The sequence below is a fragment of the Nyctibius grandis genome, chromosome 1 (genome assembly GCF_013368605.1).
Source record: "Nyctibius grandis isolate bNycGra1 chromosome 1, bNycGra1.pri, whole genome shotgun sequence".
Classification (NCBI taxonomy): domain Eukaryota; kingdom Metazoa; phylum Chordata; class Aves; order Nyctibiiformes; family Nyctibiidae; genus Nyctibius; species Nyctibius grandis.
Genome location: NC_090658.1, coordinates 16595735 through 16739913, shown reverse-complemented (window position 1 = coordinate 16739913; position 144179 = coordinate 16595735). Strand labels below are relative to the sequence as shown.

Here is a 144179-nt window from a genome sequence, read left to right as displayed (position 1 = left end):
GAGCAGCAGTAATGTGAAGTAACAAAGAGATTTATGTTTTGGAATTGTAATGATTTGTGCTCCATTTTATTGAATCTATTTTTCTGTGCAATATTTAATCTCTGAGCAGAGCATTTAAAATGCAGCAATTAAATGCCTTTATATGTTGATGTATCTCTGGGGACCAAAGATGAAGTAAGTAGAGTTTGCTTGTGGATACTTCGAGGCAGTCTTCTGCGAAACGAAACTTCCATTTCAGCCTTATCAGTAAATACTAGCTGAACACCTTCATGATTGCCATGGCAGCCTAAGGCTGCAGCAGGGACACCCGTGTGTATGTCTACAAAGTCCTCTGTTCATACAGACTGTTCATCCCTGTGGATGAAGGCTAAATAAATGGATCCTCTTGTGTTTGCTAGACATCTTTGCAAGATATTGAGGTTATTGGTCAATGGACGTGATGGTAGAGCGAAAGGTCACTCCCACACTAACCCAGCAAACCATCTGCATGTCCCAACCTATTACCATATGAAAAACCTGACTCCTAGGAATTTACAATATCCCAGTAAGAATTTCCCTCCATCTGTAGGACCAAAAGATCCTTTAAAAATACCTAAATCTCACATTAAGGTATCTTTAACCCAGTATAGTACAAAGTTGTAGCAGATCTCTCAAGCATCTAAGCAAATGATTATTATTGTCTGGGCTGTCTCACAGCCCGATTTCTACTGAGCCATGGAGCTATAAAGCACAATATGCTGAAGCTGCTTGTTCTCTTGGAGCAAATGTGACTCAATGTTTATTTTGGTCAAGTTATCCCCCAGTTCATGGGAAGTAAGTGAGAAGATGATCAGGCACTACAGAATTTAATTTTTAGTCCGATTTTGCTGGCTAGAACTGTCTCCAGGGGAGATTGTGTCATCCATGCAGTAAAACCACATCTTCCCCAACACTGTAGCTAAGGAGTAAAGTATTTCATGAGCCTAAAAGGGGCCTGGGGTATGACCTGCTCTTTAGAGTCTTGGGGGACTTCAGATACTGGCTAGCTTCTGGTACCAAGCAGTTGATGAAAATCAAGGTATATCGGTGAATCTTCATACCATCCTTGTTAAAAATGATGTGAACTCCAAACAGGCATGGAACCAGCAGCGGAGTCTGAAGAAGGGCTGTGTCGTATCCTGCTCTACATTGGCAGATTTCCACTGCAATCAACACCTTCGCACAGCCATCACCTTCCTGAGCTCCAGTTGCGAGCGCTTTGAACTAAGTCTAACCTGACTACAAATCCTGCTTGGCTTGTCAAAGAAAATAAGGCTGAACTTTCCAACAATTACATTGAGAACCATCCTGAAGAAATAGCTGTCCACATTGTTTTCCAAACAGTTTGGTCTTCTCTACCCTTGAAACAAGGTTTTGAGCAGAATCTAGGCTTGCTTCCAATTAGAGTTGAAAATGAAGTATGAGCAGGGCCATAAGCAGAGCATAAGAATTGCTGAAAACAGAGGGAAACTCATTAGCTGAGGCACGCTGCTCCATGAAGCTCTTTGGAAAAATAAGTTAATTCACTAACCACCTCATTCACAAAACTGTCACTGATGCATGAGAAATTTGTGCCATCAGTTTCCATTAATGCCTGTGAATACCATGAAAATATCCTCTGCACAGATGGGAGAATAAATTGTGTAGCTCTGCTATGAAATAAATGTGGATGTTACCAAATAAAGAACAGGTTTGTGCATAGATCCAGTAAACACCAGTCTGTGATGTCTGGCTGTGAGGCAAGTCAAAGCACAGCAAGGCAAATCAAAGGGAGATACTTTAGATCTAAAAAGGGTTAGGTACCTGGAGAGGATTTGGAATAAAAATAAATACACGTAATTGAAATAAAGGGGGAAAGCACATCTTTTGACAGCAGAAGTATGTGTTAAAATAGGAGCAAGATAGGAACTACCAAAACCAGGAATTGCTTTTTCAAGATACATTAGAGTCCTTCAAAATCTCTGTAAAGGAAATAAGATTATCAAGATGGCTTTATCATTAGAAGAAAAGGAATATTAAAAGACCTCTGTTTGGTCTGAATAAAAAAGATAAATTTCAAGAAAACTGGCATGGAGTATATCCATGGTTGGGTTTGCAGTAATAAAGTCAGTGAGGGAATAAGCTGTGTGATTTACAGGCAGTAAGCTTCTGTAAAATTTACAAACTGCTGTTATAAAATGTCACCTTTTATGATGCATTCCACTCAGCCTGCATATATAAAGTGCATTGCAATGGAAAGAGTAGCAAAGGCAAAGCAGTCTTCTGCCCTACCTAGCTAGCTACCTTTTTTGTTTTTACAGCAGTAGCAGAGATCTATCATCCGATGACCCTGCTGCTAGGTTTTTTTCTCATTAATTTTTCTGTTTCTGTAGGTGCACTGTTGGCCTTGCTATTATTAATAGAAAATTCAGGGTGTTTTAAATGAGACAGATTTTTGTGAGATGCTCATGGATGAACAGAGTAAGACTCCTCCCAGTGCTCTCAGTGTTTATACAAAAATAGGGCTTATGATAGATTTGGGTAATTTTCTGTTTTCTCTGCTTTGATTTAATTGTTCGGTCTACAGCTATGCAAGGCTTAGGCATGGTAGGCCTTAGAAATCCATAGCCAAAATAAAGCTTTTTCATGAAGCTTCTGAGTTTCTGCAAAAGTTAAGTATCTCTTGCCCTTGGGAACTCAACATCCATTTCCAACCTGTCTAGTTAAATCTAGAAAACCTCCAAGAATCCCCCCTCAAGGTGTCAAGTCTGTTAGCAGGCTTTGCTGGAAGGGTGACTGGGTATTTCTCGTTGCACATTTTGGACAAGTCCAGGTGTCCTGGATGGGGATCATTCTGACTGGTGCTAACAGGTTTCTGGTCAGCCTGGCTGGGAGGTGTCCAGGCTGGGCTCTTCAGCCAGGTGATCTATGGTGACTGAGCTCCTTTGGATTCACAGCCCAGTCCCTGGTTACTGCCAAAGCCACCCAAGTGAACCAAGTCCTGCTCAGCCCACAGATGTTCCTTTCATTTTCTGCATCGACCGAGGGGGTAATTCCTGCCCAGTGCTTCACCTCCAGGTAAAAGCTCAAACACTATGTTGGTGGGCTCTTTGCAGTCCAGCGTGATTGACACAGTTACCTCTGATCTAAGGGGAAAGTCCTAATATTCTTCTTCTTTCAGCACTAGCAAAAAAGAAGTAGACTTTGAATTAAGATTTTAACAGGGCTGTTTTCTAGAAGTTCAGCAAAATAAATCAATAATGGTGGTGATAAAACTGCAGTTTAATGGTAGCTGTTATCGTAAAACAACAGTAAGTGTAGCCATTTTACCACCCTATGGCCATGGTTTCTACAGTTTATTCGGACAGATTTATTGTTGCCTTCATTTAATAATCTACTTCTCTTTAGCACAACCACCATCATTATAAGTTTAAAATAAAGTCTTTATAGTTTTACTGCACACAAAATAATAGATTTTACATCTACTGCCTAGCTAGCAAACTGTTTAAATTCAAACTGTTCATAAACAGAACAACAAATAAATACAGTTTAGGAACCATCTCTTTTGGCGGAAATTGGATGAGCCTCATCGACTTCAGCAGAGAAGTGGGTCTGAGAGCATGCAGGATGGCGAGTCCTGCAAACCTGCCAGTAAAATCCAAGAGTCGCGTGTTGTGCAGTGGGTAGCAACCAGCAAAGTGTTTTATATACCTAATAAAGTTGCATTTAAGTAATTCAGAGCTGGAGGTTAGGAGAGTACAGGAATATGGGATAATCTGGAATGTCTTGGAAGGAGTAATTTCATGTTATGTCTATAAAGTGTCATGCTAGTACAACTCCACAGCTTCTGATGCTAAGGACTAGAGGGTGGGATCGTTTTTCAGCACTGACTCTTGTGGAAATACTTTGACTTGTGGTGGGTTGAGTCACACGTGAGTTAGATTGTTACACGGCCAGGACCTTGCATGCAAGAGGAACAGTGAATAAACGCAGTAAAATTAAGTGGTATTAAAAACCAAACAAAACCAGGGAAAAAAAAAAATCAAAACGGGGAGGTGCTGTGGCTTTGCATGTTGAATGTGAACTTCAGTATTACATGTTCCTCTCACTGATATCAACACTAACTTTCTGGGCAGTAAAGCTGGTCTAAGGCTGGACCTTTCAGGCTGCCATGCACACACAGAGAGTGCTTTTCCTCATGTTGTGCTTCTGGGGTTCTGCTATTGCCTTGCTCTACAAAAATGTAGTGGGTAAGAAATCAGACTTGGTGAGTGCTGTGTCTGACCTGGGCCAACAGCAACTGCATGGGAAAGGATGTGCTGAGTGAGGGAGGTGGCAAAGTTTGGAGGCAGAGAGGTCCCAAAGAAGGAAAATGGAGTGCATCTCTTGACAGGCATTTACAGTTGGCATTTCTTCCTGCAACATGTTTTTTTCCTCATGCCAGTTGGAATTTGAGCTTTTTTGATGTGGGTTTTTTCCTGGCCTGTGGATATGAGTGTGATCACTGATAGCCAGAAACATGTTAAGTCTTGTAAAAGCATTTACAGCAATTTGTGCAGGAGCCAGGTGAGCTTATAAAGCACAAGATTAATATCACTGCTCCACAGATTAAGTGACTTAAATCAGGATCGCAGTGAGAGACGGTGTCAGGACTAAAAGTAGAGAACAGGCCTACGAGTTCCTTTTGCATAAAGCCATCCCTCCTCTATGAATATGCATGTCTGCTCTTGTTGAAACCAGTCCCAGCACTTCCACTGATTTTAATGAATCAGAACAGTCCACAAGCACCTGTCCCTTCAGGTCTGTCTCCTGCACTAATATCTAGTTTGGATTTCCTTCTGCAGCATATGTTAAGTGCTTCATAGTAAAATATTTGAGCAAATCCAACATTTTTTTTCAATAGAATTACTTAAATTAAGGATGCATAGATCAATAGAATTACATTATTTCAGCAGCAAATCAAAAAGTTGGCACTTCAGAATGCCAAACATTTTGTACAAATAGATGCTGTACCCAGTTCGAAAGGCAAAGAAAAATCTTAACCTATGTGGAACTGTTTCCTCTGTGTGTAGAATTACTTTACCAAAAATCTTTGGACCTTGGCTAACCTCCATTAGCAGTAAGGGACATGGCACATGCCTTTTTAGAATCAATTCTGTTTTCTTCCTCATTTCTGCTAGTTTGAGGATTAAATAATATTCAATTATACCAGAAAGTTGGACCTGAAACTTATTTCTGTGCTATTGGGGACCGTGGTACTGCAAAGCCATGTTTGTGGTGTGAATGGGCACAAACAGTTTTAGGTGTGATGGAATCATGTGTCTGACATGATTTATTCCTTTTCACCTGCTTATCTTACTATTTTTAAGTCCCTTTCCTGCAAAAGGAAAAGTTAGAGAATTAGGTTGCCTCTCCAAATCTATCAAATCACCTTTTGGTGCAATATGTACATGCCTGCATACTATTTTTCCACCAGTTTCTCGACGTTTTCAATGCACAGAAGAGGGGGGCTCAAGGAACAAGCAGATGTTCAGTAGTCCCGTTCTCCTCATTGTTCCCTGTGCAGCCCCATGAATTATTTCTACACACCATTCAAACCTTACTTGGAAAACAATTGTTAATTTCCTCATGGGTTCTCCTTTGCTGCAGTACCCAAATGCTTCACAAATATTAATGAGCTTATTTTTATACCATTCACCAGGACATGTATTAACTCCATTTTAGTTATCAGGAACTACGATACAGGGATAGAGGTTAAAAATATCCCCATCCGCATACCCAGAGGGAGGCATGGGGGTTTGATTTACAGCACATCCAAGGCCATTGAGCACATTGCTCTCAGCTGGAGCTGCACAAGCTCCAGCCTTCTGCCAGTATGACTCGGGTGCCGTGCTAGGCACATGGTGATGCCCACATTGCCAGCCCCACCTAAGTCCTCTTCAGAAGAGGTGGTGAAGGAGTACAGCTTTTCAGGGACAGGAATACTCTAGTGCTGCTGGATCTGGAAATTGGGCATTGAGCTGATTGAGCTTGTATCATCCAGCGCTGACTTCTGCCACAAGTCACAACTCCTGGCACAGTCCAAAGATAGCCCAACTCATTTTTAGCATGGGACAGCATTGCTTGCCATAGCACACAGTCAGCCGAGTGCCTTGCAGCTCTTCAGACTATCTCAATTAATCCATACAACTAGTTTTGATTTTCCCGATGACTTCACAGATGCACAGAAGCAGCAAGGTTGCACCCTCTGGGTATAAAAAGAGCTGTTAATTAATAATGGGATGTCTCAGCTGTTTAGGTGGTAGGATGTTATTTGTGGCTTTGAATACATTTCTCTGAGTAGGACATGAGTTCAAAATTGCCTTAAATACTTGTGAGGGACTGGGCTGTGTTGAGGGTCCGTGCCAGAAATCCTGTCGTGTCTGTATAACTGTGCTACGAGCACCGGGAGATTCCTCTGTCTGCGGCTCTCAGGGTTGGCTCAGCCAGAGGGATGCAGGTGTGAATGCTGTGCATCCGCATGCAGCCGCAGCTTTGTTTCTGCTTTGGAGCCAACCTTCAGGTAAGGCTGGGATAATCTAAGAATATTTGAGAGGAATTGACATTAATATACTGGACCTGTGGAGTGCCTGCATTTGACATGTCATGGATTAAGGTACCTGTATGTGACCTTGCTGCGCAAATAGTTTCTATAATTAGGCACGTCTTGCTGATAGATCAGCCCTCTTGAAGCAGCATATTGGAAGGGCAAGAGTGTCTCTTGCTAAGTGTCTTCTTGCCAAGTGTCTTCTTGCCATACTGTGTTCAGTGCTCACTGAGAATCTCCTGATGGCTAGCTCACTCAAAACCACTTCAAAAACCTTTCCCAAATAAACATCTTGACCACTGCTGAAATCATAAAGAAAGCTGCAGGATAACATGGTTATTACAGGGCCATGCGCCACAGGAAATCCAGCAACTGGATTCTCCTGGAGTTGATACCCCTCTGGAAGAAACTTCCCAATCAGACTTGCTGGTCAACACTTGGTGTAATAAATCTTGTTAAGCATAAGATCCATTTTTGCAAGTTTCGCACAATTTGCGAAGGAGCTTAGAGAAGGCTTTGAATGTTGTGTTACAGAACAAAAGTGAAGAAAATGAGGTTTATGTTAATTTTTTTCTAGATTCTGCTGCTTGCAGGAGTTTCCTTGACAGCTGTTGCTCATATACACCAACACATATTCCCACCAAGCACCGACCCAATGCAAGTTTCAGATTGCAAAATCAGGCAGAGTCACAGCACCAGGTGGGATGGCCTCAGGCCAGTGTCTGCAGCCCAGCTTGCCAGCTGCAGTCTCTGAAGTCATTTTTGGGAGGCTTAGCATGCCTTATGTGGAGGATATATTAAATGTGCCTTAGAGGAGAAAAGGTAGAAGGCTGAATTATTCTGAGACCTGCAGAAATACTATTCAAGTGTCTATGGAGGGCTGTGGCATCCTGAATCGGACCAGAAGAATACATCAGTTTTGACATGGCTGTTGGGTCTCAGACATCGGCTAAGAGTACTTCTTGGTCCTACGTAGGGAGGTTGTTTTCTCAGCTTCAGATAAAGGGGGAAAACTGTCTTGACAGCAATATTTTACAAAGGGTGGCAAGACTGCTTGCTAAGGGGATTTAAAGACCCCACAAATTTCTGTGACCATCCCTTCTCCAAAGGAATAAGATGGATGAGGGATTAAGGTGCCTTAGGAAATTGACTGGTGGCTCTGAAGATATTATGAGAACCTCTGTCTCAGATATCATCTATTCAAGAGGTAAGCACTATTGTTTTTTCCAAGAATGGGCTTTTGCTAAGCTTTCATCCTAGCCGGTGAAAGGAACGGATGTTTCTATTAGTGACAAAGAAATTAGTAAAGTGGTTGGCGAGTTGCCTTCCGGGAAAGCCCCTGTAAAGCATGGACTGAACTTGTGAACAGGGATAGCCTCTAAAAAGACACATCATTATCTGATAAGTTAAAAGAGTAGTGGAGATAGACATGGGGGTGATGACCAACCAGTATTTCTAACAAAAGGCAATTATTGCTAAAACAGCAATAATAAACATCAAAACTCAGTTTTTGAGACTGACCCCGTGACTGTCAACCTTGTGACTGTGACTATAAAAGCGTTCTGCACCTAATTCCTCTCTTTCATTTTTCAGGGTTAGAGGTGGTTACTACCACAAAAGTCATAACTGGACACTTATATGCTGTTACACAGCAATAATATGGATCCACTGTGGAGGATTTTCATCTTTAATGACTTATTTAGTGAGTTACAATCCAAAAAGACTGATTATATTAAGGAAACGGGAGGAATATTAATGAGGATCAGCTCTGCTAGGTGATTCAATTTGGGATGCACTTTGAGGGCTAGCCCATCACCAAGAAAATCCTGTTGAGTTTCACCCTTGGGGTAGCAAGATCTGTCTTTTGCAGGACGTGGTAAGGTGGGTTCCTTGTGTAGTACAGGTGTTAGTACAGATGTCGTACAGACTGTTAAAACAACCCAACACCCTGGTGTTATGAGTGCAGGCAGAGTCTGGAAATGTACTCAGCTGGCAGCTCACGGAGATGGGAGCAGGGACGTCGTGGTTCTCCTGTTGTTCTAGCCCACCTGTATGGTGGGTAAATAAGTGTCTTCTGTGCCAAATGGGCTTGTCAAATGGCTCCATGTGCATTTCAAGCCATAGTCAGTGCCAGGGGATACACACGTGAGAACACGAGACATGGTACCTTTGGTAGAGATAGGTGGAGAAATGTCTGGTTGACAATCCTGTTTTAGCATCAAGACTTGCTGAAAAGTGTGTTGTGCCCATATTGTTGGGGCAGATTATATGACATTTGCATCTCCAGATTTTTGCAGCCATTACACTGCTGAAATGAGAGGGGTTTTCTGTGAATGTGTTCTTCAATTATACGTATTTGCCAGTCTGAGTTAACTATCTGTAATTTTTTGTGTTGATTTCAGAGAGTTCACTGTTTCCTGTTACCTTTGTGTAACAGAACAGCTACCTTAAGCGGTGTTGTTTCTGGCTGCTGGTTGGGTAATTTAAAATTCTTAAATGGGAGATTAGGAGATAGCATTTGCTAAATAATTAATCACATATACTCTTGTTTGCAGGCTGATTTTTTTCTTGTGGGGATAAATGGATGCTTGCATGAAGAACAATCCTTTTACACAAATCTGTGCAGACAAAACTTTGTTGCAGCCAATATTAAACGTCATGGGAAATCAACATGGCTGCAATGAATAGCTGTTAAGAATATAAATGAGTGTGCTTAAAAATTCTTCGGTCATCTGAATTTCAAGCTGAATGCAGCAGTAACCCTCAAAGAATGATTATTTATAAATAATTCACTGTGTGCACAAAGCCTGCATTTTATTTTTGTTTAGCTTTGGATTCCTTGAGTTTATTTTTCTGCTATACGGCAGATGTGGAAGCATATTACTGACTGTATCTTTACAAGCAGGGATGTAATTCTGGGAGTGGTGGGAGAGCTTGACTCATGTCGTGATCTCTGCCACAAAGCTTGAACCGTGACACAGCCTCTGGTATCCTGTTCTCTCTACTCACCCTTGAAAAAGGCAGAAAGTAAGAAGGATATTGTATGAATGGGGCAGGGAAGTCAAAGACTTTCTCATACCCTGCGATCCTGGCAATGCTACCAGCAGCCCCACTGAAGGGAGTTAACGATGGCTCTGAACAGCTCTGGGGAAGAGCTCAGGTTGCACCCCACTCCGCTGAGATGTGCAGCGTACCTTGCAGCAAAACACACAAGCAAACCTCGAAAAGGGAAGCGATATGCTGCCCTTGCACAAAGAGCCTGTCTCGTAAAAGGCACTTTAAATGCCTTTGGGAGTTTTTACTACTACTCCAACTTGCAATTCTCTTCACATATTGCTTCAGTACCTAAATAGCGTCTTAGAGCTTTAAAAATCAGAACCCCCTAGACCTCCTGCTAGCATAATAAGATTTGTTTCCTGCTTATTCGAGTGTGTCTGTGCGTGTTTAGAGAATTGGGGCTGGGAGCAGGGGGCAAAGGGAGACAATGGCAGGCTGAAGTACCTGTTTTCTAGCTAAACTGCTGGGAACACATAATTATAATCGGCACCTTATAAAATCAAAACATCTTTCAGAAACGCTTCCACTACATAGCAATAATTATTGCTATACAATCATGAGGAAGCAGCATATTCAAGAACACTAGGTGTAGTTCACTTTACAAGAGCATGTATATTCAAAGATTAAAAGAACAATAAATGGAGTTGTTCCTCTCAAGGCATTGAAATTCATTTGAGCTGATGGACTTGAATGTGTGTTTGTCAAACAGATAATGTTCAGCTACGCTGTAAATCACGGGCTATCATAGCTTGTGCATACTGATGTTTCATGAAAAGGATGTGCTAATGCTAATTCTGCTTGATTTTATCAGCTATACTCAGCCTTATATTGAATGTCTGTCTCATAGTGGACTGAACCTATGTAATTCAACACATCTTTCATTATTAATTGTACATTTGGTTTGGCTTGAGGCAGAGGTGTGAAAACAGGTCAGGCAGGAAGCTGTCTCAGAACCTGTAGGTTTAGGTTAAACTAATTTAATTTTAGGTTTTATCAAATTTAGACAGTCTATCCTTCTTGCCTGTGTTTATAGACCGGAAAAGATAGTGACCTGAGCTGATATTACAAGTCAGGGCTTTAACCATCTCCTGCAATAACTGTGGTTTTGCTAATACCTAAAAAACATTTAATTAAAAGGTTGAGGGTTTATACACCCTTCAAATAGGGAGACTGTTTCTAGTTTTTAATCACATTGATGAACTAGTAACAAGAGAGTCCATGGGAGTTTATTTTCACTGTAAAAAATATTTCTCCTGTGTGGTTCTTGTAGGGGTTCAGAAATTGAGTGAGCTCCTGTAGGGTCTTGGCACTGAGTTTGGGCGAGCTTTTAAGAGCAATGGGTTTATGACCAGGTTTAATCCTCATTCCTCCACCGACATCTGTCAGCATTGACTGAAGCCTCCTACCCTCTCCAAAGGGGCTATTGCTCTGTGAAGTGACAGTGTCTGACTGCCTGAATCACTGCGTGCTATTTCTGCAGCTCCGTTTTGGCCTGTATTTAAATACCCTGTCTGCTGAAATGTATTCTCCTGTTACAGGCCAGTTGGTACTGGGACCAGGACAAGGAGCTCCTTCCTAAATGAGCCCTGGGAGGCGTTTGGGTCAGCCCTAGCCAGAGCTGAAACACTTGGAGAGAAGGTCTGGTGGGCATTGCAAGGTGTTCACAACAGCTATCATTTTCCAGGAGACAGGCTGAATAAGTTTATCCATCCTCTTGAAGACAGCCTGGGAAGCTGGTGAAGGGAACTGGTCCATCTGGAAAAGAACAACATAACCTGGACCTGGAGCTTTGGCTGTAAAGTGAAATATTCAATTTTGCTTTTTTTTAAAAAATTGTTAATTGGTATAATTTTGTCTGCAGTTTCCTCACATTGTTTCTGCTCTTGTAGGAGGGTAAGTGGGAAAACTAGATTCTGTCCAAGGGTATGAGCTTGTCAGAAAGCCACTTGATGCGAGGGCATGTAGCTAGGAAACTACTGAATTCCCTCTTTATGGACTACAGCCTTTTACTACAAAGGAGGAAAAGCACTAAACGCAAGTAGCATTTGGGATTTTCATATGTCAGAACTAGGAATAAAAGGGGGCTGCAGAGGGGGACCAGACCACACTGACTTTTCCTCCTTGAGTGTTGTTTTACCCTGTACAAGTCCTGCAGATTTCTATTTCCATAGGTGTGACCCTGTTGTTCCATTTCTTGGGCACATCATTGTGTGAACTGAACTTTGCAGAAGGTAACCCTAAAGGAGTTTGGTTTAGACAGTTACCTGCAATAGGTTGAGGAGAGTCAGAGGTGGTGTCCAAACTGTTAGAGATAGATAAACAGTTTGGGATTAAAATGTAGGTGTTTTTTTTTATAATTAACTCTGATTTCATACTGTTAAAGCATTTTAAACATCAACCCTGTCTCACAATTGGGTAGCATGATGAGCAGATGCGACTTACCTGTTCCTTGGCACCCCAAGCAGATACTACTTACTTTCTGCCAGGCATTATAAACAGATTCAACCTCTTCCTTGGCAATGTGAGAGAAAAACACCTTCTGCATTCCCTGGCAAAATATGGAGGTGCCACTTGCCCTCTGCTTATTATCATAAGAAAAGAGCTGGCACATACTTTCTGACTTGTATCGGCAGTAGAGATCAGAGACTGCCATTTCTTTCAGACATACTCTCACCTTTAGATGCATATGATGTCTCATTTTTTACAGACAATTAGTAGTAGAAGCAATCATCATAGCAATAACATCAGTGCTGTATTTGTGCCTGCAAGCCCAGTCTCAGATTTGTTCATGAGGCTACTGGATTTTTCTGTAAATAAAACTTCAGGAAAGGTGCCAGATGTAGTTAGGTAGTTCCTCATTATTTACCTTGGCTTGAGAATTAAATTTATGGTGGTGTTCACACAAAGCTTGAAGAATCTGTGAGTGTTTTGAGCATGGGTTCTTGGTGTTTGGGAGATTTGCTTTCTCCCTCAAATAACTAATGAACTGGTGGCCAGTTCAGGCTCAGAAGAAGTTCAGACTGGAGAGACACCTTAATGTTACAAATACTGGGTGGAATGAGCCATTAGTACCTCCTTTGTAGCAAATGCTTCTATGGGAAACCTATAAAATTTACTAATTCTAGAATTAAAATCTTCAACAGACAGTGCTTTACGGGTCTGGAGAACAAATCAGAGTGTCATGGAGGATTTTTAGCTGTCCTGTGAAACGCTGTGAGGAGGATGGAATTCATCAGGGATTTTTTTGAGTGAGAGATCCTCACTTTCATTCACATCCATGCAAAGTATGTGAGATGGGCAAGCAATACCCTTTATTTACGACTTGCATATATCAGTCCTCCATGCTGTTCCAGAGGGAATTTTCCTAGCCAATCCCTTCAACTACATGTCTCGTTTTGTGCTTCTCCACAGCTCTCCCTTTTCTGTCAAGCAGTAAATATACTTGTTATCTGTCCCCACTTTCATGAGTGACATATCTTACCCTCATATATTATCTCTCATTAAGATTGTGGGATTGAGTGCACCCTCAGCAAGTTTGCCGATGACACCAAGCTGTGTGGTGCGGTCAACATGCTGGAGGGAAGGGATGCCATCCAGAGGGACCGTGTCAGGCTTGAGAGCCGGGCCTGTGTGAACCGCATGAAGCTCAACAAGGCCAAGTGCAAGGTCCTGCATGTGGGTTGGGGCAATCCCAAGCACAAATACAGGCTGGGCAGAGAATGGATTGAGAGCAGCCCCGAGGAGAAGGACTTGGGGGTGATGGTTGATGAGGAGCTCAACATGAGCCGGCAATGTGTGCTTGCAGACCAGAGGCCAACAGTATCCTGGGCTGCATCAAAAGCAGCAGAGCCAGCAGGTTGAGGGAGGTGATTCTGCCCCTCTACTCTGCTCTTGTGAGACCCCACCTAGACTACTGCATCCAGCTCTGGGTTCCCCAACATAAGAAGGACATGGAGCTGTTGGAGCGAGTCCAGAGGAGGGCCACGAAGATGATGAGAGGGCTGGAGTACCTCTCCTATAAGGAAAGGCTGAGAGAGTTGGGGCTGTTCAGCCTGGAGAAGAGAAGGCTCCAGGGAGACCTTACAGCAACCTTCCAGTACCTGAAGGGGCATATAGGAAAGCGGGAGAGGGACTTTTTACAAGGGCATGTAGTGATAGGACAAGGGGGAATGGTTTTAAACTGTAAGAGGGTAGATTTAGAATAGATATTAGGAAGAAATTCTTTACTGTGAGGGTGGTGAGACACTGGAAGAGGATGCCCAGAGAAGTTGTGGATGCCTCCTCCCTGGGAGTGTCCAAGGCCAGATTGGATGGGGCTTTGAGCAACCTGGTCTAGCGGAAAGGTGTCCCTGCCCATGGCAGGGGTGGTTGGAACTAGATGATCTTCAAGGTCCCTTCCAACCTGAACGATTCTATGATTCTATGAAGAAGTTGCCCCTGCTTCTCTGCTGCTCAAGGCATCAGCCTCCAATACGTTTGCCTTATTAACATTGCAAACACTTCCTCATCTCTTCCTGTGCTGACTTTCATGCTTGAATAAACTTCCTGTAAAAATTCACAAAACCTCTCATGATCTTCCTTCAAATCCCTTTTAAAAACTCTCCTGGGCTACAATACCCACAAGAAACCCCTTGATAACAGACTATTCAATGTAGAGGCCGTGGCTCCTTGTGATGACCAAGAGCACCTCAGCGTTTTCTCCCATCAGGTGACATAGTTTTATATTGCCTTCATTTAGTTTCGTGGGTGAATGGTGGAATTTCGATATTGCCGAAGCTGGGCAGAGCTCCTGCAGACCTTGAGGAGACACTACGCTATCTCCTGCAGAAGTATTTGCCTCACAGAGAAGCCAGAGGAAGCTCTTCTGGGAAGCACGAGAGCCTAAAATAGAGTAGCAGCCCAGAAGGATGGCACATATATGCCTTGTTTGAGCCAGGACAAAAGGGTCTACATTTGCTTTTTCTGTTGCCAGGTTAAAATTCAATTTCAGTGGTTTCCAGCTTTCCATTTCTACACAGCTGTTACAATTAGGATCTGGGCCCTCTAGACTACTGATGAAGCTTTTGTTTTAAGCATTCATGATGCTGGTGGAGCAACGTTATGCCATGCAATGAGTGTCCAACAAGCTGTGTGGCAATGCAGACCAGCAGACAGACTTTCTAAGGATGCAGGCATCTATTTGAGCAAGCTCTTGGGCACATCAAACTGTCACATAAGATTTCCATGACGAGCTGGCATGAAATTCAAATTATGGGCAACTATTGCTTTCCACTCTGCTGACAATTTATTGGGAATTGCACAGAGTCTCTGCTGCAGGCCACTGCTTTATCTTAACATGACCTGACAGACAGTACCCAATGTTGTGTGTCATAATGCAAAACATCACACAGTGCCTCTGAAGGGAGAAAGGGGCAATCCTGGGGATAGAAATACTTTTTAAATGTTTTATAGGGAAAGAGGAATCTTTATTCACCAAAGCTCCAGATGGAGGTATTTGGCTCTGATTGCCCTCCACATCCTCAGGAAACTGGTGATGTGCATCTAATGTAAAAACTACCACCACTACCATCCCCCACCATGGATGACTCTTGGGACAGGGGGACATTCAATGACCAAATCTCTTGCTTGCCTTGTGGCAGTACATCAGCATCCTCTGCCTGGGTGGCAACTCCTGGTACATCACACACTGAACACATTGGAAGAGCAGTGATTCTCTACCTAGGTTCATATGTCTTTCAAATTGAAACATGCCTCCAGCCCTTTCTTCTGCCAATACAAATGTAAATTGCACTTAAACTCTTCTTAATTTAATTTGGAAATAATATAAATCTCAACCTTCTCCCCAGGTGATCAGGACTGTGTGTACTGCGTCAGGAAAAAAACTATTCCCAGGAAGTTAGTTTGGCACAGCTGGCTTCTTTGTGTATGGAATATCTAACTGCATTTCAGACCTCATTATAATTTATTTTGCCCTTCCCTTCTCTACTGCTTTTCCCCCCATATATTAGGTCCTACATAGACTACAAACTCACAAAGACTAATGTGTGAACAAAACTTTTCACTACGCTCTTCTACAGCAGGTTTCAAATTAGATCAAACAATAAGAAACTTCACTGACGCTGCCCAAAGTCTCCGTGAGCTTGGGTCCTCCCAGAAGGTCCGTTCCTGCAAATACCACATTTCTGTAAGCCCAGTAGCAAAGCATTAGGGCACATAGACATGCAAATGTGAGTTGGCCTCCCTGAACCTGGCAGGGGCAAGCACACCAGCTGCATTCGCAGCATCAGAGGCAGTTGCATTGCATAGTGAGGAGATACTTTGGAGCAGCCCCATTTGAAATGATCCAGGAAAGCCACAGCCCTCTGCCTCATCCCTGTGCCAATAAAGATGTCAGTGTGTCCCTGGAGAGAACCAGTGTGCCTTTTCTGATTGCACTGCTGCACCATATGAGTTGTGCCAATAGAAGGCCACAACGCTTTTCTGGCCAAAGGACTTCCAACAGTTCGGTGGGAGGTGATCACAGGCTGCCGATGTAATTACAGAGGGAGAAAGCGCAGCAGCAAGTGGCCTTGCAAGCAAAAGGCTGCAGGGCTGTAAGAAGGGCAGAGGGCTATACAGTTTAGCAGCTGTACTGCTCTGTCTGTGCAGAAAGTTAAGCGGTAGCCTGCAGGACCAGAACTGTTGGCTCCTGATTGGTTCAGTTCAAAAGCAGAGTCACAGTAGTTATAAGGGAATGCAGAGGCATCATTCAGACAGAGAGGAATTAAGGTTTTATGTGGATTTACATTCATTTACCAATTTCTCATTTTCGAGACTTGGCTTTTCCTGAGTTGGAAAGTTCCATCAGCCAACCTTAGCTCTTCACTTTGCAATTCAATCCCTCCTCCTCTCTGGCAGGAATGAAAGCATTATTTCTAAGAGTTAGGATTATACAGGGAGCTGTAATTGTCATCCATATTTTCAGTTCACGTGATGGTGTGGATGAGGGATCCATGTCATTTCCGAGTGCTTTCCACCCTCTTCTGTTTATACTCTACTGGTAGTGAAATAGGTGCCACGATCCCCCACAAACCAGTTTCTCCAGTGTAGTGTTGGAAAGTCCTGCCTATTTTACTCTAAGAAGGTAATGGTAACTCTTTGAGTATTTGATGCAGCTCCTTCTCTGCCCACCTCTTGCAGCCTCTTCCCACACCCCCTGCCCTTACCCCAAGAGGTGGCTCATCCCTGGCTAGAGAGGTTCAGCTGGCGCTGAGGACAGCGCTCCCTTTTCCTTCCTAACAGGGATGCGCAATAACTAGGGTAAACACTGAATGATTAAGGCTCTAATTAGAAACGTGGTTCAGTTATCATGTGTGTAGGAAGAAAATAAGTAGTATTCTTTCATGGAGGGGTGTGGGTAGGAGCTGTATGCTGGGCAGTTCTGCTTTAAACAGAAAGGTTTTTTCAGAGGTGTGTGATGTGCCACATTTCACTCCATGTGAGGCAGTGAGCTGAACGAGAAGAGCCCATCTTGCCTATGCAACTGCTGCAAGCAGCAGGACCCCCTCCATTCATCTCAGAGGGTCGTCTCAGCCTCCTTCTTCCCCTCTAACCACTGCCTGGGGCTGTGACAGCTGTGACATTTGGGTGTCTCTAACATTTGCATCATTTCAGGCTGCTGGGGTTGGTGGAGGCTTCAGTTGTGCGACTCGGCTCCTACACACATGGGAAAGGCCTTTCCAGATCGAAGTCTGTGGGGCTGCAAGGATGGGGCTCAGGAACCTTCCAAGAGTGGGGACACGCCACATCCAGAACACATGCAGGACATAGGAAAAGGCAATGTAACATGGCCATGCTTTTCCAAGTTCAGCTCACAAAAGGGAACAGAAACCTCCTGGGACTTAAGGACACTGAGATCCCCGATCATGCAAGAAAACCCCATCCCTTAGCTCATCTGGTAGAGGAAAATAGAGCATGAAAGTTGCTATGCTGTTATTCTTCCTACCTTGCCTGGCTACCTACCCCCACATTATTTGTAACCTCTTAATATCCTTATCTGCACCTCCATTCTTTATGTGAGCCCTCTGATATTTTCTACCTCGCACATGTCCTATTTCCTCCTTGTCCCTGTCCCATATCCCCTTCCTCTTCCCCTTCCCTAATGCTTTCCTGCAAGCATTTGCATGTGTCTGTCACTTTCTCTTTGAAAATACTTCTAAGCATCTTCTGTTCATCTCGTATCACATCTCCCAAAGACAAAACCACTATAATAAAACCCCTTCTGACAGAGTCAGGAGGCAGCAACAAACATTTTTATTTTCCAGGCCCGTGCCAGCTCTCCAATCTGAGCTGACACTGACTGGGTGTAGGTCAGATTTGGTAGCTACTGCATGTCCCCCCAAGCTATCCAGTGGATGTGAAATCTGGCAGGCTAGACAGCCTTTCAGCTACTTGGCCTACACATGCACTGTGCAATTTGTTTGGTCTATGAGCATGAGGCTCTATCTTTCTCTCTCTGTGGAGATTAACTCTTCGCTGGATGCTGCTGGAAACGGTGCTGTCTTCAGGTATACTGTAGATGCAATTAAGTGAAGTAATTGTTGTTTGGCCTCGTTCTGTGGGAAGTGCGAGAGTTCAGGGAAGCTTCCCCAGGATGACTGGGCTGTCATGGTAACAGATGGGAAGGATGGTGTCTGACCGCCTAATCACGCAGCGCACGGGGTAAGTAATGAGTGGTGCCATACCGCACAACACGGCACCATCCTGTGCTGCTGTGACGAGGAGCATCTGCAACGAGTGATGCTGGGGAAGCTAAATGAGAAGGAAAATAAATGTAAAGGGAAGGTGGATAGATACTTAAAATCCATAGGAAAGATTGTTCTGAAGAACACTAATATCCACCTGGTAGGGTGGAAATCTTAACAAACAGAGCAATTACGTCTTGAGAAGAATTTGGACATCTTCGCATAGAAACCTATGGATAAATAGTGGCCCAAGGGTGGGTGAATGCTGTTCCCTGGCCCTTTCTTAAGTTCCTTTCTTAAGTTTCTTGATTACTACTATAGAGGTATCTTAATCTTAAAGTTATGATCTTACCACTTTAAATAATTCTAAGTAAGGCAAAAAGGATTTCTGTTAGCTACTGTCCAAAAGGCAGTCTTTTTATCATTTGCTGGCCTAAACCCCCCAGCTCATCTCTGCTTGGATTTTTTAGGATTTGCTGGGCATCCAAACTCCAATTAGCCTGTCTAATGCTACACTGACACAGTCTGACTGCTATGTTACTGTATGCTAAACTGATATTTATTCTTATCCTATTCTCCTATGAAAGCTATATATCTGAACCATCTGCATCTATACCTGTATCTCTCTGTTCTTGCATGCTTAAATATTATTCTTAGGCCTACTAAGAGAGCTGTGTTTAAAGGATGGCTCTATACCACTGAGCAACCAGACCACTTTGGACATTATCACAACCTGTTTGAGGCTTGGGTCGGTATTAGCAGGTCAGTGTGATGGTCTGTCAACCTGTCACTCCTTTCAGCTGTGCTCTAACATCTCCAGATGGAGCTCAAACCCTTCCTTGTACAGCCCCCAGGTAAAGAAAATTAATACCTGACCACTTTGAATACTGACTTTTAAACAGAAGAGGTTGTCCCCCTTAACTTGGTTAATGCATCTTGCCTATCTCTGGTAACTGGTGTTTTGCTGTAGTGGTACCAGTTAGGCTTAGTTGGTGAGCTGTGTTAGGACTTGTGAGCTTCTGGAGACCCTTTCACTGTAGTGGCTGTGGTTCAAATAAATGGGCTGACTTTGGGATGGATCTACCATCCCCATGGAAAGACAACAGCTCGTGATAAAACTAAAATCAGTGGAATAAAATGGGCAGGTAACACTGACCCATCAAAGGGTATCTGGAGCCAATGGCAATGATGATAGACTTTGTTCTTTGAATGGAGTGCTTGGGTGGGGACATCTGTTGCCTAATGCAGAGCCTTAGGATAAACCATTAGCTTTATCGATCTGGAAAGAATATTTAGAGATTACGCCCAGGCCTTTACCAATGTGTTCAGTTAGTTCAAATTAAGTCAATTAACTCAAGCCATAAAATCTGAGGTAGATGCACTCAAACAGTATTCCTGACTGCTGATGAAAATGGAATGAAATAAAAAACTTAATTAATTCAGCTCTTAGAAGTTGAGCAAAATAAATCCTACTTTATAGCTTTTTCAAACTAGATAATAGCAGATAATAATAGCTATGGGGCAGCAGACCTGATAATGAATGTCATCAATAAAACCCAAAATAGTAGGCCGAAACCTCCTTCTCTGCATGTCAAAAGTAGCAATTTTCTTTATCAAACCTATTAGGGTGCAAGGGCTGTGCATAACTGAGGTGCAAGATAGGGGAGACAAAGAATCGTATTCCTGAGCAAACTTAAAATGCTCTAAAATGGATCCCCTATTTATACGTATCAGTTTATAACCTCAGTTTCATGATCTTGATCTGAGTAATTATCAATAAAAGGGTGGATGATTGAACATAACTTTGAGACCAATATCCGTGAGTGTGAGATGGCTGACAATGAGATACTCTTTCTTCTGCATCTGGCTGGAGCATTCATCTCTGGATTAAGCAATGTCACCATGTTGTCGCGTTGGCTAGTTTTGAGGAAGAGAAGCACCTTCGGCTCCCTCCGAACTCAGTGGGAGGAAATTGGTACCTGTGGGTTGTGTTTCAGGGCAGACCCCAACTTTCAGGGCCGGATGTGGGTGAGCATGGGAAAAGGCTGGGTGCTTTCTGCTCCCCATTATTTTGTGTGCTTGTTACACATATGAGAAAACACTGAAATTAAAGTCAGCAACCAATGAGTGTGCGCTGAGTGGAATTGCTTGGGAGTATCACTTTATCAGATGGTTTAAGGATAACAATTTTGTCAGTTAAAATAAAGTTGTTCCCAGTTCTTCCTCTTTCACTGCCTTCTCCCTCCACCTGTGGCTCAAGTTTTTGTTATTTTGTCCTGTTATTTTGCATACATACCATTTTTCTTCTCTTTACCCCCTTCTCCACTCATGCCTCATTTCTTGTTCTTCATTATTTTCTTTACTCTTTTCCTTTTTCTTGATTTACAGTTCCTCTTTGGTTGTCACGCATACCATTTCACTATGTTCGTCTCCTGTAGCTCACTTCCAGGTCACCTACTCCTTTCCACTGCGCATCTGTTCCCTTGTGACTCTCCACCTTCTCATTTTTGTCCACAGGACAGTAATGGACATGATCCATCATCTCCCTCTGCCTGAGAGTCTCCAGGAAACATGTTAGAAGAAATAGGGGCATACAAAGGAGCACAGGATCCTCCTTTGCTTGCTGGTCAGTCAACCAGCTACTCTGGTAGGATGGAGATAGCCAGCCAGAGTGACCAGGAGGAAGGCAGCTCAGAAAGCTCTCCTCAGAACATCTGTGGAGACTGGGAAGCAGTGCTGTCTGCTTCTCTCTGTGTTCTCCTGTAAGCATCTGCTCTTGGCCAGTGTCATAGGTAATGAGCTGGACAGCCCTTTGTTCGGCCCTAGCAAGGCCAGACTCGGGGCTGCCTGCAAGCAGGTGATAGATCTGTGCTGTCGGGAGCACTCAGGCAAGGGCACCCTCTGCTCTGGAAGGGACCTGAGCTCTCGGTGAATCGCATTACTTCTTCCTCAGCAGCAGAAAGGGGCTTTCAAGTCAAGTTCTGACATCCTGGGTATTTGCACAAGCATTTTCAGCCACAAACACACTGGCAAAGTTTCATGTGGATGGCTGAGTCTTGCAGCTCTTTTTGGATTAAAGGGACAATTCTGCCTGCCCACAAAGAAATAATAGAAAAGGAAAAAACAAAATGAATAGCACAATCCTCTAATCTGATTCCAAACATCTAAACTCAATCTCCCTCTGCTTGTGCTTGCTGATCACTTGCAAGACAGACTTTCCCCATCAGCAGCCCTAGTCCTGGGCTCAGATGTGCCATGTCCCTCTGCTCAGGGCTGATCAGCCCCAGCAGCAACGGGCAGGTGATGGCAACGCTGCGGTCAGCTCTGTGGTCAGACGGAGAGGAAGATGCATGTGGCGCTGTGCTTTTGGGTTACTTAACTCTTTCTCAGAGCACTGTGAAACACTTGGCTTCTTTATCCACGCCGCCTTCTCCTGGCCTTGGAAGTCACAGATGTGCCACTGGTTACAGTGCAGCGTATGTAACTGTTTCTTGGTACAGGAGTAGCCCATGGAGAGTAAACTGCAGGTCATGGATGCAAACATGGGAGGCTGTATGGCATCAATTGATGAACCAGTTCATGTAACAAGAAAGCAGCAGCAGAAAAATCAGGAAATAATATGCTGGTGATTATTTTAAAGGAAACTCGTGGTATATTAGAACGAAAATATTAAATTTACCAAAACTTGGTTCTAATCTACTAAGGTCTATCCTGGCTCCATTTTCAATGCTGCCCAAAGCAGCCTTCAGTGAGTGCTGACCTATCTGCAAAACAGACAGCCATCACCTCCACAGCCAGCAGCAGGCACCTTGATTCCTAACAGGGATATGGCTATAAACCCAGACCTTTTTGGCAAAAAAATAGGGCACCGGGAGTAATGTGATGAGTAGGCTGTGACACCAACCCTTCCTCTGACCACCATCACCCACTGGTAGGTCTGCTTTGGCTGGCCACTGCCTGCTGCAGCCTCCACAAGCCCTGCTCCGGTCTTTCTGGTTTGCAGGGAGAAACAGAGAGAAAAGCAACTTGTGATACCCCAGTTGGCTCATTGCTGGTCTTATTCTGATCAGCAGGTGCATGGCCTCCTTTCAAGAAATGGCACCATGTGCCCATGTGCCACCCCACTGCTCCTGCAGCTGCCCAGACTTCATTTTGAGGTGCCTCTGCTGGCAGGGGGTTTGCTTGCCTCTCCACTAATGGTGCAGAGCTACGGTCATCCTCACATTCCCTCCATCACCTTGCTGATTACCAGCACTTAGTTTGGGCTTGGAAACCATGTGCTGAATAGAAGATGTAGGAACGGGACTTCATTACAAAGGGGATTATTTTTTTTTTTCTAATGATTTGTTTTAATCAGTAGATTCTGGCCAAATATTTAGTCTAGAGACTAAAACTGCTTTCCTTCCAGAGGTAAGACAAACACTAGGTGCTTAAAAATAAGCTTATAGGCACTGCAGTGATAATCTGATTTTAGAACTCAGCAGTCATCATTTTCTCTACACTGAGAATGATAGACAGGTAAGAAAATAGCTTGACTATAGCTCTCTATTCCAGCTGGCAAAAAGGATTCACTTACCTTCAACAGGAATTTCCAATAAATCTATATTTAGTAGCCTTCATAGTCTATCACTTGATGAAGTTACTTTCCTTTGTGGATGTGCAATAAAGTCTGACAGTGATATATGTAACGACATTAAATTTTCAATGGTCGTGTTACGAACAAAGATGACAAAAAATAATATACTTTAAGGAGCAGACAGCAGGGCCCTGTCTCTGATCTCATTGACAAGGCTTAACAGTGGTAGACCTCTCTTTACATTAGTAAAATCATTCATTTATATGGATATATGGGAGAGGAGCTCTTTCTTCCACAGGTCTGCTTCTCCTCTCCCACACATCCCTTCAAATGGATGATTTTACTAATGTAAAGTATGTTATCTTATGTTAGCTCAGCTTTGTTTGTGAGGTCTAGTTCAGTGTAAAGCCAGAGATAGAAATTTGTTAATGAAAAAAGAGAACCAATTATGTGTGTGACATAGGCTGAAAAAACTATTATTATCCGGCCCAGAAAAAATATTCTCCTCAGCAGATTATGATTTCCCCTATGCCATTTCCCATTTATGTTTGGAAAGCTAAAATTGTGCTGTTTCTCATACAGAGGAAAATGTTCATGCTGGTAGTCAAGTCTCTGCGGGTTCCTGATGGTTATTATCTACTCCTCTGACATGGTTCAAGATCCAGTTCTATTTTTAGAGGTAAGAAAAAGATTTGTATTTGGTTGAGGGTTATGGTTTGAAGTGATCGATGTGCTCATATGTGTTTTCTTATGACTGGGTACTTTGCATACTCTCTTGTTGCCTCCACTTTACCTGGGAAAACTGACTGTCCTTGCATGGCCCTTTGCTTTTCTCTCTCTTTTAATTGTGTGTGTTTATTGGATTTCATTTCTGGAGGACCTCTTACAGAAAGGTTTTTCGTATCCTAGTTAAAAGGTGCTGCCTTTTTATCACTCCACTAAGGCTACAATCCAATTCGAGCCCTCCTGTGTGCCACTCTTTATTTATGGTATCATTGCAGTTTGTTTCAGAAGAACAAAATCTCTGCAAAGCTTTCAGGACACTTATCTAGCAAACACTGTCACTTAACTACGGCTGGAGTCCAATCTGATGCCTTAAATTCTAGCCTCACATAAAGATAATGCTTTTAATCAGAAAAGTGAGACAAGTTGTAAGAGCTTGTTCACAGTATCTGTCAGCAGGGAACTGGAGTGAAATCAGGACAAAGCCTAAGTCTTTGTTTCCAAAGATGCTTGTTTCTTGAGCTACTAAGGGTTATTAACAGCAAGACTAGATAAATGCAAGCAGAGGAAGGGTGAGTGTATGCTGCAATAGCTTGTACTTGGTAAATGCTGCACCCGTGCTCCCACCCCACAGAAAATGTGAGGCAGTGGGTCCTCAACTATAGAGAGGCAAGTGGCAAAAACATGGGCAGAGGTGAATGCTGCAGAAGTGCTGGTGTGGTATAGATCCTCTCTCTAGCTCTCTGGCAGTGGCTTGGACAGCCGTGTTGCAGGTTTGCTATGGAAGAAGTGGAAGCTGATTAGCCAACAAGGCTACTACAAAGTGTTGGAGCATCTGGGCTCATCAGATGTGGTGGGGACTATGGGCCAAATTGTTTTCCCTCTTCTTGGAGACCACCACTAAATTTTTGCAGAAAAGGTGTCAGTTGATGGAATTTGGAAATAGTTGATTAAGGTGGCCTGCTGATTGCCTTCCAATTGCATCTGACGTTTCTAATGTGATATTCCTGGCTCACTTCCAACATTTCCTCTTCTATAAAGGATCAAATAAGAACAGACAGAATTGCTCATTGCATTAATGCAGGAGCTGATTTACATACATGAGTGTAAATTCCTGACTGGTACAGATCAGCCGCTTTTGAGCTGTGGTAATTTCTACAAACTCAGAGTGGTATATTGGTGATGTATGAAAAAAATTATTTTCTTAAAAATAAACAGCCCAATATCCAACCCAAATCTCTGAAGTAAATATAAAAGTATAGTACCCTTCAATTCTACTGGTGTTAAACATTTCCTTACCATCTCTCCATAAATTAGTGCATGGGGAAGCTCCGACCTTACGATTTAAAAGAAGCAACATTCTGGTACAAGATAAGGATCATTTTACAGGTTATAGGTTTAAATAGAAAAGATTTAATTGATCTTAAAGTCTAATTTTAGCTTTCTATAAAAATATAAATATTAATTGGCTTTGAATAAAAGATAATAAAAGATAAATCAAAAGACTTGCTACTTTTAAACCCAGCTAGGTTTTAGGTATATATTCTGCAGCATGGATCTAACATAACAATTCTTACATAAACTACCCATAATGATTAAAATACATTTCTGAACCTTGCTGCCTTAATCTTCCTAGTAGTTTTTAGTGACATGGGGAAATAGCAGAAGTGCTTATGACCCATACCTCATTAAGGACACTCAATTTTTAAGACCTTATGCATTCAAAATTTATACACTTCTCAGACGCAAGGAGCTGGAGTTTTTATGTCAGCTGGAACTCTGATATATACTGACACCAAGTAAAAAAAATCTCTGCAGAACACAGTATCAAGTTCAAATGAGACCAGTAAGCACTTCACACCTAATCACAAAAACAGTGTTTAGTGCAAAATGCCCCTCTCACAGTAGGACTGGTAAAAGACATAATCAGCAAAGCAGGGCAGGAATTGCGTATACAACTTTCCAAAACCCTGTGTCTGGTCAAAACATTGAGACACTGTGCAGTCAGACCTCTTCTTGGGAGCTTGCACGAGGCTGAGCCTGAAAAGCAGTTATATGGCTCTTGGTCCGCATCTGCGTGAGAGGTAGAAATTGAACTGAAGATGTGAAGACACTGAGGAAAATTCACAGCGTGCCTGGATGCTCTCACTCAGGAGTTTTAAGTGGCTGTAGATCTCTGTAGTTTATGCCTTGAAGAATTAAATTATAGTGAATTAAAGACTCCGCTGCACAAACTCAGGTGATTCATGTTGGGAAGATTTAACCGATTAGCAGTCTGTTCCCTCCCCTAGCTGGAGACTTCTTCCAGCAGGGTCATAACTTGGCCTGCCTTCAGCCTCTCTGCAGTGCTGCAGTTATCACTCTGTCTTATTAATTGCTTACACAATCAATTGCAGTTTGGGTTAACTCTCGAGTCAATGAACTGTGGCACCAGGAATTAGACCTTTCCTGTCTTCTGCACTCTTGCTTTGGTGATAGGAATGTGCGGGGAGGACAGGCAGGTGGAAAAGACAGAGTCCTCTGTCATGCCAGCTAAATCTTGCAGGACCTATGTGTTAAGACCCTGAAGCCATTTCAGCATCTTCTTGCAGACTGAATGTGCTTTGAATTATGTGCATCGCCTCCTGCCTGCAGCAGGTTTGCCTTGACCTTCTTGAGTATGTCTGCGTGTAAACAGGCCCCTAAAAAGGGGCTTCTGCCCTCCCAAGGTGAACAAGAGAGGGAGGATGGCTCAGCGTTCCTGCTGCCTAGGGTTACCCCAGGAATAGTCGTGTGGGAATTAAAACGCACTTTTGCTGTTTGCCTCGTTACGTTGCCTGGTTTTCTTACTGAATCCATAAGCTTGAGGCTGTTGCTATAGGCAGGGATGCTGAGTGACAAAAGGTCTGTACTACCCACTTCAAGAAAAAATATAAAGTGAGAGGTAAGTGTAGAAAGAGCTGAAGCCCACAGGGATGTAAGTTTGGAAGTGGCTGAGCACTGTGTATCAAAGGAAACAAAATAAAAGGGAATAAGTGTAGTAAGGGGAAAACCGGGGGAGGCGCGCTCGCGGGTGCTGGGGAACGGACCGGAGTAAACTTCACGATCTCAATGTGAGTATGGAAGCTTCTCGTTTATTAACAAAGAAAGCAGTGGTTATATAGACTATGCATATGTTAATCACGCGCCCCGATCGCACTTGTGATTGGTCCATAGGTTTACATATTCAGAGCCGTGACCGCCCCCCCCCTCCCGGATGTAGTTTTGCTTCCCGCGAAGCAGGCACCACGGGGTTCTTTGTTCTGCACCGTGTAAGGGGAGTCCAAGGTCGCTAGCTCTGGGCTTAACCCTTGCTCAAAGCCTGGGTTGCTCAGACTGCTCGGTGGCACAAGATCATGCCCCTTCTCACTTAACCAAACCTCTACAAATAAGGGCATGAATAGACTTGTATGTGATGATCTCGAGTGGCTCCCCTGCCTGCAGTGGCATGAGAAGGGGATGCTGTGGCTGCAGTCCCTTTCTGTTCCTGCTGAGGATTCCTGTGGAGGTCCCTGCTCTGGCCACGGCAGGAGGGCTGAGTGGCAGAAGGCAGGACAGCTCTCCACCTCTTCTGCAGGTCAAGAACAGGAAAGTAACAGCCTGAAAAGCTAAAAGTAACCATCAAGGCCACAAGACTGCCCTGACTTAATTCTTATTTGAATTATTAGTGAAGCCAAACCAAACCCTCCCCTTTTAATGCATCAGTTTTCTGTGATGGAGAATCCAGTGGTCCAGTGATTAAGTACAAACATTGTTTAAAAACTGCACTGGGTTTCGAGTCTCATTTTTTCTAACTTCAGGTTCTAGCCTTTTGATCTTTGATGCATTTGACTGCTAGGTAACAGACTGAGATCTGCTCAAATTCTTTTTCCCCAGGTAGGAATTTTCAGGACCTATCGAAGTAACCCCTGAGACCTGATGGGATAAATAGCTTGAGCCCCTGGAACTGGTTGTTCTTAAATGTGCTTGCAAATCTCCCGATCATTCTCAGGATATATCTTGGAATCTTTTCTAAGTTTTCAGAGTTTTTCTGAGTGACAGATGCAGCATTTCCATCACAGATGGGTAAGTATCATATGCAGAGAAAATCTGAGCTCCCTACTTCTATCAATACTCTTTAATTATGCACCTAATGACTACATTTGTTCAGGGCCACGGTGCTGTACTAAAAACTCACACTGAACTGATTATCTTCAAATCTGTCCTGCTGAAGATAATGTTTGTTTACTATAGAGAGCCAAGGGAAGATTTATCCCGCTGCTGCCTTAAAATGCAAATATTTTTTCTAGGTGGCTGTGCTAAAACATGCAAGATGCCGTTGCCCTCAGAGAGCCAGGGTCTCTAGCCCAGCTAATATTCTGCAGTGATTTGCTCATGTTTTACCATGCGAAGATGAGGAGGCTGTTTTTTGCAAGTATGATGTGTCCCACACTTGGTCTATGGACACTAGAATGAATTTAAATAGACTCATAAGTGCCAAGGGAACAGAGGGAGACACCACAGCAACTAGCACCGCGCTCACCTGATTTCCCACAATGGCTTTGTTATCAGGACTAGATGCACTTGTCAAATTTCCTCTCCCTTGCAGGAAAAAAATGAGAAAAGCTGACAACAAGCTGCACGCCCAGAGCTAATCTCTACAGCTCATCCCAAGGCTGTGCAGAACCGCCTGAGGAACTCCAGTTTGTGAAAGCAAAATAGCCAGCACATAGTCTATTTATAACAGCAGCGAGACCCGGAGGAACAGTGTTTGGGGGAGGGTGGAGCTCTCCGTGTGGGTTCATATGTTAGAGAATGAATATTTAGTCTTTCAACCTCTGTTGATGCTGCAAGTTTGCACCGTGATAAGGTGGCTTGCCCATAACCTGCAGATATTAGAGGAGCAGCAGGTCATATCCTGGAGGTTGTAGTGCCTAACGTCCTAGGGAAATGATGTGATTAATGGGGCTGGAGGCACTTCTTATGTGCTAGAGCAGTGAATTGCACAAATAGTAGTCAGCAAAGCCAGCATGGTTAATAATTTCAGTGTGATAGGTGTATGTCACCATGCTACATGGACATACAGAAGAGCTTCCTGCCGTCAATATACTTGGGAGGAGGAGGGGACCTCTGGGCTTAGCATCATAGGATGTAGACTGGAGACACGAAGATACAGAGAGAAGTACGTTTAAGAAGGGTTTTGGGCATGATTCTCCATACCGTTACTTTCAAGTGTCTCTTAAGTGAGAGAGGGAGCATTTTATACCTGCATGTGTTGGCACTGCAGAGGTGTGGGTGACAGCACATGGGAGGGGGTGACAGGGGAGTGCATGCAGCGGGAGGGCTGGAAGGCATGCAAGTTGCTTTGGGTCTAAGGCAGCTGCTCATCTTCTGGGGAGTTACCTGACTAAAGTGACCCCAAAGATTTTAAACCAGCATACGAATGAGAGTGAATTAAGAGACACTAACACTGCACATTTTCTCTAGACATATTACTTGAACTCAAGGTTACAGCAATGTAAAGAACCAAAGCACCAAGGCATTTAAAGAAAAGCAATTGTTTAACAATCTTTCTCTTCTGCCCCTCTACTCTGCTCTTGTGAGACCTCACCTTCAGTATTGTGTTCAGCTCAGGGACACCCAACAGATGAAGGACATGGACCTGTTGGAGCACTCCAGCATGTGGTCCCTCCCATGAGATACAGTCCTTCATGAAACTCTCCAGCATGGGTCCTTCTGTGTGATATGGTCTAGGTAATCCTGCTCCGGCAGGGGGATTGGACTAGATGATCTTTCGAGGTCCCTTCCAATCCCTAACATTCTGTGATTCTGTGAATTACACATTCCCATTTGTGAAAAGAAATTGGATAAAATCAAGAGTAGTGAGAGCTGGTTGGAAGACCAAGATATCTGGAGTGCCCAAATACTGGCCATAGCCTCTGCAAGAACATTATATTGGGCAGCAGGCATGTGTGTGTATTTTGGGTGCTTGTGGTAGGCTGGGAGGAGCTCTATGCATCAAAGATACCAATTGTAGCCCAGAGTGATTTATTTCTAAAAGGCTAAGAGCTCTTATATGCTGATGGTCATAGGGCTACATACAGAAGGGCCGGGAGACGGTGGCTGAATGGAGGAGAAAGAGTGAAGATGAAAGACCTTTATAGGTCACCAAGAGCATCCCCTTACAAGTGAGACGAGCAGAGGGAATAAGCAGAGGAGGTCAAATTTTGGAGCACATGTACATTCTTCCACCCACACCATAACCTTGGTGTTTCTAAAAATGGTAGGTATTTTTCTAAGAACAAAAGAAAAACTTGTTTTACGTATCATTAAGAAATACCTGTATTAGGTATTATTCTGTTGGATAAGGCGACTTAGTTACTTCAGAAGAAAGTAAAAAGCTTTGTTGAAATATGAGTGATCAAACCTAATTGCATTTGCTGATCCTAACTGGAAGACAGATATATCCAGCAATCTCTCTCCCTCACTTTCTCTCTGCTCTAAAAAGGGATAATTCTCAAAAGACAAAATCATAATGAGAAAAATTGAAACACCAGAGTACAAACGATAATCGAAAACTCTTCAAGAAAATTTACTAAATTTCAAGCCCCTGCAATTCAGCAATCAGGGAAAACCAGGCTACAACCTGCTGCAGATGAGAAGAGAGAGCAGTGATTATATGTGAAACCAAGTACATGTATACACATTCATGCACATTCCCATATAGCAAATTGGAATGTGAGGCTCTTAAATTCAACAGAAAAATCAGAAAATTGATAAAAGAGGCTAAAGACAGTGGTGAACAGCCTAAACCTCTTTGTTTCAAAAGGATTCCTTAAATGTTTGAGGAACAGATGAAACCTTAGCATTGGTACATGGAGAGGAATAGACAAGGATGGTAAAATTATCAGTCTTGATACTAAAAACCAACGATTTTTCTCATAATGGTGCTGTTGGAGCCATGACAGTTTAAAGGTTTAGGTAAAGCAAATTTGCGGGAAGTGGTAAAATCATTTGTTAGACTTGCTATCAGTATGATCAAAGCAATTCAATAGTCTAATAAAGATACTACCTCTCTCTGAAAGCTTTGCCTCAGAATTGTTCAATAGTTGTTTGTTCTGTAGTCAGAAAGAAGCAGAATGATGGTTTCATGTCTCAGCGTGGTAATGCTCACATTCTCTTCTGTTCTTAATTAGGGAGGACGTTAAACAGCAACTATTGAAGTTAAACATTTTATAATCTCAGGACTGTAGTGCTTGTATCCAGAAGCATTGAAAGGATTGCCTGAGGAGATTTATGAATTGTTTGCACTGATTTCTAGAAAGTCTTGGAGCATGAGGGCTGAGCGATGCCAGACCTAATATTATGCCACAAATTAAAAGGGTAAATTGAATGACCCGGCAAATTATAGACCAATTAATCTAGCAACTCTCTGGAGCAGACATCATGTAAAAACAGAAAAGCATGCATAAGTAATGAATTAAAAATAATAACAAAAGACTTGCTGTAGGCTTATGAAACATTAGCTTGCTCAGCTTAATGATGTCAATGCAGTATATTTTGATTTCTGCAAAAATTTGAAATCTACCATCTTGAAGAAAATATTGGCAGTCTGCAAATATCGTGGTGGGCCCTTACTAGGTGGATCATATGCCAAATAATCCTCTAAATTGCAAAATGTAACTGTGAATGGAAAACTGTTATCCAAAGGAGGGTATGTCTGTTGGCTCTCCACAGGAACTCCTTCCAGTACTGGTTTAACACTTTAGCAACTACCAATCTAGTACTATTCAGCAATTATTATTTATTATTTAGCAATTTTATGAATGATTTAGAATAAACATCATCTACAGAACTTGCCGTAGTGGTGAAACTGGTGTAGCGGTCAATAACATTGGAGGGAAGACCAGCAGGCATGCAAGATGATGTGTCTAGGGAGGAAGCATGATGGGCGTCTCATTAACAACATTGCATCTTCCAACGCAATAATGCCAAGATCTGCTCAGGGCTTGTAGTGGAAGGTGCATTGAATATGTATGTCAGCTGGGCTGTTGAGGCAGAGCAGGTGGATGCAGTGCTTAGGTGTACTGGGGAGAGGCTGGCAAGAGCAGACGGGGATGCGGCAGTAACTGTCTGTGGGTCAGCAGTGATGTGGTTAACACTGCACTGCACCCTGTCCTGATATCCTGACTTCGAAGCACTGAGAAATTGGAGAGGGTTCAGAAAAGAGTGACTAGATTATGTGCAAGTCTGAAAACATGCCCTGAAGATAGTGAACCTGCAGTGCAAGTAAGCTTCTAATCAGAAGGGCTGAATAATTCACTGTGCAGACAGCTTCAACTGCCATTAAATTTTTTTTTTTAAAAGAGAGATTACAGTTGTTTCTTTTACTAGGGTGTGTCTAGTTTATCCAGGGTAAAGAGGCGGGCTGTTCATTGTATATGTCTAACTAGAGGAGAAGTAGATGCTGGTAAAAGCCAGCTCTGTAATGCAGCAGGAAAAAAGAGTAAGAACAGAGATGGGAGAGAGATTCAGGATGGACATAAATATATAAATGCATGCTTTTCTCTCCTTTTTTTTTTGTTTTTAACAGAGAAATAATCACTCGTAGGCATCTTATGTTGGGGTCACTACGCCACTTAGACTTCCAAACACACTCAGTTACCTTTCCAGGGGACTCAACACAAGTGCAGCAAAGCTGTAAGTTTGCTGCAGATGATGCTGGGTGAGGTTGAGCCATGCAGACACCACTGTCAGAATTGCCTTCCTGGCCTTAAAATCTTAGAAGTGAGGAATATCTCACTGGTTTAAATGAACAGGGGCTTCAGCCTGAAGAGGTGAGTAAGCTCAGTTGGCAAAATAGTGGGAATCTGCTGGAAGGCTTGGGTTTAAGGGCAGTTGAGGGTGTCTGTACAGTAAAGGGTTGGGCTCTTCTGCCAAAGCAGTTCATTTGTACTGCTGTTTACACTGACAGAATCACATTAGTTGTTTTTTTCCTCCTCCAGAATTTTAATGATACTGTACAGATTTAACTTTGCCATTATGGGAAAGTGGTTCTTTCTTATGAACACAAATGCTCAGCTTGGAAATCTCAAACCACCTTTACAATCTCCATCCCTGCAATAATAGTCTCTGGATGGCAAAAACTGCAGAACACCCGTCTAACTTTTATGAACTCAAACCCTTAGGCAAAACTCATAAAAAAAAAAAAGCAGTTGGAAAAGAATGATGTCATTTTGAAGTACTTCGTGTTTTGCTATGTATTAAAATATATTTTGCTCTAATCTATTCCTATATTTGCAAGCAGAATCTAAAAGGAGATAATATCATGCAAAGAGTGCAGTGACTCGATGCATTTTCTATTACCGTATATTTGTAGTAGCCAAATGAAACAAGAGTTTTTTCAATTCATGTAAATAAATATGTATTTTAATAACAGTTAATGCCAGTTCATAAAGGGAAGCACATGAGGAGAGTTCTTTAAGAGAAGATTACACTCTTGGTGCAAAATCCTTTCCTAGAAAGTGATTGAAAAGAAATATGAACTTACAAAATATCATCTCCAACACAGGAAAGTCTCAGTTCCATTTTGTTCTTCCTCCCTTAGGAAAGTGGAGAGGCATTATTAAGGCTTATCAATCAATTTTGGTAGCACCTTTATTGCCTAATATTATCACTGTGTACATACTGATAATTTCTCCACATACTGTTTACATAGTACATCTTATCAGTCCCTGCTTCCCCTATGTGAAAGTTTTCAGAAAAAAATGCATGTCTTGAATAATGCATGTGCAGAAAGCTCTTGGTGTTACTTTGACATTATCCACCACTGGCAGCATCCGCGAGAAATGTAAAGAAGAGGAGGTCCCTCTTGCTCGGGTAGCATAGTCAGTACTCCTCATTGGCTTTGCCTTCAAATTGTACAAGTATCTTTCGGGAGAAACATGTCATGCAGTGGTGCACAAAGAATAAACTATAGATGTAACTAGAAATTAAAAACCCTGCACTTTATCACAAATCTACTGTCAGCCTCTGGTTTTGGCCAGAGTTCAGTACTGTTTGGACCTTGGGTTTCATCTCCACTTACCCCAGACATAGAGTCAATGTCGAAACTACGAGTGGTTGTCCCAGCATCTCCTTTGGCTCTTACATCTCCTTCGACTCTTACATTTATTGCTTACTTAGCCTGAAATAGCGTGTAGTGAGTCAATGCAGCCGTACAGGAAGGTGGGACTGCAAGGACCAGCTGTGTCATCGTGATCAGTCCCTCCCCATCACAGACAACCATCTTTTAGGCTCTTTATTATAAAGAACTACTGAACACCTCTTGCATGTACCGTTCCTTTCCTCAGCAGCTACAAAACAAACCGAAGAAAAGTGGTAAAAGACCAAAACCTCTAAATACAGTGCACCACAGGACAGCTGAGGATGTTTCCAGTATCCCAAGTCTTGAAAAAGTGAGGTTTTAGTTGGGGAAAAACCTCCCAGATTGTCATTAAGTAGGCCATACCAAGCAACAGAAAAAGATGGAAAGTAAAGAAATGAAAAGCAGTCAGCTGGGAAAAAATGATCATTGCAAACTGATCTGGAGAAAAATGGTTTCGACTCCAAACCAGATGATGAGTTTAACTCTGCACAAATGAGGGAAACACACCAGATGGGCACCTGGCTGGGTTTAATATCGGGGAGCACGCACTATGCTGTCTCCTGTGGACAAAATCTTGTGCTTCAGAAGATGGTGGAAAAAACCTAGCCCTTCAGGAGGAAAAGACCCCCAGATCCCCTGTCCTAGTACTCTCAGAGATTTGAGGCATGTGTAAGTGCAGAATAAATGAGGTGTGAACAAGCACTATTAACAGACAAGATCCGATCAACTCCCTGCCCTGCAGATACTGAGAAATTAGAAGTCTCATGCCTGATATAGCAATCCTATGTTTTAATCCTTTCTTTATACAATCCCTTCCATAAATCTATCATCCTCATTTTAAAATAATGTCAGGTCCAAGTTCACACTGTCTTGTATGTAGGCTGCTTCACAGTTTCATTTTTTGGTTAATCAGAATGAGTTTTCCAGTTTCCATTCCAAATTTGTTCTTGATTCACTCATATCCTTTTGATTTTGTATCAGTATTATTCTTACCTTAAACAATTATTCTTTCCTTGGTATGCATTTTCAAATCCATTTATAAATAGTCATGATAATGGTGATGTCACCAAGAAAACTCTACTTTTGAAAAATGGAATTGGGACAGCCCACATCTTCTGGCAATGAGTAGTAACTGTTGACTGACTGTGACTGTGACTACTTCTGGAACTTACATTTTTTTGGCTAGTACTGCTCAAACACTCAAACCATCTCACAATAGACCTCTTGCAAGTTAGAAGTGAGAAGATGATAGAAATGGGGCCAGGATTAGTATTTCAGAGACCTGAGCTATCTTAGTACATGCAATGTAGTATGTGCATTAGCATTTTAGAGCAGAACGAGTGTGTGTTTTGAAATTAATTTCCTGACCTTCCCTCCTCACTCTGCTTTTGGTTCCCACTGTGGAGTAGTCTTGGACCACATGGACTTTTCAGACCAAACTAGAAACATGCACCTAATGCACTCTGCTAATGCGGGTGCAGATCCATGGGACCAGACTCAAAATAAATAAATAGCAAGGACTGTCCATGTGGGTGTTGTGAACCACACACAAATATCATGGATCTCTAGTCTTCAGATATTCCTCCCTACAGCTCCACTCCTTCTGGGTTGTGCTACCTTATAAGCCCTAGATGTCCTGCATGACCACAGCAAGTGATTTCAAGGATCTGTGCCCCATGCTTGCCATCTGTAAGACAGGGCTAACGTGTTTTTTTCTTGAGGTTGTTTTAGAATTATCAGTGACTTGTGCTGTGTGCTTACATAGTGATCATAGCAATTTTTGTATCTTCTTCCTTTTTGTGGCACCAGAAATTTCCCATTGCTGTTAATTATCAACCAACTGAGCAGAGGAAGGAAAAAAATTGCTGTCAATGAATTTACTGAAAAAACTGTGGTTTTGAGGAACTAAAATCAATTAAATATTTGTTTTGAATTTATTAACTATTTTTGAAATGTGAGGTTTGTTTCAATATTTTATAATACTTTTAAAAATTTCTACGAGACATCTTATTTTTCACTTAAAATTGTGTTTTTAAAATGTAAGACCTGATTGTATAACAGAAGGATATATCCAAAGCATTTGATTGTAGGTCAAATATGACATTTTTTTACTTCATCCAGAATATATATATAGAGAGTTTTTCTTTGTCATTTTTTAGGTAAAAGTGTAAATATTCTGATCTGTCCTGAAACAAATTTCTTATAAGTTTTCAGATCAATCATGAAATTGAGAAGAAGAAAAAAAAAAATCTATTTCCCAAGCTATCCAACAAAACACTGAAAACCAGCAAAATAAACTGAGAGTCAGATTACTTTAAAAAGAAAAATCCCCATATGACCTCAATATTCAGTGCAAGCCTTCTGTGGTTACACTACATCACTGCGGTGCAGCTTTGAATCCCAGAACAACAGTCCTTGGTGCACTAATATGTCATTATTGTGTCTGCCTTTTCTGCAGAGCATCTCTGCTTGAGACTATGAGATGTGTACGCTCTGGGAAAAAAGGGTTTGCAGCTTCAGGCAGCCCTGGCTCGGAAGAGTCTCTGTCCTTACAGGACAGTCACCACAACCAACCAGGTCTCATATGCAGATGTGCTGAATATATTCACACATTTAAAGCTTTCCTCTTTGCACTGATTTAAACTCAGTTAACAACATTTATGAAACCATTTAGCACAGTTTGAGAATAGTTCCAAATTAAGCCATTTTCTTTTTTTTTTTCCTTTCTCTCTCCCTGTGTTGTGAAGTAAAGAAATATATCTGAAACTTTTTCTTCTTATGATTGTGGCTTGAAATAATTAAATTCAGTAACTCCCTTCTACCCAGCAGTGAGAAAGACTTTCCATCAAACTCAAAAGTCATGTGAAACTCAACTGGTTTCTGGTTCCTGACTAGCTCCAGCAGGACTTTCTTTGAGATCTATTAGAGACTGTAAATCTTCAGCAGAAATTGCAAATGGAATAATTTAGCTGCCTCCAGAGCAGCACAAATTTCTCTTGTCAGAATCTCATTGATTTGTTTTAAGATCATTAATAAAAGTCATGTGACAAGTATTCTGGGCTTGCATTTGTCTGAGATCACATGCAGGAGTTGGTAGAAATAGTCTCGAAGCCAGTCCCTGCTAGATATTTTTTAAGTACCAGACTTTTTATTTCCTTGTGGTTTTTAGACCACTAATGAGCTGAATATAAAAGGCTGCTCAGGTCTGTAAACCACAATTCCCCAACCTGCCTACAGGAATGGACACACTGATTAATTGTAGGGAGACAATTAATTAATATAGGATTTGATGCCATAGAGCATCTGTTCCAATAAACACAAAATCACAGAATCACAGAATGTTAGGGATTGGAAGGGACCTCGAAAGATCATCTAGTCCAATCCCCCTGCCGGAGCAGGATTGCCTGGACCATATCACACAGGAACGCGTCCAGGCGGGTTTTGAATGTCTCCAGAGAAGGAGACTCCACAACCTCTCTGGGCAGCCTGTTCCAGTGTTCAGTTACCCTCACTGTAAAGAAGTTTTTCCTCAAATTTAAGTGGAACCTCCTGTGTTCCAGCTTGCACCCATTGTCCCTTGTCCTGTCAAGGGATGTCACTGAGAAGAGCCTGGCTCCATCCTCATGACACTTGCCCTTTACACATTTATAAACATTAATGAGGTCACCCCTCAGTATCCTCTTCTCCAAGCTAAAAAGACCCAGCTCCCTCAGCCTCTCCTCATAAGGGAGATGTTCCACTCCCTTAATCATCTTCGTGGCTCTGCGCTGGACTCTCTCTAGCAGTTCCCTGTCCTTCTTGAACTGAGGGGCCCAGAACTGGACACAATATTCCAGATGCGGCCTCACCAGGGCAGAGTAGAGGGGGAGGAGAATCTCTCTTGACCTGCTAACCACACCCCTTCTAATACGCCCCAGGATGCCATTGGCCTTCTTGGCCAGAAGGGCACATTGCTGGCTCATGGTCATCCTGCTGTCCACTAGGACCCCCAGGTCCCTTTCCCCTACGCTGGTCTCCACCAGGTCTGTCCCCAATTTGTACTGGTACATGGGGTTGTTCTTGCCCAGATGCAGGACTCTACACTTGCCCTTGTTATATAAAACGGGACAGTCACTTCAGGCTCTAGAAGAAAAGCAGTAGTGTAATGTGTAGCAATATTTTCAAAAAAGACTAATTTTTCCTGTGACCCTCCAATCAAGTAGATCATAAAGAAGAAAGCGTTTTTTTCAAAATTGTTTGGGCTCACTTTCGCCAGGGGGAACAATGCTGGGTGGAGCTGGACAGCTCTCACTGCAACACTGCTCTGTGCTAGCATTAGTTATTTTTGTCCTCATCCTTGAGGCAGCAAAACAGCTGAGGAGCCTTGAGCTAGCCCTGAGAAGAATATAGTCTTCTAGCAACTGGAAAGGACTATGTGTATACTTAATGGATTGTTTTGTCTTAATTTATATTGTGATTTAGGCAATGAATTGCATAGTTTTATTCCTCTGTGGGGTTAAGATTAACCCCCTACTGTGATCATGTTGCTAGTGTGATACTCTGTATGTTCATATGATAAATCATACATATAATGAAAACTTCAGTGACAGAGGATGCGAGGTAGGATGTCCTTTATTTGCAAATGTTCATTACTCTTACAAGATCAATGTCAGAGGAAGGAAATATTAAGGAATAAAACCACATATGCTAAGAGCATATGAACAAAGCACACTTTATGTTGCAGATATTCCTTTTCTCATTACTTAATGAAATCCAGGCACTTCCACTGGAATAAGTCTTCAATCTACTGTGGGAAAGGCAGCAAACTACAGTAATTCCATTTTGCATCCAGATTTTCCTATTACACAAAAAAATAAGTTAATTCCTCAACAAATATTTATGCTCAATAACACTGCTTCTAGGAGGAAATAAATATTTCCTAGGGCAGAGCCTTTGCCTGCAGTTCTGGAGATGGTAGCTACAGCTCTGATGGGAGCAACCAGCCCACAGAGAGACCCTTCTTCCTCAGAGACCGACTTCTCCCTTCTGCAGTCATATTTTGCTGCTGCTGGCAACCCGGCTGCACGTTTTTCTTGGAGCCTCGTGGTTCATTGTTGTGAATCTGGTACGTTTGGTGGAAAAAAACATTCCACTGGCACCTTTCCCTTCTGGGTGTCAAAACGCACTGAAGGGTTGTGCAACTTGCTTTGCAGTGTATCTCCCTTTTGGAACATATTATTACATTTAATCTAGCAGTGTGGTGGGTGTTTGGGGTTCATGCTGAGCAGAATGTGCATACATTCCCTCCCTGAGATTTCACACAAATATGACAACCTTTCCAAGAATAGCTCTGGGAACATGGTAGTGTTTAAAGTTTCATTTTGTGGGGGTTTTGCTGCTGCTGGTTTAATTTTCAGACTTTTCTCAAATTTTTCAAAGAAAGTATCTCTTTGTATCATTATCATTCATAAATAAAATGTGAACATGCTAGGTCAATATATGACACTTAAATCCTTGGTATTTTACTAGATAACTGTGGCACAGCTAGCAATTCAGACGTGTTATTCCTTTGATTATTACTTTTTCAAAATATAAACTTGTTTTCTTATTAAAGAAGATTTAATATCAATTTCTCAGCATAATCACCATACAGTATCTGACATCATTAGATCAATCAAGGGTAAATCTTCAGCGAGCATCACCACTGCAGCCCTTTTAAACTGTCTGTACACAAAACTCATAACCTGGGCATCCACTTTTATCCAAGGACATACGGAAAATACTTATTTCGTTGGTCCTTCTAAGGCAATTCTGAAGATCTTCTTCCTGCAGAGGAGGAAGTCAAGCTGTGGATCATTTTGTGGGAGATGCTGAGAACCGCAGAGAGACAGCCCCTGTACAGGAGTCGTTGACCCAGTATATCAGACTTGACCCCTCAACGCACATCATTGTCTTTTTATTGATATAATTAGTCTCTTGTCCCATAAATGGAAAAAATCTGGAAATGCATAAACCCCCCCTTGGAAACATACTGTAAATCTTTACCAATGCACAGAGAGAGAAATGAACGTGCATCTATTATAGGGCTGGAAATAATAAACTAGTCTATTTTTCTGAATTTCCTGCTAGGTGAAATGCTTATTTGAGAGGGAGGAGAAAGAGCAACAAAATGACATATTGGCAGCAGTAGGTGACAGAAGATATATCAAGATGAATGTCTGCCTTTTTGCTGTGAGCGAATCTCTTCTGTAAGACTCCTATAAGGGTTCACTCATGTGCGCAGCACTGTCTTCAGCTTCTCACCTGGTATTAAATGCATCCTAACTCCTGTCAGCTTCAACACCACGGACACTAGAAATGAAATCTGTGTATCTATCTTTTACATAGCACAGGAGAAATCACAACCCCAGTCACAGTCAGTGATCTGACTCAGACTGGTTATAGCTTTTTTTTCCTATGCACCTTTCAGGTGCTGTTGACATGCAGAGAGCAGCAAATGCTGAGCACTGTGCTCACAGATGGGGTAAATTCAGTATCGCCTGCCTGTGCCGAGGTCTGTCTGATGGGCTATCAGGGCTGGCCGTGGGTCAGGGCCAGCCATGTGAGCATCCCCTGTGGTCCCCTCTCATCCTCCCATGTCAAACTTGCATGTTCACTGTGGGGAGCCTCATGGTCCTTTGCTCTCCTCAGACCCCCAGGAGACACTGGGCACCTTGGCGCTTTTATGCAGGTGGGACCACAAAACTTCCCTTGCACATGTCATCCTGTCTCTAATGAGTTATGTCCCATGGAAGGAGCTGGCCTCTCCTGTCCCTACCTGCCAGCACCCTTGCATTTTTATCACACTTTTTGAGATAAGCTTTGTTCTGTTGTCCTTGAGGAAGGAGTATTTCTCAGTATAGGCATGATGTAATGTTCCTTTTTTCACTTCAGAAAGAAAACAGGCATTACAGTCTGTACTTCAATAATATCTATGCAGTTAAATAACTCACTCTGCAGCTGTGTGTGGGAGCACGCTGCAATGTCAGTCTCAGAGTAACTAATTTTTCAGGCACAGCAGTGCTGAGGAGGAGACTCCCTGGCACAGGACTGACCTTGGACGGGGGAAGTAGCCAAGAGACAGCACCATGCTGGAGACTGCTTTGCCTGCTGTTTGCCATCTGGGAGTGATGGCCGATCCAGGCAAAACCTCCTTGCAAAGTGTACTGTGAACTGAGGCAGAGCAGAGCATCCTGGCCCTGGCTCCCTGCGATGGCCCTGCCTCACACAGCTTGTTCCTCTTGCCTTTGGCTCCGTGGCTCCCTCCTGAGCCAGAAGCTGCAGCAGGAGGAAGCTGCTGTCCCTTGCAGTTTGTGCCCTCTGCGGGGAATTTCTGACATTTCCCAAGGATGAAGAGAGTTGCATCACAGTGGAGGGTGCCCCTTTCCACCACCTTGCAAGCCTGAGGTGCATGAGACATGATCTGGAAATGTCAGCATCTCTCTGGGCAATGGGCATCACTGATAAGGCAAAATTTCCCTTGATGTTTAGCATCTTGAAACACTCTCATTGGCATCAAGTGGCATGTTTTCTGTAGACCAGGGCATGGGTGAGCTGCCCATGCACCCTGATATTTCCAAGCAAGTTGGACATGTCCTTCGGGGTGCTGCTCACCCTCCTCTTTGGGACTGTGCACCTCTGCCGTTTGTGCATGGAGTGCCCCAAGAGTCTGATGTTGCCACGGGGCATGCCTGTCATTTGTACGCCAGCTTTTCTGGCCACAACCTCTGCTATATTCCCACAGGCAAAATGTCTGATTTCAAGATTTTTCACAAATTTTCTGTTGCTCGGAAACTTCTGTCAGCTCCCACTGCTCAGCCCTGGTTTTCATGTCCTTCTCCAAGCGCAAGCCTCCAGCATAAAAGCCTATTGTATTGCCCCAAAGCAAGACCAGAATTTATTAGTATTTTTATTATTTCGCTAGCTTGAAGTGACTGTTGTGAAAGCCCCATGATAAATTCCTCTGGGATGCGATGGCCTGAACCTGATCAAAGATATTATGGAAGCAGAGTGGTAAATGAGCGCTTCCAGCTGGCACACGTGTGCCAGGAGTACTGGTGTCCCTGAGGACAGATGTGGAGGAGAAGAAGAGGTGAGCAGCAGTGTCCTGACAGCAGCCAGCATGTGAGCGTTGCTATGGAAAAGGGATTGTGGTTTGTTTTTTTTTAAATGCTGTACCTAAAATCTTTACAAGGTCTGAAGTTCTCTGGCATAATGAGCACATTTTCCTGAGGTGTGAAAGCATGGGATTTGCTAATCCATAGTATTTTTTCCAATTGAGCTGGTTAGTAAACAAAAACCTCCCTGCAGGTCCATGGTACCTTACTTTCCAAGAAGTAAAAATAAATCAGAGGTCACAAAGGATCTCTGGCCTGATCAGCTGCATAACCCACTAGGTTTTACTTGACAACAATCTCTAACAAGTCAGGACCTTAAGCCTCTGCAGAAAAATTTATACTGTTTGTCCAAAATGGCTCACATTCTTCTACATTATAAACCAGAAAAAGCTATGTGTGGAATAATTTTGGTCTAGTTCCCCTAAGGGAAGAAGTTTGGAGGAAGAGGATAACAGTTTCTCCACCCTCAGTCGTGGCAAGAGAGAGGGTTAACCAAGCTGTCCAGAAAAACGTGGTGAGGTTGCAGGTGAGAGAAAGGAGAAAGCAATAACCCCTGCTCCGGGGGTCGAGTCTAGAAAAGCAGAGCAGTCAGGTTATAAATAATGCTGAAAGATATGACAGAAACAGTTATTGAGCAGCAGTGGTAGCTAATGCCATCCCATTCATATGCTAAGCACTGGATGCTGTAGAAATCCAGAACAGATGCTTTCTACTTTAAGAGGAAAGGGAAGCTTCTGAATTATTAATATGGATGGGTTGAGACTGGATGTTCTATGCAACTGCGAGTCAATGCCATTAAAGGGAATGTCTAGGAAACCGTGATGAAGGATCACAAGTACAAAAATAGCAGGTGGTCACAAAACCCTGCTGCTGGGAGAGCACTGGTGCGTTGCGCAGGCTCACACCATCCCCTTGCCCCACCAAGCCTAGCTGGCAAGAGCCGGTGAGCAGCGGGGACAGCCCACCACCGGGTCCGCGGATGCTGTGCCCTTCCTCTCTGCCTGCAGGACTTACCAGGCAGAGACAAGGTGTGCAAAGAGCTAGGGAACATGAAGAGGGGAAAAATGCATGTTCACAGCAATTGCCCAGCAATTGGCATTTCTGCTTTCTGGAGTGGCTGCTTGGTGCTAGGAGCTTGGCCAGGCTGCCTGCAGAGCGTGGGGTGCATGCATCCAGCCATCTTGATTTTGTGGCTGGAGGCTGCTTAGCCATGATTTTTTTTTTTTTCCTGACAGGTCTTTTAAAGCACAACAGCTTTCTTTACTCTGCTGCTGCTCTTATTAGCTGGTAAATGCCAGCTAATGTCCTGTAAATAATGTGACAATCAGTTTTCATAGTTGCTAGCATCTCTAACTCTCCATCTCAATCTATCTAAACCTAGCTCTTCTGCAGGGTTTAGTCTTTGTTTGCGAAAGTCCACCCCAAATCAGGACACAAATGCTTTCAGGGATCCTTCAGGCTTCGCCAAGCCTTCTCCCTCCATTTCTTCTTTTAATTCTCTCAAACAAATTGTCCCACCTAACAACTTCTTGCTCACCCCAGGGAACAGACCAAGCTCAGGCTTCCTGCCTTGAGCCCCTCAAATCTCCCCTGTAAGTTGGTCGTGTGCCTGAGGAGTGCAGGCTATTCCCATCAGAAATCAAACATCTGCTCAAGAGCCATGTCCTTGTCTACTCTTGTAGGCCCAAAATGGAAAATGGAAAGGAAAAGAAAACCAGAGTGTGTTTGTGGGTGCAGAGGAAGAGGGGAGGGAAACACATGTGTAGAGGAGACGAAGAGAACATTGAAATGCTTCCTCTGATGAAAAGTCATCTCTGAAGTAAATGAAAACTGTCAGTATCCCTTTCACAGTGCCTTTTGTGTTTACTAAGGATGTTGTGAAGGAAAAAAGAGACACAAAGAAATCAAAGGAAAAACATATTCTTGGTTTTAAAAGGGAGTTTTCTTGATTGCAATATTTTTCTGTTTCAGGTATTACTTTGTAACTCGGTAACTGGTGTCCCTTACAGGCAGGGCAAGCGCTGAGGCAAGAGGGAGGTGTGAAAACAATGGTTCAAACAGATGTAACGGGGAGGGAAAGGGCAGAAGCAGAAAAGCAGGTAAGGGAACATGTATGCCTTGAGAGGTGGTGGAGGGAAACAGTGAACTGGATTATAGAAGAGAAATGTGAAGCAGCTTGGTGAATAAGGAAGGAGGCGCCACAAGAAGGAGCTGTAGTGATGGCAGAGCTGTAGGCAGTGCAAGTACTGCTGGACAATAACCAGCTGGACTGGCTGCTTTCTCCTGCTCTGAACAAGTGGATGCTTTAGCTTTTAAAATGCTACACGTTAGAGAATATGTAGGCTTGGGGTGGAAGCGGAGGGGCTAGTCCCCTTCCCTACAAAAAATAGGGCGAGCCCTTGCGTAGCTGTCAGGCTCAACTTGCTCCCATAGACCCCACAGATCATGCCGTTGAGTGGTTAATGGTGTTCAAGAACCATCTTATTTTTGTGTCCTGGCTCTTAACAAGTAGCAAGAACAATGCAGTAACAAAGCACAACATGTTTATTTCCCCAGCTCCATTCTTGCTCCCTTGCTCATTGTACACATTTGCATCAAACCTGCTGGGAAATTTTGCTCAAGGACGACGGAGCTGTGTGAAACGGAGGGGAGGGCAGGGACTCGCCAGCCTGCTGTCTGCTCTCTTCCATGCAGCCCCCGCTAGCTGTTCTGCTTTTACACCCGCACAGTAGGTGGGACAGTATATGCTCAATTATTTCACATGCTTTTCTCTGCAAGTTACTCTCGTGTGGCGCGTGATCAAAAGCAATTCTGCAAAAGCACTGAGGGCTTGCTCTTGTTTTGCAGCACCTAACATGCTGCCTGGGGAAAGCACGCCTTGCATATACATGTGTAAGTTTGTCAGGCTGTGCAGCTCCTATGACCTCTGAGGAGTGAAGAGGCTTGAGTCAGTCCTCAGCCACCACTGTGATTGTTGATTTTGACATTATCACCCAGGGAGCAGTGAGGGATGGGGTCCTGGCATGCCTGTTGCCGCACAGACATGAGGTGGGAAGAGTTTGTTCTGTCGCTAGTGGAGACGTTAGCATCCCACACAGGCAGAGGAAGACCATGAGAGTGGCAAATGGGATGCTCATTGCAGGCAGGCCTTCTGGCAGTAGGAAGGGCTTGGTTAGAAATGGAATGGTTTCATGAAAACTGAAGGAAAAGATGGAGATAAAGCCTGGAGGTGATGAGGCAGTGAGAGACCTGCATTCAGCAGTGGTAAAAGTGGTGTTTGGTGATGAAACAAGTTTTTTTTTGTATATGTGTGTAAAATCGGCTGTAATTCAGCAGAGAAAGTCATGTAGTTTGTTTCTAGGTAAGAATACCTATAAACCCCTGCCAGAAGCAATGGCCAGCCCAGCTGTCTGGCTGTTGAGGGGACAGAAGATTTTGTGGGCTCTCTCCTGCCCTCTTGCTGCATTCTAGCCCTTCAACAGCCCTCTGCAGAGGGGAAGGTGTTTACTTGGAGATGCCGGGAGTTGGGACACCCGCCTCCAACGTACCTTCCCTTTGCCCAGGCTTTCTACCTTCTGTTTTTTTTCTTCCATGCAGCTAGAGCAGACAGGAGCTCAGGTGCTTCTGTAACCTGTTTGCCTCCTTCCTGGGACTTTCAACTCAAAAAAGACTGTTCTGATCCCAGGTAATAGGCAGGAGTCTCCTATCTTTTGGGGAAAAATTTTACCATGCATTTTTAAAAATAGCATGTTGCTCTGGTGCTATTTCATGATGCAGAGCCTTGGAGCCAAAAGGGCACATAAACAAATGTGTGCTAGGAGTGGCTGGGGGCGATGGGGCAGGTGTGGGCAATTTTTCATAGGCGAAAGGCAACCGTTCCCTTCTCAACATGCAATTTGCTGCAGTGCAGAGGGACAGCACAAAACTTACACATCGTGTCAGCCCCACGTTAGAGGTCATTTATTGTAGAAATAGTCCTTGTGCTGGTTCTCTGAACAGGGATGAATATTAGACTTGGTGCAGAGCATTGCTTGCAGGAGGCCCAGCTTAGAAAAATTAAACATTTTTTTTTTTTATGAGACACCTCAGTGCAATTCTTTTCACTCTCCTCATAAGAATTATTTGTATAGTCTTATTTTAAGTAAGAGAAGTTTCATTCTCCCTGTCTTCCCGCTCTTTCCTTCCTCAACACTGTTTCTTCAGAGTTTGCTAACATTAAAAAAGGGATAAAGCCTTTGAAAGCCTCACTAGGACTCTCTCCTCAGACAGCCATCTTCTCTTTGCTGTCTGAAGAGCACAGGACATGGAAGATTTTGCCCCAATACCATCTGGTTTCGAGGTGCAGCCCTAAGAAAATTGTTCTGCTTCTGACATATGGTAAAAAACTCCTGTTAAATGCTTTATGGCATCTTGTTTTCCTGGACGCTATCCATCCGTCCCTCCCTCCCTCTCTCATTTGTGATTCTCCTCACTCTGCTAGCAGCGAGTGCTTCTCCAGGCTTACACCTCAAAAGCCTTTTTATTCTTGTGGTCTTTTAGGAGGGGGAGAAAACCATGAGGGTCAGAAGGCCACTGCTGAAAACTAGACTTTGCTTAAGTATTAATTAAAATAGAGCAGATGATCATCTTATCTCGTGCAAAACCATGACCCCTTCCCCCATACAGTTTTCTGAGACTAAAGGGATGCTAAAATCTCAGGTCTTCAAAGGAGGTCTCCCTGTGAATGTCCATAAATCCTGACTGCCTAATTCCTTAGGTCCCTCTGAAGGTCTCTGCCTACATCCTTCACTATTGTCTACATGTAGCTGCTAACGGGAACTTTGCACTAGTGAGGAAAGTGTGGTGATTGCAATAACTCGAGCAAAGGAAGCGTACATTATGCAAACAGCCTCATCTGGCTCACAGCCTTAGGCATCACCATCTGTGTCTGCTAGGCAAGAGGACGCCAGGCAGAGCACTGGCGTTGTCTCTCACCCTTTGGAAAAGTGACATGGGATCTTTAATTATGAAAGAAGTAACCAAAAGCCACTTGGGCTATGACTCACATGGGACACTTCACAAAAAGAAAATAAAAGTATTTGTTAATGAGTTATTCCTAAAGAGGAAACAAACTAAAGGATTCCTGGATGGTTATTTTCCAGAAATTAGGTCAGACCTAATTAGTTGCATAATTAGTTGCCTGATTACCTAACTAGTTAACTGTTAGCGACCTTTTTTAACTTGTGGTGACAAATGCATGTATACTTGTTTCACAGGAGAGATCCCATGGTGCTTTACAGACTGTAGCTCTGACACTGTGAGTTCTGGGACAGAGCTTAGCAATGATGATGCTGCCCTGCTATGCTATGTGATACATGGAGGTTTACCTAAAGCAACAAGAAGACAGGCCAAATTGTAATTACATATGCTGTGATTTAGCTGCCCTTCAAGTTTCCTTTGAGGTCTTTGAGCAACAGCGAGGCTGTTCTGAACACAGGTTGCCTGTTTCCTCCTCAAATCCACATGACTTCACAGATGACTGTTCTCATGGACAAAAGCAGATCTTTTCTGCTGGCATTGATGAACATCAAAACAGGACTAGCACCTACAATCATGACAGTCAAAATGGGAGGTCTCTTTTGAGGATCTGAGAATGATGATGCTTGTCTGGTTAACACAGGTGCACGAGGGACAGTGAAACTGAGACCAAAAGCACAACTGAGCTGGTGCCTTCATTAATGGTATGCTGTAGGACAGGCGCTGAAACTGAGCACTAGCTGTGATGGTGCTAAATGTGTGGAAAATATTCTGTAGGCAGAGTGTTACCATGAGGTAAACAACACCTTTATGTGAAAAATAGAATACTTACGCCTTGAAAGTTTTTTTGGTGACTAATGAACGTTTCAGTTGTGACTCCGGTGGAATCACGCAAAAAGATGTCACCATCCACGGGAGGAAGGAAAACTGACACTAAAAGCAGTGGTGTGGGCAGCGGTGGTCATTGAAGGAAGACAGAACAAGTAGTCCAGGAGAAACGTAATGTTGGGTGGCAGGAGAACCTGAAGTTGATGGAAAAACCTCCAAATTTTGGTTAATTTAACATGGTCTAAAAAGCACTGCCATGGATATGCCAGCTCTAGAAAAAAGTCTAGTTCAATTCAATCTTTGCCTAGTCCAGGCAAGTTAGCTCTGCTGAGAAAAAGAGTATATTAACACAGGTACAGCGTGGAGCAAAACTACTGTTTCTGGTGCCCTTGCTAACTCAGTATTTTGGCATGGCCTCATGCCATACAGACATACACAGAGACCCCACAGTAGAGTGAATCCTGTCTTTGTGCAGACCTTGGTGCAGGAATGAAAAAAATAAAAAGGCTTTGGGCTTTTCCCTGGATATGGATATGGATTCAGGCAGTCCTTGGAGCATGTGGGGATCATTTAAAAGCTGCGCTAGTTTGCCTGTGCTTTTCTAACTTTTGATGGCCCCACTTTATCCAGACTGTGTTTCCTCCCCCCTCCTTCCCCAGCCTTCCTCCAGGGCACTTAGGGATGCCTTATGCCACTGTGACATCTGTGGGACAAGGCAAAGATGCAGCAGTCAATGTGGGGAAGGAAAACTCTGAATCACCTATGTAAAAATAAGATTTTTTTCCCCAACAAAGTCCAGGGAATGTGCAGAGGCAGGAAGAGGGATCTGTGCATTTCACCCTGATTTGTTGAAGTTGGCTGGCTCAAACAGTGATTGTTTCAAAGCAGAATGTTTTAAGCTTGGAAAAGGGCCAGTTATCCTCAGAACCATCACTCAAACAAATAACCAAAATGGGAGATAGAAACTGGAAGGCAGTGTAAGAAGACACATGCACCCCAGTACACAGAAAGCAACAAGCAGACTTCTGATCTTCCAACTGCTGATTTCTGAATAAATATTTCTAAGGGACATGGATTCTGTTCATACATGACTGCAGGTAAAAACAGAGCACTTCTAAGCAGAGGCAGCATGAACCATCATCATGGAAAGGACCAAGATGGGGTAAAGCTGAGGCAATGAAGAGGCAAGAGTACAGATGTCCAAGGGGCATGTGCCTGTCCACACAGCATAGACAAGAAAAGAAGAAGAAACTGGGAGCATTTGAAGCTAATTAGGTATTTGTAGCTCACAAGCAATACACAGAATTGCAATGCAAATGTGACTGGTGATGGTGCAATGTGGAGCCTGGATGGCTCATAAAGGAGCTGCTATCCCTTTTTCTGCAGACAGCATATACATGCTATTCATATCAGTCTTTTGCTTTTTTTCTTTAATAATGAAAGAAAAACCCATCACTTGAACTTCTTTTTAAATTTATCTCTCCATAGGACTTTCCCGTGCAAATTTCCATAGCTTGTTCCCTGGGAACTATACTTCAGCCAAAATGGCCCCTTTAAGCGCAGAATTTTAGCACTGGATATTCAGATGACTCAACAGAAAAGCCCATATTACTCCATCCTGCCCTGCAATCTTCCACCCACTCATAAATACAGCACATGCCCATCTGTGCACTGCTTTCATTGTGATCTTGCTAATTTTTCCTGTTCTATTTTGGTGCAAGTTCAACTTGCTGCACGTGACCAGGTTGGGGTAACAAAGATCCAGGTAACACACGGCAAAGTCTACATGAGACAGAAAAAAGAAAATACAATATTTTAGTTACAACAAGTTTAAGTGAAGAATCCATCTGATGTGTTGGACCTGGAAACATATTTTTGCCTCACCCAGCATCATTTCTCTTGGAAAACCAGTGCTTTACAAAAGTTTTTCAAGGGACTTGGGGGAGTGGGGTGAAAAGAGTACTCTGCAGTTTCTTAATGCTTGAAATCCATTCCTGAGTACTTACATCCCTAATTAAAGGTCACTTACTGAATTGAGAACAACTGTTAATGAAGAGTTTAATTATCCAGATGACAGCTATAAAATCCTGCTCCTGTGCTTGCATATTTAAAGCAATAAGGCCCAGATTTTCAAATATGTGCTTGCAACTGAGTACTTAGACCAAAAACTCACTCTGAAGAAGTGTGTACGTGCAGTTTACATTTGCATACACAAAGGGAGATTACACATGCCCATATTAAAGATGCAAACCTGTGAGGAGGTTTGTATGTGCTTACTTTATCGTTTGAACCAGACCACCCTTCTTTTCTTTCATTCAGGGAGGGGGAGAGATGGTTAAATTATTCCTCAAGGATAAATCATTTCACATTATTAACTCTTCTTAACAATAAAGCAGCATAAATTAAATGTAAGATTATCTGCTGTGTCCTCAGTGGAATGATTAGGAGGGAATCTACAGGAAAGAAATATGGTCAAATGATTTGGAGACTTGCTAAATGAGATGCAAAGACTCATCTTGCATTCTTAACAAGCTCAAATGCAGACCTGCCTTCTAATGAGCAAACCCTGCTTGGCATATCTGTGCAAACCCCAGAGCAATGTTGTGAAGAAAATGGCTCATGGTTCATTTTCTCCTCTGAGTCAGGTTTTTGCTTTTGTTGATGCATTTGACCAGCTGCTCCCATTACCTTCACCTGCAGTGGCAATTTTTGTGTTGTGGCTTCGGTCCACCAAGCAAAAGTGGTCCTATTTCTCACTTCCCATCACAACATCAGGTATGTGTTTCTTGGGGAGATCAGGTATGGGTTCCCCACAAGGTCCATGCCTGAAGGAATGGTGCTTCTATCAAGCAGATGAAGAAGTTGTTTATCGTGCCCTCACTGCCAGCACAGTCTCTTTATGTCACTCTGACAATGGCACCGTAAGGGCAAAGACCATCATAACTCTTTAAATGGGCATTTTCTGGGGCTTGGTGGAGACTGAAGTGAAAGGGCCATGTAAGGGTAGGGAGGAAAACCAGAAGGTATTACAATATTGTCGACTGTCAGATGGTCTTTGGAGTGAGCTAGCAATGGGCTCCAAGTTAGAACAACTCCAAGGTTTTTCCTGTGAGTCACAGCTAGGCTTTGACTCAGTTTCCTTGTTACCTGTGACCTGTCTCTCTTACACACATGCGCACACGTGTGTGCACAGAAACACATTTGTCTGAACAGAAGATTCAGCAAAACAGAGCTCCAAGCCCTGGGTATAAAAAAGAGGGAAAGAAATTAGAATGCATCACAGAAGAAGAGCCATTTATACATATTAAAAAGGAGAAAAACGCCTGTCAAAGTTCTGTCAATGGTTTATATCTTACTTCATAAGAAATGTGAATTAACAGAAGAGATTAGTTAAAACAAAGATGGGTGAGTGCTACTAAGGTATCTGTTTAAGAGGTTTCAAACATACCTTTCTGTGCTTTGTTAACTTTCCAGACAGGAGGGTTTTCTTTGCAGAGTCTCTCATCAGCTGAGTTTCATTCGTAGGTCACAGTGACCCAACTGTGGAGGCTGTGCCGCATAAATGGAACTCTCCAGATAAGCAGTAACATTTATTGCATACTTCGTCAGCATATCTCTGGCCGTACACTTGTTCTCAAGGCATTTTGTTTTGGTATTGGTTTTACTAAAATAGATTTCAGAAAGGGAAATGTAAAATAGTTTACAGATTGCACACATAAGCATGTTGTTCAGTGCTGAGAAAATCCACACCAGACACCAGCAGGCATTTTACATTACAAGCATGGATAAAATGTATCTTGCATATTCTTTTTCTTATACTGCTTCCTTCAAAGAAGAAGCACTGCTTTAAAAAATTGCTATAAACACACCAATGTGCCACATAGGGAAAGATACAGGTCCTACAATGCCCCTCACAATCTGGAAGATGCTTAAAATTAAAATGCAAAGGATAGTGAAAGTCAGGGAGATCTGAAGACTATAAGAAGGAGCTTTTTGTCTTGGCAGCAACACGATCAGCCTCCCAGCTTTGGAGCTGGTGCCACAGCCTGAGCTGCCACTTCAGGTCCTGTGCAGCACATGTGGGTGGGATGACATGTGCCTCAAGAATTTCTGTGCTGTCCTCCTGCTAGGGACAAGGCAAAGTGCAGGCTCTACTTGCTCTTCAAGTATCATCCCTTGTCTCCTCAGGAGGATGAGCCATGGGTTAGATGGCTTCATCCCTTGGGCCCTGGTCTGTCTCTGGCTACAAGACGCAACCCTGCAAGGTCTCTTTTCAGGGGTATTTATTTCTCAAGCATATTCAAGTGGGTCCTGATTCTGCAAATGTCTGGGCAATGGTTTTGCATGAAGTAGGTGAGATGTACTAAACTCATGGGCCTGACATGACTGTGAGAGAATTTACAAGACTGTCTTCGACTACGCCTGTACTTTTCTGGACTGCCAGGTCTCATCCTATTGCCTTTGCAAAGGGTCAGGGCCCAGGCAAAAAAGTGTGATGCGCTGAAAGGATTTTTCCCTATTTATCAACAAAAATGAGCTAGTATTTGCCTAAGAAAACCCCTCATTTTTGGCTCAAGAATAGATTCAGGAGCTTAAATGCAACTAGAATATTTGTCATTTTGGAACATCATCATTCAGACACTTCCATCGGGATGGGTTTTAATGGCTGCAGACCAGTACACTGTATATGACATAAAACATTTGTGAAGTAGTAGAACAGCTTCCCAGAGATGAACTGTCTTTCCTGTTTTGCTCTCTCATTCTTCCTTCTCCTGCATCTTGGAGGGAGCGTTACTTGTGTTGGGTAATGAAATTTGCCCCCCGAAACACACTATCTTTGATCTCCCCTCTTTTATGCACTAGGGAGCTGATACTTCCTTCGCTGGTTAGGACTGAATGAGTAATCACCTCCTGTAGTTATTCGCATCAGGTTCAGATGCTGAAATGTGAAGCTGATGACAGGAGGAATGATGAATAGAAGCATCAAGAATTGCTACTGAAATTTTAGGAGTTGTAGGCAGGAAATATTCAAAGCACATCACATTTAACCATGAAGACTCCAAAGATTTATAATCTCATGGGCCAAAACTGTGAATGGTTTGTGAGGTGGGAATGAAACCCAGACTCCTGTCCTGGTATTTTCTTTATGCCCACATGCCCGCATATAGACACACAATCAGTCTGAGAAAACCCTACCCAACCCTAAATCTTTAGTGTGACTTGAAATGATTAACCCTCAAATTTTGATATTCAAATCATGTAAAAACTCTGTATGTTCATTGAATTGTTATTCAAAAACCCTGTAAAATTAGTAAATCTTGATTAAGAGTTTTTTCTTTTTTTAAATTTTTATTTCAACATATGCAGTGTACCTTTTTTTCCGGGTCTTTCAGTCTGGACCTTCATCTGATAATGTGAACATGAAGGATTTTTTTTTTTTAGAAGGGAAGGGGAAAGAGAACTTTTAGGATTTCACAAAGACTTTTGTTCAGGTTTTCAAAAGCCATACCTGGATCCATCATCCCTTATATAGCCCAGACAGTGCAATGCGTTACTACTGCTGTAGAGCAGAACTGCCACAGGTATCATGTTAGAGCAGCCCATTGGCCCATCTTCCCATATCCAAGGGGCCCAGCCACACAAAAGTGATTTTAACCCATCTTCGTGAGACCAACTTGAGAAAACATCCCCCCTGTTATGAAGGGCTTCTGCTGCTCTCATTCTCACCTTGAAAACAAAACCCAAACCAAACACCTTGATCCAAACCCAGGTGAAATCTGGTTCTCTAAGCCTGCCAATCTAGATGAGCACAAATCCTACCCAAAGTGACACTTTTGTGCAGCAAGGTAGGTCCATGTAGTGTGGAACAGCAAATATCAGCATAGCTAGAGATGCCTCATGCCCCTCTGTTGTGGTCAACAGAAATGGAAACAACACAAGATAGTCTCAATTCCTAGTAAGTCTGGGCTGAAGGAGGGCTTTAAGTGGCCTTCTGTCTCCTGTAACCCCAGGAGATTTGGTTAATGAAAGAGCTAATTACATCTCATTGTTATAACCTGCTTCACAGACAAAAAATTAATTCTACATAGTTTTGTCTTTCAACTGTATATAACCACTACTTAATTATAAATAAACAGCTAACATCTTCCTAGAAAGAAGGAAATCTCTGCCTGTACGGTGGGAGATACCAGTTTATAATCTTATTTATTTCTTTAGACAACTCTACAAGGACACTTTGGCACATATTGAAGTTTTGTTCTTTGTCCTTCAAGAACTGATGAAGATGATGTGTCATCTCTGATGACTGTTCATTGAACAAAAATAGCAAAGTGAAAATATTTTTTTTTCTCATAAAAAATAAGTTCACATGCTTTCTGCTGAAGTCATTATTCAAATTCACAGTTGAAAGTGATTATCACGCTTCCTCAGACACAAATTCATATAAGCATTTCAGTTCAAGTGATTCAGAGGAACCAATGAATAAATAGTCCCATCACTGTTTTTTGATGCAGGAGGGCAATGGCCATTTCTCGTGTGGAAATTATGAGCAGATGAGGAGGTTTCTGTTCTGTAAATCTGGGCTTGCATTTCACAGCAACCAAACTTGCTCAACAGAATGAAGAAATCCCTGCGGAAAGTCTTTGTGAAAATGGCATAGAGGAAAGGATTAGCACAGGAATTGATGGGGTAAAACAAAACCAGAAGGATCTTGGATTTGGACACTGTGATGAGAGGAACCTTGAGTGAGGCTGATATTGCAAAAAAAAGATATTGGTGCCATGCAGAGGAAGTCCGTGAAGATCAGTATGGCCATGCGCTTGGCGATCTTGGTGTCACTGTTTGAAGAGATGACATTAGGGTTTCTCACAGTAAAGTAGATGCAGATGTAGCAGACACATATGATCACAAATGCAAGTACATTCAACACTAAAAGAAATATAACATAAGCCTGAGACAATGGTGTTTCTATATCCATGGGCAAACAGATGCTGACCTTCATGTAGCTGCTGACTCCAAATATGGGAAGAAGTGCCACCGTGAAAGCAAACATCCAGCCAAAAATCATTAAGATCACAGCATGACGAAATCGAACCTTGCGGTCCAGTTGCATAGCATAGGTGATGGTGTGCCACCTTTCCAGGGTTATCACAGTCAGTGTGTAGACTGAGAGTTCACTTGCAAACACTGTAAAAAATCCTGCAGCATTGCATCCTGCCCCAGTTTGCCAGTCTATGGCATAGTTGTAATACTGGCTTTTGGTCTGGATATCTACAGATGCAATAAACAACAGATAGATACCTATGGCAGAGGTCTGCAAATGCAAGATTGCACATTAGAAAACGAGGTACAGTGAGTTTTGTATTGACTGCTTATTAAAATAATGAGAACAACAATATTCCCAGTGATAGCTAAAACATTGATAAACCCCTATCAGGACTCTCAGAATGTTGTATCCCATGATATCTTCACATGGATTGAAAGCATCGGGTTTAGGTGAGGCAATCTACATTAAACTATTTCATTGCATAAACCATAGTCAAATTCATTCTCTGCTGGGTCAGATCCTATGCCGTAGTTGGAAATATAATCTTCAGCTGCAGATCGTCTACGTATCTTATCGCCAGACTGCTCATGAAGATCTTGTTTGGCCTGATATATGCTACATATCGGGTGTAATTCAGTGCTGAAATTGTAAAAAGAGTTGGAAACTAAGAGACACAGCATGAGGCATAAAACAAACATGAAATCATCCAGTTTCCATTAACCACTCAGTTTTTCTGGTTAGCTCATTATATAGACTACCTTGGTGCTTGAAACTGATAGTCTGGTTGGTCTCTATTTATAAAATACTACATAAAAGTGTAAATGATTTGGAAACATCATAAAATATAAAGGAAAGGAAAGCTTGATATCTGCTTTACTAGCAATCATGATGCAGTTGTCCACCTGGACAGGTGCATTCTCTAAGAAGCTGTCCTTATGCCAACTGAATTTCTCACATAACGTATCACTGATAAGCTGATTCTTGTATGGGTGAAACATGTGATGATGAATTCCTACATAAGACTGAACTGTGAAGAATGAGTCAATTCAGCTGTGCTCATAAGGAGGCTGTATAATGACAATAATGCTGCTATCCCTTAGTATTACTCTCAAATTCCCCTTTTCCTAGAGTTTTTGGCAGGTCAGTGTGCCATATTCAATCTTGTAACTCCTTCAGGGCACAGAACAACTCCAGTTTGTGCCATTCATTTTGAGTATCTCATGCCGTATTGGTAACTGGCTGTTAACACAAATAAATAACATAAGTTCATGCAGTCTTCCAGGTAGTCTCTAGAAGCCAGATGTCAACACAGATACAAACACAAGACATAGTAGAACATTTTGCTTAGAACCTGTTTTTCAAAGAAAATGGATTTGAAACCAAGTGAAGCAAAGCCAAGCCAAGCCAAGCCAAACCAAATGAAACCACACCACACTAAACCAACCCAACATTTCTGTAGAAACAGTATGCTTTGTTTCTGTCAGAAAGTATTTTTTGAAATATTTGCTTATTTTAGAAAAGGTAGATAAAGGAAATAAGGAAAAGAGTTTCAAGAAAAAATGCCTTTGAAGGTAAAACTAGTATTTTTTGACAGTTTTGTGTTTTACTTTATTTCCTAGAGGATTAACTCTATGCCCTTCTTCTCCATGCTAGGCCAATGGAAGAAACAAATGTTTTGGCTGAGATGATTGATAGAAAGATGACCATTTCCATCAAGCTAAGAAATTTCAAGGCATGTTAACAAGAAACAAAGGCGTCAGACTTTATCAACTGCTTCTCCTAGGGTGCCTGTGAAGTTTGGTTGGTCCCAGGAGCTTACATTCATAGCTTTACAAAAAAAATGACCCAGACCTGTTCTGAGTTAGGGAATAAAACAGCTGACAATGTGTTGCAAAACCAATACAGTTCAACTCTGCCTACTTTTATCTACAGCCTAGACAGCAATTTAGGTGTATAATTTCTAGGACAGGACCCCAGCTTATCTTCCACCCTGACTTGCAGTACAGTTGAGAGAACATTAGGTTGAAATTGTTAAACGATTGGTAGCAGCTTGAAAGGGAGAATTCTTTTTTGTAACCTAATTTTACCCTTTGACTTTGTGCACTCACTACATCTACCAAAATCAAGTTTAAAAGGTCTGCAGGAAAGGAAAACTAATGAAGCCCAGCACCAGAAGGTGAGGGATATTTCCTATGAGGTTCTGAGCATCCTCTACTATTATCAGTATTTTTTATCTTACCTGTCAACTGAGGTAGAAAACTGATTTTCTGTGAGGTCAAATATGCACTGTGGAGGTCACAATAGCAATAACAAGGCATTATGTTTTGCTCCCCTGTGTTCTGTTCACATAAGGATGAGTGAGGGGTCCAGTGTATTGATCAATATATCAACAGTTCTCTAGTTGAAAGGGAATACATGCTTCCAAGGAACAATAACAGGAGAGAAAGTCCCTCAGTTATGAGTGCAACAGGCACTCAAGGGCAATGAAAGCTACTGCAATTGGTGATTCTTCATAAACGAACTCGAGGAAATGTTTTTATCCAGTCATTTCTCAGCTATGAGTTAAAAATAAACCTTTTCCCAAACTACAGAGGCACTGCCTGGAGTTAAATCTGTCCCCTGATAAGACTGCTATGTAAAGCCAATTAAATATTTCTGACTATTACAATTTATTCATTCTTGAATTATTTTACAGCCAGTGATCCCAAATAAAATCAGGTTCTCATGGAGTTAGCTGCTCTGTTTGCTTCGAGGATGTGTGGCGGGGAGTCTCCCAGCTGGTTACCTGTACTGTGAGCAGATAAGATGGGCAGTTGCAAACTCCTGAGGGAAAGAAGAGCCATTCTCTGGTACTGACTGCTTACTGTTTCTTCACCCTGGGGTGTTTGCCCTTTGTGCTGTACAGTGTGTTCAGAGCAACAAGCTAGAACATTTTTTGGCAAGGGATGCTTGCTTCCTTTTGAGACAGTAGATATAGTAATACAATTCATTTATTCGGTCTATTTGTAACCCTCTGTTACTGTTTAACATTGCTTTGCTCAAGTAAAGCCTCTGAAAAACAAACTAGAGAAAGGACAACTTAAAGAATAACATTAAAATTGGCAGAGTGCTCTGACAAAAATAAACAAAAATTACTATCTTTATACAAATGGTTATGTGCTCCGTCCAGATCTGGTGACAGCAGGAGCTTGTGTGCTGAGAAACATGCTCAGTAGAATAAATAGTCCTGACCTAGGTTCTGTATTAAGCCCCATCTAAATCCAATCATCCTCTCTGAAAAGTGACATCGAGTGAGTTGTGAGCAACTGATACTATGTTCTCATGAGATGAGGCCCAAACACGACTCCTGATGCTGCCATGTTTTTTAAAAAAGTAGGATTTCAAGTGACAGCTCCTCCAAAGGATAATGATCAAGTGTAAGGACAGAGTCATATCAATGTCATTCTTTTAGGCAGAAAGTGATCTTTATGTCAAAGAAAGGCAAAAGCTTGCTGAAGTTCATAATGGTCTATGTCAAGTTGAGAGTTTTAACATCCAGCCTCTGCCCTATCTACACTTCAAGTATATTATTTTCCAGTCACAGAAAAATGTGAGGGGAGTTCAACATACTGCACTGGGCTTGTCCTAAAAAAGCAGTTTACCTTCTGTTAGGCCAGCATCACAATATTCCAGTATGATAAATCTACAGCTCAATACTTATCATACAATCCTTCTTGGAATGAGAAAAAAAAAATCAAAATTGCCTATGTTATAATTTGTGTCTCAGTCTGGCAGAGCTGTGCTTGACGCGACATCCTCCAAACTTTAGAAAGCACTGCCACTGTAACAGGTTTAAGGTTTCTGTTATTGTAACAGAGCTTGTTCGCTGGTGCAGATGGATTTGGGATGGGTGATCGAGCATGATTCACTATGTCAGCTTATTTTATCTAAAGTTCTCAAGTGCTGCAAAAGTCTCAAAGAGGGGAAATCTTACATAAACGGGGCAGCCAGAAAGGGGCCACATATTCCTGTCTTAATTCCTTCCTGGATTTCCCACATGAACACCAACTGCTACCCTGATCCTTAGAAACATACTTCTGGGGGTAATGAGGCATCCTTTTTATCCTCCCTGGACTACCTGGAAGAATTCTGAGGCCCAAATGGCCACGGGAGAACAGCTGCCTTCTGTGAAGGTGCACAGCAAGTCACATCACGGTAGTCACCACCACAAGTAATGCCTGCTGCACTGAACCAAGCACAGCTCTTGCTGAAGAGAGAAATCCAGTTGACGACTGGTCAGAAGTGATGTTCCCCAGGGCTCAGTATGGGGGCCACTTCTCTTTAATATCTTTATCAACAATCTGGATGAGGGGATCGATTGCACCCTCCGTAAATTTGCAGACAACACCAAGTTGGGCAGGAGTGTTGATCTGCTTGAGGGTAGGAAGGCTCTGCAGAGGGATCTCGACAGGTTGGATCGATGGGCCAAGGCCAACTGTATGAGGTTCAACATGGCCAAGTGTCAGGTCCTGCACTTGTGGCACAACAACGCCATGCACCTCTACAGGCTTGCGGAAGAGTGGCTGGAAAGATGCCTGGTGGAAAAGGACCCGGGAGTGTTGGTCAACGGCCGGCTGAGTATGAGTCAGCAGTGTGCCCAGGTGGCCAAAAAGGCCAACAGCATCCTGGCCTGTATCAGAAAGTGTGGCGAGCAGAACTAGGGAAGTGATCATCCCCCTGTACTCGGCACTGGTGAAGCTGCACCTTGAATACTGTGTTCAGTTTTGGGCCCCTCACTACAAGAAATATATTGAGGTGCTGGGGCAAGTCCAAAGAAGGGCAATGAAGCTGGTGAAGGGTCTGGAGAACAAGCCTTATGAGTAGCATATGAGGGAACTGGGGTTGTTTTGCCTGGAGAAAAGGAAGCTCAGGGGAGACCTTATCACTCTCTACAACTACCTGAAAGGAGGTTGTAGGAAGGTGGGTGTTAGTCTCTTCTCCCAGGTAACAAGTGATAGTACAAGAAGAAACAGCCTCAATTGTGCCAGAGGAGGTTTAGATTGGATATTAGGAAAAATTTCTTCAGCAAAAGGGTTGTCAAGCATTGCAACAGCCTGCCCAGGGAAGCGGTTGAGTCACCATCCCTGGAGGTGTTCAAAAGAAGTGTAGATGTGGTGCTTAGGACATGGTTTAGTGGTGGACTTGGCAGTGCTAGGTTAATGGTTGGACTTGATGATCTTAAAGGTGCTTTCCAACCAAAATGATTCTATGATTCTGTGATTGTAAGAGATAATACACATTGTGTGATCAAGCGCTGCAAAATATTAATAACTCAAACAACTCCAGCAGTTGTCAATGCACATATAGCTTGTGCCAGCTGTCAAGAAAACTGCTTTGAAATGAATGCAGATGTAGCTACTCTACATGTGACTAATCTCTGCTGAAGTGTATAGTAATATCTTTGGTATTCAGCTGAACTGAAATGCATCCATTTTCTCTTTTTAAGCTGGAGAGAGGATATCAGGCTCCCATCAATTTCAGTACAGGAGACATGACTGTGTGAAAGAAATTACCATTTTTAATTATGCTTTAAAGCAGTTAACAGGAGTGGTTGATCCAAATAATTGGTTCTAATAATTTTGCATTTATGCTTAACATTTTTTAAAAGATACATCTGGTCACTATTAAAAACATATATAAATACATTTAACTTTGTTCTGTTGACCAGGGTGATACTGCCACATGCACATTTATTCAAGTAACCATACATCATATAAAGAAAAGAATCTCCAGCTTGCATATTGTTTCTTACCATTGCATTACACCTGATACTATTGGGGACGATGAAATTGTGACCAGACTTGCTCCAGAAGCAGCCAACCGCTGCATGGTGTTCCAGCTCCACTCGCTGGCCTTCCGCACTTGGGTTGTGTGAGTTCTGCACGGTTCATTGGCATTTGTTTGCAAAATTGCGCTTGCCCAGGCTGTGGGAAGGGCTATCAGTGTCCTTGACTTCTTACCTGCCAGGGCAGAGGCTTCCGAAAGTGGGGCTGTACTAAGGGAGAAGTGAGTGCTGTGGGCTTCAATTCTCTGAGGCAAGCGTGACATAGAATCATAGAATCATAGAATGTTAGGGGTTGGAAGGGACCTCTGGAGATCATCGAGTCCAGAGCAGGACCTATCTAGGGCAGGTTACACAGGAACGCATCCAGATGGGTCTTGAAAGTCTCCAGAGAAGGAGACTCCACAATCTCTCTGGGGAGACTGTTCCAGTGCTCTGTACCCCTAACAGTAAAGAAATTCTTCCTCATGTTGAGGTTGAACTTCCTGTGCTCTAGCTTGCATCCATTGCCCCTTGTCCTATTGCAGGGCACAAGTGAAAAGAGGTTGCCCCTTTCCTCTTGACACCCAGCCCTCATATATTTATATACATTAATCAGATCCCCTCTCAGTCTTCTCCAGACTAGAACTACAGAATAATTTAGGTTGGAAAAGACCTTTAAGATCATTGAGTCTAACCATAAACCTAACACTGCCAAGTCTACCACTAAACCACGTGCCTAAGCACCACATCTACACATCTTTTAAATACCTCCAGGGACAGTGACTCAACCACTTCCCTGGGCAGCCTGTTCCAATGCTTGCTAACTCTTTCACACAGAAGTTATTTAAAGCCCAAATGATGGGAGTAGATACTGAGAGCTTACCAAAGGTCAGGAACATTTCCTCCTGTAGCTTTCCTTCAATAGTAACTCTTACTCTGTTTTTGAAAAATCCAGTAGCCTAATTTAAGAGGTAGATTCTGGGATTTGGGTCCTGATTTGGCCCAAGCAGCCCAGAAGCCGAGTACCTTCAAAAATATGAATCATAGTGATATCAAGGTCTCTTTGAAGATTCAGGACTAAACATGCTTCCATTGGACTCTTCAGCAAATACCACTTTGCCACCAGTGCTGGAAGGACTGGACCCGTTCCTGCTTAGCAAGCGACCAAGCACTGTGTCTGCATAAGCCTGCAGAAGTATGTGAAAATGTCTCCTGCTGATAAAATGCCCTAGCGAAAAGTTTAACATTTTGGGAAAAAATGGGCAATGGGGGATGTATTCTGTCAGATACTTCCCTTATCACTGCAGTCTTCACCATCAGACTTGCACTCTCCACCATCAGACTTGCACTCTTTACACAGGTAGTTTTGCAAACACACATAGGTGATATTTATTAGCTATCAGCACAAGCAAGATCAGTTATCTTTCATTGCCTGGTGACAATACAATGCTAAAAGTAAAATAAATGGCTATTATAAGTATTGAAATATAAGTTAGTAATAGTTTATGCTTTCTCTGCATGGTTTTACTTTTCTTTGAAGTTTTAGGCAACTTCTGAAGACAATGTCTTGAATTGTAACAATGATCCATATCTTTTTTTTTTTTCTGCCGTGGCAAATTCCAACTCTTTGAGGACATCTAGCAAAGGAAGAACTTCGAACAATAATGGGTTGCCGTAGGTACCAGTTCCTCATGTTTTCCAGTGGCACAAACTCAGGAGGTTCATTATCTAGTTAATGTGTACATTTAAAGTCTATCTGAGTAGCTGAAAATACTCAGTGAGGGTCACTGATACCTGAAGTCTCACTGCAACTTGCTAATGGAAAATTAAAACAAGCATTGAAAATTACTACGGGAGTCTAAAAAGTCTACTTGATAACCCTTTCACATGGAAGTTATTTAAAGCCCAAGTGAGGGGACTAGATACTGAGAGCTTACCAAAAGGTCAGGACCATTTCCTCCTGTAGCTTTCCTTCAATAGTAACCCTTACTCTATTTTTGAAAAGTCCAAACCCCACTCACGCCCCACCCTCCCACCCCCCTCTGTTGATTTGGGTATAAGAGGTCTGCTCTAGATTAACCATTTCAGAAATCATGTCCAAAAATATTGTGTATGTAGACTCGACAGATAACCTGTCTGTGGTGCTTGGTTGGACAGTGTTCCAACATCAGCGTGGCTTTCCGAGAGAAGAGTTTAAAATCACTCAGTGGTCCTGTTACCCTCCTGAATTGATGGCCAAGTATTGACGAGCTTCTCTGCAAACACAGCTTTCCCTCTAGCTACCTCCTGAAAAGTTATCAAACTTTTCCTGTTGAATGTCTTCAGCAAGGCTCCAGGCTGATCCAGGAGGGCAGATCCCAGTGAAAGATGGACCTATGACATGTGGGGGCTAGAGTTGCAGTTGGGGAAAAACCTGATGCTAACACAATTATCAAAATTTATTACTCCCCTGTAATGGAGAGGCAGTGCACTGTGTAGCATGCATAAACTGATGTGTACTGTACATTTATGTATTTCTACCCATTTACTTACCTGCACTGAAGACACCTTTTCTATCCAGATTTTGAGGAAGTTTATTTAATTCACTATCAAGTGTTGAGAAGCACCAAAAAGAAAAACAAATGAAATCACTTACTTTTGTCTTTTCCAGTTTGTAAATGCACAGCAATGACTAGGATAGGTGAAGTTTGCCTCAATCAAAGATCTAAATTTGCTTAAATCAGGAAGCTTTTTTAAATTGTGTGTAGACCTTGCTCTTAGCTTCTTAATGAGTTCTAATCCATGACTTGGCAGGAAACTGATTCTTGTCCTTGAAATATCCCTTTAAGAAAACATATGAAAGTCTTGGTAAAAAGCAAATTTACTTCTGCTCAACAGTGGATATGTGTTTTAGACTGTCCTACTTGTTCTCAGAGTAGTGAATGGAAAGAGGTCAGCTGGAAATCCACGCTGAAAACAGGATCCAGGAATAAATTAGGTGTTCCTCCAGGAAACTTGAACCAATATTGAAAACAACAATCAAGTGATGTTAGTCTGGTTTGAGAAAAAAGAAAAAAATTCCAAATCCCCCTGAGTAAGAATTAACAGGGTCATAAACCATTAGTGCCATATGAGTCTTTGTTTAGTAAATACCCAGTAAATGCACCAATCACCTCTGAATACTGTCACAGGATAAAAAAGGCTGATGAAATCACAACAGAAGTTTGTTACATGAACATCACATCATGGGAAGGCTGCTGTGGAAAAGGCAATAAACACAGAGAGAAAGGCTCACAAGGGGGTACAGATGTAAGGAGAGGTTGGGGATATCAGGTTTTTTACTCATTAGGAAGAAAAAGAGATTAAAGAGAGACAGGGGTGACACGGTTCAAACTGTGATGAGCAAAAATAACAGAACATTTCTAGAGGTTTAAAAATGAAGAGAGCACAGACAGAAGTGAAGAAAGGGGCAAGATTAGAGGAGGTTAGGAGAGATGTATTTATGTTTAAGGCAATTACTGTGTGGGACAGGCTATCAAAGGCACCGATGGAAGCAGCAGCTATGAACGTACTAAAGAGAGCATTAGCGAGGATTTAAAAGGAAGAACACTGTGCACATACTAAATCTTGACATATGCCACGCAGGTGGGGAAAGGGAAGAAGGACCAAGGCTGCTTCATCTTCAGGCTAAGAAATACTCAGGATCCTGTCCCCATGGATCCAGGGTATAAGAGCTGGGGAAAAATGTCCCCACATTTACCTCGCTCGGGCACGAACTCTGTCCCTCAGCTTGTGGCAGCAGAAGAGCACACTCCTTTCTCTTAGAGCAACAGCAAAACTGACTATGAAAAATCACGTTGCCCTCCCTCAGGCCTTGTGCTCTTATGGCCTGAGACTAGTCTAGGATGCAGCACTTGCTGAGGCTGCTCTGCTCTTTTTTTCTCTAAGAAAGGAATTTTCCCTAATCAAGGAATTGGACTGACATTATTTGTAATTTTCTCCATGCTCCCTCCAAGGTACAGTTTCCAATTCATCCGTAACAGTATGATGTCAGGACAACATGTTATTTGATCTCTATTACCCAACATGCACAAATTGTTTTTATTATCGTATTAATGCAGTAGAGTCATGCCACGTGAGGGGGAGACCAGCTTTCAGCAGCATGTAATAAACTTCAGACAATTGCTACATATTATATGCACATTTACACCTCTGTTGTCTGTTCTAAGAAACAAAATTAATACCAGAAAGTGGCTCTGCTTGAACTCACAGTCTTTAGCTTAGGCTGGTCAAGTTTAACAAACTCATAGGCAGCTGATAAAGCAGTTACTGGTGGTGGATAAAGATGATCTTTGTGTCCATGCTGTGCCCACAGCTAGAGTCTTTGCATCCAGGTTCTGAAGGAATGTACCACCTTCAACAACTGGGCCATGAAATGTGGCATCAGAGGAGCAAACACAGACCTTGCTCTTCTACGCTGACCTGGGGCCATAACTTCTACTGGAAGGGCATGGTGGACCCGTGGAGTCAGAAATACTTCGACCATCTGCAGGTCAGGCTGAGAGAAGCCATGCTGTGGTCCTGAGGTTGTTCTGGGCCTGACCTGTTTCTCACAGGAGCTAAAAGCAGCAGCTGAGGAGAAATTTTAGGCTATCGATTTCTAACTTAGACACCTGAAGAGGTAATTATGTTGCAAGGAGCAACCTCAATTGTTTCATGGACTGCTATTGCCCTTAGTATGCTGCCTAATGAAAACTGTCATCTAGAGTACAAGCTCATGACTGAACAACTAAACAGCAGTTTTCTGCCTAAATCCACAGACAGCATTACTCATGGCATCATTAAGAGCGTATGAAACTTCACAAGGGCTCATAATTCTCCACAAGAGCAAGGAAAATGTTTTCTTTGGCTTGTTAGCTAAAAACTTTACTGAGTTCAAACTGTTATTACACTGGGTGGAAAAAACAAGTAAATATGAATAGGAATATTACCTAGACTTAAAAATAGCTAAAATGTTACCGAGTCTCTGGCATATCTAAATAATTTAATAAATATTAAATATTTTTCCATGAAAATATTTTCTTCTTCTTTTAAAAATCCTTCTTTTTATGTTCATTATTGAACAGAAGTGAGTTAGGGAAAGTGCTTTGTATACTACTGCAGCGTTTGTTGGTATGTCTGTTAGGTGTAGTTGTCAGTACACCACTGACAGGCCCTCAAACAGCAAACACAGACACAGTGCAGGTGGTTCAGTAACTTGCTCCACCGAGTTATCAAGAGCAGACCTCAGTGCAGAGGGTCTTTTGGATGTTCCTCTCTAGTTAGAGGCTTAATAAATTAAATAAGCACAATGAACAAGATGATAAAGTAGCAGTAGGAAATTAAACCAGAAAGCATTGGCGACTGGAATACATGTTCTTGTACTATTATTGCTTGGCTGCTAGTCATCAACCTCGACAGCAGCTGGTGAAGGAATAGCAAAGTGAATCTGACTTCTCTTCCAATCTTTTCTCTTTCCCACTGGGAGTCTCTGTTGGATTAGCAAAATCACTGACCAACTGATGAAGTTTGAAAGGCACATACAGAAATAGCAAGAAATGGATGGAGGAGAAGAAATCAGAGAGGGGTAGACTGATCTGTGAGAACAATTTTCTCTGTGGTTGTATCTAAACTGATTTCTGGCTGTGCTTCAGGGACTCAGCTGTTGAGCTGGGGAATCTACTGGAGCTCTCCTGTGGCCCCCACACGTGGGTTTCCTGTCGAAGACAAATTGAAAGGATAGGATGGACCACAGCCGTACCTTGCCCTACATCCGATGCAGGATGCAGCCAGAGAACTACTAAAAGCTGGTGTAAGTTGGAAATACAGTGTATTTCTGTATAGAAGGAATGTGTATAGGTGTGGGTGTAATTAGCCATTTGATTTACTTGCCTACTGTCAGTGCTGAAATAATTTAACTCAAAACTTGATGTCTTTCCAAAAGAGATATTCTAATTCAGCCAAGAGCCGTAAGCCTGAGAGAGGAATTGATCCGTGAAACTGTGTAGCCTGTACAAGGGCTGATTGGTGCTTTCTGACATTACTATTTGTGTTTGTGTTTCTTTCACATTATTTTAATGTGCTGAATTGTAAAATGGAAGTTGGTATTAATTGACTGTAGAACACTGGTTCAGGAAGATCAAGAGTTAAAACATCCTGACATTCATTCTAATAAAACATTGCAGACTGCAACACAGATTTTATTGCAGCAACACTATTTGTCCCAGCAAAGATATGATTATGGGTCAATCATTTCGAGAAGTGAAAGTGCATTCCTGGTGTATACTACAGTGACGGATGAGAAAGCAGGCTCTTCTTTCATGATCCCAGTCAGGATAAAAAGGTAATTTCCCATCCATAGAATAGTGGATGTATTGGTAATGGAACAGAAAACTTCTTACACAAATAACTCAGTGTTAGAAATTGAACTATCAAATGAATCTGAACTACAGCCAAATCAATTTGATAAACCTCCAGAATATGATTGTATCAGCTACAGCTTGCAATGAAACAGTGCTTTTCCAAAGAAACATCAATGACATTACTGCTGGAAAGATGCTCCAATGTCAGTCTTTTCCAAAGAAGTAAGACACTTTGAGGAAGTGATGGAAGTGGAGCAGAATGCAGTAACCCATACCATAGCTCTTCATATCATAGATGCACTAACCATCACAACGTGGAAAAAAGGCCTTCAGAAGAGCTCTGATCTGAGCTCCAGGTTAACCAGTCATTTTTCTCCCTCTTTTTTAGATTTCTAACAACTCCAGCCTCTGTGTAAAATCTTCCAACAGCTCCAATGACCCCTTCTCACCCTTTCTGGGTGACTCCTAGCCCTCTCTGGACATCCAGGGTAGATGGGAAGAGAGAAAGGCTCTAATGAATTGGTGAGACAAAAAATGACTCCCATGTCTCTGTTGCAGCTCTTACATATTGTGGCTTGTGCTCAGAAACACAAGCAGTTGTGCACGCTCACAGGCATTTTCAGACCCTATGGCAAACTGTGGCTTGAGGTAATGGTGACTGAGATCCATAAGCATCCTAATGCTCAATTGTCTACTGCTGAGATCTCACTTTCCAGCTTATCATCCACCAAAGACATCCTGCTGTAACTGTGTGATATATCTCATACCTGTCCCTACAAGACATCCCAATCCCTATCCCTCCAGTATAGGGATTTTATCTTCAGAATTAAGCTCCAGAAATGCAGGAGCAGATCTTCAGTGGTAAGCAATTCAGATTTAAGTGTTGAGGACCCACTCGCCTATTCTTGATTTTGCTCAAACAAAAAACTAACAGCATTTTTCCTGGAAAATACGAAGCAGAACTACTCTCTTACAGAGCTTAATCAACTGTGGAGAGGAATCTGGATTTGAATCCCTGGCTCCAAATACTCCCAAAAACTTGAGGACAAAGTGAAATCATGGATCTAGAGTGAAACTTCAGATATGGCTTCCAGTTTTTTCATATTCAGAACTACACCTCCAGTTTTGATCTCCAAGATTTGTGAGATGTTAAAATCCAGACTGGCATTCACATGTTCTTCTCTGTTATTTTCTAGGGACTTAATAATGAGAAAAATAATATCTGAATATTACTTACAAAACAACAGGCCCATTGGCTCCTTGGAAGACTTCATTTGGTAATTTTTCTAGGTTGTGATTATCACTTAGATTTCTGAAAAACACAACAATATTGATGCTAAAACAATCTGAGATTAAAAAAAAGAGCTTGCAGCAGTTACTATCTTCTAATAACTGCTTTTCAGAATAGTAAACAACAGAAATAGTTACAGCTCATCCAGGTAGGTTCCATTAAAGGCATGATTTTCAATTTCCCGAATCCCATTTTTATTTAACCACCTGCAATAGAGAAAAAAAAAGAGTTGTGTTCTTATTTATGCTTCATAACTAAAATGTTTGTAATTCAAATCAGTTAAATGGATTTCAAACAAATAAAATTATTAAATGGATAGTCAAATGGTGATATTTCTGTGAATACCAGTTGGTATGACCCCAATAGCTGGAGGAAGGCTTTAGAGAGTACAGACGTGAGCAGGGCAGATGAGCGCTACCATCAGAGATGATAGCTAGAGTAAGTTTCTGAAGCAAGGGCAGAGCTGATGAAGATGCTGGCACAGCTCACAGCTCCCCTGAGAAGGCTGCAGCAGAGTCAGTGAGGCTGTTCCAGGATAATCCCAGCAAGGGTGAGACCAGAATCTTTTCTGCTGGTGCTGTTGGTGCCACTTAGTTTTACTTTTCTCAAGATGCTTTTGAAACACTGGGCCATGGCTTAACCTCTGTCAGTTATTAGAAAAAAAGACCACTGTCTGCGGTGGTCTCATGTCCTCAGTGGGGCAGGCGGAGAAGGCAGGCTGACTGTCACCGAGCCGTGCAGGAGGGCAGGAGGGGGGTGGCAGTGGTGCCAAACTGTCCGGGAAGTGGCTGATTCCTCCTACGTCTGCTGCCTTGACAAATCATGCTCCCTGTCTGCTCCGCTGCCCCAGCCCCACCTCCCCAGGCTCTGTTCCCTGAGAGGAGACAGGGGTAGCGAACCTGGGAATTGAAGCTCCCTGGGCTTTCTGCCAAGGTTTTACCGTAGTGCATTAACTAATTAATGTTTAACATCCTTCCTTCTCTTCCCTTCATGGTCCTAAAAATTTACATTTGGGTCAGTTATATTTATCATCTTTACGGTGCAGTCTTTCATTTCGCTTGAAGCATCACTTTGCAACTCACGCCCTCTCCAACAGGCAATGACAAGTCTGAGTGATGGTAAAAATGACATGATTTAATTAAACTGTCAGCAAACCTGGATGTTTTTGTTTCTAATTCACGCTGAAAGCTGAGCATGCAAGAGACCCACTTACCTAAAGTCTGAGGTGGTTAGCTAAGGTCAGCATGAAAACCAGTTATGGGTCTGGCTGAAAGGATTACCCTTTTGACCATGCCAGGCAGATGTACATAGCTCGGTGTCTACAATGTCTGTCAGGTCAGATCAGGAGAACTGTCATCGTCCCCTTCACTTGCAAACACTATTAGACATGAATGAGCAGGCACAGAAGGAGAGACATGTCCCTGCTTATAGCATTTAAAACATTTATTATATCACATTGATCTTATCCATTCGTAGCTGCCAGGCTGATATATATGCTTTTAATCACAGTATTATCACCTATTGCGTTCTCTCACTGAACATGATGCTAATGCAATGAGATACTAAGGTCATAAAATCAGAGTCACTGTTGACATACAGGATGGACTATACACTCCTGTCACCTGGCTAATTGCGTACAAGTAGTAAAAAGAGCAAACAAAATTTCACCTAAATCCCAAGACCTCATTATACTTTATATAGACAAGTTTCTACTAAGACAAATTCTCCCCTCACTTTAAATAGCATCCTTACTGACAATGGAGGCAGAGATCCAGAGCTTGGACACATGGGCTTCTACTCACTATTCCATGGCTATAGAGATATTTTTGAAACACACTTTAAAATTCATCTGGTGCAGGAGGCCAGTGCCCCTGAGGTGTAGAGGTTTGGTTAAGTGAGAAGGGGCACAATCTTGTGCCACCGAGCAGTCTGAGCAACCCAGGCTTTGAGGAAGGGTTAAGCCCAGAGCTATCGACCTTGGACTCCCCTTGCACGGTGCAGAACAAAGAACCCCCGTGGTGCCTGCTTCGGCGGGAGGCAAAACTACATCCGGGAGGGGGGGGGCGGTCACGGCTCTGAATATGTAAACCTATGGACCAATCGCAAGTGCGATCGGGGCGCATGATTAACATATGCATAGTCTATATAACCACTGCTTTCTTTGTTAATAAACGAGAAGCTTCCATACTCACCCACGAGCGCGCCTCCCCCGGTTTTCCCCTTACTACACTGAGGTACTATTTACACCCTATTTCAGGGCAGGAAAGCTCTATCTTAGGCTCTAAGTGGCATGCAGACCTGGAAGCAAGGTGAATTTCTAGCACTTCTTTACTAAATGTATCCACAGTTCCAGTCTGTGCAGATCCCATGCATAGTGTAAGATCAGATGCAATCCAAATTACTGGCTTAAACGTGCTTAAACGTGCTTGGAGCCTGCCACATCTAAACCTGCTAAAAGGGGTCCTGGATGTTTTTAATGCCACCTTGACACACCTGATTTCACAAAATGGTGTTGCTGTAGCAGTAACTTTCTATTGTTTTGTATAGTGACTTCCATTTTGTATAGAAAACCAGCAAATTTGGGTCTAAAATGAGGCAAGTTTACCACAGCACAAGGAAAGTCTAATCAGGGACTTTCAAAGAGCACACGCAGGGCCCCTGTCCCAAGGGAGAACAACAACAGAGTCAGGACATGGTCTGACCACGCAGGTCGTGGCCAGGTCTGCTTGCACAGCTCTTGCTGCTCGTGCACACCAGTGGGTACGGGGAGCCCATGGCAATAGGGCTGTTGCAGGAGGCAGGGCAAAGCAGCTGGAAGAGGACATGATCCCCCCTCAGGCCAATTTTGCTAGCAAACCAGCAGCCTTAAGTCCTCAGAGACAACTATCCTACAATACCCAGGCAATAATCATTTAAGCAATGGGACATCCTAGGGAGAGAAGGAAGCCAATTTCATGCTGCTCAAGTGGCACAGAGAGGTCAAATCACAGTAAAAATTTGGGATATTTATCTCACCCCTTGGCGTTATTATGGAAACAAATATAGCACTTGTGCAGCACTTCGAAAACACAAAGTCCCACCTGAGTAGCAAATATTATCATCACAGGAGAAAAGATAAACCAGTACATTTAGGGTATTGTCACGGCCAAACCAGGACAGGTATCATGACTTGAATATATATTTGAGAAAACTGTATGTGTGTTTAAAACTTCAGGGAACTTGACATAGACAGAGGTTGTGCATAACTGATGGGGAAAAAGGAGAGATAACAGCTAAGTGGCCTCTCTTCAAATATTGATGGTCTGACCTTGCTCCCACCAAAATCAACGTGAGCCCAATCAGTCAATCAGATCTTGCTTGTATGCTTCGGTATGCGAGGTAAACTGCACACACACAGTGGGAAATTTTTCCAGTCTGGCCACTGGCTAGGTGAAATGAAGGCAGCTTGTTAGCAAGCAAACAGTACATTTTGATATAACAACAGAAAGGATCAAAGAAAGCCAGACAGTTCATGAAAAAACATGATTGTTCAAGTCAAATGTAGGGTCATCTAACCACGCAGCTTGAAATTGCATTGTGAGCCGGCCTGTATCAATGCATTAACATTGTGTAAAAAATATACCACATTTCCACAACATCTACGTATATTTTGCCCAAGTAATAAATGTCATTGAATGATGTGTCTGACTGTAAATATTTATGAGTCATGCCATCCTTTTGAACACAATTTGTATCGCATGGAACTGTTGTTGTAGGTGGAATATGTTTAACCTTGGCACCAGTAATTACTAAATTTGCTCTATGCTGTGCTTCTAAAATAAAGAGCAGCATTAGAATACAACAAAAAACCCACAAAAGCATTCATTTTTCATGGCAGGAAAACATAATACAGAGATTTCGGGGGTAGAGGAGAAGTCTAAAACCTCAAACTGAATTTGGAAGTGTATAAAATAGTGCCCATCCTCTGGTTTCCTTAACCCTATTCTGGAGAAGAAATGACCTAATGAGGAGAATAGTGGATTTGCTATGCCTTACTCACAGAACCACACTTTCAGAACTCAGGCCCGTGAATGAATTTCTTTTGATTGTATGTATATTGATATTGTCTTGAATATCTCTGAAAAATAAAATACAACAGAAACAACATCTTTTTGTACATCTGTGAGCCTTTCAATACAATATGCTATTTCAAACACAGTGTTTTTCCTAATAGTCAATCTGAGGAACTATTATAGGCAGAGAGTGATGACTAAAGGTTTTAAGACATTTTGTCTGCAGTGCACAAACCTTCCTGGTAAAAAAGGCTGGAGGAAAACATTTCCAGTAGCCCCATACTTTACTCCCAAATATGCTGAAGCCATTAAAATGCATAAAAGCTCAGGTTTTATAACCCTGAGACAGATGAAACAGTTTCCCCAGCAAACACACTACCCAGAAAATGCAAGCTGAGGGGCTTTGAGGCCATCCCTTCTCGCAGCCTCCCAAACAGAAGAAGGAAAAGCCATTAGCCTTTTTGGCCTGATTCAGCAGGGTACCTACCAGCCCACGAATAATTCCCCTGCTGATGTCAATGGGGTTGCTTATAAGCTTTGTATGTACTTAAGAACTTAAGACATGGGACCCCTGTTAATGCAGTTTGTTGAACTGACAAGGAGGCATTTCAGTGTTTCAGCAGTTTTGACTGATACAAGAAAAGGAATGGCAGATATACATTCTGCTGCTTGCTCAAAATAGACCTCAAAGAAGTTAAACAGTATTACTCATAATTTAGACTGGGGATATGGTTGTTTTCATGCTGTTTCTGTTGGAAAGCACGGAACAAAATTAATTATCTGCAAAGCTTGAAATTAAGCGCAGTTCCAAAATTATCTCAGGCTGACAGTTGAATACGAACACAGCTCTGCATTAAGTGACACTTACACAGAGGTCTCGTTCTGCAAACTGAGGTCAGCAGAGGTAGAAATAGGCAGGGAGCACAGCACTCATACAAGTGAAGTGTATCCCTCTGCTAAGGATCTGTACAAGCCCTTTATAAACATCAATGACCCACATAGACTTATCTTTGGGACTCAAATATTGGCACAACCGAAGCCAACGGGAATTTTTTTATTGACCTCAGTGGGGCCAGGGTTTGAAACAAGGTCTAGTTCGGGACTTAAGCAGTATCAAGGCCTAGTTATTCTTACAGGAAAGTGAGGAATTTCACCGGACAAAAAGAATAATTCTTGCTCAGCAGGACACAGTAATTCAAATCTAGTTAAGAATAATGATAAATATAAAAGTATACAGGAGGAAAGCTCCATATCTATTGCATTTGCTTGATGGTTTCAGGGAGCCCTAAAGTGCAGTTCTCAAAATTACATATGTCAAGCTTATTACAGACATTTATTTCTTATGTTATATGTGTGTATACTATATTCAGGCATCCCCCTCCTCGTTTTCTATGCATTTTTTTTTTGTATTAATGGCCATTGCTAAGACAACTGCAGGATTAATGTTTCTACAGCTTGAAATCTTCTAATGAAAGATTTGAACATGCAGAACTTGGCCTGTTCACAATATATCTTGTCCAAAGGAAGAGAAGAAATGGTTGCTTATTTCCTGGGTTTTCTGCTTTCAGTTATACTAAGAATTGATTGAAAAAATTTTTGTCAAGATCTTTTTTAGTGGAAAAACCCCAAGCTTTTGCTGATATGCATTTTTTAAAGAAAAAAGGAACTTTTACAGAAAAAAAAGCCTGCTTTCACACAAAATTTTACACAAATATTTTTTTCCCTATTGGCATTGGAATTTTCCATAGAAAAATGTACTTCATTCTCTGGACAGTTTTATTGCCAGTGAAAAAAATCAGAATGGCAGATATATTTCCCTGTGTTTTTTTTTTTTCTTTTTTTTTTTTTTCTCTATGATGTGGCCAACGCTCCACAGAAGACAGCTGTGAGGTCAGAAACTCTTCCCATGCAGGCCAGAGAACTGTCACCAGGTGGCAACAAATTTCCACTGCCATGAGCCTGGTTTGGATTTCGACTGGTGAAAGAGGAGTAAAAGGCTGTTATCCATCCCTGGGCCATCCAGGCATACACTCATAGCGTAGTTAAAGGAAGACTGGTCTGTAAAGTGCAAGATATAACGCTTTGTAGAAAGGAAACCTGGAGAGAACTGAGACCTTTTGGGTCACATTATCATCAATGCCCACAAAATTACAACCCAAAATACTACCTTGAAGCTAATAAGCGAACAGAAGGGGAATCACAGCTTGAAAGGTTTTGTTGGAGCAGGACAACATTCAAAGGGAGCTTTTAAATAGTGAAAAGCAGACATCAAAACTTACAGTAAAACTTTCTGGAAAGAGTGCACCTTATGGACAGCAGGTAAAAACCAAAGGCCAGTGTTTGATATTAACCTAAAGGGGAGAGAACAGACGAAGATTATTTGCTCTGCCCCAGGAACAAAGCAATAATTAAAAAAGAAGAAAGAACATCGGACTTAAGATGGTAGCCACAAAAGGCAAGGTTTAGCCACATACAGGGGGTTTGCCCACAGGAATCTTGACATTGTAACATAAAAAGCGTTTTCTCCAAAGCACAAGCCCCACTGAAGTCAAGGGAGAAACCCTACCTTAGATAATTACATGGTCCTTCGTGATGATCTCAGGAAACTGTTCGTATTAATTTCCCAGTCACATTCTAAGAAATCAACTGCACTGACACAGGATAATTATTTTCATAGTAGCGCTTTTAAGACAAAAGTATCGACTCACCACAGTTTTAACTTTCTACTCTAATAGATTCCACTGGAAGTAACGTTATTTCATGAAAGTAAGAGAGAATTAGGACATTTTATTCGCCAGTACCTCAAATAGTGAGGAAACAAACACATGGGAAATTTTCAGCAGTTTGTGTGACTGGAAATGGGCCTGAGCCTCCACATTTAACTACCTCCAGCCTCCCACCATGTCAAGCATCACTGGCCTCTGCGCTGCAGTTCCTGTCCATGAAACACCATCCCAGAAATGATGACTCTGAAAGACAACCCTGTGCCCACAACCAGTGAGAAAAGAGGGCCACCAGTACCCACAAGCCACACCACGTCTAATTTAAGCAAATTTTGTTATCCAGAACAGTAGCAAAGGCAGGACAAGCATGATATTGCCATAGAGCAGAAGATGGCTGGTGGCTGTTGATGGCTAGAAGGAGGGCTGAGTGCAGGAGGCAGAAAGAGCTGGACCAGGCTGGGAGTTTTTTCCAGTCACCAAAATGTTTCATTACCATACTGATACTAACAAACAAAGAGAAAATTTGGGGTCTTGAAAGGATAGTTGTCTTTTTACATTTTTAATACGTGAGATGGTAAAGGTAACTTTTCACTGAGAATGTTGGTACCTTAAGAAAACCATTAGTAGTGTAGGGAAGGTATTTTTTTATCCTTGCACTTAAACAGACAATGTTCTTTCACTACTGGAAGTGATTTTTTTTTGCAGATTCATTCCTGAATAATTGAACGATAAAGAAAAGCATTGTTTGAGACTGGAAAAAAGTAACAGTATTCATTTGATGTTTATTATATGAAATCTTTCAGGTTTCATAAACTGAACTGAAACTGAACACCTACACATGACAACCAGATCCTGCGTTTGGGCACTCAGGGTGACACACAGGTCATTCACTTGCATAAGTATTGCTCTGAGCTCCCTGAGGTGGTGTCTGGATACCGTCAGATGTTCACATCGAAAAGCCAACTTGTTATATTTCTCATCTTGCAGTGAAAAGCCATGCATTATATGCAGGAAAAAAATTAAAGAAGTATAAGTGAACATTCAAGAAGCCAATTTAGGAAAGTTGCTGAAATGTCATAGTTGTTTCATCTCAGGAGTCAGAGTGGTCTGACATTGCATTAGCTTAAAAATAACAACTGTCTCATATGACCAAGAAAGCTCTACAAAAATGCCTTTGAAAAACGATTACATATAGTTAAATAGAATGTATGATTAATGAAGCAGGTGGATTTCACAAAGCCCTTATTATTTAAAGTACTTCTGCACTTATACTTTGTGAAAGGAGAATTAGAAGCAGTAGAAGAAGAACCTCCAACTCCCCCCTTACAGTATTTTAAAGTACACGCTCTAAATTACCTGAGATGTACAGGGTTTTAGTTGAAAGCTGCCTTTAATATTACATGAGTCATATGCTAAAAATTCATGCAATTCTTTTTACACATGTTAAATACAAATTATGGAATGCATTTGCCATAGTAGGTAAATGAAGAAGCAAACTGCTGCCAAGTAGTGTGTGGCTATTGCAGGACAGGGGAGAAGACATGAGAAGCTTTCCTTTCTACAGTACTTTCTCAAGAAAATCTCCATCCTCACGTTGCAGTAATGAAAGATGACGGTACTCTAACATATGCTACTCAAATGCTCCTTACTTGGTAACTTGGTAACTTACTCCCAGCATATCAAAATGCCGTGCTGGTTAGCAGGGCTTTCACCATACGTGTGTGAAGAAACACGTTCAAGACAGAATCACAGAATCAATCAGGTTGGAAGAGACCTCTGGGATCATCGAGTCCAACCATTGCCCTGACACCACCATGTCAACTAGACCACGGTACTAAGTGTCATGTCCAGTCTTTCTTAAACACATCCAGAGATGGTCACTCCACCACCTCCCTGGGCAGCCCATTCCAATGGCTAATGACCCTTTCTGAGAAGAAATTCTTCCTAATGTCCAACCTGAACCTTCCCTGGCAAAGCTTGAGGCTGTGTCCTCTTGTCCTATCACTAGTTGCCTGGGAGAAGAGGCCGCCTCCCACTCCACTACAACCTCCCTTCAGGTAGTTGTAGACTGCAATAAGGTCACCTCTGAGCCTCCTCTTCTCCAGGCTAAACAACCCCAGCTCACTCAGCCGTTCCTCATAGGTCAGACCCTCCAGACCCTTCACCAGCTTGGTCGCCCTCCTCTGGACTCGCTCCAACACCTCAACGTCTTTCTTGAAGTGCGGGGCCCAGAACTGGACACAGTACTCAAGGTGTGGCCTCACCAGTGCTGAGTACAGAGGGACAATCCGTTCCCTAGACCAGCTGGCTACACTGTTCTTAATAGAGGCCAGGATGCCATTGGCCTTCTTGGCCACCTGGGCACACTGCTGGCTCATGTTTAGCCGGCTGTCGATCAGCACCCCCAGGTCTCTTTCCGCTGGGCTGCTTTCTAACCACTCTTCCCCCAGCCTGTAGTGCTGCATGGGGTTGTTGTGGCCGAAGTGTAAGACTTTGGGTGATGCCACAGTCCTGATCTTTCCAGTAATCCCAAAGTGTTCAGGGCTCAATTTGTACTGGTGTCAACTGAGCAGCATGAGATGAAGAGGAAAGTGTCTTTGACAAATCGTTACATATTGAAGTAAATCTACAGGTGGCGCAAAACACTGATTGCACAGAGGCACAGAACAGTGATTCGGAGCAGGAAAGGATGTTCTTTTAATTAAAAGAAGAAAAAGAACTACAAAAATATTCAGCTAGACTGCAGCCTAGACCTTCCCTCTCTTTTTATTCAACCAGCAGATCTCCAGAGGCCTTTAAGTGGATAATCTTGTTAGAATGTAGATAATCCAGTTTACGGAATGTCTTTCCTGCAGGACAGTTTTGTCAATATATTTACTGTATAATGTATACATCCTTAGTAGCCTCACTTTAAACAAGTGTCCTCTTTAATCTGTCATAACCGAGTTCCCCCCTGCCATGCATAAACAGCTCGGAAAGAACCTGCTTTTCAGAGAGCTGATGGCTGCTTTCCAAAGCATTAATTGTCTTTCTGAAAAGGCTTACTGGAGTCAGCACTTAAGAAAACATAGCACCATGATCAGCAGAGAAAAAAAAATCTTTCAGAAACTAATTCCTGGAAGATTCTGGCTGCTTATCCCCAGATACAGCAACATGCCTGCTCTTCTTTATGCCAAATTGGTAGAAGCTACCCTGGCAAAACTGCAAACACAATTTACCTCATCAATTTATGTGGGTATTTGCTAAATTGTGAACCCAAGGTGGGCAGAGATAAATACAACATCACTCAGGAAGTGTCGTTTTTGTGTCCCTTAATCATGCTGGTTACTTTATACTGCACGTGAGCTTGACTGCAGCAAGAGATTCCTCCGACACACATGTCCCAGCCTTGCAGGCTAAACCGAGCCTATAATCTACAACACCCACTTCTGGGGCAAGGTCTTTAACTGTGAGGCTGACATGCAAAAGGAAGGAATGAAGCATCGCTTCTTTTTATTGAAGAGCCAACACCACGCAAAGGGTCAGCGATTCTGTGGACTTCGGTGCGTCTGCAGCAAATACAGGTCTGGGTTTAGGAAGCATGCCAGGTACACGTGTGTCAGGTCCTCCACAAAATAACACCAGGCAGGTACAAGCAGCTGCAAGCCTTTTGAGTTGAGCTCTGCTCTCCACAGTGCAAACTCTTTTGCAGATAAAACAGATGCTTTTGTGACCTAAATTTCCCCTCCCCTCTGACAATCCAGCTGTATGCCCTCAAAATTGATCTGAAAGGAGTGTTACATTTAAATCTTTCTATTTTAAGCTGAGATTGGTTAATACAGGATGTTGACACATCCACTGTAAAAAAGAATCGAAGGACACAGATTACACATGAGAACTAATTTTGGAAAGAAAATAGGTTTGAAACGCCATCACTACATTATTAAGCAGACAATGCCACAGCTCTCCGTAATGAGAGCCAGATAAATAATCTTGTACTCGTGAAAAGGTCAGTAAGTTACCATTTCGAAGCAGTCTGTCTCTTTGGCATATATCCAAGCAGACCAATTAACAATTCTCTTCACTGCTTCTAAAAGACTGGTGAGAAAATTAAGGTTCCATTTTTCTAGAAGGTTTAGAGTATTTCAGCATAGCATTTTTTGAGCATTCTCTCTCCTTAGTGTTCTTGCCATACTCGTAATAATGATGGAGGAGACAAAGGCAGGGTACAAATGTATTTGTACCCAAGTGGACAGAGATAAAAGCATATTAATGCTCAACAGCTAGTGGCTGTTGGAGCCCATGAAGCTGATGAGAGGACTGACAAGCCTAGCCAGAACTTCTTGCCTGCCCATAAATGAGACCTGCTGGCTATATAACTATTGTTGGAGCAGCACACCGAAAGCCTTGCAAACAACGTGTTGCAAAGGTCATTAAACTGATGGGCTATGGTGCCTAGTCTCAATCTCAGGCATTAACACTGATTAATTTTTCTCAATTTTTTTTAAACTGCTAGTAAATATATATTTTTCTGTGAGATTTTCTGAACTGTGTTTTAACAGTTCTGTCATGGTCACGGCACTGTTGTGAGGAATCAGACCATGTGTCTCGTACCCTGCCAGACTGCCACCATGGCTGGAAACTTCAGAAGAACCACAACGAGCCCAGCAATGGGCAGGTACCCGAGTCCTCCTGCTTTGGCTGATTTTAGCTGGGTCTCACTATACCTCTTTACACCGAGATACAGGGGTGTCTGTGACAGATGTTCTGACTGGTGTGTCAGACCAGGAAGGGCTACAGAGGTCTATGTCAGGGTCTGCAGCAGAAGGTTGGGCCAAGGACCTCTCTGAGTACAGGCCTCCATCTCCAGCTCTGCTGCCTCTATGTGGACTATTTGGGAAGCTGGCATGGACCCCAGCTGGGGAGAAGATACAGCACATGGTCAACAGAAGTACATCCCAGCGGGACCAGTATCAAGTTTGCTTTTCCACTCACACACAATACCGTGTACGGAGTCATAGAATAGAATCGTTTTAGTTGGAAAGGACTTTTAAGATCATCAAGTCCAACCATGAACCTAGCACTGCCAAGTCCACCACTAAGCCATATCCCTAAGCAATGGTCAGATAGAATCTCCTGATCTGTTTTGTGACAAGATATTTATGAAATCACTTGCTATTCCTTCTTAACTTCCAGCAGTTAATGGGAGAAATAGGCTGTGATGTACAAAGGTTTGTTAGTTTCCCTTCATGGCCTTAAAATTTTTATCATTTTTCAGAGAGCTGTTGCTTAGCTCTCTTCTGAATCATTTTAAACTCTAGTCCCACATGTTTACAACCTTTTACTGCTGTATTGTGTAAAAAAAAGAAAAAACCACAACAAAAAAACCCAAAACCTGAACACAAAATCCATCAATCCATTAACGCCTCTCAGCATCTTGCCTCATATTTTCACTAATTGACCCTTCCTTCTATGTTACTGAAAGGTGAATACCAGGACTGGGTTACCTTTCCCAGATGCCATTTTGCAGCCTTCCATCAAGGTTTCTGCTTTCTCATTCAATTAACAGTCCTATTCTTTCAAACAGTAAAACTCTTTGCCTTTTCAAGGTGGGATATCTAATAGGGCAAACACCAGTGAGTGAAACAAGGGGATGGAGTAAATGACAGTCTTTCGTACAGAAATGTGCCAAGAGGGAGCATGAAGGTATGACTGTATGTAGAGAGAGCAACCTGAGCATGATGTAACTCGGCATCATACCCAGCTCACTGCTACGTGGAAGGCTCCTACAGGGACTTTGGGTCCTGCTTCTGGTCCCTGTGTTGTGAATTGATGTAGCTCCACTGAAGCCAAAGGTGTTGCACTGATTTATACCTCCAGCGCAGATACCTCAAACCTTGTTGTTAGCACAAAGACACATTCATCTGTTCAGATGCTTGGAGCCATGAAGCCTGCATCTTTTTTACTACTCATAGTCACACAAGTGGTGTATTTTTTTTTTTGCCTCTTAAAATGAAGGCACAGAGGGGGTGCAGCATAAATCCATTAGTGGAGTAAACACCAAGGATGGATTTTATCAATTTAAATTAGAGAAAATCTTTGGCATAAGAATGAATGTGAATTAAGTGGCCATGAATAAAATTAGAGGAAATTTTCTAGTCACCAAATCATTGAGTTTCTGGAAAAGCCTCCCCTGGAAAAATGAGAGAAAGCAGGGAACAGTGGAGAGCATCAAGAATGACAATAAAGCACTTAATTAATGAGATACATAGAGTGGAGCCAGTAAGAAATGGGATACAGTAGTCTGGAGAGTCTCTTGCAGTCCTGTATGCCCACAAGAGAGAAAACCTTAAAAAATATCCAAAATATATTTTCCTCTGATTTCAGCTAGCAAGTAAAACTAGGTAAAGAGGAGTGGGGAATGGTTAGACAGGCAATCTGCTGTATTTTTAATCTGTTGCTTCTATAGGTCATAATATTGCTGCTGCAGATGAATTATTACACAGATAGGATCTCTGAATGTTTGAGTCAACATGTATGGGAGTGTGGAATGATGAATGTTCAAAAGAGGGAGCATCCACAGATGTCAAAAGAAAAACTTCCACTACTTCATATATTTAAAGTGGGGATTTACCTTTTCCTCACAACCTATAATTTCTGTGCCCCACATTTAAAAAAATCACTGAAATTATTATGTTCATTAGTGAGTTCGCATTTCTTCAACTTTGTATGAGATAAATGTGCTCTCATTCTTTCCACTCAGTTGTACACCTGACAACTGTACTACCCATGGCAGCTTGTTCTGGGGATTTACATGGGATAAACAAATGATGTGTTTTTGTTCACAGGCAGCCAGAATTACTCAAAGACAGCAGTCACTGCTGAATGACTCAGGCTTGAAATGAGAGGAAAAAGGCATGAGATTTCTCCTCATGACAATGCAAACGTAAAGCTTTATTTCCCTACTGTCAAGAGAAAATCTGTGTTTCAGTTATGCACATACAAAAGCTAAAGTTTATCAAGGTGCCTGGTGAATTTGATAAAGCAGATACTGGTCAAAATACTGGGGAGAGTGACAATCCTACTGCAACTCTAACCATGTATTCCAGTTCAACGAGGCTTTAAACTAGAATGGTTTGTGTAGTGCTAAATACACCTTATCTCTTAAAGTCCAAATCTTAAGTCTCAAATCTTAAAGTTCAAATTCAAAGCAATGTCTCTTGGCATTTTTGAGCCCAGAACCTGTCAGATACTAGGGACTTTCAGAGACTTTAAAAACTCATTATCTTACTGGGAGCTATGCTTAGACCACTGACCGGATTTCATCCCATCTTTAAGAAATATCTAATCAGACAATTAAGGACTTACTCTTATGTACTCAAATGTAGAAATCATGATCAGGCTTCTTGGATGAGTAAGGAAATCAAGACTGGGTATATGTGCTCAGGTGGATGGACATACAAAAGTTAATATCCTGCTGGGTGTATACGCTATTGTTCAGCAGAGCACCATGGGGGCTTATATAAGCTATGACCACTAAAAACAATTGCTGTTAAATGGAGTTCATTGGACTTCATTGAGGTTTTTGTGCACAGGAGAGATTATTAGTTATATCAACATCATGCACTAAAAGCTGTGAAAATATTTTTGGGTAACAGTTTATTTTAAGGATGGATTCAATTATCACTGAATTTTGATGGCAACCCCATTGGAGGAGATGTGGCAACCACAGTTGTGCCAACAACATTCTTGATGAGGCTGGCTAATAAAATGAAGTTATACCATACATCAATATGTTTGTATTTTAGGGTTTTAGTCATCTCACATCAAGCATTAATGAAAACCATTGCTATAGCACTGCCATTGCTAAAGAAAAGAGAATTTGAATGCTTAAGACCATCTGTATGAAATATAATAGAAGGCAGAGCCATAGCAAAGACAGACGAGATTTTGTTCCAAAGCTCTTGAGATGAATTTCAACCTAAACCTGTTTTTATAGACGTAAAAAAGGCCCAGCTCATTTTCTCATCACTCAGTCTCTGCCTTTTACTTAGAAAGGCTCAAGAATCTTGTGTGTGGGACTATTCCATGGATGGTATTTTCTTCAGCTTTTCTGAGGACCATGTGCAGGCCTGGGGGGGTGAAAATGTGGATAGACAATGTGCAACTAGTAGCAAGGAGAGGACATTATCCTGTCTTATCACCAAAAGTGTCCAGCATGGGTTGGAGAGAAACACATCTGTATCATTCAAAATTACTATAACACTTATAAAAAGCAAAACATCTTACAAATATCTGAGGCTCGGAAGGTGCTGGAAGGCATCATGATCAATGTACACAAGGTTGTTGGCCTTCTCAATCCTTCTGCAAACAGAAAAGGAAATATCAGAGGAAATACATCAATATATTGATCTTAAAATGTTTGTGGTAGGCCCATGATGTAGTGGTTCTATATGCTGAGATTTTCTTTTTGACAGCAGAAGATCTGCCTGATTTCAAAGAGCAGCCTACCACAGACTGGCAGACCCCACCACCTTTTGATATCGGCAGTGGTTTGAGGATAAGTTTCAGGCTGACCAGAGAAAGAAAGGGACAGTTAGACAAGAAGATGGAAAAGACAAAGGGAGATTTCAAGTACTCCTGTATCGTTACGAATTCTTCAGAGCTTACCTGAACCAGGCTGCAAAACTTTGATACTTGCCTATAATGAATCTTTATAATTGTCTCCTTTGAATTTAGATTGCTCATTACTTACATTTCATGTAGTTTGGGAAGGTTGGAAAACACATTTGCTTCTATGACCTCCAAGGCATCATTCTGTGAGATCTCTCTGAAAAATTAATTTAAAAGTCAAGATATTTCAAGCCATGGTTAAGCAGAGAATGGACAAGTGAAAAATTCACAGGGAACTTCTTCCTAGATTATTGATGAGTTTTAAAAACAAGGTGGATATCAGATAGGAAAACAGACCCCAGAAACACTGATGAACTGCCACCAAGGCAAACATCAACAGTCAGAAACAGATATCTGAGGCTGAAGTTTGTATCTGTAATGGCGGCCCTGCACCTCCTGCTGTCACCATTCCCTGTGTGTTAGAAGTCAGGGCCTATCTATCATGGGCAACTGGATCTCTAACATCACTAATTACTGATAGAGATTTAATGAAATCTTTAACTTGGTGAAGAAAAGAGGGGGTGAAATGTGACTGAAAAAAAGACAGCTAAAAAATTCCCAAGAAATATGACACAACTTCAGCAGCAGGACATGCTGCTGTCTTGACCCAATGTAAACAACAGAGATTAAAATTAAGCCACCAGCAGACACATCCTTATTAACAGGAGCTGGAGACCACAGGGGTGAAGAAGTCTTCCACACCTTGGAGAAAACCCTATTTGATCTTGTCTGTATGAGGTTAATGCCTGCTTACATCCACAGAACAACAGAATAGAAATGGCCTTTTTTCTGTTATCAACAGACCAGAATGCATCTCCCGCTGGTTCAGAGTATGTATTTCTTTGCTTCCTTAATCTGTGGGATGGCAAAGAGATGACTCAGGCTCTGGTGTAATTTAGAGCTCAGTTCTCCTGGTGAATCAAGCGGGAATTACCGCAGTGCAACCTATCCCAAATACATCTCCTACGCTGGCAGTGACAAGGAAAGTCAAGGTAAAGACAGCTATGCCCAAAGATTCCCCACTGCCATTTTTGGAAATGGTGTAAAAATGCTATTTCCCAGGCTAAGGTCAGCAGTAGGAAGTAAAATTTGTAATAGAGATATAATTCACTGCCAGTATGATGAGGTATTGGATTTTAATAGTAAGGTAACTGTGCACATCTTTGGAATGAAACCTTGGATATATAGTCAGATGTAAACTGGCCGGCGCTGGTTCCTGGATATCTTGTTCTTTTGAAATTATGGTGGCTGCAAATACATTTGAACAGACCTGAGGTAAAACAATAGATAGTAATGATAGGTGTGCAGTCAAAAAATAATCACAAAAATTATTACAAATAATATGAAAAGTATTCCCCTTCCTTCTAACAACTGAACCTTACCTGACAAACTATCTGCCCATATAAGACAAACAAAAGCCTTGCAAAAGAAGATAAGGTGTTCATCTGACCTTTTCTGCTTTAAAAAACACCTCAGTGGTTTGATTTTTTTTAGTTTAATATGAAGCTCTCTCTCCTGTTTCCTCAAGTTCTTTTACAGAAGAAATCCAGCTCGCTTTTGCTCTGGGAGCTCTAAACTGACCGGAGAACAAGAACATAAAAGTACATGAGAACTGACAATAGGTGCTCAGTAGGGTGCAATGAGAACTGGGTGTGTTTGGCAGTGCTGAACCACTAGCTCACATGTGAACATGTTTCTATTATTTAGGTTTCAGCAGCAACAAATTGCTTTGACTGAGACTGGGATTCCTTCAAGCCATGCAAGGTGCACAGCCATTGCAAGGAATGTTGTGTTGGAAAGCTGTGTTTCAAAGATTTTTTACTGTCTTCCTGTTTTCTTTAAAAATAATGCATTATAAGATAGATGGTAGAAGCAATCACCCCCTATGCTGTATTTATATGACGGTACAATGTACTTGCTTAACTACGGTCAAGAAGATTTAGCAACATGGGAGGTGTCTCAGACTTTTGAGATTTGATTTGGTTTTGCTTGTGCTCTTTTTGGGCAGTCAGCAGTCTATTCGCCATTCCTCAAAATCTAAAAATCAGTTGTCTAGAAAAAAAGTCACAGAAAAAGCAGAACATTTAATACCAACAAATCCATTTAGCCAGAAGAGATTTCATGCCACTAAACAGTTCAGGGAAAATTGTTGCAGATTTGTTGGCCTTACACAAGCAAAAAAAGTTTATTAAGAATCCAGAATACAGTAGTGACCTCACCGACAGATAGAGCTGTCGAGGGTAATAGTTTTTTATGATCCAATCTGCTATCTAACTTTGGAACAACTTGGACGATACACCTCTTTTAATGGAATGCTTAAAACCGAATGTTTCTGCATTGGGAAAGTGTTTTGGCTTCCTAAGAGTGGGATGGGTTATGGGTTTTGTTTCAGTTCAAGAAATGGAAGGTACAGATCTGATTAAAGTAGGGCACGAATAGGCCATGACGCTCTGGAAGGCTTGGACAAGGGATGGTTAAGGAAGGAATGAAAGAGAGGTAAGAAGATACAAACCTCTAAACTGTTTTTAAAAGATTAAATTTTTAATAGAATTAAATAATACTTATATGAGGGGGGTGTTTCAGATATTTGGGGAATGACTTGGCTTTCATTATATTCCCATTCACAGGTACAAAGGTGACAGTAATTTTTTTTAACAGGTAATGAAAATATGTCCATTTAAAATGATTTTTGCTGTCTTCCAGCTCAGGCAAACAACTACTGCAGCCATTGTCATTATGAGCCTCTCAAGACAAGAAAAGGGAACAAAAGGGAAACTCATCAATGGCAAAAGGAAGTAACCCTTCTGGTGTTGGGCTTCATCCTCTGTGTTCATGGGATTGCTGGGGATGACGGAAAAGGACAAGACCCTCTGTCCCTTGCAATGAATTGTGCATCCTCTGCTACAGTGTCTCCAGGAAATCCTGATGGTGATGACCCTACTCATTACCGTTCTTTGCATATGAATCCCAATTTACAGCACTAAAATCCTGTTTTCTGACAGAAGGCCATTGCTATTCTTGTCCTTTGGGGTGTCCATATACGTGTTACAGGCTGTCGTTCAGGTACGATGGATAAATTAAAAAAAAATTTGGTTTAGGAGATCAGTCACACACAGTGAACAACAAGCAGCAAAAGTCTGAGTTTTAGTTGCATAATTTGCGTGAACAATTTATTTGTTTCTGGCAAAAAAAACACATCCTGCCCATGGAAAACCCAAAGAACACTGTCTTGAATACAGGTATCTCTGGCACTAGAAGTACAAACCACTGCTGCTCACATTAAACAACCAGCTCAGGAGACTCAGATCGTCTATAGAGAAGAGTAAATAATACCTGCATCAGCAGCTACAAACAGAAAAAGGGGATTGCTGGCTAGTATTTGTGCAAGTGATTTATCTTGCAGTATAAACACACACAAACAGATGATAGCTCATAATGTATATCTTATTATATGTCATCACGAGAGGAGATGGGACTGTTATTACGCTGTTTGTTTGTAATGAATGATACTACTAGCTCTAGCGCTAGCTATCACAGCAAATCCAGATGGCAATTTGAGCACCATTTCTGATGCATGCGAGCCTTTGAATAGGTGGCATGCAAAACAATCAGGGGCAATTTCTTGAAAAAGCCCAAACCTCCAAAATCCCAAACTACCCAGTGGCTGCAAAGTGCTTAGGCATCTGCCTAGGCTCAGCTTCCACTGCATGCACAGCTCTGTTTAAATCAACAGTGATCCTCAAAAGCATAAATAATTTACTCAAACACAGCTTAAACAAAGAAAAACTGTTCAGTAAAAATGTTTTACAAAGTCACAAAGGATAATTGTTTTTATTTTTCTTCAAAGAGAATGCAAGACTTTAAGGTGTGACAACATCACACGACTAAAGAATTTCCTCTAATTTGCCACTAACGTAGCAAATTGCAATCGTTATTACCAATTCACAAGTAACTGGCTGCAGTGTAGCATTTACATGTGTGATAGCCAAAGCCAGTGGTAGGAGGGAGAGAGACGGAAAATGAAGAGGAAGAGGAAGGTGCTGCCTAGTGACAGTAGAGTCTTAGCACGGTTTAACCTGCCTGCAAAGCTGCCCTTAGGTAGGGCTAGGGATACACCTTCATGACATTTGTGACAGAGCTCAGCATGAAGCACAGGAAGTATTCCTCTTCAAACCAGCTGCACTCAAAGTGCAACCCATAAAAATCAAGATACGTTGAAATGGCCTTTTAAACAATTCTATTAGCAAGGAATTTATAGTTCATGGCAGTTTCTTTGTAGTCCTCCAAAGAAAAAGTCTCTTAAACTAATCAAAGTCTTACAGCAAAAGCAAGACTGTATTAAACTCACAAACTAATGGTCTTGCAGCCAAGTGGCCTCACATTTCAAAATAATGAAAGAATAAAAGACTGGACATTTATATGTCTTTTATGATAAGAATTCCTTTCAGGATCAGAGCGTGGCACACAGACAGGGATAGGGTAATTTTTCCTCTGCTAGGAAACCACAGAATCACAGAATGGTTGGGGTTGGAAGGGACCTCTGGAGCTCATCTAGTCCAACCCCCTGCCAAAGCAGGTTCACCTAGAACACATTGCACAGGGTCACGTCCAGGTGGGTTTTGAGTATCTCCAGAGAAGGAGACTCCACAACCTCCCTGGGCAGCCTGTTCCAGTGCTCTGTCATCCTCAAAGTAAAGAAGTTTTTTTTCTCATATTTAGATGGAACTCACAGTGATCTTCTTGTCCACCAGAACTCCCAGGTCCTTCTCCGCAGAACTGTTTTCCAGCAGGTCAACCCCCAGCCTGTACTGGTGCATGGGGTTATTTAAAACTATTTTGTTATGTGCCTATTTAAAACAAATGTGTGTGTATGTATGTGCGCATACACATAGATATAGAAGTTTAACATAGATGCATAAGTGGAAACTTTTGTCAAAAGAAGAGCAAAGCATATGCATGGCAGAAGACCAGCTCAGAAGCAGATCACAGCATCAGTCCCTTACACGGTGCCCAGAGATGTATGCTCTCGAGCACAAAGATCTTGTAATACCAGGAGCAGAATGACATAGAGTAACTGGTGCCCAACTGGTGACCACAGTAAATGTGGTATTTATGGATTTCTGCATTTCACAGTCTGCCCAGGGAAGTGGTGGAAACACCATCCCTGGAGGTATTTAAAAGACGAGTAGATGTGGTGCTTAGGGACATGGTTTAGTGGTGGACTTGTCAGTGTTAGGTTAACGGTTGGACTTGATGATCTTAAAGGTCCTTTCCAACCAAAAACATTCTATGATGCTATGAGTCTATGATCTCCCTGTGGCAGACTAGCAGACAGGGCTGCCCTGTGCTTTGAGGTTTCTTGGGCACTTGTTTGGTGCATGCACCTTGCCCACAGACCTGGCACATGCTGTGAAGAGGGTTTTCCCCCCTCTCCAGCCATGCTGCCCTCTGTAGTCCTGGGTGCGACCCACTCCCTGCAAACTCCTGCAGCTTTCCTTAAATTCCCTTTCAGAGCAGTTATGTACGTGGGCTTCACACTTGATCTGTTCACCTCGTATTTCCTGCTATACATCATAATTGTGCCTTTTGGCCTTTTCTCCTCAGCCTTTGAGGCAGTTTTTTTGTGGCATAAATATCCTGTGGATTCCTGTGAACAATTTTGTTCACTCTATAGGTACCTGCAATTAACAGCGATACTGGAGGTATCAGGTACTGACTCCCAGAGCAGAAGGCCTCACTGGGCTCTCTGCACTGCAGCAAATCAATAGCTTCAGACTGATTTAAGGGAAAAGGGAAGAAAAAAAAAAGGCAATAATTATTATCTTTTTCCCCGCTTTCTTTAAACATAAATAATACTCTTTAGAGCAATTTGTCAGGTCAGTTTTACTTGGTGGTTTGATTGATGGGACAATTTATGTCAAGCTTAAGAAGGAATTAGCAGTAGTGTGGTGTTGGGTAAGCAATCCTGCCCAGCATTCATGGGGTGAGCACCCCCAGGAACAGCCTGTGGTGTGTCTGAACTGAAAATTTAAACACCTGGCTACCTCTGTCTCCATGTCATAGATGGAGGAGCTTTTATTTCTTTCAGTCTGATCAGAAACAAGCCAGTCTGAAATCTCCTTTTGAAAACTTCCCTCTAAAGTGACAGCAAAATGCTACTACATTGATTTAAACAGGTTACAAAAGAAAAGCTATTTTTCTTAAAAGTATTAGAGACTTTTGACCTTTTAAAAATAGATAGTTGACACTTTCTCCTGCCACTTTCCCATGAACATGAAAAACTTGTCTCCCTACCATGATTTATTGAACATCAGGGAGTTACAGGCTAATATATCTTAGCAGTTATTGACATTTAAAAAATGAATTTAAGCACTGACTCTTCTCATCGTCTCTTTACTTTGCTGAAGATACACACACACGTTGTACTGACCTGACTGAGTAAGTGGGATACCCATTTAACCAACTGAGTATTAATAGTGATTTCGCACTTAGAGAAAAAGAGTGCATGCCTAAATCTTTGAAGGAGATTATCAGAAGGCACCACTACTGTGTCTTCCTGCCTTCTCCAAAGGGCATGACACCATATTCTCAAATAAATCAATGCAGGCATGGGAAAAATAAAATGCAAATTTCTGTACAGCAGACGGAAGGAAAGGGGATTTTATTTCTATCGGTGCTTTAGCATCATGCCAGCAATCCAGATGAAAATCTGTTGAGAGTTGGGTTACATCAAATTAATTGTCCATGTAACAGTTTTAAACTGGTCTCTCTAATCAGAAAAAGCATGCGATTCGTCTGCAGAATCGAACTGGTAATGACCGGATCCAACAGCAGAAGCCACATCATTATAAGAATTGATTTTATAATCAGTACAGTTTGGGGGGATAGATGTCTCCTCATACTCTAGCACTAAGGGGATGGATTATACTGGTTTAAGTTTATTGCCAGCAAAGCTGAGAATGTGTAAAGCTTTGTGAAGTCAAATAAGCAAGGACCAGGTCTTTGGAGGAAATGGCAGCTTTCTGCAGAAACGCTGGCTCCACACAGGCAGCTCAGAGAGATGGGATTTGTAACTCAGTACCCTCCAGCCGCTGGGGCAGACGTACCTGCTGCCTCCTGCATTTGGGCATCACTACATTTTACTTTTGACTATGACAGCTTGTAGGGAAGGCAGAAAAATGTGTCTAAAATAAAGAGACCCACCCAAGCAATGGCACTTCTTTCTCAGACACCCTGGGCTCCAGAAGATCTTGAGACCATGCTGGCAAAGATGGTTGTTCAGCTGAGGAAGGGACCTCCTTGTTCAGAGATGCTGATGCAATCTTCGTGCCCACATCGTAACTCCTTCCTCGGAAATGGGCTAGCAGCATTTATTGTCACTTATCTTTCATTATTTCTCTCTTGGCTTTGATAGCCAGCTAATGATGAATAGTTTCATTAAGATGACCTGGGATGATGTGGAGATTACATTTGGGCTAATCACTTAGGAGAGTGGCTGAATGAAGAAAAGGGGAAAATCACTTCTGGGGAAGATCAATAGGCAGACTGTCTTGGACTGGGAGAACATGTGGCTTCCAGGACCCAAAGTCTAGTGACAGCCTTTCCAAACAGACCATCTTGAAGCAGATGTTCCCAGACACTTCAACAGATAGTTTTGAAATGCTTTAAGGAAGCACACGTGCACAAGAGATGCCTCTGGAGGACGTGCATTACTAACTCCAATGCATTACAGAAATGGGAAGATCCAGAATAACAAGTGCCTCAGACATGTACAATTAAACTTTTTAGCTAAGAGGGAAAATTGTAAAAAAATCCCTCTTACTCCTCAGTTCTGGCATTAAAAATTTTCCCAGGCTTATGAGAGGACTCCGAGTATTCACCAGAGCAAATTATACAGTATGTTAAACCCAGTATGTTAAACAATTATGAATACAGACATTATCTTCCAGCTGCTAACACCATCCACTACATCTTTCAAATGTCCTCCTGAAGGGATTTAGGTTTCTCCTTTTCAATGTTACAGTCTCCCTGTGAAATAGGTGTTTCCAGCACAGAGATTTCCTTCTGTCTTCTTTTCTATTGCATTCATTCTTCCCTGCCATAAAAACTACTTACTATTCTTGTGGGTTGTGTCTAACTGAGACCTTGACCCTACAAACTCTTATCCCTGAGCTTTGGCTCAGCCAAGACCTTACTGCATAAATATTTGCATGATTGGGGCCCTCAGGTAGAACCTACCTGGGAAAGGGATCTTCTTTTATGCTTCCAAAGTTAAAGCCAAGCCTCTGCCTTGTAGCAGACTGCCAGAGAAAACACAAGCACCAGAATGAAGCTACTGAGTGAAAAGCTTTACAAAACAAGTGTGCAATGAGTGTTATTTATCTGATTGTGATACTGTACTATCATAAGCAGAAAAAATTACCTTTAAGCCCAAATCTGCAGGTTCAGTATTGGAGCATGCAGAGATGACAGATTATACGAACATGGGAATTACATACAAACCCCTAACCATTTTGCCAAGTGGCTAAAGGCAGCAAAGAGGAGCCTGATTCAATACATCTAGAGTCTTATTTGAGAAATAACTGAACAGATCTCCAGTATGAAACCCTGGAAAATCACATGCTTCCACCTGAGTTTCACTGACACAAATAACTGTCTTCATCTGCAAACGCTGCCAGACTGCACACAGATAAGAAAGTCTTAATAGAGGGAAGGGAACATGTCATAAAACTTGGGCCAAAATCTAATCTACTAATATGTTTCTATGTTTGTGTGCATATATACACAATATTCTAATAAAAGCAATGAAAATAATAGACCTGTGGCCACATGATGGTGTTTACTCACTAATATTTGTGAGTAGCAGCCTTCCTGCACATCTAATCCCATTTACAAGGAAGTTGTTCATGTACTCCGAGAAGGGCTTCTGATAGAACTACGCTGTGCAACTCAGGCTTGTAAAAACGACGGACAGACAAAGGCTTCCTGCTATCATCTGCTGTTGTAGTGCTTTAATAAGAAAGTCCTCAGACTGGACTCAGCCTTTTGATGAGGAGCCCTCAGCACCGATTCCCCCAGATCCGTCTCCATAGGAATGAGGCAAAACCCTTGAGAACCCAAAGGCAATTCCTGGCCGCTTGGGAAGGACCTGTTCCTCCTATGTAAGAGCACTTTGATCTCCCTGGGAGCCCTTCTTCTCCCCACTACCCTGCAGTATATCTAACCGGGGACATAGCAAGAAGTTGGAGCTGGAGATGATGCAAAAAACCTTATCTGAAGTAGTTCTTCCTTCTTCATCAAGGGCAAAGTAAGAGGAATCTTCCTCCCCAGCCACAGTGCTTAAAGGGACTGAACAAGAAACGTGGTTTGAATAAAAAAATGTTTTCCTTAGAAGTTGCTGTGTCTGTGTTTGCTGTACTGTATTGCATATACTTAAGATATTTTTCTGTCTGGTTTCCTGTATTGATATAAACAAACTGGAACTTACAGTGTTTTCACAGCACATAAGCCTGGCAAATATTTTTTTGTTTCCAGTAAAACACTTTGAAAAAATACTACTGATGAGGGTGGGGGGAGGGAAATCCTGAAGAGATCCCAAGCCACAAAAATTATCATTTGGAAAAGTAATGTTGATGAAATACACTTTAAAAAAACAACAAAAAAATGAAATCCATCATTTCTGATTACTATCATTGCTTTAGTTGAGACTGAAGGAGATTTCAGACTCTGCAGCAGAAAGCATGGAAATCCTTTGGTTTTAATATATGTATCTGTATTTACATTAACAATTCTACATTTTAGAGGAGTGCATACTTTCCCGTAATTTTAATAAGTATTCTCTCTAGAAAGCACACAGCTCAATTCACAAAAGGACACAGAAGCACACAAACTTGAAGGCAATCCTGTGAGAGCAATTTAGTTTTCAGATTTAAGGGAATGTTTTGTGTATGGTAAATACTAAATTAAAAACTAAAAGGCAACTGCTGTATTGTCTCTTCCATCAGACTGAAAATAAAACATGTATTTTTGGATTATTTTAACAGGAAAATGAAGAAACAAATATAGCACATATTATGGAACATGATCAGAGCTCCCTCTGAAACATCTTCTATCTTGAAGTTACCCAAATCCCCAAGGATTTGGACTGGATCCCTGGACAGAAGTACATTTTTCTTACACGCAGAAAGGTACAGCAAGCAGAAAGCAACCAGCAGTACCAGCACACACCTCATTATTCTACACAAAGGTAATAGTGTTTCATTATATTCTGTAAGTTTGAAGATGGCTCTGCAGGATGGTTCTGGTTAAGAGACTCCCCATGTGAATCCCTTGTGCCCCATGCCCAGCTGGGAGCCTTCGGTGAGGACAGGTTAGGCAGCAGCTAAGTACAAGGGTTTTAATTTGTGTTTTCCCTGGGGGATAAACTACTGGTAACATGAAGTGGGTACTTCAGAATGTCAGGCTCAGGACTTGTCTCTACAGCGGCACTGGTTTGGGGTCATGCAAAGCCCCAAATCAGATGCTTCATTTTCATTGTTAGGGTATTTTTACTCTGATTTAGTTGATCCTAATCAATTTAAACACACTTCTGTCTCTTGATTTGGTGGGGTTTTTTTGATTTTAAGTGGCACACACTTCTTAGTAATCAATTTTATATCTTATTTTCAGTTAAATGAATGCAATTCTGCGAATGTACAAGTCCCAAGAAGCCATAGAGAGAATATTCCATTTATTTATGAGACCTGTTAAAAGAGATTCATGCTACACAGTGGCTGCATTTCTGCTCATTTTTGTCTTTATGTGCTGATAAAGTCAATTTAAGGACATTCACCCACTGGAGACTGAGAGGGGCAGAAAGACTCATGTTCACTTGGATATGATCTGAACTTAGTATGCTCCTATCTCCCCATTCAGGTCCTGTGACTCTCCTAGATATATTTTGCCTCATCATTCAAACTGTCCAGAAGGGTAGCAACAGGATGCATACTCTTATATCCTCCTCCTCCTTAAAGACACGCAGATGGAGACTCATTAGGAGAGCTAAGATTTGTGCGTGACATGACTAGTTAGTAAGGTGCCAAAGGAGGAGAAGGAAGATCCCCATTAAACAGGGAAGAATGCCCTTGATTTTCCTTTGGGTCACATTTAGTAAAAAAAAAAGGTGAAAAGACTCTATTAGCTGTGACTGGCAGAATGTTCCATTTATCCACAGCTGAGGCACAGCACAGCCAAAGCAATACAACCTTCCCACAGTGCCCCACAATGGAGCGTGGTCACCCAGTGAGGACACCAGCCTCTGCTGCAGAGCCATTTCAATGTCTGGCCAAAAGAGGCTGTTGCTGAAAGTCAGCTGCAGCAGCCCTAGCTTGCAATGAATCACCATCTCCTGAGGGCACAGGCTGAGATCACCATCTCACGGTATGCAAGCCTTCAACCTACCTATGTGAAAACAAACCATTCATCACACACACGCAGACTGGATGTGAATAAGTGACCTAGAATTTGGGGGGTTCCAAGTCCCTATTACCCTCTGCCTGAGTCATTCTCCTGTCACATGAAGCTTGTTGTGACACATTTTGTGCGGGCTGTGGAGTGGGGTGGGTGGTGGGGTGGAGAACAACCCAAAGTCTACTTCGTCATTTAGTCCTAAAATCATGCATAACTACTCAACAGACAAATAAAAGAACAAAATGACTACGAAAGAGGAACATGTGGTAGCAAGGGAAAAACTTCCTTGTTGCATATTGTATATTCCTTTGACTTCCAGAATAAATCTAAATGAATTATATTTTTTAATTTGTTTAAGTATGCTAATAGTCACCATGCACTAGTGGTTTTAGTAGTATTTTCTCTTTATACGTATGACTCAAGAATTACCATAGCAACTTGCTTCCTAATTAGCCTTCAGTTACTAACAATCAATATGCTTAGACAAGGTCAGTGCTGGAGTAAGCTCTATAGATTTCTAAAAAGGCTACTGAGAGCCAATAACGGCAAGAAGAGGAGGAGCGGGCTCCTGGAAGATCTTCCCCAAAGGATGGTCACTGTTCTGCTATTACTCACTCTCCTATGAACAAAAGGAGACGTGGCAAATGAGAGCTTTGCCACTAACTCGACTGCAGAAAGCTTTTAATCTGCCAACAAATTCACAAAATATGGAGAACAGAAGCATCCTTAGATCTGCAGATAAAAGGACACCTTACTGTCATGTTGCTGGGACTGATGTTGACTGCACACCACAAAATCAAGAATAAATATGTCATAGATTTTTATCAATGTAGCTACATCTGAAATCAATCACCCTGTGTGGGAAGGATCCTTGAAACCTGGAATAAGGTGAGACTGGCCAGTTCACAGGAAGATGCTCCCTGGGATTTAAGCCTGTGCAGTGCTTAGCTGAGATCCCATTAGGAAGTCCTCCCTCTAGTGACCTGAGCGATTGCCCATTGCTGAAACAATTTCCCCCTCAGTTTTACAGCCCGTTTCAGTCATTAACATGTTATCTCTTACTCTGAAGGCACAGTGCCTGACAGCACAGTAGGATGAAAACATAATATGATATTCAGAGGTAGCCTGGGTCCTGGAAATACAAAACAGGCTTCTTGGTACTGACAGATGAAGGCTCATGAAAAGCCACTTTACTTGTTAGCATGTTTAAGTCTGCTACCAAGAAACACAGGCAAAACCAAGCTTATTTTTAAGTAAAGTGTGTGTTGTCAAGTCTGACTAAGCACATGGCTGTCACAGATGAACTATAATTCATTTACTTACCTCTGCAAAAATGTGCTGCCGCTTGGCTCTCTCCTCTATTCCCCTCCAGAGGTTACCTCTCCTCTGTGGCTGTGCCTTCAGCCTCAGCTCATCCCAGCTCACAGTCCCCGGTCCCCAAACAGATGGTGGTGTTCAGGGGACAGAGGAGCCAAGATGCTGTACATGGTGAAAATGGAATGACAAGACAGTCTGGACAGTGCTGTATGATGGCACTTGAAGCCATGAGCTTTAAGGCAATATTTCTTGACCTTCCTCTGCACAAAATGACTCAAAGAAGAACTAAAGGGTTTTAAGCTCAAAAAAAGGCAGTTTTTATTAGAATATAAACTAGGATAATTAACTTTAAAGCAGAAAAACCTTAAAGGACATTGGAAGAGAACTGAGAAGAGTTTATATCCCCCTCTACCCTGACATCCAGTGCCTTTCAAGAAGACTTGGAGTTCCTCAAAGGCTTATTCAGAGTGGCAGTAAGCTCTGCCCAGACCTCCTGTAAAACTCCATTCATCACCCCTGGGGCTGCTCCGTGCTCCCCAGTGCAGTCACTGGGTGGCACATATCCATCTCTGACCTGTAAACCTCCTGCCACTTGTAGTGCCTCTGAACATGTCCATTAGCCCGCAGAGGGAATACCCAAACCCTCTTCCTCCAGGGAGCTCTGCTGCTGCCAGTTTTCCTAAAGAGTATTATCTAATTGGGAACAGAAATAATAAATAAACAAATCCTTTTCACTGTATCGTGCTTGCCCCTTCTCACAGCACAGATGGGGAAAGCCAAAATCTTAAAAATTCAGCACAAGAAGTCTCAAAAATGTGGAAAATAAAGCTGAAGAATATATCTTCGTAAAATCTCATTCAAAATAAAAGGTAAGATTATCAAAAGAATTAGACATGTCTAATGAGCACCCTCACTTCATAATTACACTAGAAAGGATAAACATTTCCAGATAAAGATGTAAATCTGTGCTTTTGAGCAGGCAAGCAAGACAGAAGTAAATGATGCTTCCACATAACAAAGACTAGTATAATTCAGTTCCCATGTGAAATTCCACATTATTCCTTGTTTTAGTGAAGAAAATTCACAGCACAAAAACAACATAGAGAGACCATTCCAGGATTTTGCGCTGAGCAACCCATTATTTATTAGGTGCATTTCTCCTTCTCAGAGGAGAAAACACTCTATGAGATGGACAAAATATATTCTCCATCTGGACAAGCTATTCCATAATTGTTCCAGAAACATTTTCTTGAATGTCCTCCTTCAGAAACTGGCATCAGCAGCTCCCAGGGATGATGTTCTGAACTGGGAAAGCCACCAGCCTGTCCCTGTCCCCTGCTCCTAATCCTCTGCTGACTGCATTGTTTCCAATGCACAGAGACCAATAGTTTTTCAGCATTCTGCATTTCTCTCACAATTGTTGGTAGTTTCCATCTGTGGTGTTGGCTCCCCAAGCATTCAAAAAAATTTTCTAGCTTAGTATCTGTCTACCGTTCTAAACTCTAGCAATTTAAATCTTTTCCAGACTACTCTATGTATATACATACACATACGAATGTATGCAAGTATATATGTACATATATATTCTACCATGCAGTAAGTAGTTTACTCACAAAAGGTACACAACTCTTACTTATTTTTAAAGAATCAAGCATATATATGGAAGTCTTCATCAAAAACAGGTTCCTGCTCAAGAAATCAAAACAAATATTCACAATATTTTCCAAGGAAATTGTTCTTGGCTTGGTCACAAAACAAACAATGGGCACAACGGATCTCTGGTTTTACACCTGGGATAAATTGGGGCCAGCAGTGTCTTTGATAGAAAAATCAAAATGCATCTCACTAATAATGATAAAATGCTCAGCTGCCTCTCCACTGAGCAAAACAGCCATCAAACTAATGATTAAATCCGCATCAATCATTTGCCATAATAGAAATAAAGGCCGTGCAATATAATGTTGTCAGAGAATCAACATCTTCTGCTTAGAAAATAAATGTCTTGACTTCATCTCAACATTCATTTTCCATAAACTCTGAGGTTTGTATCAGCAATTGTATAGCAACGGGAAACAATCCTTCATTGCAACATGCCAATTCCACTAACATTATTTCTAAAATAAACAGAAAAGCTACATAAAATTAATATGGGAAGGTGTTTCTGAAATCCACCTGAAATTGAATTACCATTTCCAATCTGGTGCCAGCCTTCCTCTTTCTAACAATATTTAGCAGCAGCAGCAATAAATATTGAAGAAAATCCCATTTAGAGCAAATCGGGCACAATTTCAAGTAGGTCGCACCTTTTGCACTCACTCACTGCTACAGTTACATACACACACAAGATTAATAGAAAAAAATCCTATAAAAACCTGTTTTCTCATGAAAAAAGAACTTTCTTTTCTAATTCATGCATTTTTTTTTATAGCAACGCTTTTTAAAGCAGACCCAGAAGCTGGATATATCTGGAAGGAGATGGCACTACGGTGCCTCTCGGGATATGCCGTCACCCAAATTCCCACAGACTCCCACCAGCACAGCCCCGTGGTGCATCAGGAGCCATGGACCCTCACCAGTCTGGCTGTAAGGTGGAGGAGATGGAGGTGCTACTTGTTTAACCTGAACTAAGTGAGGTGCAACCACTGTAATTCTGAATGCATGTGTTTTCAGAATTACTTTGTTATTTGATTTCATACAAGAACGTAGATTTTTTTTTTGGTAGAAAGAAGCCCTTTTATAAGAATCTTCTTACAACTCTTTAAAAAAAGTTTGTAGATTTTCATGCTGCTTACTTTTTTTAATCTTGATTTTGTATGTACAGTTCTCTCTGTTTTCTAGTCAATACATTTTATTCTGAATTCTATCCAGAAATTTTGGAGTTAATACGTAATTAATCCACAAAAGAAAAATTTTTTTTACAAATTATTTAGGGATATTAGAACTGAATATACTTATTTTATCAAGAAAAAAATAATTATTTAAATCAGAGCAATATTCTGAAACATCACATAAGAACCACATTTCACCATGTATGAGCTATGAATTACACTTGAAAATGCAAAATGTAATTATAACCAGCAATTCCGAGTTCCCATTTCATTTTCTGACATACATATATAAGTTCAATAAATGTATCAGTCAGCCAGCTTAACAACTATTTTATTTTTCTTAGCAAGTATCTATTTTTATATTTACAAATTCACTTAGACAGTCACTGATGCTACTTCAAAAGTACAAGAATTTCATTAAAAATGCAACTTGAAACTTCCTTTATTTCAAAATAGAGTGAAGCTCCTAGAAGGAAGAGATGGAAACTGAAGCAGTGACATGTTTTGGGGAAAAATTTTGACTCTGCCAGCAGGCACCTTACATTTTACAACACCGGTTCTGGCCCCTCTTGAAACAAAAAACCCACCCAGAAGCACCTGAGATGAAGCTCTTAAAGTCGGCCAGTGAGTGGACGTATCAGCCTCTTCAGGATGCATAAAGCATATCTCGGGGGAGAAAAGAAGAAATATTATAGTATTAATTCTGCACCACGGGATGACTATCACTTCTGAGGCATTAAAGTATTTAGCATACATTCAGGCAAGTGGATTTCCCTTTTTTTTGCTTTACCTATCTCCGTGTCTAGACAGCTGTAAAGCAGGGACCAGAAATGATGTCCAAGATGATTCTTCTGTTAAATACTTCAGTCTCTAATGCTAGTTTCATACCAATGCAGTTAACAAATAAAGATTCTGCTAACAGTTCATTACTTCAAAACTCATTCTTGCTCAACAAAAGGAAGTAATGACAAAATGTGTTTTCTTTTTTTACTTTCTAAATCTGTTTTATCATGTAAAGCAAGCATCAAGATACCAAACCACGCAGAAAGAATTATGGAATACTTCCTTCCTTGTACTGTAACATGATTCAATTAAATTATGCAAATATTTGCATGATTTTCTGGGACTTTTTAAATAGAAAAGTTAGCAAATGTTGTTATGGACACTATGAATTGATTTTACACTTCCTAGCTTCTTCTTTTAAGGAATTTTACTTTATTTGTAATTTTGTTCTGCTCAAGCATTAGTGAAAGATTGAGATCAGGTTATGCATTTACTGAAATAATAGATAATAAAGAACACACCGGGCTTCCTACGTCTTCATACCAAACACTCAAGTTTGCTCTCCAAGGGCTGATATTTGCAATGGCTGCAGGAGGGCCATCTGAAGTAATGGCACTCCTTCGAGAAGAAAATGTACCCAAGCCGCTCGTGGCCATATACTGAGAGACAGCGGCACAAGGCACTGCTTTGCCCGGCTCCTCCACCGACAGTGAGTTACAGGGCCCCTGGGAGAAGCTCGCATAGCTGTTCGCCTTTCAAATCCCATTTGCGGGAAACCGTTTCAAAGGGCAGAGTGTAGTGATGGGCAAATGAAGACTGACACCCTGGGTGCTGTTGGGCTAAGGAACACGTACGGCGCATAGAGCAGAGGATGAGCTTTCTTACTTGATTTTGCTGCTGAACCAGAGGCCTGAAGTGCAAGCAACCCTTCCAGTATCGAAAAGAGCCAGTTCAAAACCACATCACCATCAAACGCAGACTGTCAGCTGGAATGGGGGCATCTGGGACTTGCAAGTCCACCCGCAGGAGCCAGGAAGCCTCCTGTGATTGCTCACTGCCCGACCACCGGCCTGTGGTGGCTGGGCAGCCTTTAGTGCCTGCCGGCTCGCTCAGGATTAGACCAGGCAGACAGAGGGGACAGCCCCGTATCATAACGGTGGCCCCATTAAAACATTTATTCTTTAGGATGCCACCCTGAACTCTGAATTTCTTTGCTTATGCTGGTTACTCGTCTTAATGTTTTTGAACTGTAGTCCTCTGTTCCCTGAGAGAAAAATGCATATTTAGACTAATTTAAATGCATTAGGTAGCATACTTATTTTCATGCCCTGCCCTTAAGATGCAGAATGTTACAGATAAGTTCCTATAACGTAAATTAGAATTTAATATCCATGGAGTTGCATGTTGAGAATAAACCCTGGAGTATGATTGTTACCTGATTCAGTATGTATTTTGGTACACAGAATGCCCTGTGTCCCCCTTTCACCTTAGCGATGTAAATAAACATTTTTGTAAACAAGCACTATTTAACTTATGTATCACAGCAGTTCTTGCAAATCTATATTTTGCTTCTTGCAAAAAAAATAGCAGATTTATCCAAACGACGCAACAAAAGATAGAAAGGAACTGCCTAGAACCAATTTCCAAATGACTTGGTTACATTGAATCTTAACCATTTTCTCAAAATAGCTTTAATGATCTTATTTAATCACAGCCTTTCGCATACCAAATGAGGCAGCACACAATACACTGTGCAAGAAAAATTGAAGAAGCTGCAAAATACTGACCAGCTTTCTTGGTAGCAGAAGACACAGACTACTTATCCTTAGGTGATCATGAGATTTCTGCCTCCCCCACTTCCTTCCCATCTTTTTTGGGCTGTATGCTGCCAAGTGTTACAGAATCACATGCTAGGGCTGAATTAAACTGATTTCAGGACCACGTGAGATGATGGACATCCCTGAGCCATTTGCTAGCCCAGGCAGCTTTGAGGATTACTGCTGAAGAAGGTCTGGATGGTGAATGCACCAATTTGCCAGGTTGTTAAAACTTTCTAAATAAAGTGAAGACTTCCCACTATGCCAAATTCTCCTGACGAGATTTTTACAATCAAGCCAAGAACTTTGCTCCTTCCTCACTCACAGGAAGAGAGATACACTTTGATTCAGCAATGTACTTTAGCATGTGCCTTAAAATACTCTATTGAGTGGTGTCCGCTGTCCTCAAGTACCTCACCTCAGTTTAGATAAAACATAAAAGATTACTCAGTCTGATCTAATTAAGCCAAAGGAAAGTGTGACCTGCCTTTTAGCCTACAGGGGCAAACAGGAGAGATTTTAGCATCATACGTCAGGTTGGTTGTTGTATATGAAATAAGCTGGTGCTCATGTATCTAGGTCACAGACCAGCAGCATTTGTTCATATGAACCATCACTGGATCAATAGTCTCGGCAAAAAAACATAAAAGCTTGAATGCAGTGAGTTATTAAGTAAGTATATTATTCAGAGCTGTTTTCTCTGCAAATTCATGAGGAAGCTGTAGATAGCTGGTGCATATATTCCTGCTGTCTTCCATAGACAGACGTCTTCAGTTTCCAGGGATATCAACTCTGGCAGATTCCCTCATCCCTAAAAGATTTAGCTTTCCAGGATTTTCAGAGCTCATCAAGGATTTAGCTCATCAAGCTCTGTTAAACATAGCATGGTTCGTGTTCCTAAAATGTGTCTTTGTCAAAATCTGTTAAAGAAATGCCCTCCTATTACTCCAAAATACAGAACAGGGCAAATAATGGTGTTTTTTTTTCTCTGTGACATCTTCTAGTTCAAGAAGTACTTCATCCACATGGTTGAATTTCCTTGGGCCGCACACAGGTTGGAATTGAGAGCGAATGATGAAACAAAGCATTATGTTTTAGCTTAAATCCTTCAAAAGAATAAAGAACTGATGATGAGCTTTCAAGGGGATTCTGCCTCAGGATACAAATGTGAAGCCTCTTTGGCATAGGGTAAGGCAAACAGACCAAACTTCCTATAAATATAATACCCAAATCAGGCCTTGTTAGACCAACACTCACAAATCTACTTTGCTACCTTGTAGTAACATGAGGAAACTTAGCAAGAGAAAAAGGGAGACTTAATATTGCTTCAGATTATCTCTCCTCCAAATTAAGCACTTTCAGTGCAGGCTGAAGATGACATAGCAGCTTCAGAGCATGTTGAATTGATTTTCACAGGTATGTGCCTGCATGGGGTTGCTTTTTAATTTAGTAACTGGAAGGTTAATTAGTTCTGGGAGCGTAAACAGGTTGGTTAAGCAGGAGTTCAGATGAGCTGCCACTTTCCAGTTGGCTAAGACTTAGGAGTAGACTAAACATGTAGCAAGAATAACTAATCTGGTTCCCTGAACATCTATTTGCTAAATTAACACAAAGACAGAACTGTGCAGAAGTTGGAGAGTTGCTAGCAACAAGCTGGTTAGGCTGTTCCTCAGATCTGTAGGTTTCTGAAGTAGTTTTCTATAAGAAAATCCAAGTTGCACCTTTAGTAAGAGAAATCTTAGATAATTAGAGCTTGTCAGTTTATTTCATAACTTCAAACACTTTATCTAAGAAGAAAAGATCTTTCTCCTAGAACATGTTTGGGGAAAGTTGTTTCTGTATATGATAGTCTGCAGAATGGACATTTCATGGCTTTTCAGTAACTGAAGGAATTTAGATGGGTGAGAAGATAATGACAAACTAGATATGGTTCAAATGGGCTCTCATTCTTTCAAAAAACTTAAAAGCGGCAAAAGTATTCCAGTGACAATTTTGCCAAATAAAATTCCAGTCTGTATTCTGAAAAAAAAAAAAAGAATCAGATGGAAACCAAAAAATTTTGTCTTGGTAACTGAAACTGAAGCTTCACAAGGGAGGGCAGATCAGGTGCTCCATGCCAATGTTTCTAGGTCACACCACTTTTTTCCATTGTGAGTCATGGTCACTAGTGTCCATTCTGGAAAGGTCCAAATGGAAAACAACCAAGGGTTTTCCTGGGTACTGTGATTGGAGCCTGACTGGAAGTATCTGGAAGCAGCTGACAATTTGTGGCAAAATATATCTGTTCAAAGCTCTCAGCTCTCCAGGTGGCTAGGAAGAAACTAAAATGCACAAAGAAAGCAGGAACACTGGAAAATATTATTGAATGAGTTTTCTTTGAAAACCAGAATTTTTCAGTCACTGTATTCAAAAGCCTTCATTCACTTTGAACGTAAATTCAACAGGGTTAGGATTCTCATGGAAGACTTGTCTCTGATTTAACTTGTACTCAACCAGCTCATCCCCAATGGATGATTCCAAAGACCTCTGTTTCCCTGCAACTTCTGGGCTTTCAAATGTACACTGTTCTCAGAAACGTGGTTGGAAATGATCTAGTAATGATAAAAAAAATGTGTACAGATTTGCTGGACTGTATAATACAGGTTTTTTTTTCAGTAACACATTCAGGAAATACTGTCACTCTTCATTTTTAGTCTATTTAGTTCCAGGTGAGCACATACATATACTACATTGAAGTATCTCATTTGTATAATCAGGCTATCCACATTTTACCATATGGAGGTATCACTTTATTAATAGCTGTTTTCCTTAAATAGACTACAGTTTGCTTTAATCTTTCTTTCTGTGCATGATCTTGCAAGAGTAAAAAGGCTTTCATACAAAGGCTGTGTTTTTATATGCAAATCTATCATTTGATTACACACTTTTTTGTCCCTACATTATCATGAATATTTCTGATGAATGTTTTATGGGTTAGGTTTAGGATTTGTGAGCTATTTCAGATTTTATCTGTTTGCCATACCATCTGCAAATACCGAATCTTTGTTGATGTTGATTGGTCTCATTTACATATTTATCACACTTTTATTTTCAAGGATGTTTTGCTATAAACTGTCTGTCCCCATTTCTCCTCCACATACTAATAGTACATAGATATATTTTCAAATTGAGCTCATTTCCATATTTAAATTTTTGTTAACAGTAAATCACCACTTAGAGACATCCTATTCAATGTGATCGCTGCCTTCATACATATCTGACATATGGTTTGTAAGTAATTAAAGATAACGGGAGCAGTTTACAATGCACTTTGCAACCCACTTCATAGTCCAGAGAGCTCAATGATTTTCAACAAGGACTAGGCTAAAAAGAACCCTGCAGGACTGTGAAACAAGTGCCAACAAAACTGGCAATGCAGAGCTGATCTTACTCCTAACTGGTAATTCTTGGCCACAAAAAATAAGATTTTCTTTTTATTTTCTCATAAAAAATGACCATTTACAGTGGTGCTTGATGGGGTTATGAGGGGCCAGATCCATGAGTGGGCTGCAGCAGCTGGAGGCTTTTTAGTGTGTACCACGTGCCAGTAGAAGACTCCTGAACCTATGGTGGTGCCCTGAAACAGATCTCATGCTTCAGAAAAGGCCAGGTGCCATGTGGGCTTTACCACTCGCTGCTGACCAGCAGCTCTTCAGTCCTTGTATATTCACTGTTTGTTCTTCATCCATCCATTCATCCATCCATCCATCCACCCATCCTTCTCTAGGTTCAAAATCCTTTGCCTTTCCTCGTCGTGCCTTCTGGTGTGTTCACTTTCTTCTTAAATACCTTACTTACGCAAGAGTACAAGGGAAAAATGTAGAAATGATGCAGAAAAACGTTGGCGATCGATTCGTTTTTAGTTTTGTCATTACACACACAACACTGAAAAAGGCACTGACTTTAAAGTGCATTTCCCAACTCCCACTCAGACTCTTCTTGGGTGAACAGACTGTTTGTGACCCTCTCCCATGAGAGTGCAAGCATTGTGTGTGTTTCTAAACAAAATGTTGTGATTTGCTCATATATGAAATAATTCAGAAAAATCATATGTGTCGCAGAATAGTTCAGGTTGGACAGCGACAGTTATGATTTCTGGTGCTAGCACCAGTTAATTCATAGATTTTCTGTTGCTAAAGAATAATAGGAAACATATAACAAAGGATTTTTCCTTCTAGTGGTGGAGGGCTGCAATACATCCACAATAGTATACTAATGAATGTATGATACACTGGCTCATTGAAGGTGCTCATATTCATCTCCAGGCTTATCACTAAAATTCACAGAAATTAGACGCTTACACCCTTTATGTGCTAAGATTTTCAGATCTATCAACCATAATAAACTTCTCTCATGCATCCTCCCAGCTGACTCTGAACATGCACAAAGCAATCCTATTTATTCATTAATGAAAAGAGAATCAGCTGCCCTGTTATGAACAGCAGTTCTTTCCTCCCTAATCTTCCACTGATTCATTTCAAACTATTATAAATTCTCAAAATAATCAAATTCCTATGATTTTGTGCTATGGCACTGTATTTATTAATTGCAATGACATTCCATGCTGAACGAACCCTTTGACCGAGGACTGTCCACTTGCTGGTATAAAATGTTATTTATGACAACAATGTTTTGTAACATAGTCTTAAAAAAAAGGTTCACTTTTTTTTAAACAGAAAGATGAAACTAGATGAAGCTCAGAGACAGAGGCTTACTCACAGGCAGTAAAAGGACCTGCAACCAGAAACTACAGTTTCGAGTAAAATAGTTGTTTCCTAGTAAATATTGACGCAATACATACATTTTCTCCAGGTCACCAAGTCCTGCAAAAGCTCCCTTTGGAATGACTCTCATCTTGGTAAGGACAAATCTCCTGAAAACAGAGAAAATGGGGTGATTATTCACTATTCACAACACAGAACTGCATGGTAGCCTTGTCAGCACAGGAGAGGCCTTTATCACAGGTACAAGGATAGCTGCCAGGCTGAAGGCTTCAGCATCTAAATACAGCAGTAATGTTCAAAGGCTTTGTGGGACTCTAACTGCCTGCCCAGACCAAAATTACAGCGCAGCGCTGTGCTGCTCATCATCTGGAGCTGCTCAGGGGAAACAGCATCTGTCACTAGTTGCAATTTCCTTCTTTGCTTCAGTAAGAAATCTAGACCTGGTCACTGCAGCTTTGCTGTTAGCTAGGAGGGGACAGCAACTTTCTCATCTCAGCCTCTCTTTTGAGAGGTGCTCAAGCACAGGATGAAGCAGCCCTGTGGAGCCAGACTGGGGTGAGTTGCTTACACAAGGTTGTAAGGTGGTACATGCATGCTCAGGCAAGCTAAGCCTTAACCTGCTGCACAGATGATTTAAGGAGTCAGATACTACCTCCCGTCAGTGCAACTTTAATACCCTTTATTGCTTCTCAGTCCTCTTCAAATTAGTTCATAATGTGCCACAAAATTAGGACTTTGTAATACACAACTCGTTCACACATGCACCGAGACAAGATTTTAATCACTTTTTAAAGGTCACAGAATATGCTTTATGAAGAAAAAACATTTAAAATATCATATAAACCTTTCTCCTTTAATCACAATAAACAAAGAGGAACAACAGAATTTCTGATGGCACTCAGCAAATGAAAGGTTGAGTATCTACTACTCTTGGAGAAATAAGGTGTTATCTGGGTAATTGTTTTCTTTCACACATTTAATCATTCACAGGTAGTAAGCACAAACAATTGCATATATTAACATGACCTGCTCATCAAGATACGTGCTTCACATGATATGCTTATGACTAGATGCCAGGTCAAGAAAGCATAGCTGAGACATGAGAAAGCCCACAGAGATTTTGTAGGGAGAAATATCGTGTTTTTGTATTTGCTGCTGAGAATAAAAGTCATATTCAAACTCTCAGGTATTAAACATGAAGCAGATAAAATAAGCAAGACATTAGATAATACTGGTTGTATTGAACAATAGCTGTTAAAAAATGGTATTTTCTTTTTTTTTAAAAAAAATCACCTGTGTTACATACATGAATATCACACTGTGATTCAGTTTCTTAGTCTATTTTCGCATGGAAATGGAAATGAATTGTTTTCTGAATTACTATGGAAGCCTTTTTTTCAGTGAGTGTGCCTGCTAGAGCATCCCTCGTTTTTATCATCTCAGAACTGGTGTTGCATGGCTGCTTGGGATTGCCTTTCAGCTCGTCTCTGTGTTGCCTTATTGTAATGTCTGCAGGAGGACAGAAATGGGAAGTCAGCCTGGTATTACCTGCTGTGTAGTCCTGCAAATTTTAACACAAATCCTGAAAAGTATAGGCTTACTTTCTTACCATTCACATAAAGTATTCATACAATCCTCATCTATTTTTTATTACAGCTGATTAGTTTAGAATTTTCATGGGAGATTATCATGTATTAATCAAAGTCATAGGGACAAAAGTATTATTCTGATAGAATACCACTGTGAAAGGTTCCTATTTTTCAGTTGTAGGTCTTTAGTAGAATCTAGCCTCTCATTTAGATTCCCAAATATGGCTTAGTATTTACTTAAGTAGGACAAAGTCAATGCACGCCTGATCTAGCTCTAGAGATGTCACTGTGATTACACCAGGAGTGAACCTGGCCTCACACTATTTTAAAACATTGAAATTTATGGTATTCTGAGTCCTGAAAGATGATAAAGCCTATTTGGCATTCCATTATTCTTGTACTATCATTAATGTAAGCCAGAAAAAGCTTCAACACGCTGTCACACAAGAATTACAGTATTGAGATCATTATGCAAATGTTAGAAGGATTAAAGAGCTTCCAGAAAAGGCCTAACCTGGATTAGGCAATTTGTAAAGCCCTGCTGAAAGGATGGCCAATGTCACGCATGCAAAGCTACGGCTGTGCTTTCAGAGTGCAGCCAGGTGCAATGGATCCTTGCAGAGCACCCAGCAGGCTTAGTGCTACAAAGCTGAACCATCAGGAAACTCTTCAACTTTGATCTGCTTTGAAATCTTTCCTAAACTCTCCTTTGTAGAAACGCACACCTAATTTTGGAGGCCTAGAAAGTGGGCTCTGTCTGAAAAGCCAACTATGATTTTTTTTATGGCAATATTCTAAAATGAATCCTCTCTCTGTAGGCGCAGATCATCAGGACATTTGCAATTTTCAAATTAAACACTGGCCTACACCATGCTTCATCACAACAAGAATTTACAGCCTGATCCAGAAACTAATTAAAAGTAGGGAACCTCCTTCATAGACGAGGTTACCTATATGAGGAAAGCCACAAGTGCATAGAAGTAAAAATCAAACCTTGAGTTTCTTTGTTGAATACCCTGCTATCCTGTGTTAATAAGGTGCCAGAATTCAGGAGCCACATGTCTAATGCCCTGGAGCAGTTAAAGTAGAAGTGAAGTTTAATAGCTGAAGTCTCACGTTCCACTTTAAAAAATTAAGGTTAATTGTTTTTAAACATCCCTGAGTAGGCTAATAAAGTCAGCCTTAATGGTATAACGAACACTGAAAACTAGAATGAGCTACTTGTTGAATTATCAACTGTATAATGAATAGGAGTCTACTATAACTAGCCAAATTCTGTATTGTCAATAAATGTCACCAATTAGGCTCCAAGAATCAATCTGTACTTAACTTGAGATACTGGCTCTTCAGTAGCAATTCTTTCTGAGGTACATGGAGAAAATAATTGAAAAGCATTTCCTTGGTTTTGTTGCTGGCATTATTTTAGGGTCAAAGAAATGAATACAGCCCACCTTTGTTCAAGCGTGTTTCATTTCAAGACAAGCAAGTAAACAAAAGCATCCTTTAAAAACATGTGCTTAATGGAGATGCAGTATTTGGTCCTAAAAATTATGCTAGCACTTAGGAACCAGCAAGAAAAGCAATGAAAAGCCTAAACACTCAGTGCATGGCGTGGAATTGAAAACCCAGAGTCAAGTACCTGACAAGAGGCGTGAGAAGGTTAGACTGAAGGTTAGGTGATCCAAAAGTCTGTACGTAGAGCTAGCTCCCGGGAAACACTAAATCTCATCTCCCAGAGCTTTCAGCTCTGTGTCAGAGCTGCAAGTGTAGCACCAGCCTCAACACCCACAGGGAGCCTCTACTTGCAGCAGGCTTTGCTGGGAGGGAGGAAGGTATCGTGGCCTCTCAACACAGTCCTGAGAGCCAAAGGATAGACGCAGGGAATGGGAGTTCTGGCTTCAGTCCCCCCTCACCCTGAGTGGTGCAAACTCCCATATTTCATGCCCCAGGAGGATACTCAGCCACCAAGGGACCTCTCCCTGTCTAGGCTCAAGCATTGCGCAGCCAGGGCTAGATTCCTTGTGTCACCAAAGACGACAAGGGGGAACTTAACACTACCATCCTCTCTAGAGATATTACAGTTACAGCTGATTTCCCTGGGACAAATTAAAAAAAAATACACTTTTTTAAGTCCAAAGTTCAGTGATGATAATGTTATTTGCACTACAGTAGGTCCCAGAAGCCCTAGCAAGGACTCTGGTGTTGGAGCCAACAAAAACTTAACAAATGAGAGAGCAGAAACAAGTACGGGAAAGGCAACAAGACACAAATGGTGACTTGGTTATCCTGCATCATGAGAAGGCAATATACACCGCTGGAAATAGAACAATGGCAATATTAACTATTGTTATTCCCTACGTACAGAAGTATAAGCTAGATTTAAGTCTGGCCCATTGCTCCTGTACATGCCCTGATATCCAGGAGAGGTTTCTAAATCCTGATTTAAATACATCTATTGAAAGTGATTCTTGGGGAGTTTATTGATAAGAACTAAAGCTGTCTGCTGTGGTTGTATAATCACACTTATACTTTATATATTTTTATATGTGTTATGAACTATAATATAAATATTTACTTAAATACATAATATTGCTTAATATTTAACTGATTTTTACCTACTTCTCTTTTTTCTGACCAGTGAGAGTAATTGGTTTCTGTTGTGCAGTAATGTACTTTTACATCTGGAAGGACAGGTAAGCTTACGATCAGACTATATTTCTCTAAAGTGAACATGCACAATTCTCACAGGCTCCATTTTTAATTTTTAAGTGTTTTGTATGCCTCTTTTTTATATCATTTTAGTTTGTCTCCTGAATGGGTGTGAGTAAATTCTTCTGTTATGAAACCACTAAAAACCTGTTGCTAATTAAGGCTAGACCTGTCAGGACCAGGGCAGAACTATCTACCACTAATTTGTTTATTTATACATCAAATGAGTTCTCAAGACCCTGGTCCCACAAGCTTTTTCTTGAACAATTATGAAGAAGCCCTTTGGTGTAAACTCTCCGCCAGATCTTACCCCCATACTGCACTTGTGCCCCCTCCTTCCAGCCCCCTTCGTTGGCAAACGCCCCCTGCCACTGGCAATAACCTTGCACAACAAAGGACTGCACAGAATATCAGAAATTAGACTAGTTAAAAAAAATTCTGCTTCATAAAGCATGGCTGAATTTAGGTCTTTCAAAATACTCTTTAAAACTCATTTCTCAGATCTGCTTAAGTCACACACAGTTAATCAGAAAGTGTGTGCATTGTAGAATTATCTTCCCTGGCTCATGTAAATTGCAAATTCAGGATGTTAAAATGAACTATATCAAGTAGATACTATAAACTTTATAACTTAAGGACCAAAGGAAAAGAAAATAAAAAGACAAAAAGATTAGGTGACCATAATGCTAAATCACCAAATTTGGTTCCAAAGAAATAAATGTGATAGGATTTTGAAGAACATTTTACTTTAATCTCTGAGCTAATAGACTGATGCTATCACCTTCTAATCCTCTGCAGCAATGCGTATTTTGTCAAACAAAGTTTTACAGTGAAATTTAATTTACTCTTTGTATTTTTTCTTATTGTTTGTTCGTTTTTGCTTCTTGCTTTGGAGATGTGCTGGAGGTTTTAGCACAAGCAACAGATGAGCCTTTGCTTTACATCAGGAGAGGACAAAATGATTCCATGACCAATTCAGTGTGCTCCTGATTAAATGCAAAAATCAACAAAATCATGCCTCCTGATTTTTTTCTGGTTTTGCTTGATTAGTCAATGCAACATTGAAGGTCTGTTTTGCTTTTTGTGCTGTAATAGGAGACAAATAGATACTGCAGACTGTGTCCCAGATAGTGTAAGTCAATTGACCTGTGTCATTTTGGCCCTAAACTTTTGTCCTAATTCTCATTGGAATGAATAATGAGATTCCTTTGAGCTAAATGCAATTTAATTTAAATTTATGAAGAACATTTGTAAGCCCCTAGCTCGCTGAAATGGGGTCATATTGTCATATGACTTCACTATGACTAGGGTCTGGTTCTCATAAACATCTCACTAGGAAGGGGCATATGCAGATATACATGAACATGAAAGTATTTTTCCTACTCAGCTGCCTAGGTGGAAGACCTCTGTAATCTATTAAGCAGTTTGTAGCTGCTTTCAGACATAGCTATGGTTTCCCCTTCCTAACAGCAGACAGAGAAGAGTCCAAAACTCATAAATCAGATGCTAAAACATCATGCTTCAAAAACTATCAAGCTAAACCCAAAAATGTTGGTTTTATTTGCTTTCTGGTTTTAAAGTCTTTAGAGTGCATTCATATCAAGCTGCAAAGCTATTTTCAACACTCATGAGACTTGAGTATAAAAACAGGGAAAGATTTATATTAGTTGCCTCAATTCCAGGAGGTTCTGAGGTTGGGACTTCGTAAGGCTGACAAGATCAGGAGGAATAGCACTGGCAGTGACAAAACACTGCTCCCACCATCCTACTGTCTCGTCTTTTCAGAGAGCTGCACCATTATCTTAAGGGAAAACCAAAGCCAAGCAGAATATTTTTCCAATAATGACTATTCATGTAACTACAGATTCATTTTAAAAAGGGGACCCTGATGGCACAGGCACGCTTGAATAAAGGAGGAAGAGCTTTGCAATTAATTTTTTCAACTGAGACATGATTCATGCATTTGAGAGTCTGAGAGCCCCAACTTTACACACATGTAAATTGACTTAAGAGAGAGATACCGTAATCCCTTGCTAATATGCACGATCTGGTTTGAAGCATCTAATCACTGCATTCAACTAATCAGCTAAATCAGCTGCTCATCCCCTTCAAATGCTTGTGAAAGGACAAGTTATCTAGACTGTGTAGCTGATTTATTCTTTTGTGAGATAACAAAAGCAGGCAAAAGTGAGTGTTCCAAGGGAAAATTAAGCAATATACATTTTATGGAGAGGGCAAAACCCAAAGATCCCCTCCTGAGTTTCAGGCTGTACTACACCTGGCTAGGAGAGGGTTAATTTTCTCCGTGGCAGCTCATACAGTGTTCTGGTTTAGATTTTTGACCAAAACCATACTGATAACACACTAATCTATCTTTCGATTAACAGTTTTTGCACAGCATCAACGCCGCCTCTGTTTCTCACTTTGCCCCCTGTAGTGAATAGCCTGGGAGGTGGGCTATAGGCTGGGGGAAATACAACCGGGCAGGTGATCCAAACTAACCAGGGACATATTCCATACCATATAATGTCATACTTAGCAATACAAGGGAAAGCCATTCTTCTATCGGACTGAAAACAGCAGGATAAATCCAGGAGGGTGCATGTCCTCCTTTCAGGTATGCTACTTGGGAATCTCTTCAGGTCTGGGAGCGATGTAAGGGGAATCTCTGAGAAAGAAAACATTTTGGTTTATGCACTATTAAACAAAGCAATGTACAGACAAAGTAAATACAATTAGAACTGTGATGATAAAGTTATTAGCAATGTCCATCTGCTTTGCAGGTCTGAATCTAAAAGGCAACATGTGCAGTAGCTTGTGAAAAATCACTCCTTAAACTTTACCAGTGGCCTCCCTTAAAAATCAATTTCCTTTTCTTTTTTGAATTAGCTTAAAAAGATAATGAATAGTACTGATGGCATTCCTATTCTAAATTTAGTGAATACTTGCTCAGCTTAATAATGCCACCCAGCTTCAAAAAGCTGGAGGGAAGCATTTTAAGATCACACAGCTGATGTCCTGTTGGTATTTCACTTGTAGAGTGCCCACAATACCATAACATGGGTAACAAAATGCCCATTTCCCCAGCAGAGCTGTGATGCTTCTCACACAGGCACACAGCAAAGTTGCTGTGGGATTTGTTTTTCCCCCAGGACCTTGCTTAGGTCAGCTAATAAGTACCCCTCAGCAGCCAACAGCTGATAAGGAGAGATAAGGAAGGACAGAAAATTGGAAGGGGAAAAAAAAGGCATCCAAAAGAATGCAAAAGTTGTCAAGCAATACGCTTGTAAAGCTTACTCTCTCTCCCTCCTGCCTTAGTTTTCCAAAACCATGGTATGTTTAGTCTCAGCACTGATACCCTTTTCATTTCTGGACAAAGCATACACTGTTTTCAGTAACACTGTACATCCCCCGATGACGCTGCAGATAGCTTCTTTCCAAGGTCACACATGCAGGCAGTTAAAAATAAAGCTCCAAGATGCTTTTAAGTACCTCTGCTTGAATAGGGTGGGATGAATCTGGAGAAGAGGGGTTAAAAAAAAAAACAAACAAACCAAAGATGGAGGAGAAGATTGCAAAATTCCCAATGAGAAAAAGAGATGCAACACCATGACTTTTACTTGATCTGAGATGTTTGATGGTCTACGCTTAGTGCAATTATTTCACTGAAGCTGGGTTGCTTCACGCTGAGATAAAGCTGGAGAGGAACAAGAGTTGTGACTATTCAGATCAGTTGCCTGTGTGTGTTAACTCATTTTGCAAAGTGTCTGACAAACAATTTTGTTGAAGGTTTAGGTGCAAGTAGTAGTAACGCACAAGGTATGTAACAAACTCAAATGACACCTGCCCTGAGCAGACTTACTGCAACCCATCCTCTGACACAAGGACGTTTGTCCCTTCAGTGGATCCAGGTGGCTTCAAATCAAAGGGCAAAGTTTGTGTCCTGCACCCTTGGCAGCAGATAAAGCAGACAGCAAACCAATGTCATCTTGTCAGGAAGGATCTTCTTTCTTTAAGCTTGCCTAGAGCTCAAGCAAAGCAAATCAAAGCTGGAGCTCTGGATTACTCTACAGCACCTACACACAAAGAAGGTTTGCCATGGACCACAAACCGCAACAACAAAGAAGTCCTCTTTAGGCCTGTGAGCAGAATCACAGTCATGGTGTTCGCATCTGGGAAACGTTTAACTGCTAGGAATGAGTTACCCACAGAAAAGGCTAGGACTAAGCTTGAAAGCACAGTTAAAATTGCTTCTATTACTGTCAAAGGCATGCTGTGAAAAGTGTTTTGTGTAAGATAACACAAGTGAATGAAGTTATCCCGGCTTGGTTACAGAGAGCCAGAAAATAGTGATTGCTTTATTTTTACAAATAGCTATAGTTTTATTAGTATCGATTATCCTGTAAGACACTAAACTACTTTTAGAGGAGCACATTCTTGTTCCTCACAGCTTACTTATATGGGCCTTTGAGAAATGTACAGCATGTGACAAATGTGCAACTTCCTTAAAATCTGACCTTGATATCTGCAACCATCTTTATGGTGAAGAGCCATTAAAAATTTGTTCACTCTGAGAAAAATCCTGTTGTTGCATCTATTTATATTAATAACTCTGCATACTTTCCTAACAAAGGGAGCATTGTACAAGTACTGAGTATTTTGTTCTTGCACAAAGAGCGTTTTACTTTGTTCTCTTTCCCGTGGGCAACTTGTCAAGGCAAACAGGGTTATGGAAAATGTCCACAGTCCAGCCAAATGGGGGGCATTTTAGGTATTGCCTTCAAAACTTCCTTCCCCTCTTTTGATTCAGAGCAAGAACAGGCATCCTGCTCACACACAGCTGGTCACTTCAACTCTTCTCCTGTCCCAAGAATGTGTCTAAAAAGATCTTATTCCACAGCAGGGAGAGAAGAATGGTTTGTTCATCGGCTGAGGTCATAGCAGGAATGTGACAAGTGTTCTTTGTGTGCAGTGTTTCTACCTCTAAGACCTCAAGACGTTCTAGGTTGGCAGGCCAACATGATGCTGTTTTTATTGACTGAGACAAATTATTCAGGGACAAAATTCTTTAAGTTCTGGTTTGGATGCCTTAGTGAAGGTAAAAAAGAAAGACAGCGCTTTTCTGCAAAATGTCTTGCTGAATCATCACTGTTTAGCAAAACACCAAATAACTTACCTCTGTCACTTTATCTTGCTTGACAAATTCATTAGAAAGAGCTAGCATGCTTTTTACCTCCTTTCTCATCCACATCCTCATAGGCACTACACCTGTGTTGCTTAATGGGACACAGCTGAAATATCACAGAATATTAATAAAATACTAAGAAAGATACTCACTGTTACATTCCCTAATTAGCACACACAGCCTAATAAGTAACAGGGTCTCCACCAAATATTTGGATTAATTTGGATATATCTACAGGCTTGCTTAAGTTGTAACAAGGTATCTGATACTCCTTGATGCCAGAGCAGTCAGAAACCATTAGAGGAATAGCACTTGGAGACTTGATCATACTCTTTTTTTCCTCTGGATCTGAGTATGAGCTTTGTAAATGTAAATGTTCTCTCTGCTATCTAATACATGCTGTATTTTCCAAAGAGCAGCGTGAGTGCCAAACACAGCTAATTCAACCAGCAGTCTTGGGAAAACAGCATCTCCCGAAGGAGGGGTCCTGGATGCAAACGGCACGTACTCAGCTGTTCTCAGGGCACCAGCTAGACTTGTGCTGACATAACTATACTGAAATACAGAAATATGCTGGGCCTATGCCATATGCTTCCACTTCTCTCCCACTGTGGCGAGTGGAACATTTCCTTCTTTTTACATACTGAAGTGCACATTTAAATTTTAAATGCTTATGTTTTGAAATAACATGCCTTCATCTAATATGAATGTCTCTGCTGACTATTTCCAGGGGGACAGAAGCTGACTCCTGGAATTGCTGCTGCCTGTGCAAGAGGATGAACCACACAGCACATTGATAATGGGAGCACCCACAAGATTAACGTGAGCAACAGGTTCCTGCGTGTGTAAGAGAGCTCACAGTCCTTGCATTGTAATCCACTTTGCACGTTTTATTCAAGTCCTGTAAACACTCCCATTTACTGCCATTGCTCACCATGCATTCCCACATCACTGGTGCTCTTCCTAGCCTCACGGTTTCCAGGCCAAGAACTTTTCTCGGCTCATCTATTAGCAATTGCTGAGGGAAACATTCACAGGAATATGAAATGCAGGCGGATGGACTCTTTCAATTTCATCCTGCACTCTCCTGAGAGCATCTCTTCTCCCTCACAGTCTTTCTCTGTTATTGAGATCTCTTCCCCATAGACATCACCAATTTGATAGAAAGGGAACGACAAAGCAAGGAATCCTTATTACTTCTCCTTGTACTAAAAAAAAAAAAAAAAATTATGTTTTCCTATTATTTTAGCAAGAACAAGTTTGCTGTTGCAAATGCTGAATTTATCTATCTACCTTCCACTAGCCATGGATTTACTTTCACATGTTAAAATGATGATCCTGAACACATGTAGCATGCTAGTGTACCGCTATCCTTAAAAATACTAACTGTACTATTTCCTTTAAGACTGGTAGGTATTGTCCCAGTAACACATAGGGCAAAGCTTGCACTGGTGCCAAGCATGGATCTTTAATGCATTTGAAAGTGAGTATTATTGTTTCAGAAAGATGCCAGCTTGACTACACTGGCAACTGAAACACCAGCTTACGTTCAGAATAAAGATGTGCTTACTGCTTTTACCTTCAGAGTGCTTCTTGAACATGAATCGTCTATGGAGCACTTAAAAACAATAAACATACATGGTCCTCTTAAAAAGAGTGACAGAACAGTGAAATAGCGACAGGAGAAACTTGGCCTGCTCATGGCACAGCTGCAGGTTATGAAAGATCTCTAAGAAAGATCTTAGCAGTTATGCCTGGGAAAATATATCCTTTGCAACATCTAACCTCAGTGGATGAAACCTAGACTTCTGCCCCCTTCCTACACACCCTTCCATCAGCTCCCTTGAATTGACTGTGTTATCAGCTCTCTAAATGACTGTGATAGGCATCTTCTTGCATAAAATTGGATAAAACCTGACTGGAAGAAACAAGGGTAGATGTAACAGTCATGTGAGTAAAGGAAAGTCATGAATGGCATCTCATGGAGACCTGCATGGGGCCTGCATACCATGGTCATAAGCGATCTGGAAGGGGAGTGAGAAGCAAGGTGACAAACACGTATGATGACCAGGGTAGTAAGACAAGAGCTGAGTGAGAAGATTTGCAAAGCAGGAGGAGTTCAGTATTCACACTGCATGTAGTTCAACAATGCAACTCCTTGCTACAGGATGCTGTGGATGGTAGACATTAAAGAAGAAATGGATAAATACATGGAAGCAAAATATGTGAAGAGGGTTGACTACCAAGATATCACTCTAATCGAGAGGTCCCTGAGCCAGGCAGAGCTGGAGAGTTACACATCTCTCTGCTGAGATACACATCAGAGCAGCAAAGAACCGGCACTACAGCCAGCCTGGGACAGCTCTGCCAAAATGGGGAGGCATATCCAGATCAGCACAACCAAACAGCACCTATTCTGGCACTCTTTGAGACAGGCGATCTGTCTAGATTGAAGCATTGAAGTATTCTTCAATATTTACACTTAGTGCAAGTTTTTGTACATTGCAGAAGAAGGGGTTACTCCTTAGGTTAAAACAATTCAAGGATCAGTCCCCTCCCTTTGTCAGAAGATCAAAGGGCAAAACTGAATCAGGGGTAATGTTTTCAGCACCGCATTCAGACTCCTAGTTCATTGCACACAATTGTCTCTACAAGACATTTCTAAAAACAAATGCGGCAAGAATGCTTCAGCATTCTTTAATAATAAAAATGTTAAAAGAATGTTACAGATCTCCACAAATTCTTTTGCTAGGTCATTTCAATAATCTTTATAAAATCGGGGGAAATGCACTGACACTGCAAAATCTCAAGTTGTCCCTTACTGTCCTCCCCACCCCCACTTTGGGAGGTGGACTATGAAGCAGACTCAGGCTCATAACACTCTAAATGCTTGAGGTTTTTGCGTCACTTGTTTGCTGCACTCTTTTTCTAAAAACTTCCTCCCCCCTCTCCACAGTAAAAAAAACAGTGGTTCACATAGCCTTTGAATAGAGGATGCAGTTCTGGTCCCTTTCATCTCAAAAAGGGTATGTGAGTATTGGGAAAGGTAAAGAGGATGGCAATAAGGCTGATCAAAGACATGATACAGCTTCTATAAGAAGAATAACCAATTTGACTGAGACTTTGCAGCATGGAAAGCTTAAAGGGATGCTAGAGGTCTACAAAATGTCTCTGAGAGTGTGGGCAAGGACTGATGCTTTATCAGCTCTTCCATTACAAAAACTTAGAGGTGAGGCCAGAGGCAGCTAGATTCAAAGCAAACAAGAGGACCTGGTTCTCCATGCAGTGCACATGGATTGTCAGAACTCCTTCATGTAGGTTGCCTGGGTGCAAGAAACTGATGGGGGCTCATGGGTAGAATGTACAAGCAATTTGAGGAGAGATAAATTAGGGTTACTAAACAAACAACAAGAAATTCAGGCAATCCCCTGGGCTGGAATTAGTTGGAGGCTGGAGGAGTCTTGTGGTAATACATCTTAAACACTTGCCCTCTTCTTTCTCTGCCCTTAGCAGTTCTAAGAATCCCTGTTGTACACAGGATACTTGATCCACCTTACCATAGCCATGGCTTATATTGCAGAGAGAGAGCAGGCAAAGGAGGGGCCTCCTTCCTACAGAGGAAAAACTGGTCATTATCTGCCTCTATTGGGCTATACTCCTGCCTGGAGGCCTGGGGGCAAGGCAGGGGATTGTGGAAAGAGGATCTATCGTGCCCTTGGTTGGTGCTCATGGGCCAAATTTGAGCTGCTGACCATTCGCGGAAGATCCTTGCTGGGCTATACAACATCCCTGTGAAGCTTTGGGGCAAGGTTGCATCTAAACAAGCTGAGGGGCTTCGCTTTCTTACCATATCTGAACAGCTGTGGTTTTGCTTAAATGTTGGTTGTAGCAAGTATCCAATCAGTACTCTACCTGTGGCTCTCAAGTCAAAACAAAGATACTATCCTACTCCACTACATAAGGCATTTCTAACCTACACAGAAAGATTCAGTAATACTGACTCCATCTTTCTGTGTCCATATTGATTCTGAAGTAAAGCGTAATGTTTTTAAAAGCAGACCAAGGCTTTGGAGGCTATTACCCTATGCCTGTTTTCCTCATGATGATGTCTAGGCTTACATTTTTTCTGATTGATTCCAGCTGACAGTTATGACATATTGCAGAAGAAATCACAGGCTTTAGACTGTGAGGGTGACCAAGCAGACCTCAGGATAAATTAGGAACAGACTACCAGGTTTTTTACTGTGGAAAGTATACGTTGCAGCAGCAAACACAGAGAGATGCAGTAGACACGATATGCAGTCCCTGTGCAAGCAGGACATCCAGAGACCTTCTAACCAGCTGAAGAATTTCAAGGTTAAAGATTTAAACAACTGTGTTAGACTAAGGGAAAGAAGGTTACAATAGCATCACCAGCAAAACACACTGACAGTAAATAAATACCACTAAGTCACTAAATGTTGATCCTTGGCCAGAGACTCAAATACAGCTTGGTGCTAAAAGGTGCCTAGCTTCTTAAGGCTTTTTTTTTTTTTAATCTGTTTTTAATAGTAAGGGCTTTATTTGATTCCTCTAAGTCTGAATACAGGTATTTACTTTTAGACAACTATCCTCCAGCTCTTAGACAAACCTGTGCTTCCCAGGAAGAAGTAGGGAAAGGATTTCTTCTGCTGGCCCTTAATGCAGGAACACGGCAAGGCCTGTAAACTCCAGTATGGCAAGATGAACACATTTAAGCTAATACTGAGTTTCTTTTCTACCATAAAGGTAGTGCTTTGATTTAAGACAATAGAGAACAATACACAGTAGGCTGCAGTCTGAGCAAAACCTACATGAATATCAGCCAGGTAAACTTTCCTGAGCTCACTTCATATATCAGAAAAAGGAATCTAAACCCCCCTGCTCTCACTGGAGGTGTGAAATTAAATGTCTTTTTTCTCAGAGAGAAACAGAGGACAAAAAAAATGAAACCCAGAACAGAACTCTGCTTGAAAATGGAGTGAAAATAAATCAGCAGTGAATGGATTAGCTTCAGATCAGACTGCCCGGAGCAGCCTGATCTGGAACAGCAGAGCACTTAAGGCTTGTATTTTTTAAATTAGTTTTAATAAATAGAATCAATAACTCAAATTATGAAGAAGGACAAAAGCACAGATCAAATCGATCAAGGCTGTAGCTTATTGTTATAAGCCAAGGGGTGTCTTCTCTTGTCTAAACGAGAGAAGGTGGCACAAGAATCCACTTGCAGCTTTTCAGTATCTCTCCCAGAACAGTCGTACACAGAGCTGGATACAGAGTCTGAAAAATGCTCCTGGTTATCTGCACACAAACACAGCCTCCCTTTCTTTTTCTTTTCCCCAGAAGGAAAAAAAAAATAAATTAATAAATAAATCAGTAAATGAATCCTTGTCCTGAAGATAAACACAGGAATTTACAGGGAGGACAGAACTAAATAGACAAACAAGCACGAAGTATCTTACATTATATATGGGATTTGATGCTCAGGTGAAGACATTCTTGGTCAAATCACTGGAAAAATGTCTTTCTACATATTAGGTTAGGGAGGGGTGTTGGAGGGGGTTCAGGAATTCTCTCTCTCCCAAACAAGTCAGCCAAGGATTATCCACTGGAGGGGAGTGAGGGGGACATCATTAAATGCAGTCAGGTTTTTGGCAATGAGAGGGAGCATTTGCACACAGGCATCTTGTTTTCCTCTTTGTGTTTTTTCATTTGTTTGTTTTGTTTCTTTTTTTTCCCAGAGGGATTTTGCTCTGGGGAAGTTACAGTGCCTCTCTCCAGGGCTGGCTCCATTAACATGAGGCTGGGTGACTGAGGGGCTGAGCAGGAGCATGCCAGCAGTGGGGTCCCCACTCTGAACAGGACACTTTTGCCTGGGCACACAGCTGCATGGGTGCTCACAGCAAGAGATAGTCTCCAGGTCTGTTGTGGCAAAGTAAGGGTACGCACACAGACACTCCTGCTACATGACGCACCACCTACAAGGGTAGGGAAACGTGGAGAATCCCAGCTGCCTTATTAGTTGAGGTAGTAGGGGGATGACTCTACTTCAGATAAGCTTGTTTTGATTAATAGTGGTCTCCTCCCCCAATAAAGAAACCCAGGAAAAATAAATTGTAACTCCAAACAGCTTTCCAAGTCTCAGCTGGACGCCAGGTCACCAGCCCTGAGTCTGTATGTGGAAGGCTTGTACTGTTCATCACCGGGACATCACCGTGAGCTCCCCTTTCATTGTGGGTGTTTTATCCCAAACACTCCGAGCATCAGCTCTGGAGCACAAGCGCTGCACAGGAAACTAAAACACTTAAACTTTTTCCCCCCCCCCTCCAATATAACTGTCTTATTAAAATTAATCCAAGTACAAACTACCGGCCCTGAATTTATTTCATCAAATACAGTATAGCTGAAGAGGTTTTTGGCATACCACATGACACCCTAGGGGTGTGAGAACAACGTACAGTGCTGATAACCTCTGCTAACTCCTATCCATCCTCAGGTTGAAAAGGTGGCATCAGTTACATGGGCTTTGTTCCCACATATAGCACATAAGAGTCTTTTTCATTGTTGTGGTTCAATTATAGATAAACAGCAAAAGGGGAATAATAATCTTATAATAATAGAATATATAACAGATGTACTACTGAAAGTCATTCACATGCTCCAGTGATGAGCATGGTTCAAAGCCTATCTGGAATAGCCTTCCATCTTGTTAATAAATATTCAGAGACTTTTTAATCTTCAAGGACATAATATCGAACATCTGACAGAAAATTCAGCCTAGATCCATAAGTGATTTTTATTACATTTCAATCAGAAGCAGATTTTGTAATGTTTTATAGCAAGCAGTGCCTTTGCCAGAAGACACAGAACTTTCTTGGTCAAAGTAGACAGTGGTTAACTGCAAGTCTGACAAAATAAACAAAATACCAATTATGATTCAAGTATACTGTAAGTTATTTCCTATTCAGTGAGGAAGAATTGATTTTCCCAGCAGTGTCACTTACACTGTAATGATTATTGCATGTAAAACAACTTAAGAAAATGATGGAAAAACAAATTAGATGGGCTGCAGATCATTATCTTATCTTGACTGCTCACCTTGAAGAGAGAGTTAGGGAAATGTAATATACAGTACCGGCTGTCAGGGTGCTTGAAACCTCTGCTCTCCTTCCACCTCCTTGATATTTCACATTAAAATTTCAAAACAGAAATAAACATTTCCAGCAGGGCTAAAGCATGAAGCAACACATCTTGCCAGTCTAAGGACATTTGCTTAATTACAAACAATGATAACTTGCTGCGACAAAAGATAATTAAAGTGGTATAAATTGTATAAGACCTTGGCTTTGTCTAATGCTCTCATTTTATATACACATCTATTCGTAAGTTATGTGAGAAAACCGTTGCCAAGGCTCCTTGCCTTTTGTTAGCTGACCCTTCAGTACTGATGACCAAGTGCTAACGCAATGCAGTGAAAGACTGCGCCCGATATTATGGTACAATCTAATGGAAATCGATAGGAATTCTTCCACTGTTTTTTCAGCATGTATTGGATAGACTTTTTATTCAATGCATAAGCCTGAATAATGGGAACAGAGGTTAACCAATCAGCAATGCAATGATAATCTCTTCATGTGGAGACGGAATCATCAAGATCAGAGTTTGTAACAAAAAAATGAGTTGGCCTCACATTCTTCTCTGGCGACATTCACAATCAGCCAATGTACTGTACATTAAGTGCTGCACGTCTTATCTAGCTGATAGAATTTGCTGCAAAAGGCTTGGTTAACGATGTTTGGTTTTGCTTTAGGGCCAGCAAAAATGACAGTCAGCATCACCACCGAACCTGAAATGTCATTGCGAAGTTTCACACATACCCTTCCAGAATTGTTAAGTTTTCCCTCAGATTTATTTCAAAGGTCTGCATCATTACTTTACTCTACACTACTCTAATTGCAGCTTCCTTGCAGGTTCTCCTATTTTTTTGCTCTGTTTTACATGTTAAAGGTCTCTTAGTTTTAAAGGTGAGTTGGCCTTGCAAAAAACAACAGAATGCATGAATTTTGTAGTTGATTACTTTGTTGAGAAAATGTGCCACTAATTTATGTCCCTTGACCTGCTGGGTTAGACGTAGTGCTTGTTATTTCAGCCCTTTTGATTATTTAATCTTACTAGCCAACTACTTTCTTTTTCTTTTTTTTTTTAGTGTAACATCCATATCTATTCTTGCAAATAGAGTGTTCAAAGAGTAGGCATGGTAGTGGTTGTTCTTTCTCACTTCCTCAGATTAAGGCCCACTTTTGGCAATGAGAAAATGAAGGTTTGCTCAGAGTTTGACAGTTGTAGAGGATGATTATTTCTTAGGGCTTTGTTTATAAGACTGCAATGTTTAAAATATTATTTTATGTTGCTTTTGGCAAAAGTTGCAGTTTGTGTAAGTGCTACCGTTGTTATCGTTCACCAAAACAATATTTAGGGCCCGTATATTGAGTTACAGGAGAGCAAATAACATGCAATGAAAGTATAGAAAGACACAACCAATATATTGTCTGCCTTCGTATATGATTTTTTATTTTCCTACCTCCTTCACTCAAGGGTAATCGTCTGAAACATACAGATGTTTCTGCTGATTATCTCTTTATCAGGCAGAGGTAGCCTCTAATATAGTGAGTATTGCTATTCCAGGATTGAGATAGCAAGGGATGGTCAGTGATTGGTTTGGAACCATTTTTTTCCAGAAAGTATTTTCCGTCATCACCTCTTCAATAAGATCAACAAGAGGGAATAACATTCAGATGACCGAGCAAGGCAAGCATAACTTGGAAGCATGCTCTTAGGCAGGCTAGCAGAGGAAGCTTGGTCATTGGGTTCTGTTACAGCAGATGCTGAAATACAGGTACTGATGTTGGAAAAAGGACTTTCCAAATTGGGGGAACTCGGCATCATGGAAACTCCTACACTAATGGCATACTTGATGGTGAAGTTGAAGTTTAGACCTCCATATAGTCTAGGTGTACCTTTTTCCTTCTTTGGAGTGTTTTAAGAAAAGCAGTTGACATCATATTGAACTTGTGGGCTTCTAGGATCGAGAGCCAACCTGAATCTGTTGAGTTCAGACTAACAAAACCATGAGTATTTCTATGCAACATAGGCTGAAGCCCAAAGCTGCTGTTCATAAAAGTAGGATACTAGCATAAGGTGTTTTACAGAAATGTATAAACTCCTTTATATGATGAACATTTTAAAGATGTACTCTAGCTGGCAAGTAAGACACTGCTAATAAAAATAGCAGCCTGCCATCCCTTCAAAGCAGAGGTTAACAAGCTTTCTGTGGAGTGCAGAAAATCTTCAAGGAGACGCAAGCAGGAACTTCTGAAGTACCCTCTTCCTCCTTCCCTATTTTAGCTGATAACCACCACTACGTGCGTTCAGCCTGGAGGACACTAAACAGAAGAATCTACACCTAGAATCAAGGCCACCTCTCAGCAGCCTGACGTGGAGGGGAAAAAAATAAAGTCTTTCAAAGACAAAGAGCCAGTCTGCCCATTTTCTAGCGCTGCTGGAGAGTTTCTTCCAGACAGCGTTTGTGCCTCTGAGACAAACAAAATGACAAAGCCTTAGCTGCTGCTGGTCCACAGCCCTGAAGCTACAAGGCTGTCCCCACCAGACCAGGACATCAGTACGTCCAATGGCAAGCACTCCTCAACGGGCACTTCATGGAGACTCACATCTCTGTGTCCAGCCTGTGTGGTGCTCCTGTAAAGCCCTGGATGGATGTGCTCTGACTTCCAGGGCGAAGTGCCCAAAAACCAGCACGATTTCTGGGGTGTGGGCCCATGCAGTACGCTCAGCTGCACTGGTGCAACATGGCAATAACATGTACAGGAATAAAGGAAGCCAACGTAATATTGTTTGCTACATGAATATTGTACATAAAAAAAAATCCTGTAGATGCACCATTCATGTATTTATGAAGGGCTGTAGCTAAGGAGACATATACAGACAGTAGTTAAACTAATAAAGGGGTGAAAACCTTCCAATTAGTGCTCCATAGGCAGCCCTACTGACCATAACAGAGCCAACAGTTAGCAATAATTGAAATGCCCACAAAAATCTCTACCTCAGCTGTCTTTAAATTACTGACTGTAACACTACTGTGAAATGCTGCTCTTCTAATACAGTGACAGAAACCGATACAAGAAAAGTACAGAAATGAAGAAAGTGGAAAAGGTGATGATGCAGAGGTACTATGTCAGTAAAAATATATTTGAGGGAAAAAACTCTGAAACTGTATAAGCGTCACTTGAACATTAAAAAATAGTAGAGCTATGACTTTGTACTGCCTTATTTAGGAGATTCAAAGCAGCAGGCCTGTGTTTCATGCTGCTGAGCATGAAGCCTTCCTGTGATGAGAAATAGTTATTAGAAAGGAATATGAATGTGCAAGAGGTAATTTATTTTTTTTTAACAAGGAAATATATTGCCGCAGGAGTACAGTCTGGTGAATAAGGTCTTGAAGGGGTTATAGTCCCAGCTAAACCACTGATTTGTTACCCTGTATTCTTGGGAAATTTCTCGTCCTTTACATCCTAAAGCTTTGCTGTTTCTGTAACAAATAAAATTATGTTGACATACTTACCAGGAATGTTATGAAATCTGTTAATATTTATAGAGAATTTTGTGAGCCCTAAGAAAATCTTATAATTTCCATATGGTTCATTAAGAACAACTAAAATCTCCTTATAATTTAAAATATATTTAAACAGTTGACTACCTATTTCATTTGTGCTTTCAACACCCATTTTATTTTTCCCTGGAGTGGTTTCCTGTCTACTGCAATAGAACAAAGTCCTGAATCTGCAAATACGTACAGATGGGTAGTTTCACACCTGTGATTCGTCCCACTGGAAGGCAGCAGAGCTGCTTGGGCAAGCGATTAAGATGTGTAATGAATGCCTGAGGAATCAAACACTAGATTTTCTTGTAGGGTATTCCCTCACAGGGGCCACTAACGTCGATTTCAAAGGACTGAAGAATGAGGTCTGGGCTTCATCTGCCATGGCAACAATATACTGCAGATACGAAATTACAGTTCCTGGGATGCGGATACAGTGAGTATTTCCCAAACCAGTAATTCCACCTAGAGAGAGGAGTTGTCTGCCAGGGCATTTCTTGTTTTGCCTGTCATTTTCTGACACAGTCTCTACTTCTTTCATGACTCTCCACTTGTCAAAAAAAGAAAAGCAAAAAATTTCCATAGCAGCTCTGTTAGCCAAAGAAAACTTTGGAGACAAGGAAGGTTTTTTAGCATCAGCCTGCTATCTTCCATAGCAGGGGGGGTTTTATAGTCCTTCTTATACCTTGCTTGTTCATAAATTTCTGTATGTCTATAAATATTCCTGCGGGAGACTGACTCCGAGGAAAGACTCTGCAGAATGATCACTTCTCCAGTAGCTAACAAGAAGGAAAAAATGGATTTGGCTGATCTGTGCTCCTTTTCTGCAGCTGTGGAGAGACTGGAGGAGCCAGAGAAAGCAGCACAGGCAGTGCTTCCACGGCTGGAGATTTGCTTTCTCACCTTGGTGAGTGTCTGTGGCTCTCACAGACATGAGTGCTTCCCATGGAATAGGATGCCCTTTGACAAAGACTCTTTCCTCAAAAATGCTTATTGGGCTACTAAAGGCAGTAGCCTAATATATATATATGTGTTATGTGATGGTACAAATGAAAAAAGAAATTGAAGCTTACCCTGAAGTTAGCACTGAAAATCCAAAACCTCTCAAAGCCGAGGGTAGGCAAGAGTGTTTGCACCAGGGATCATTTCTAAGCACGAGGTATAGCACAGAATATAAAACCATTAAAAGGCTTTCAGAAGGTGTGTAAAGAAAACCATTGCAATCTTTAGCCTGCCCACGTGACAATACTTTTCAGTGAAGAAAACCAACTCCAAATAATTATATATCACTTCTTCCCATCCCATGCTTCTGGTTTTGGGGAAAAGGGACATGCAGACAGTCCCTCCTTCCATTACTACTCTCTCCCACTTGAATCTTGGCCATTTTATCAGTTACAGCTACATATACGTGCTACTGTTTTCCATTCTCACCTTCTTTGCCCGAAGTCAAACTGATGGACAAAGAGGTTAAACGCATACACCCTTCACTTCTTTGGGTAGGATCTGTTTTTGGGGTAAGGGTGAGAGGAGGTTGCTTTATGAGCATCCCACTGCATCCCACAGTTTTATGTTCAGAACATAAATACAGGACACCAGAAACTCTCCTGAGAAAACAAGAACCACTTTCTTTTCCAGTCTACACACAGTCAATCCAGTTCTTCATCGCACAATACTATTTCAAATTAAAAAAAAAACAACTGCTGACCATCATTTGAAAGTATATTCCCTCCTTGCTCTACTCTCAAACAAAAGATAAATCAAACATTGAAAACTTGGAAGATTTCCCCACTGCATGTTTATGCACGTAGTGTTTTTGGAAAACCATTGAAGAGTCACAGATTTCTTATAAAATATTTACAAATTAATTCCAATTAACTGACTGTATTTGGACAAGGATTCATATCAGAAAGTACATCCTCATGTGTGCTATGGGGAAATTTTACGTCAGTAGTACATTACCAGAGGAATGCTCCATAGATGTTCACAAAACAGGGTTTCCAGACAAATATGCTAAAATTCTGACTAGTAACCACATTCTTGAGTAGATAAAAGAGCAGACAGAGGTGAAAGCTTCAGCCTGCAGCTCGTCCAGCAGGTATATGTTTAAAATTGAGGCTGTGCTGTCTATAGCAAGTTCTGAATATGTTACAGTCAAGGATATAGCATTATTTAGCTAGTCCAGGCAAAGGCAGAGGGTCAGAAAGCTCAATATACTTATGAAAAACAGACTGGTTCATCGAAGTTGGGTTGAAGACTGTTTTCATTTCACTCAGAAACATATCCGCCTCTGCATGTAATAGCAGTCTGTAAATTCTCCTTTAGCTAACCAGGAGCAAATGCATCTGAGTGGCTTGATGAGGCAATGGGAGATTAGAAACATCCGTACCTTCCAGGCTGAGCTCCTGAAACACCTAAGGATATTTGGAGGAAAACATGAAGCAAAAGCAAACAAATCACAAGCTTTCCTGACCCTAGGCCCCCAAAACCAAGGAAGCTACACCTGAGTAAAGGCAGAAATTGGGCTCCTTATTACAGTGTATGCAAGACAATTAGAAGAGTTCATTTTCTGTACTCTCAAATGAAATCCAGGCTTGACTCTGACCTATAATTTGTAATAAGCTTCATTTTAATGACTTAAATTTCACTGCTAATAAGAGCAGTCCAATCAAACTACAGGCAAAGAGCATGAAATAATTTACAGGTTTTGCCTGAAGAGGTCAAGGTCTTAAACGAAGAAAAGTGACTTTTCCTACCAAAGTGCTTGCTCCTTGCTGTGTAAAACTAATAGACTGCTATGAAAAATAATACTTGTCTTTTGTGTCCAAAGTATCTTGTTTACCAAACACACACACATTAATTACCAATCAGCTGCTGCCAAAATGAACAACACATGGCTGACAGAGGTCCCCATTGCCAGACAGTGAAAATGAACTTAGTTCTTTCCACTGAAGTTAATGAAGCTATGACAATTTAAATTAGCTGTGAACCTACCCCAATTATCTTTTAGCTTGCTTGCACAAGGACACTCAGGAAAGTTAAGCAGAACTAACTAAAATGCCATCAAGTGAGAAGAGAGTGAGGCATGTTGAACTTTGCAAGGATTTCTTTCGCTCCTCAGTTAGGTGTCTAACAGGTTTGTTTATTTTTCTTTGCTAGATAACTCAGTTTGGCTTTGCAGGACCGCCTCCTGCATACAAACTGCTGGCAGTTAGAGCAGCTATCCCCTTTGAGACGTCTACTTCACTTGGTATCTCTCTCATGCAACTGTTCCCTCTGTTCTTGTGGCATTACTCATCCTCTCTCCTTCTTTCACCCTTGTTAAGCTCTCCACATACCCTGTATTTTCAGTGATATGCCAGCCTGATGAGACCCCCTTGGCATCTGCAAAGGAAACCCTTGAGCTGCACAGCAGACTTTCTCCTGCTGGCTTATCAGGGCGACACATTTTGTGTGTGATACTCTTCCAGAGGAATGCAATTTGAAAGCTTTTAAATACACCTTCCATCAGAGATCTCTTCTCCATTACACCTCAGAAATGCTGCTGGGAAGATCAAAGTATTTGAGAAGCATTTAAAATTTTTTTTTAATTTAAGAGGCATGGCCTGGGTTTTGAGGGAGATAATAAACTTTATTCTTCAGGATTGCAATGCTGATATGACTTTGCTAAGAGCCAGATCCAGAAAATGATTAACTCAAATTCTCAAGCTGTCTTTTATAAACCTGAGTGAGAAGCTGAAAGCATATTGCATGGACAAATTCAGGTACAGGGATAACGGATGAGTTGTCCTGGCTTGGTAGCTCTTACAGTACAGCAGCTTGTACCCTGCTGGGTCAGAGCATGAGTGGCACACACACACACGTTTCTGCGTCCCCCTGTGCATAAATACCCTGAGCTCCCTATGTAAGGGATTGGAGGGCAACTCAGTGAAGCTGAGTAAGAGTGAACTCACTTTAATATCTTTCAAATTCATAAAAACACCCTTCAAAACCTCCCTAGAGCTCTGACTATGCTCTGCTCTCCCAGCTAGCAATAGTCACCTTTGAGTATCAATAGGATTCCCTGTGTCAAAGTGTCTGTGCCTCCCTGGGTAGGATGAGAAATAAAGTTAATATGTTTTAATATTAGAAAAGAGAAGGCAACAAAGTTGAAAATACAGCATTTTAATTCTGTGCAGTGAAAATTGATGAGTTGTGAGAAGCTGTAGTAAGGGGAGTAAATGAAGATAGGAGATAATCCATACTGTTGAAGAGTTTAGTGTGGCATACCATTCAGAGCAAAGGAAATTAACTGCTGCATGACACCAGTGAATTCACGATTCCTCAAATCTGTTTCATGATTCATGTTCTTGTTGGAGAAGTAAAAGATAGACCTCCATCCTACTTTGTAGTATTTTAACCACATTTTAGTTTAAAACTACTTATTTCTGATCTTACTAGGGCTTTTCTCTCTTGCTGTGCCTCTACGCTAAACCTTAGCATAGCTAAACTAAGTATTTACCAGCTTGCGTCTCATGAATAACATTACTGTCAAACTCTCCTAGGTTATAATTATATGAAACAAGATTTGAATAGGAAGACAGCCAAGAAGAAGACATCATATTCAAGACAAGAAAACGTAACACCTACAAATGACTAGTTTAATCTTCCAAACACTTTAGAAAAACATTGATGATAATCTCGTTCAACAGGCAAGTTTTGATTCTTTGTAGGAACTGAAGCAGAATATACCTAAAATGTTCAACAGAGAGGCTTTATTTTGGGACGTTGAGCTGACCAGCCCCAGGAACGCATTTTGCCTGGTATCAGGTGTGTGGGGATGTGACACGGACCCTCTGTTTTTTTTTTGTGTGAGACAGAGTCTGCCAGAAAAGCCAGAACTTGTACATCAGGAGAATCTCTCTGTAGCTGACCCCAGTGAAGGGCATCATCTGGCATAGACCTTGGTACCCTCTCAATGCTGCATGCAAACAAAATGAAGTCTTGGCTTTCACTGTGTTTCTCTGCAAAAAGTTTAGTGATTTAACAAGTCATATACTTGCAATTAAATTTTAGGTGAACGCACATCCATTTCAAAGTTGCATTAGATATATATGCACACATCAATACTCAATCATACATCTCTCATAGATGCATCAAGCTGCAGTCACTGTAAGTCTGGTGAAAGTCACGTGTATGTATTTATTGCCATAGTATGAGTAAGCAAGCAGAGAGTACTGCACTGCAAAGTTACTCCTATTGTGTGCAGCACACCTCCTTGTGTTGAAAATCTCCTGAAGATTTGGAAACTGGATGTTTCTATAGAGATATATGCTTGGTAATTTACACTAGCTGAGGATCTGCCCTGCAGAGTTTATTATCCTTTAGTGTCACTTTCTTCCTTTTCTTTTTTCTCTCTTATGTTCTGCCTTTTTCTTTTTATCCCCCCAATGAAAATGTGAAGTACAGAATCCAGCATTAGCGCCAGACCACTCCACCAATATGTAGCCAGGGATCTTACAGCAACATCTATATCTTTCTGCTTCGAAGTATGAACTGATCGTAAACTGAGGAAGAGAAGAATGTAGCGCTAAGTGCAGACTTTTTTCTACCCTAACAGAAGAAAAGCTGGCTTAAAGAAAAAAAAAAAAAAAGCTTTGGATGGCATGTAATATGTTCTCAATATGCTCTGCTGTGCAAATATTCTCATTCCCTTCTGACAATATGTGGGTTTATTGATTAACTATATGATTAACCACCATAACACAGGGACTTGAAAACTTCATGGGTCTTCATTTTGTCAGCTGACTTCATCATCTCCACACCCTGTCTTTCTTAGATTAAGGTCAACCCACCAGCATAAACACCTGAGCAAGAACTGTAATTGTTTGCAGGTTTCAATGTAATTTCAACTTTAAGTGTGAAAGCATAAAAAAAAAATCCTAATTGCATCTGTCAATAACAGTGTTGCAGCTACTGTTCACGTAATTTGCAGCTTCTGTCACAGGGAAGCACATCTGACTCACTTAGTACATAAAACAGAACCTGCTATTTCAAGGCAGCTACTGTTTTAGTGGTGAGACATCTACTCAGCCTTAACCTGATAGTCTAAAATAAATATCCTTGAGCAATTGTACAAAAACACCTATGCAGAAAGCAAGTAAAAAACCCCACTGTTTATAGTTTGCAGATGTTTGGGAGAAAACACTCTATATACACATCTAAACTGCTCTGACAATGGCTAAACTGGCCAGTGAACCCAGAGAACGGTTTTTAAAATACAAAACACTACGTGATCAAACCTAGGTCTTATTTATTTTACCTGCAGTTTCCTCTTAGATAGCACTTTGACAGGTGAGTGCCAAATGATGGGCCGTCTCTGTCATCAATTATTTCAGTCATCTCAGTTGCTCCTTTCTAAAACTGGCACCACTTTCCTGCCGAAGCCTCTGGCACACTAACATGTTAAACAATTCCTTTTAATTAGCTGAGTCACGTACCCAAGTTTGCAAGCTTTCTTTGAGGAGCTTCTGTTCTCAAGAGATGTTTCTTATATCATCTCCACAGTGTAGAAACAGTCAGGCAGAAAGAACCAAATGGTCAACATCTACATGCTGCTGTTGGCTGCTGCACTTGTATGCCAGCTAGGGAGGGTTAAACATCAAGGGAGCAAAGTTTAGGAGCAGAAGAAAATTAGGAATGTAACAAAGGTGGAGGCAGTTTCTCTTTATAACAAATGCAACATGACCAAATTTGATTTCCTGATACCTTTTTATCACAGCATTAGCTACAGCATGCAGGTAAAATGCTGATATTAACATTTCTCTCACAAAGCTCTGCAGGATTGCAAGCGGAATTGGACCAAGCAGCCTATTTCACCTCCCTTCTTAAGCTGCCTTGTACTGTTGCTTGACTTTGTCAAATCAGAGATACAGGCTGCTGCCCAAACAGTTGCACCTAGCTGGTGGGGTAGAGCTCTCCACTTCTCTGGAATACTGTAAGAGTGATTTCAAGCACTGCTGAGATGAGAAACACAAAAGCAAGGAAGGGTGCTGTAAGAGAATGAGTAAGCTTTTCCTGGCATTTTGAGTTGTATTCCCAGTTGATATTCATATGATTCTGCTTAAAGTAGTTTGCTAAATCTCAAGAAGGATCCCTTCTGTTCTGAGAAGTTATTTTTGTTTGCATTACTTTCTCAAAGGAAGACATCTAACAACTACATGAAATCTTAGTGAATACTAAGGATGGATTACAAAGATTGACACTGGAATTTAAAACTGTTTTAAATCTTCAAGGAATAAACTGCCTTAGGTGACTACCAAGTTGCTCCCCCTCTGTCACTCTGCGAGGCAATTAATAGTTAATACTTTGACACAGATGAACTTATGTTTCCCATCTGAACTTTCAGCCTCTGGTTTCTCATGGATTACCTCCAGAGTTGTAAGTCAGAGCCATCTACATTTCTCACAGGCATTTCGGTATCTATAAAAATGCCAAAAATTCTTCTATCCAACTCCTCTTCCAGACAAAGATTATAAAACAAAACAGCTAATAACCACAGTCTCCCCTGCAAACACTGGGAGCATGCCAGCTGCAGAGTGCTTGCAAATGTGCATGAAGTACAAACCAAGCTGTAACTACTCTTTCATGGGATTTTGGCCTGTAAGTGAATAAGTAGATGTGGCAACAAGAAGAGTAATGAAAACCCATGATTTCTGATCCCTGCTCTGTTTCCTCATGGTAAGTACAAAACGAAATCCCTCACCATAAGAGGCTGCCAGCCCTCCCCTTTTCAACACCCTTGCTAAAGCAGATGCTAATCTAACCAGGAGCAAAACCCCGGCTCTTGTACCACAATGAAGAGCTCACGTTCGCTGTGAAGCATAGGCTCTCACTGTTGGGAAACCAACCACAAAGAAACCCATCATGGCAACATGTGTCAGTGTCCAACCCTGAAAAAATAAAAAATAATAATAAAAAACAATCAACCATGGCAAAGAGCAGAGATAATGGTTGTGGAGGGCAATATTTTTACCTTTATCCTGAGTTTTCTTACCAAGTAACAGAGCTGACTGCCACATGCCAGCGTCCCTACTTAAGAAACAGCTGTAGGGAAACAGAAACACACAGCAACACGCGAAGTGCTTGTGGCTTATGAGGCTCCTGTTCTCTCTCCAAAGCTTTCACAGGCCTGTTATTCAACATCTAAAAGGCACTAGGAAAGGATGGTAGGATAGCTTAGGAAAGCTATCAAGACCACATAAGAGAAGGTGAAGAGCTCCAAGTGTATTGAAGAAACCCCCCTCCTTTATGTCATATGAAAATAGACTGCATCCAGCACTCCCAGAATGAGCTCTCAAGTGAAAAAGTCCCTTGCAAGAGCTGTACTTAGCAAGAAGTAGTGTCTGCTTGTGTCCTCTACAGGGTCCTTAGACACTGTGGCCATCTACGCTCAAGTTACTACACTGATTTTAAAACCCATTTGACTCATTGAGGCTTTTTGAAGAAATATAAAGCAAATTTTTTCTGTTGCAAAGAGTGCATTTGCAACAGCACCTGGAGAAGTAAAGCCTATTTTAGTCACCGGAATCACCCCACTGGGCACTCAGTGGAGAGATGCATAGGAAGGCATCTTTCTAGAGTCCCCCTTTGACCTTGAAGGAAAAATCTAAGGTTTATCTGTCACTTAATAGCTCTTCAGCTAATGGATCTGGCTTTAGTAACACTAACATTTGGTATATTCAAAGCAACTCTACATAGTTTTCATGGACAAATTTTTAAGCCATGCTGAAATCAGTCCCAGAGCAATACTGATTGAATGGTACCAGAATTACCTCCCGAGGAATGAAGAGTTGGTGTAAGTGAGAGAAGAGTCAAGTTGAGAGATCCTACCTCCAGTATTTGCACAGCACTGTCAGAAGAAAGGATTTGTTTGCACTAATGTTGTATTCTGCCTGTTTCAAAGAACACACACTCATGCTGAGGAACCTGCAAATTAGCATCCTCAACAAACCCTCGAGAAGTTAACAAGAATCTGCTGTGAACAAATCCCATTTTACTAGCAGGTGCTTTTTGGCAATACAAAACTCTACTTGTCTGCAGAAATAATTATAAACTGCTTTTGCTGAATCCCTAGAAGGCAGACCTTAACTGTGTAATCTAAAGAAACAATCAAAGCAAAATTAAACAAAATTAGCAATATATTCCTGGAGCATGGTTCGCTCGGGATTTAGATGACCTAAATCACAGATGGACTATTTTTCCCTCTAGTTGTGAGAATGATTTAAACTTCTACTGACCTTCTGTGGTTAATTCAGACATTTTTCTCAAGTTTTCACCACAATCTACTTATTCAGTGAGCATAACAATTCCTCCTTCTGAACAAAACAAAACTTCTGCCCTAAGAAAACTGTGGGACAGTAACCATGGATATATTGTGGTGTCTAAAATCGGGGTAGGGTTCTATTTTTCCAACTAGTGACATATCACTCTTCTTTGTATCCTCCCTCCAAACTTGCCTCTCCTCTTATCAAAGGGTTTATCCAGGACTACTCCTTTTGTTTTTGCTTTAGGTCATATCGATGTCAGACAGCTGTGGGTGTAGGCAAGGGGTGATATAATTTGCTTCAAAAAAATTAAAATGAAAACAACCGCTTGCACAATTACATACTTGCCATTGCGTAAGCTCTTTTGCTCGCCTGTGCTACTGACACAGAAAAGAGCTGTCATACAGGATTGCTCACATTACTTTATGGAAAAAAAAGAGAAGCTTTAAGATAGATAAAACCCTTCCTCGAGCAACGCAGTACGGTGTCTTCATGTTGTTCACTCTCTCCAGCTGCAGTCGTGCTGTTCCTCTGATAGAGGAGGATCATTCTCTGAATGTTTCTCAGAGCCCTTTCTGTAATGCCTTTGTAATTTCAGAAAGAAAACACTACGTTGTGTCTTGGCAAACAAGCACAAACCTTTGGAAAGCTCCTGCAGTACAAGCACAAATGCTCATCATCAAGTTGTTTGGGGCAGACAAGTTGCACTACACGTTTCAACAACGCTAAAGCAAGCTGTAAAGAAAGCTTAGACTTCATGCTTCGAATTACTGTCACAGCACCAAGGAAGCCTGTTTAAAATTTAGTCTGCGCTTTGCATTGTAACGTACCATATCTCTTTTCTTAACAGGGATCTTAAAATGAGCATGATCAGAGTAATGAAGAGAAGCTTCAAGATGCAATTAAGCAAGCATTGGAGGAAGGGCTGTGCTTTCCAAACAGCTGGCATAAGTCTCCCGAGTGACTCCCTACGAACCAGACCCTTGGCTTGCTAAGCAGACGTTTGTTTTGAGAGCCAGCAACAAGGCTGCTGCTCGCAACCTTTCCCTCTCCCTACTTACAGTTCGGTGGTGTTGGCGGGGATGTCCTGGGGAACCTGGATCACCTTGCTCTCCTGACAAATGAAGACCCTGCCCATACAGCAGCAGGTGTGGTGCCGGCATCCCGAGCAGCTTGCCAGGAAAACCAGCAAACAGGCGAGGACTGGAGACATCTCTGCCTTCAGATCTGTGCCTGTCTCCTTCATCATAAAGGGAGGAACACAGAGACCTCCCAGCCCAACTCCCTGAATGGAAGATCCGCCCCAAAAGCTGGGACGAACCACATGGCTCTTGGGGGATGACTTCTTAGCAAGTTTCGGTTCATGGCCCCAGATTCTTTGTGGCCTTAGAGACGGAGATGAGCAATGCTGATTTTCCATGACAGAAGTATTTTATACTTAAAGCGGTGTTGAAATCACAGGCCCCAGCTGAACTAACCAGGGTGCTTTTGATGCTCTGGGTATCTGCACTGGGAAAAGGTCCTTCCTTCTCAGCTATGCTGTTTTGCATGTCTTGTTTGGTAAGACCAAGGGACAACAAAGCATTTTTACTTTCTCCAGCCCAGACACTTTTGTCCCTGAAGGAGAGGCACTATTTATTCTCCCCTTCATGGATCCAAGAGCCGCTGCTTTTGTGTGGCTCCTAGGCAAAAGAAACATGTTATTTTTTTATAGGGCATATAATCTATTTGGTATTTTAAAAGTTATACAGTCCTAAAGCCAGAGCTAAATAACACACCTTTATTTTCAACTGTGATTATTCTTTATGCACTTGCTGATTCATCTCCTCTTTTCCTTGGCACCTTTATAGGAACTCAAACACGAGAAAATGCCACAATCCCAATAGTCCCTGTGGACTGGTAAACTAATTTCATCATCTAGAAAAAAAACCCAGAAATATACAGAATGACTATTTGTGACATAACAGGAGGAAAACAGCTTCAAGAATATCATCATAAGGCCTGGACGCTGAATCCCATCTTTGAGTCCTTATTTGTTTTGTTTCCTTTTTGACTGAACTGAAATATCTTTCTTGTAACAAGTATTAATCCTTGGGGAAGAGACCTTGCTAATTCTTTCCTGCCACTGAATCATGCTGCACCAGGCTGTCATCTGGAACCAGGGTTTGTCTACAAGACAGGCGAAATGAGAATTTTGAGATATAAAGGTGGGGTTTTGGTTGGATTTTATTTTATTGTATTTTATTTTATTTTATTTTCAGTCTGTAAATAGCTGTTTCAGACACACAGAGCTTTTAAGTCATGTGCATTTTAAGTCAGCGCTGGAGCTGGATTGCCATGGGTAATTCTGATGAACTTGACTCATGTTCAATCCTTCACATTGCTCGGAAGGATTTTAATCTTGTTAAAAGCAGATGTTATGTTGTTTTTTTGCTTTTTTTTTTCTCTCATAATAAAAAACATAAGCAAATGTAACGAGCCACAAGACATTTTTTCTCGAAATGTGCTGGCTGAAAGATTCTACCATTCTCACCTTTAAAATAAGTATCAAAATATAGACATTTCTGAACTGAGCTACTTATGATTTTCAAAACTAATTCAACTGATTCTTTAAGTTACCCTAAGAGTTACCTTAATTTTAGCAAATCTCACCAAATATTTGTTATTTTTCCCCACTCACGTAAACCTACTTAAGGTGAGAACAGTGATATTTACATAAAAAAGGTAAAAAAAAAAATCATTACAACCCCTTTCTAAAATAGTAGGCTTGTAATGAATTGTAAAAATATTCATTTAGCTGTATGTATAAAAGAGAGTCCGTTTTGCTAAGGTGTTGAATAAGTTTCATGAGAATGACAATGACTACCAGAAAAAAGGTTTTCTAAATTATGAGTTACTTTTTTTCCTCCTATATATGTATATTCTTTCCTTTGAAAGATCTTACACCTACAGGATCTTCTGAAGTGAATACCACCATTACTTTCCTTCATACTCAATGTGATGAAAATTGCAGAAGTTCTATGGTCAAAGAAATTCCCATACAGTAAAAATTTTACTATACAGTAAAAAACTGCTATAGTCCACTGCAAGTTGGACTAACTAGACGCTTCAGGATTTAAACAAATGTTAGGAAGACAACTCATTTGAGGCTTTTATGCTTTTGGCATTTCAACAAGTCTCTAGTTTCTACAGCTGTAGACTGAAAGCATGCTGAAAAAAAACCCATAAAACAAAAGGTGAAGTCTGGGGAATGTATAGGGCACAAGAACATTTGGTTACAAATGAATGTAAGTCATATCTCTTCATCCTGAAATACATCAATATAAATGGTCATGTTATAGTGATGACATGGATAGTAATATTTATGACATAGTTTAAAAAGTGGTAACATTATCTGAATGTCAAAATAATTTGCACCAATATGAAGACGTTGCAATTTGATTAACTTTAGGCTTCATACATCAAACTACAAATTTTGTTTCAGATTATAGTAACAATTCTTCTATATGCAAAAGTCAGGAGATTAAAAATATCACTAGGGCTACAAGAGATCTTTCCAATTATTAGTGACATTCAAAACTATACCAAGTGTGATTTATTTTAACACAACTAGTAAAACAGAGATGTTTAAAATCATCAGGTTAGGCCCAGCAGCAAATCATGAGCTTAATGAAGAAAAACTGGAGGGAGGTTGGCTCTTTCCCGTTTTTGTTTAGTGAGGCCATTTTATCAATGCAGTACACATTGCTCTGCTTTCATTTACAACAGTTAAGAGTGAGATGTTGATCATTAAATAATTAAAAAAACCCCAAACCCCAAGATTCTCTTGAAATACTATGGAAATAGACTTTTAGGGAAATATCCAGTTATCATTAAATTCAGTAAAATCAGGCTAGTATGCAAAACAGAACTGACATTTCATTCATATTAGAGCAAGCATTAATTCAGGACTACACTAAAACCATCTGAGGATAAAGGGAGACTCAAAAGGATTTCCAAGTTGTTTTATGTATATCGTCTAAGGTCTTGAAGAATAGACTCTGATGTCTATTAATTTTGTGAACTGGAAATCTCTCCTAATTTCTGTTCATGACTGCCAAATGACACACAGACACATCACTACAGACCCCTAGATGGATCAGTCAGCTGATGATCCTCTCTTAACAGCTGTGTTAGCAGTTTATGAATACAACTGTCACCTCTCAGGAAGAAAATCTATTTAAAGGAGGGGAAAAAAATGTCAAGATACCTTCTGGTCTCTTTCTGGGAGGTTGCACTGACAAGCCCTTCTTGAACACCAGGTTGGAGCTACCACCATGCCTGAAAACCCAAAGGACCTTTTGCAGGGGATCCATAACAGCTACTTAAAGCAAGTCATAAATATGCCCCATGTCTTTGTGGTATCACAGGGTTTCACACTTTTTCCTCAGTAGCTTGTTCAAAGTGATGCGGGTGGGAGAACTCATGCCTCCATAGACCTACCCCAGCTACGCACTCTGCCACCTTCAGAGCATCATGTTCAAGGAGCAAAGAGCTGTCTCGTGGAGATGGCTATCGAGATACATACTGTTGAAAGAATAAATGCAGAGATGGTGCTTTCAGATATTTATAATGGCCTTATCTTTGCATCCCTTTGCAGAAGAACTATGCTCCAGCTGGCAAATTGGTCTTGAGAATGAAAACTTTTTTCCTCATCAAGAAAACAGAAATTTCCCCAAATTGAAGCACTGCAGCAACAGACATGCAATTAGGTAAATTATGACAGAAACTCAACGATGATATTATAGATTATGTAATTAGATGGCTTCTGAGATAGACAGTTAATTCAAGGTTATATGATCACCAAGGGATCTTTTTTAAGACAATAGTAAAGGAGTCTGGTTGACAGGACTGGCCTCTAAAGTTAGCATTGACCTCTAAAATTAGCATTGGTCTAATTCTGCAAGCACTGAGCCAGACGGACCAAGGGGTTTTGAAGATCCCATCCTCTGACCAAGCAGAGGTGCCTGTCCCGGGCCACGCTGTTGCCTGGATTGATGGGGATACAGCGGGAAGTAAAATGAACCGCCCCAGCTCTCTCCTTCTTGCTCTCACTAAACTTGCTCCAAATATACTGAAAAGACTCTAAGCCCTTCCACCGCAGTGCAGACACGGTCAGCTCAGCATCTAAATCCAGCTGTCGGGGGTGTGGGAACAGCTCTTTTTCGTAAGGCAGGAAGCTTACTGGGTGTTGCAGTGTATCAACCTATAGGCAAGCAAGTTCGCAGCAGTTTCTGCTTGTGTTTCTCTCTTTGAAACACAACATGACAGCTAATTAAGTAAATACTCTTTCTGCTGACATTTCCCAGCCTCAGAATAGTGTTTAATTACTGAATGCCACTGTAACACTGGCTTTGCTTAACCATAAGTGTTCTATACAAATGTGTAGGCAAATAAATCACCTGTGTGAACAGATGACATGCAAACTATATCCAAAAGAAATTTACCCTTTAAAGTCTGGAGATTTCTCGCTCTTTTGATGATTTCTAGCACACAGGTTCTCCCTGCGGGTTTACAGGCAGCAATAGCATCTAGCGTCCTGGCTACCATGCTATGGTCACAAAAAAGTGTTTTCTGTCCAGAAAAGCTTGCAATATAAGATATAACACATAGACATCTAAGAGGAAATTAATAAGAGGGAGTTTGAAACATCATTGATTTATCCTTTGTGAATGACTAACTTGGCTTTTAAAACAGATCACTGAGGCCAACAGACCATTCACCTGATAAAAATATAATGTTTTAAGCTTCTTTCCAGAAACAGTCCTTCTAAAATAGATTTTCTATTTTAGCTCCATCTTTTTTCCATGAATGGGGGTTATTATTAAATACATTTGAATGGACAGATTTTATCTGTGCCCTCAGTGTTGAGAACATAAAACATTAAACTAGCCTAATAAAAGCAGCAGCTTATTGCTCTCGCCGTTCTTTTAGCCAGCTGCTCATATGAAACCTTAACTCTAAAAAAAGACTGAAATTGAGATAGTAAATTAGCCACCAGAGGGAGTGCATTCACTCAAGAAAACGCGCTGGTATAAGGAAAGGATTAAAAATTGTATGGAATTACGCTCATGCAGATTTCCTGTGACTGGCTGGCTTTTGACTTCAAAACTTGGCCGTGATTAGCTCCCTTATTAAACAGCACCTCTGCAGCCCGCAGAGCAGCACGCCGCCGCACGGCACTGTGTTTAATGCAGCAATAACTGACCGCACTGTGTCTCCTGCTTCCTTCCTGTTATCCAGCCCCCCCTGCTCCTTTAAACCTAATTAGCATCTGATGTAAATGGGCCTGCCTATCCGTTTGACTACGGAAGGACACTGCCCAGTGCAGAAGGACCTCGGACACTTCTAAGGTTTTTGCTAATTTTTCTCAGCAGTGAGCATGTGATTGTGTTACGATCTGGGGGAGCAGGTGAATTATTATTTGCTTTATTTCACACTCTCCCAATGCTTTTGTGGCTTTAATGGCTGACAAGCTTCCACTCAGGCCTTTATCTATATGATTTTTTCATAGGCAATCTGAGGATATAAGCACCTCATATATTTTCAGACCATGGGAGACATATGCAAGAGACAACACTGAAGTCAGAGAATAGTCTTTGCCACCCCATCTAGTACTACTCCCCAGGTTCAGGTCTGTTCATCCCCAGTTGATAATAAAAGACGCAGCCCATCTGCTAGGTTTCTATCACATGTATGTAGAAGCACAGTTATAGAAGTACTTTTTCTTTGCACTGTCTATGAGTGGGTTTGACTAGACCAAAATAATGCACAGGAGACACCAAAGCCTGCCTAGAATGACACTTTGCATCATATATTCTTCCCCAACACCTTTCCCAGACAGCAAATCATATCTGAAGGCCAGAGATGTGAGGCAAGAGAAACTTTGCCTAACTGTAGTGTCAAGTAGACCTGCCTACGGACAACAATAACCACCCACTGTTCATGTTAGCACCAGTAGAACCTCATGAAATCCAACAGGGACAAATGCAAAGCCCCATACCTGGGGAGGACGAACCCCATACAGTGATACAGGCTGGGCACTGCCTGGCCAGGGAGCAGCTCTGCCAGTAGATTGAGAGAAGTGATTATTCCTCTTTACTCAGCACTTGTTAGACCACATCGACAGTACTGCATCCAGTCTGGGGCCTCCAGTAGAAGAGACGCCATTTAACTGTGGGGAGTTCAGTGAAGGCCACCAAGATGGTCAGGGCAGGAGCTCTTGCCCTGTGAGCTGAAGCTGTACGATCAGGGCTTGTTCAGCCTGGGGAAGGGATGGCCTGTGGGGACCTAAGAGCAGTCCCCAGCAGCTATGAGGAGGTGATCAGGAGGTGGACCCAGGCTCATTGCAGGGTTGCAGGGTGGGAGAACAAGAGGCAACAGGCATGAGCTGAAAAAAGAGACATTCAGACTGGCTACAAGGAGATAATTTTTCACCTTGAGGATGGCACAGGTTACTAGAGAGGTTGTGCTGTCTCCTTCCATGAAGGTTTAAAAGGCCAGACTGAATAAGCCCCTAAGCAACACGGTCTGACCTCACAGCTGACCTCACTTTGAGCAGGAGTTGGGACCAGAGACCTCCTGATGTCCCTTTTCCACCTAAATTCTTTTCTGATTCTACTTATGGCTCAGAAAACAATCTCTCTAGGATGCTTAAAATAGACTGATTATTCACACTTTTCCTCAAACCTACACTGTCAGTTGCTTTTGAGCATGGTTACAATATACTACTCAGCTATTAGTCTTTAATCCATAAATAAAGGAGAAATGTTTGTCAGCATGAAAAAATAGGCTGGCAATGCTTCCTGTTCACCATTTCCAAGTTCATGAGCCTGCCATCGAGGAAGCTATGCAGTTTAGCAGCAAACCTAAACTTCTCACTCATTGAAATTCAAGAGGCCATTAATACTTTCAAGTACAATTTATTACGAAATAAAATGAACTAAAAAAACTTTAATGATGCCTCCACAACATG

At 41.4% G+C, this 144179-nt stretch overlaps 1 protein-coding gene across 1 annotated transcript; it reads right to left on the bottom strand.

The window, feature by feature from the left end:
- Positions 1-54235: 54235 nt before the first annotated feature.
- On the bottom strand, positions 54236-137411 carry FSHR (follicle stimulating hormone receptor). The gene is given in 15 exon segments (XM_068406526.1): positions 54236-54550; positions 54552-55088; positions 55090-55143; positions 55145-55213; positions 55215-55289; positions 55292-55469; positions 63269-63454; positions 68251-68325; positions 68442-68510; positions 72344-72421; positions 74636-74707; positions 83348-83422; positions 83814-83888; positions 106765-106836; positions 137227-137411. Coding segments are annotated over 15 exon segments (2115 nt in total).
- Between the last annotated feature and the right edge of the window lie 6768 nt (positions 137412-144179).